General features: G+C 52.5%; 1 protein-coding gene and 1 pseudogene across 2 annotated transcripts; one reads left to right on the top strand and one right to left on the bottom strand.

Annotated features, from left to right (window-relative positions):
• The first annotated feature begins 48,776 nt into the window (after window positions 1-48,776).
• Window positions 48,777-104,224, top strand: DISP3 (dispatched RND transporter family member 3). Of its 2 annotated transcripts, none has more exons than XM_032300386.1 (21): window positions 48,777-49,238; window positions 70,237-71,335; window positions 71,900-72,119; window positions 82,108-82,244; window positions 82,491-82,625; window positions 83,142-83,302; window positions 84,610-84,749; window positions 86,561-86,709; window positions 86,913-87,074; window positions 87,858-88,019; window positions 90,247-90,360; window positions 91,528-91,664; window positions 92,993-93,177; window positions 95,973-96,103; window positions 96,182-96,354; window positions 97,132-97,258; window positions 97,745-97,890; window positions 100,624-100,783; window positions 101,556-101,669; window positions 102,080-102,246; window positions 102,976-104,224. In XM_032300386.1, the coding sequence occupies exons 2-21, from the start codon at window positions 70,240-70,242 to the stop codon at window positions 103,336-103,338; spliced, it is 4,179 nt and encodes a 1,392-aa protein (XP_032156277.1). In that variant the 5' UTR covers window positions 48,777-49,238; window positions 70,237-70,239; the 3' UTR covers window positions 103,339-104,224. The 2 variants fall into 2 exon arrangements, with proteins under 2 accessions (XP_032156277.1, XP_032156278.1); XM_032300387.1 differs by lacking the exon at window positions 48,777-49,238 and adding an exon at window positions 58,195-58,354.
• Window positions 104,225-115,847: 11,623 nt separating this feature from the next.
• Window positions 115,848-116,163, bottom strand: LOC116566638 (annotated as a pseudogene).
• Window positions 116,164-129,622: the final 13,459 nt, after the last annotated feature.

Genomic DNA, 129,622 nt, shown 5'->3' on the forward strand with positions numbered 1-129,622 from the left:
CCAGGCTGGAGTGCAATGGCACAGTCTTGGCTCACTGCAACCTCCACCTCCCAGGTTCAAGCAATTCTCCTGTCTCAGCCTCCTGAGTAGCTGGGATTACAGGTGCCCACCACCATGCCTAGCTTATTTTTGTATTTTTAATAGAGACAAAGGGTTTCACCATGTTAGCCAGGCTAGTCTCGAACTCCTGACCTCAGGTGATCTGCCCACCTCAGCCTCCCAAAGTGCTGGGATTACAGGCAGTGCCTGTTCCCAGTCCCTCAGGAATAATCAGGTAAGACTCCCATAAGAGGACTTTCCCCAGTGTCTTCAGTGCTGTCTCACTCCCCAGCAGCCCGCTCTCCCCCAGCTCTGAGTGTGCTTTCGCTTTACAACAACTTCTCACTTACTTTCTTCTCTTTCCCTTTTTTTTTTGTTTTTTGTTTTTTTTTTTGAGACAGGGTCTTGTCTGTCACCCAGGCTGGAGTGCAGTGGTGTGAAGCGTGATCATGGCTCGGCCTCAGCGATCCTCCCGCCTCAGCCCTCCTGGTCGCTGGAACTACATTCGCGCATCACTGCACCCAGCTAATTTTTGTATTTTTTGTAGAGACAGGGTTTTGTCACATTGCCCAGGCTGGTCTCGAACTCCTGGGCCCAAGCAATCTGCCTGCCTCGGCCTCTCAAAGTGCTGGGATTACAGGCATGAGCCACCTCGCCCAGCCTACTTTTATTTTGGACTTGCTCTTAAATGAACTCAGGAGCCTGAATGGGCCCGGAGCATCAGCCGGGCTGCTCCCTCTCCCTAGGGAGAGTCCTTCCTGGCCTCTGCCAGCTCCTGGTAGCTGCTGTGCTCCTGGGCTTGGCCACATCATGCTCTCTGTGCGCACACGGCCTTCCCCTCGGCGTGCCCGTGTCTTCTCTTTATTCTGCCCCTTACCCCTCTCCCTCTCTCTGTTAAGGACGCTTGTCACTGAGCTTAGGGTCCACTCAGATCATCCAGGATGATCTCATGTTAAAGTCCTTCATTTAATCACATCTGGGAAGAACCAATAAGGTCGCAGTCACTGGTTCTGAGGATTAGGACATGGACATATCTTTTTGGGGCCACTGTTCAGCCCACCGCAGCCTTGTAGAGATTCCGCCTCTCCCCACCTCCTTTCTCCCCCTCGCCGGCTCCAGCCACGGTACCCTACAAGCAGTTCCCTGAACAATCCCGCCTCGGGTGCCTTCAGATACACCCACAGCCTGTGTTCTTATTTCCTTCACATCCTTGCTCGTGTATCACCTGCCGGTGAGGACTTCCTGGCCGCCCTATTGAACTCCACGGAACACCCGATTGCAACTCCTCTCCCTTTCCAGCCTGATTTTTCCCCACACCACCTACTGCCTTTCACGTCTATTGTTTTACTTATTGCTTTTTATTTAGTTAGTTTTTTAGAGACAGGGTCTCACCCTGTCACCCAGGCTGGAGTGCCGTGGTGCGATCTTGGCTCACTGTAGCCTTGCCATCCTGGGCTCACGTGATTCTCTCACCGCAGCCTCCTGAGTAGCTGGGACTTAGGAGTGTTAGGTGCAGACCACCATGCTCGGCTAGTTTTTGTACTTCTTGTAGAGACAGTCTTGCCATGTTGCCCAGGCTGGTCTCAAACTCCTGAGCTCAAGCGATCTGCCCACCTCAGCTTCCCAAAGTGCTGGGACTTACAGGCATGAGCCACCGCGCCTGGCCCGTTTTACCTATTTGTTGATCATCGCCCCCTGTAGAATGAACCTTCATGAGGGCAGGGACTTGGTTTTGTTCATTGATCTATCATCCCCTGCATCTAAAATTGTGCCTAACACATAGTAGGTGCTCAAAATCCATTTGTTGCTATATGCGTGAATCCACCTGTTGACTACAGCACAAGGCACTGTGCTATGCTGGGAACAGAGCTGTGGCCCACCTAATGCGCCCCCGGCCACCTCAGAACTTACCTGGTGGGGAGGCAGGCGGGATCTCCACGTCTGCCTTGCTCTCCCCTCCTTCAGAGGAGAGGATCAATGGAGAAGACCAAGCACTGGGCGAGGGCAGGGAGATGGGTTTCCATCATCTTGAGCAAGAACTATCAGGAGCACCTCCTGTGCGCCAGGCCGGAAGCCAGCAGGTGAATGAGATGGGCCCCAGGAGGGCTGCTGTCCCGTCTGCCTTGCTCCCCACTGGACCCCTAGCACCCAATGCATCTTAGGTGCTTGGCAAGATATGTTGAATGAATGAATGACTCACCTCTGCCCTGAATAGGAGACAATGCATGGGGGGATCAAGGTGAGTGCCCAGTGCCAGCCCAGAATCAAAGTCCTTGGTCTGTAACAAGAGTATGCTGTAGAGAAGGGTCCCAGGTCCATGGCAAGTCCCTCCCCTGGGTACGAGATGACACACAGGGACACCATCGATGTGTCTCAGCAGCAAACCCTCCCGAGAAGCAGCTGTTCCACCAGCTGATGTGGCCCCCCTTGGCTTTGCTGACCCCGGGCTAGTGTCCCAGGCCAATGTGGAGGACCCTCTGGCTGGTGGTGGACTACCCGCCCCCCGGCTGCAAGGGAGGCCTTAGAACTTTCCAGTGCAGGGAGCAGCTCTCCTCTCATGATTGCCAGGCTGCCAAGCCCAGAACAACAGACTGAAGGGCATGTCATCCATGAAGGGCCCAACCTCTCACCCAGGAAAGCACAAATCACCACATCATCTATCGTCCCCCCTGCCACCTGCAGTTCCAGCCTGGCCCTGCTGCCGGCTGCCAGCTACACCCAGCTCCCCGGGGGCCATCTTCAGCAACTCATAGAGGCTGCTGGAGCCTGTTCCAGCCCATAAGGGAGAAGAGAGCAGGTGGCTGGGCCTGGCCATGGGGGTCCCAAGGCTGCTCGCCGAGGACGCTTTCTCCGTCCCTCCCAGGCCCATGCCCGACATCGATGCCCCTGAAGAGTGATGCAGGCCCATTCATGTGCAGCACCAGGGACCAGAGATCTAGAGCCAGACCAGGCTTCCACTCCTGGGGACAACTGGGCAGGGAACCCCAGTCAGCTCTTTGCTCTTGGACGACCTCAGCCTCAGAGTCCGTCTGGGGAAAGAAAGCCACGTCCGCATCTGGCTTCTTAGCAGCTGGTAGGGCCCAGGCCTCTCAGGCAGCTTCCCTGCCAGGGTCTCCCATCATCCGTCCTACCCGAAGGAGGCCAGGCTCCGTGTCTCCCACAGGTGGGATGTGAAGAACAAGCTGCCTGCCCCCCCGCTGCAGCCTGGCAGCCTCGTCAAAAGCAGTAATTGTCAGGAGAAATTTGCCAGTGGAGTGAAATAAAGAGCCTTGAAGGCATAAAGCATTGGACCTGCCGATAAGAAGCTGTTTTATACACACTTTCCCCGGATTGGAACCGGAACACAGGGGCTTTTTTTGTTCATTTGAGCCAATACTTTTACGCCCCAAGAAGGCCAGTGTGGGTTTGAGGGAGATTCATGTGGAACAGCCAGCCACCATGGAAGCTGTGGGGGGTCTGTCTGCCCAGGGTCCCCATGGTGGCCCGAGGGTTTCCTGCCCTCTTGGGCTGCCTCTGGGAGCACCCTCAGAGCTGCCCCAAAGCCCAGAGCCCTCCGGTCCCCAGCCACCCCACTGTACCTTTTCCTGTGCCCATCTCCATCCACACAGCTCCAGAACTAGGGGCCAGGTAGGCCCGGGAGCTCCACTTCTGCTCCCCCAGCAGGGTACCAGGAAGATGAATGGATTCTCTACTGACCCCTGTAGGTCCCCATCTTTTCCACCTTGAGGGCTCCTCTCCTTTTATATAATTTGGTTTAAGTGATGCAGGTTCCTGGTGGAATTTTTTTTTTTTTTTTTTTTTTTTTTTTTTGAAATGGAGTCTTGCTCTGCCACCCAGGCTGGAGTGCTGTGGCACGATCTCAGCTCACTACAACCTCTGCCTCCCGGGTTCAAGCTATTCTCCTGCCTCAGCCTCCGGACTAGCTGAAATTACAGGCACCTACCACCACGCCTGGCTAATTTTTGTATTTTTAGTAGACACAGGGTTTTGCCATGTTGGCCATGCTGGTCTTGAACTCCTGACCTTCAGGAATCGGCCTGTCTCAGTCTCCCAAAGTGCTGGGATTACAGGCGTGAGCCACCGTGCCCGGCCCATGGTGGAATATTGAGAAAAGGAATGAACACAAAGGAAAAAAGTTAAAATTGCTAACCACCTTTTCACCATTGTGTGCTGTGGTTTTCCAGTGCTTTCTTCCTGTGTCTTCACAAGCATGGGCTTTGCCAGGACTGCTTCTTTATGAGCTGCTCCTGCCCACCACCGCCTCACAGGATCAACATCGCCTATGAGGCCTCCTCCATTCGGCGTCCGTCTGGTCCATGGGGTCCCACACGACACTGGCTGTGCTTTCTCATTCATTGATTGGCAGTGACTGTGGGTCCAGCCAACATGCATACATCAACCTTCCCTTCGTTCATCACAAGCCCATCTTCACGCCCTTGAAAATGTTCTTATGGGCCGGGCGCGGTGGCTCAAGCCTGTAATCCCAGCACTTTGGGAGGCCTAGGCGGGTGGATCACGAGGTCAAGAGATCGAGACCATCCTGGTCAACATGGTGAAACCCCATCTCTACTAAAACTACAAAAAATTAGCTGGGCATGGTGGCGTGTGCCTGTAATCCCAGCTACTCAGGAGGCTGAGGCAGGAGAATTGCCTGAACTCAGGAGGCGGAGGTTGCAGTGAGCCGAGATGGTGCCATTGCACCCCACCCGGGGTAAAAAGAGCGAAACTCCGTCTCAAAAAAAAAAAAAAAAAGAAAATACTCTTATGTAGATGAGCAAGGCGTTTTTATTTCATGTGTGGGCAATCGTGAGTGTGTGTGTAGACCCTTTGTAATCGATTGGTTGCCCCTCGGGCTCCGTAGCGGCCCTGGGTTGGGACGAGCTGGTGAAAGGACCCAGTGTATGTGGTGGGCTTTGGGGAGGGATGGGTTTGGACCTGCCGAGTGGCCCACATATAGATGGGTTCACTTGAAACATGGTTTGTGGTTTGCCGTATTCGCTTCCAAATTCCCTCTTCTCCTAATCTGAGTTCCTTGGGGGAAGGCGGTGTTTCTGGATCTCTCTCCCAGTCCCCTGCCTCTCCACCCCAGGAATGGCCTGGGGCAGGTAACCTACTAACCAACCCCTTGTAATCCACCCCCTTCAACATCGGCATAGACAGCTGGCTGGACAGTGGGGGAGGGAGACGCGGGACAGGGCAGTTTGGTGGGTGAGAGAATTGAAAGGATATGGGCACCGAGGACTAGGAGGGCGCCTAGGTGGGCACTCGGGGGGCCACAGGACAGCCTTTGAAATGAAAGGAGGAGACTCCCCAGGTAGAAATTGTCAGAAGCAGTGGTGGGAAGACACGGAGATTCAGCCTTCTTCAGGGTTTGGCCAGTAGCCAGCAAGAATACAGAATCTCCATGCTGGGCTCAGAAACTCCTTAACTCCTCCCTAGGGAACCCCCCCCCCCCAGCTGTCAGACCCCCAACAGGGAGTAGTCCAGCTGCTGCTGAAGATCTTTCTAAAATAAATCAGACCCCATCACTCCTCTCCAATGGCTTCCATTGCTTCTAGACTCAGATAAACTCCTAATGACGGTTCATGGGATCCATGAGATTTGGCCCCTGCCTGCCCCTTCCACCTGACTCCCCATCTCTTTTCCTCCCTCTATCCCAGCCCCAGGGACCTCTCTGCTGTCCCTCAAACCCTCAAACCCTGAGCCCTCTCCTTCCCCAGGGCGGTTGCATCAGCTGTTCAAAGCTCTGTCAAGAATACTCTTTCTGGCCGGGCGCGGTGGCTCATGCCTGTAATCCCAGCACTTTGGAAGGCCAAGGCGGGCAGATCAGCTGAGGTCAGAAGTTCAATACCAACCTGGCCAACATGGCGAAATCTCATCTCTAATAAAAATACAAAAATTAGCTGGGTGTAGTGGGGCGTGCCTGTAATCCAAGCTACTCAGGAGGCTGAGGCACAAGAATTGCTTGAGCTGGAAGGCAGAGGTTGCAGTCAGCCGAGATCATGCCACTGCTCTCCAGCCTGGGAAACAGAGCAAAACTCTTCCCCTTCAAAAAAAGAATGCTTTTTCCCCAGACCTCTGCAGGACCACTTCCTTCTCATTTTTTGGATACCTCCTTCTACGCCACTCCCTTGTGTTGAGGCTTGTCCCGCCACCCACGATAGAGCACCCAGCCCGTCCGTTCTCCCCATCGCACTCTACGGTCACCGCTGTCACTATTTGCCATCAGAGATGTTTTTGGTTTTTAATTTGTTTACACTCATTGGTCATCCATCCCTTTCTCTAAGATCCACAAGAACTGCTGGAGCCTTAGCACAGTGCCCAGAATATAGTAGGTGCTCAATTAACACCTGTGGAATGAATAGATAAACAGGGTGGGTTTCTTACTCCCATGTGAGGCAGCCCATTGTGCTTTGGGAAACTTGTTGAAACAGAGATGGGAGGGAGAGGTGTCATTTCAAGTACGGGGCCAATTGATTGGTAGGGGCTGCCTAGGCTGAAAAGGGTTTGGGGTCATGGTTGGCCTCTGTGAGAGAGAGGTCTGTGATCAATTAGTAATGCCTGCCACGGGCACACAGTCAGGAACAATGGCACATGTGCCATATAGCTGACACCCCGGGATTAGACTGGAAGCCCCCTGGAAAGAAAGCAGAGCCTTCTTATTCTTCCTGTGGTACCCTAGCAGCTGACGGGCTAAGCGCTTGGCCATGACTGAGGCTGGCTGATTGGCCAACTGAGAATTGCTCAACTTTGAGGCCTGGGCTCCTGAAGAGACAGGAGAAAACATCTAAGCCAGTGGTTTTCAATTTTTTTTTAAAAAGCCTGCAGTGTTCTTTCTTCAAAGGACATTTTACATGAAGCTCAGAACATTAGCAGATGGAAGCAAAGCTGCTCTGGCTGAAGCTGTGTTTGGGGCCCAGAGCCCTGCCTGCCTGCACCACCCCTGCCCAACCAAAGTCATCTCTGAGGTACCTCCAAGGAACCCGATGGCTTCCCCGAGCCCAGTCTGAGAGCCACGGATGAGGAAACCAAGCTCCAGAGGGGGGAAATGACTAATCCAAGGTCACACTGCAACTAGACCTGAACATACTTCTCCAGACTTCCTTGGGGAAGTGCCTTCTCCAGACTTCCAGTAGAGTGCTCTTTCTGACACATCTCCAGGGTCTCACCCAGGGCAGGTGCCCTCAGATCTGGACTGAGCTCTGAAGCCAGGAAAGGACATTCTCCACCTCCTTGGGGCCGGGTAGTCACCTGGCCAGCCATCTTTCCCCAGACCTTGAGACAGAGAGTACTGCCCCTCCCAGCACCGGCCCAGCCAGAGTGGCGGGCATCTGCTCTGTTGATCTTGCTCCTGGAGCCCCGGGGTGTGTTGGAAAACAGCTCCCTCTCCCCGACAGCACTTTATTAATTAAAGCATTTTTCCTCTTTGGTAGCAGCTGCTTCGAAAGAGATCAGTGAATGTTTAATTCATTGGTTCCGAGCTGCTCCCCCCAACTCCCCCCAACACCTCCTTCCTTCAAAGTGCTTTCCTGGGAAACCCTCCCGGCACGAGGGCTGTTTCCCTGCTTTTCCGCAGAGCTGCCAAGCTGCCTCTCCCCCCACGCTCCTCATCGGCTAGCTGAAAATGATTTGTTATTCAGCTCCAGAAATCTATAAGGAGCCGGCGAGGCTGGGTGCAAGCCCAGGTTCCCCTCCTTGAGATGGTTTAAAAGGCTGTGATTTGTTGAATTACTACAGGAGTACTTAATGATCATCTTCCTTGGCCACTTAGAGGCGAAAAATGAGGGCATTGATTACCAATGACGCTGATTAGAGGCTGCGGCTCCCCAAGGTGTGTGCAGGGTGCGGGGGGGTGCGGCTGGTACGAGGGCATCTCCGGAGGGACTCCCATCCTCTCTCAGCTGTGGTCAGCAGAATAGAAGGGCCCTGTAGCCCCTGGTCAGGCTGTGGGCTCATCTCCAGCAGGGCCACATGGGGCCAGTTTAGGGGTGATTACTTCCTGCAGGAGCTTGCTGACCCGGGGCTTGTCTGCACACCTGTACACGCCCTGTACACATTTCCACCTCAACTTCCTGAGCTCTTGAAAGATCCAGCCTGAGTTTGGTGGCGGGGTCTATGGAAACCCTTTCCTGCCTATCTGGGCTCTGCTGTGTGAGGCTTGAGGCTAGGGAGCGACTTAGACCGCAGGTGCCTAGTTCAGCCCTTCCCCCCTTGACCCTCCTTGGGACCCCCAATTCATGGTGCTCCCATGAACTACTCCTTCCATGAGTGTGCTCCAGGATTATGTCCAATTCCTCTTTCTCTCCCACCCACTGCAGGATGTGTACAGTAGTGACATCACAACATCAACCAAGTTTATAACAAGAAGCAAATCCCAGGTAACTGTAACCCTGACAACCCTAACCCTAACCCTAACCCTAACTTTAGAGTTACCAGGGGCAGACCACCTGGGGCATACCTCGCCCTGGACAGGGACAAAACAGGGGCCTCAACCCTGGGGTTGGGACCCACTGACTCAGTTGGGGAAGCCCCATGGTTCCACCACGTGGGCAGTACATTCGATCTGCCCACCGGCCTGGTGATCCCACCTGGCAGAAAATCCAGTAGCTGGCCCTGCCACATTCGAAACCCTGGAAAGTATTCATGAGAATCTTAGAAAAGGTAGTAAGAGGAACCAGTATCCATGGGGCACTTAGTATATGCAGAGGCTGTGCGAAGGAGGGGCAGTCATCAGCTCACTGGGTCCTTGCCCAACCCTCGGAGGCAGGTGCCGCTTGGTGGCTGAGTGAACTGAGGCAGGTTGAGACTTTGTAACTGCTCCATCCCTCAGAATATGAGGCAAGTCTGGACTGGCACCCAGGGCTGTCTGACCTCATGCGGGGTTGCTAACAGGGCTTGCTTCATCAGACCTGGCAGGGCGGCTTCATACCAGCGCCAGCCGCACAGGGTGGGACGCAAGCTTGTCATTCTGGGCTGCACCAGGCTGGGTAAGGGCACAGTTCCGGGATCAGGCAGGTTGGGTTCAGATCCTGGTCCCAACACCTAACAACAGCCGTGTGGACCTGTGCAAGTCACTGGACCTCTTTCTGCCTCAGTTTCCTCAACTGTCAAATAAAGATACCTCCAGGGCTGACCTCCTAAGTTACTGTGAAGATCCCTTTATATATTATGTCAGGCAATAAGTATTCAGCAAGTGCCCACTATGTTCTAGAAAGACCCCGCCTTGGTCTGCTTGTGGGAGGTGGACGACACGTATATTAAGTAAGTTGGTGATGAGATAGGTTAAGAGGAAGGGCGGAAGAGGGTGGAACAAGGATTTCGAGCGCTGGAGGCAGGGTGGGGTTGTGTGTGTGTGTGTGTGTGTGTGTGCGCGCGCGCGCGCGCACGCCTGTCCTGTTCACTGGGATTGGAGCAGCCCATGTCCCAGGATCAAAGCATGGAGGGGAATTAGGTCAGGCCACAGTGAGAAGGAGGAAGCCAGCCCAGTGGGCCAAGCAGGCATCTGCGGAGAGTGGCCCAGCCAGAGCGACGAGCTGGTGCAAAGCCTGAAGGAGCAAGCCCTGGGTGCTTGAGGTGGCTGGAGCAGAGAGCGTGACAGCATCCCAGGAGACGAGCAAACCAGGGGACCTCAGGGGTCTTCAAGAAGACCTTGGCTTTACTCTGAGTGGAACTGAGGCAGCGAGCCAACCTGGCTGGAGTGCTGCGCTCAGCGCCCGACACCGGGCGTGCCGGGAAATAGTCGTGATTCTCCTTATTCCTCTCCAATCATCCCCATTCGTGTAGGGGACTGGATGGGAGCCCAGAGCAGCCTTGCAGAGTTTTCCTCTTGCTCCTGGAAGGAAACTGACCAATGAGAGTCTTGCCCCATTGTGCAGGCATTTATTTTCCTGTTCTTGCAATAGAGACAGGCTTCTTGGTCCGGCTTCCCACTGAAAACAAGTGGATTTAGTAAAGGGAGTGCTCTGCACTGGGCTGGAGAGGTGGGTGAGCAAGGAGGAGGAGGGAAGGGGGAAGGAGAGGAGGAGAAGAGAGAAGAAAGAGGGAAGAAGGCAGAGAAAGAGAGGAGGCAGGAGGAGGGAGAAGGAGGAAGAAAGATGAGGGAGGAGAGGGAAGGAGTGGGGAAGGGAGGAAGAGGAGTGGGGAAGGGAGGAGGAGGAGAGGGGAAGGGAGGAGGAGGAGAGGGGAAGGGAGGAGGAGGAGCACCACAGCGGAGCTGGGATGTCACGCAGCCCCCTCAGCTTGGGGATCCCCACGTGACTCCCCCGCTGTGGGGCTCTGCATGAGTCTCAAAGAGGTGGTTATTTTGGGTGGCAGCATGATTGGGAGCTTAGAAAGCAGGAAATTGAGTGGTGATCAGGTTGTAATAAGTTGGCAACATCAAATATCGTTACTCTTAGAACATGCAAATGATCATGTCTTTACCCAGGATTTGCCATGCAAATACCAATTAGCTGGAAACGTATTTGCCTGGATATGGGGAAGCTGGTTCTCCTTCCAGTGCCCCCCTACTGTCCCCACAGGAGGGTAAACAAACAGGAAGGACATCGTGGAAGCATGGAGGAAGGGGCCGCAGTGAATGTCACCAGCAGAAGAGTATGACGATCCCTGGCCCCAGCCAGGGTGGGTGACTGCTGGCCTCGTGGAATGCTGCTAGAAACTCTGGCCTGGAAGTCCCCTGTCCCAGGCTCCACCTTCCACATTCGTCTGTGGGGCTGCTAGGAGCCCCTGGAGCTTCTGGTCTCTGCCCCAGGCCATGTCCCTGCTGTGTGCCAATCTGTGTGGTTTTTGTAGCCGAGCTCACTTTCTGCAGCTTGGAGGCAAGTAGCTGATGATGCCCCATGGAGGAGAAATCTGGAAGGAGATGCGGCAGTTCTGAGGCCATGGCCCAAAGGTCCTCACACTACTGTGTCTTGGGGACCCTCTGAAGGGTCCCGGGCTAATGGCAGGGAGGCTGTGGACAGGAGCCCCGATGTTTCCTTCTCCTGACCTGAGATTTGCCATGGCCCCTGCCCCCCACACATCTGGCACAGAGAAGCACCGTTGCCCATACTGCGATGGGTATGGCATGTTGCCTGCCCTCTGGAGCTGCCAGTCTCATTTGGTCAAAGCAGAAGCAACAATGACCAGAGACAGCAGATGATAGGTGTGAGCTGAGCGGTACCAACAGGGACAGCCTAGGCTGTTGCAGGTATGAACTTGCTTTTTGCTCTGGTTTCATAAGGTGTGAGTTTGGCTGAGCCCTGAGTGGGGAGGGAGAAGGGAGAAGCAGAGGGAGGGAGCGCTAGGTGGGAAGAATGGCAAAGGCAAGATCTGGGGGTTAGGAAATTTGTGCTGCGCTCTGGGGCCCGTGAGTCCTGCATCTGTCCATCCCATCCAACCACGCAACTCTCCAGCCCTAATCCGCCCATCCCATCCACCAAACCAACACACCAACCCCTTTACCCAGCCAGTTTCCCACATGCCAGTCAACCCACCCATCCAAGCCACCAACCCAACCCACCCCACATCCATCATCAACCCACCAGCTCATCCCATCAGCATGAGCCACCTCGTCCCTGCAACCACTCAACCCACCGGCCCAGGGGAAGAGCATCAACTCCGGGGCAGATGGTTGGGCTTTCATTCTTGACTCTGTCACCGGCTGTGGTGGAGCCCTGGCAAATTTCTCAACATTTCTGTGTGTCAGAGGTTTTGTCTTTGAGATGAAGGCGGTGATCATAGGTGAGTTATTGTGAGAAGCCAACGGCATCTTGGGCCAACACACAGCATCCCAGGCACAGCGTCTGGGAGGCAGTGAGTTCTTACTCTACAGTGGCACTTGCTGTGTCGCTGGATGTGATTTATTTCAAAGCCAGTGGGGCTCATTAGGCAGGGGAGCACTGGGGCTAGAGCTGAGCTGGACAAAGTTAAGCCATAGGGAACTTAAAAAAGATTAAGCAGGCTGGGCGTAGCCTGTAATCCCACATCATGCCTGTAATCCCAGCACTTTGGGAGGCCGAGGCAGGGGGATCACGAGGTCAGGAGTTCAAGACCAGCCTGACCAACATGGCGAAACCCCATCTCTACTAAAAATACAAAAATTAGCCAGGCATGGTGGCACATGCCTGTAATCCCAGCTACTCAGGAGACTGAGGCAGGAGAATCACTTGAGCCCAGGAGGCTGAGGTTGCAGTGAGCCGAGATCGCACCACTGCACTCCAGCCAGGGCGACCAGAGTGAGGCTCCGTCTCAAAAAAAAAAAAAGAGAAAAGAAATTCAGCAGAAGAATGAGATCCCCAGGTTGGGGACCCACCAGGCCATTTGTCTGGGCCCAAATCTGGTAGGGAGAAGCTGAACACTTGGGGGCTTTCCCATCACCCACTCCTCCAGGCGGGCCTCCCTGGGAAGCTGGACGCCCAGAACACCACCTGTCAGGCAGGAACTTGTTCTCATATCTAAACCTCTCCCTCGAATGCAAACATTTTGCTGATGGGCACAGCCCCGGCCAGCCAGCCTGGGCAGGGCAGTAGGGAGCAGGCCCGCTCAAGTCTGTAGATCTTTCTCCTTCTCCAAGACCCCAGCTGGCCCAACTGTCTCCACCCCGCACCCCACCAGCCTCCTGCAGACGGAAAGGAGGGTTTCCTGCAGCCCAGATCCAGCTGGAAGCCTCTAGTGGCTCCCATCTAGCTGCCTCAAGAAATGTTTTGATCATCTAAATCCAGGTTGTATTAATTCACCAAATCCCTTAAATTCCCCAAGATTTTCTCTGATGTCTGATGGCGGTCCCTTCCCCAGCTCCTCGGGCATCTTCCTCTGAGGCTTCCCAGCAGCCTCCTGGCTCTGTGGCCACTCGAGCCAAGGAATGTGGGTGACTGGAGCGAAGCTTCCCTGGGGCAGGAACCAGCAGCCGTGGCTGCCTGGTTTGGGGCCCCAGTGCCCATCCCGCAGCTCCTGGGCGGGTGGGGGCTGACCCGGTGGGTTATTAGCCTCAGACTGCCTGGCTGGCAGAGCTATTACAAGGCACAGTGCAATTTCATGCCCTGCTTCCTCCTTCCTTGGTCTGCAGTTTCTGCTCTATTTGTCCAAAATGAACAGAGATGAAGTGGAATGAATTACGGCCTCTCGTTCTCCTCTCTCTGCTCTCTTCCTTCTCTTCCTTCTCTGCCTCCTTGGAACTCCCAGCCAGCCCCTCAGCCTCCCCGCCATCTCCTCTGCTCAGGCTTCTTGTCCCCACATTCCCTCTCTCCCGGCTTGGCTAAAATCTGTAACTCTGCCCTGCACTTACCCACTCACTCATGCAGTCACTCAACAAACATTCACCGAGCCGCACACCAGGGCACCTCCCCGCCCCGTCCCCTTTGCCATCCCACCTGCCTGGGCCCATGTCAGGTCATGAGGGTGCTGGCTCCAGGAGCCCCCATGTGCCCCTAGAGATGACTCTCTGTCTCTCTGTCTCTGTCTCTCTGCCTCTCTGTCTCTGTCTCTCTGCCTCTGTCTCTGACTCTCTGACACTCTGCCTCTCTCTGCCTCTCTGTCTCTCTGACTCTGTCTCTTTCTGCCTCTCTGTCTCTGTCTCTCTGGCTCTGTCTCTCTCTAGCGCTCTGTCTCTGTCTCTCTGTCTCTGTCTCTCTGTCTCTGTCTCTGTCTCTGTCTCTCTAGTCCTGAGTGTCCCCTCCCTATGTCAGCTCTGATAGTCCTGGCTGGACAGCTGGCCCTAGGGTACCCTCCCAGCCACAGCCTGACCTCCAGTGCTAACCCCCAGTCAGGTCTAGCTTTGACCTCGAAGCACAGCCCCTCAAGCCCTTGGAGTAGATGCATCTGGGGGGCTGGCCCAGCCCAACCTTTCCTCTCTGTGAACAGTGCTGTCACTTGAGCACTAAGTCCTTCAGGTGGGTGTGTTTGCCCAGTCTTGGAGGTGAACAGACCAGGAGCGCATGCACCAGTCCAGGCAGGCCCCACAGCCTTCCTGCAGAGGTTGGCAGTCAGGCCCCGGGAGATTCCGCTAGTCTCTGAAGGGCAGACACGTGAACTGCGGTGCCAGGCTGCCTCTGTCTGGGACAAAGTTCTGGCTGGTGTGTGCAGAGAAGGCACAAAGCCGAGTGGGCATGCCAGGATCAGAGAAGGGGGATGCCCTGTGAGCTGAGGGGCAGGAGAGGGCAAGGCAGAGACAGAGAGAGACAGAGACAGGGAGTCAGAGACAGGGAGACAGAGAATCAGAGAGCCACAGACACAGACAGAGAGACAGAGAGTCAGAGAGACAGTCAGAGAGACAGAAACAGAGAGTCAGAGACAGAGTCAGAGAGAGAGTCAGAGAGACAGAGACAGAGAGTCAGAGACAGACAGGGACAGAGAGAGAGTCAGAGAGACAGAGTCAGAGAGACAGAGACTCAGAGAGGCAGAGACAGAGAGTCAGAGAGACAGGGAGTCAGAGAGACAGAGACAGAATCAGAGAGACAGAGGCAGAATCAGAGAGACAGAGAGTCAGAGAGACAGAGAGACAGAGAGACAGAGACAGAGAGTCAGAGACAGAGAAACAGAAGACAGAGAGTCAGAGACAGAGGCAGAGAGTCAGAGAGACAGAGAGTCAGAGACAGAGACAGAGAGTCAGAGACAGAGAGACAGAGACAGAGTCAGAGAGTTAGAGAGACAGGGAGTCAGAGAGACAGAGACAGAGACACAGAGTCAGAGACAGAGAGTCAGAGAGAGAGAGACAGAGACAGACATAGATACTGACAGAGAGAATGAGCATGAGGGCCCGGGGAGAGACAGGCTGACAACAGAGAGATTTGCATAAAAGGCAGAACTACAGTACTGCGGGCGGGGGCGAGTGGGTAGCTCTAATCCTGCTGTTCTGCCATTCAGCCCCCACCCACTATCTCCACTCCTACCCTTGGTCCCATGAGGCACCTTTAAAACTGCCTAACAAACTCCCCTTTTGCACAGGTGGGCACAGATGGGTTTCTGTCCCTGGCAGCACAGGCGTCTTTGTGTGAGCCTGATTTCTTTAAGCCCTTATGGGGCATGCGGCACAGCCCCTGCTCCTGGGACCCTCCTGTCCTCCTGTGGCTTGCTCCTCTCTCCACCACCTCTTACACTCCGTCACCCCGACCCCAGCGCAGCCTCTCCGCCCTGACCCCGGCATTTCTTGGGTTCACTTTACACCTTTATTCTTCTGACTTGAGCTCAGCAGATCCTGTCCGGCGTGAGCTGAGCACCTGCACCGTGCCGAATGCTGAGCCCAGGGCCTCATTCATTCCTTCCAGCACCTCTGAGAGGCTGGCACCATTTCTGTCATTTACAGATCAGGAAAACAGGCTTGGAAAGGTTAACTTGCCTGAGCGCCTGCCGCTGGCAAAAGAAGCAGCAGGGATTTGCTTCCTGCTCTCCTGCTAACCCCAGAGCCTTTCTCTGCTGTGCTCAAACCCCTTCCACAGATGGCACAGTGTGTTGGACCCCACAGAGCTCTTTGTTAGGAGACTGTCGGGTGACGCCCCATCCCAGTGGCCTCAGCCCTGAGTGAAGTGGCCATGCAGATGCATTTGTCCAGATGGGCAGAAGTTTAGGTGGCCCCAGGACCTTTCCAGGGCCAGCCAACGGCTGCCCCCGCCCCGGGGCCATGGCTCTCACTTCATGGAGGTGGGGAGGCTTTGGAATGATGGCAGCAGTGGTGGCCAGATAGGGGCAGAATACCCATGAAAATGCCCAGCAAGACCCAAGACTCCTCACCCCACTCTCTGGTGGCCTCTGCTGGGGAGGCTCCATTTCCGGAGCAAGTATGCTTTTCAGTGTTGGCCAAGATCCATGGTTAGTAATGGGCAGGACAGGGAAATGTAGGTGCCACCCCTTCCCCAGGCATGTCCCTTCTCCTAGATCAAGCTACTGCCCTGCTGTGGCTCCTGAGTCCTAGTTCTTAGCGCTAAAGCTCCAACCTTCTTTATTTCTAATCTTTCCAAATTCCGAACCAGGAGCTGCACCCGCCACTGCGTTCAGGGCCCACACAGCTGCGGCAAATGGGCAAAGAGGGCTGGGTGTGGTGCAGTAGGGAGTGGTGAGGATTGTGGTAAGCTGGAGGCAGGTGTCTGTCTCCGGGGGTAGCTGCCACTCAGCCCAGCCCACTGACACCCTGTGGGACTGTGACCCAGCATGGCTACAGTTCCCTGTTGTTCAAGAGAAATCATACATCTAGGTTATACACATCTATTTTTTATTGTTATTTAAACACGTTGCGGGCCAACATTTTTTTTTTTTTTGAGGCGAAGTTTTTCTCTTGTGGCCCAGGCTGGAGTGCAATGGCATCATCTTGGCTCACTGCAACCTCCGCTTCCCAGGTTCAAGTGATTCTCCTGCCTCAGCCTCCGGAATAGCTGGGATTATGGGTGCCCACCACCATGCTTGGCTAAGTTTTGTATTTTTAGTAGAGATGGGGTTTCACCATATTGGCCAGGCTCGTCTCAAACTCCTGGCCTCAAATGATCTGCCTGCCTCAGCCTCCCAAAATGGGATTACAGGTATGAGCTACTACGGCCGGCCAGGCCAACATTTGAAAACAGGTATGCCGGCCAGACTGGGCCCACAGTCTCCTCATTCATAATCATTGCTCTAAATGCCCCAAGGTCTATGTGCTCCACATCTCTCCGGAAGGCTAGACTCTCCCCTCTGTGCATCGCCATTGAGGATGAATGGACCCCATTGGCCGGGCTGAAACTGTTTCCAAACCACTGCCTTTGACAGAAGGGGTGGTAATTACACTCTGACATTAATATTTAAACCACAAACAGAGTTAGCGTGCTAATACCGTCCCCGAAGGCTTCGGACTCGGTTAGGGTTTATCCTTGTGAGACCTAATTATTGTCAGCAATGAATCCTGTAAGACTGCAGGATTAGGGCCAGGGAGGAGGAGTTAGGCAGGTCCCTGGGGCCGGTGGCATATGGGCCTGGACACAGGGTGGCCTGAGGGCTTGATCCATGCCCCCGGTCACTTGTGCCATCTGAGAGGCCAGTGAGAGGGCCAGTGATTTGCTGTGCCTCCCGACCGTCTCCATAATTAGGGATTTTGCTCCTAAGACGTGCCCCACTAGGACTGAGGCATCCATGCCTCATTGGCAGGAAATTCACAACAGTTTCTGACCTTTGACCCCTTCACGCTGCCTCATGAGAGACCCTCCCAGTTCAGGAGAGATCTCAGGAGGGAAATTGGCATTTTGTGCTTCTGTTCTTGTCCTGGAAAAGAAAAAGGGGTGGGTAGAGGCTGCGGGGTGGAGCAAAAAGGGCTGGTGTGTGGCATGCGGAGGAGACTGAAGCGGACTTTTCAGAGACTAGTTCTAGAAGCTTCCCCAGCTTCTGCTGGATTGGGGGATGACACTGGACTGACGAGTCTTCTGCCTTGCTCACTGTGACTGTGGCTGGCCCCGCGGCTGAGGCTCACTGCTGTATGGCTGTGATAAGCAAGGAGATCCACGGAAAACCATCCAGAAACTTCCATCTCCATCTGCAATTGGGTTTGGCCTTGAGAAAGTGGTCTGAGTGGGGAGGAAGGGAGAACTCAATAACCCTCCAGGCAGAATTCAGGTTTCTGGTTTTTGCTCCCTGGCAGAAAAGGGGATAAGAGCTGAGGTTTAGAGCCAGGGTGGCCTGGGTCAGAATCCCAGCTCTGCCCCTCATCACCTGTGTGGCCTTGGCGGCTGAGCCTTGCCAGACTTCTTTGCTTCCTCTGTAAGATGGGAGCATTTCGGGGCTGCGGGGTTTGGGGGGTGAAGTAAGAAGATGGAAATACAGAGTCCGGCATGATGTGAGAGCTTGGCAAGCAGTGGCTGCTAAGTTTATTTCGTTGCCAGTTGAGTCTCGGAGGGGCCCACACTCTGCCCAGAACCCCTGACTGAAAGCAGAGCAGGTGGACGGGGACCATACCCTGCCGGCCCCGTGCCCCATCGCAGCGCACGGCCCTGTCAGCCACCCCATCCCACGCCTCACCCCACAATGTCCTGGCCATCTCCCCAGGACTCTCCCTCCCCAGGCCTGGCTTCCAGACCTGCAATGCCACCCGCTCCTGCCTTACCCTGGAGAATGGCAGGCTGTGAATTTTCTCAGTTTATCTCAGGGAAAGAAAGGCCCAAGATAAATACCCTTGGAGGAATCTGCTAGAGGAACAAATGAGGCCATAACTCAGCCAGAGCCTCCGTGGCAGACCTCGTGATCCGCCTGCCTTGGTGTCCCAAGTGCTGGGATTACAGGCGGAGCCACTGCACCCAGCCTGAGTGCTGGGTTTCAGGTCTGCGGTGCTGGGGCTGGTGGGGGCTGAGAAACCCAAGGGCTAACTGGCAAGGGGCCCCAGCCTCGTCCCAGCCTGGTCTTCTAGCTTGGGGACAAGGGTCAGAGAACTTCCAGAAACACATGTCACTGAGGACAGCAGATGCTGTGTCACCTGCTTGCTTCTCTCAAACCCAGGGAGAAGCTAGGGGAAGCGGGGCCTGGGTCAGCTCCTTAGCCCCTCTGCCCTCTCTCCAAAGCTGTTACCTGTCCCCAAAGCACCACGAGGGACGTGTGTGCCTAAAGCAACCTCATTGGAGGGTGATTGGAGGTGCCTCTCAGGACTCAAGAGGTGCATACTCCCTTTGATCCAGCAAGTCCACTCCGAGAAGTCTGCCCTGCAGAGACACTCACCCGTGCACGCAGAGAGCCACATGCCCGAGTGCAGCAGCTCTCATAGGAGCAGGGGGACTGGAGAGGACATGATGCCATGGACGAGGACCGTCAGGCCACAGGGAAAGGAGGTCGACGGAGTGAGGCAGACCCACCTGAGTGACGCAGGAAGAATCACCCCATCCTCTGCTACGGGAAAGAGACAGCGGGGGCTGAAGGACACACGTGGACCTGGGCAGAGCGGAGGCAGAATCGCAGAAGGACAGATGCTGTCTGATTCCACTCTCGTGAGGTCTGTAGAGGAGTCAGGTTCACAGAGACAGAGACAGTGGGTGGCAGGGGCCGGTGAGGGAGAGGGGAGTTAGTGTTCAGTGGGGACAGGGTTTCAGTTTGGAAAGATGAGGAAGTTCTGGTGGTGGATGACAGCAAAGCTTGCCCAACAACGTGAATGTTCTCAGTGCCACTGAACTGTGTGCTTAAAAATGGCCAAAGCCAGACGTTTTATGTTATATCTAATTTACCACAGTAGAAAGAAGAAGGGAGAGGGGGGCAGGGTTCGAGGGAAGATCACTTATCTATTTTCTTTTATACTGCTTGAGGTTTTTTTTTTTTTTTTTTTTTTTTTGAGACAGAGTCTCACTCTGTTGCCAGGCTGGAGTGCAGTGGCACGATCTCAGCTCACTGCAACCTCTGCCTCCCAGGTTCAAGCTGTTCTTCTGCCTCAGTCTCCCAAGTAGCTGGAACTAAGGCATGCATCATCATGCCTGGATAATTTTTATATTTTTAGTAGAGATGGGGTTTCATCATGTTGGCCAGGCCGGTCTTGAACTCCAGACCTCGTGATCCGCCCACCTCGGTCTCCCAAGTGCTGGGATTACAGGCGTGAGCCACCGCACCCGGCCATATTGCTTGAGATTTAAAAAATCATGTACATCTATTACAGAGGACATAGTTACATCACAGAGACCTTTCTTCTGCCCCCCGACACTCTTCCAGGTTTGGAGTGTTGGAAGATGTGGATAGGTCAGTGTTCCAGGGATGGGTTTGGCGGGGGGCTGATGTTTCCGGTTCTCGAGACATTTACTGTGTGAGCCGAGGGAGACCTGGGGTGTCTCTGGTCTTCTCTGGGTTTCAGTCAATGTCCCAGCCATGTAGAGAAGAGGTTGTAACCAGTCCTGCCCTCACTGGCCTCTGGCTTTCAGACCTCAGTGAGAGGCCTCCAGGGCATAGTTGAGCAGGCCAAGTACTACGAATGGCAGCTTGGCCGGGCACAGTACCCTCAGCAGGGCTAGGTGAGCTGCCCCTGCATCTCTGGCAGGCAGCAGCCCTTGGGCACTGCTTTAATGAGGAGGGGGGACAGCCAGAGCCACCTGGTGCAGCCTCCGCCTGTGTCTGCGCCTGGCAAGCTGGCTGCTCCTGCCCTCTGAGCGCGCCCCGGCTCCTGCCACCCTCAGCTGCCCCCATCCGCCATAGCAGAGGCTGTGTGGGAAGTGAGTCTCTCTGTTTCCAAAGTGGCAACATTCATTGTTAGCCTCTCGGGGGCTCCTCGGGGCTGGTCAAGGCTATTACCAGCATATGTGGCACTTTGTGCGAAGTAGGAGTAGGTGAATTCCATGGACCTGGTGCGGCGGGGGGACAAGTTTCTTCCATTGTATAGATGGAGTGATTGGAGCCGGGGAGTGAAGCCCTTTGTTCTAGGTGGCCTGGCTCTGGAGCAGTGACCAGCAGAGATGGGACTCTGTGCCCTCCTAGCCAGGACAAGCCTCTGCCAGGCAGTGACTGGCTGGGGAGAGCAAAGAGGCTAGAGGACCAGGGCAGAGCCATGACACTATCCCAGGAGAGTCCAAGAGCCTGGGCTGGGGCTGGGGAGGGGGGACATGGGTGTAGGGGAGGAAAGATCTAAAAGACAAGGCTGGACTCGGTGGCTCATACCTGTAATCCCAGCACTTTGGGAGACCGTGGCGGGCAGATCACCTGAGGTCAGGAGTTCAAGACCAGCCTGGCCAACATAGTGAAATCTCAACTCTACTAAAAATACAAAAATTAGCCAGGCATGGTGGCAGGTGCCTGTAATCTCAGCTACTCTGGGGGCTGTGGCAGGAGAATTGCTTGAACCTGGGAGGATGAGGTTGCAGTGAGCTGAGATCATGCCACTGCACTACAGTCTGGAAGAAAGAGCGAGACACCATCTCAAAATAAATAAATAAATAAATAAATAAATAAATAAATAAAAAATAAGGGGCTCATCACCAGGTGAAAAGAGAAGGCAAGGAATTGTAGGTGCCTCCTCCTGCCAGATGATGAGGTGCCAGCTCCGGAACCAGGTGGGCCTGGGTGTAAATCCCCAGCTGTGCCTCACAGGGAGGCTCCTCTCTGAGCCTCAGTTTTCTTCTCTGCAAACTGGCAGCACAGTCACACACCTACCAGCTCAGGGTGTGAGAACGAAGGGAGATGGTTGCCCAGAGCACCTGGCGCCATGCCTCTTCAGCCTGTGCGTGCTTGGGGATGGGAGCGTGACTGTTACTGCTGTTGTTAACCTTAACAGTGGGTGTTTCCATCTTGAACACCTGGAAGACTGTTTTTGGGAGGTGCCTTTGGAGAAAATGGAAGCACAGAAGCGAAGAGCTGGCTGTACTGGGGCTGGGACCGGGCAGGGGTAACTGCAGAGCAGGGGCAGGCTGGGAGGAGGAGGATGAGTTTGGCTCTGGACTCAAGAGCAGGAGCTGAAAAATGGGACACAGGAAACCCGCCCTCCTGGAGTGCCCACCGTTGGTCTTCCCAGCTGCCCTCCTCCCCAGACCCTGCCATCACCTCACCCGGATTTGCTTCCTTCCTTCCTGGGACTCATTCATTCCTAGGGCACCTGCTTAGCGTTCCCTGGGAAGGGCTTAAATTGGAGCAAGAATTAATTGCAAGGGAGAAAGGTGGCCCTGTGGAGGAGCTGGCTTCGGTCAAGCTGACGGCTGAGTGTAGACGCTGTGCTTGAAATTCACCAAGCACCTGGCTGCCTTTCACCCACACGTGTTCTAACTCGATTGCAACAGGGAGAAAATCGAGGCTGAGAAAAACAGGGGGCCTGGCTCGAGGGGGATTGAAGAACCTTGGCCGGCCCAAGCCCCATGAACAAAGCCAGCGCATCACGGGCTGACGGAGGAGAAGTGAGCCCTATGCAGGCGGCTCAAACCATGGGTCCCGAGCACCTCTTGTCATTTCTCCGAGACGATGTGATTTCAGTGACTGGGACCTGTGTTTTGGGCGCCGCTGACCAAATCCTCATGAAAAAGGAAAGGGCTACATGGTGAACTCCACTAACATCTCAGACTCTGTGTTGAATGAACTCATGAATTAAACTGAATCCCAGAAAACAGCTGAGGGCTCGGGTGCATTGCCTGCAATCTGGGCATGGCTGACGCTTGCCTATTGTGTGCTGCGTGCCTGGCCCGGTGGGACTTGATGCGGAGTGATGATCCTCCCTGAACATGAGGGCCTCACAGGCTCAGGCGAGCAATGGGCAGGCCTGAGCTCCGTCTCTGCTCGGTCACCCATAGCAAGGCCCAGGACAAGTCATTTTGCATGGAGTTGGTGACCTCATCATCACCTACGTCATTTCCAGACAGGGAAACTGAGGCTCTGAGAAGCCGAGGGCTTGTCCAAAGGCCATCTCAGTGGGAAAGCTGGGACTTGAACCCCAGATGATCTGATTCCGGAGGCTGAAGAAGGCTGGTGATGTCTTTGGCAGAATACAAAGTGTGGGGTAGTCCCTGAACCAGAGCCAAATTCATCACTGCATTCCCAACCTACCCTGTCCCACCGTCACCCCTGCCCCAGCCTAGCCCGCAGCCAGCCTCTGTGCTTCCCCGGATGTGGAAGCTTTGACCTGGGAGACAGCCAGTCATCCCAGGCCCCAGCTCAGGCTGTAGCCGTGACGTGGTACAAGCTGCTCCCTTTTTACGGCCTCAGTCTTCTCACCTGGAAAATAAGGATCTGCCTTCCACTCACTGGGATGTTAACAGTGAGCACCAAGGAAGGAAAATGACCAAAAGATCCTGCCAGCCACTGTAAATGGCCAGGAGACTCAAAGCTGAGGCTGTGGGTGGTGGGAGGGGAGAGGCCCCCATTAATGCTCCTCGGTCTCATGCGTAGCTCGCGGCTCTGCACGCGAGGAGGGGAGCTGGGACGCAGACTGTGCCCGGACAGCCAATCTTTTCGGCTGAGCCTTAGGATGCGTTCTGCTGTCATTTTTAACACCTGAGTTACTCCGAATCCTACAGGCTCAGGAGACTGCCTTCCCTGAACCAGTCATGGGAGAAATTGGAATAGGAGCAGGCTGGGGAGGTCAGGCCCACCTGCTGTGCCAGGGGAATGGCTCGGCAGACCTAGAGGGAGGATTATGGGGCTTAGCTCCCATTTGCCAGATTCCTGATGCCCAGGCCAGAGTTAATTTTTATTCATGTAATCAACATGTTTTCCTCGAGGATTATGGGGCTTAGCTCCCATTTGGCCTCAAATTCCACTGGGCAAATCCCTTCCCCTGTCTGCTGTCCTGGGTCTATGCCGAGGGCTCTCTCCGCTCTGTCCAGGCTGACATGCCACCTTGCTCACGGCTGCAACCCTACAACCTGGCGCTCAGTGAAGTCCCACCCTCTCTTTGCCTTTTATCTTCCTCTTCTCCTCCCCACTTCCCCCCATCCCGTCGTGCGCTTCCCACCTGGCCCAGGGCTCATCTGCACCCCCATGTGGTCTGAACAGAGAAGAAGAGGCACCCCGCTTCTCAGGACTCCGTCCTCCGCAGGCTGAGCCGTGCAGCCGGATGGTGACAGCGGGAGGACCAGACGACCTTACCCAGAGCCTCCTGGGCTGCAGAGCTTTAATTTATTTAATCAATTCTGGTCCCCGGGCTGGGGAAGGAAAACGGCAGGATATTAAATCTGTCGCTCTCACCAATCTGTCATCGGGCTGTCAGTGCACATTGATTCTCCTCCTCCCGCCTTTATTAACTATCTCCTCGGGGGACTGCCGGCTCCGCCAGTCCCAGCCTGGACCCTGCCCTCGAGCAGGGAGCAGATTGCAGGTGGAAAGAAGAGGAGGGGAGTCGGGGGGCACGAAGCCCTTTTGGGGGACAATTATAAGAAGAAAGTGTTTAGAGTTGGGAGGCAGGGACCTTGAAGAGCATTTGTAATCCGAACTCTTTAGTTTCCAGATGGGGAAACTGAGTCCAGAGAGGACGGGGATACCTCAGTAGCACAGCCTGTTGGGGACGAGGTTGAAACTAGACTCCAAGACTCTTGATGCCCAGGCCAGAGTTATTTTTGTTCATATAGTCAACATGTTTTCCTGGAGTGACTATTCAGAGGCGATAGTGGTACTGCCCAGCGTCTTACCGTTGCCCTAACAATTACCACAAGCTTAGCATGCCAAAACAACACGCATTTACTACTCTATAGTTCTTGGGGTGTGAAGTATAAATTGGTCTCCCTCCAGCAAGGTCAAGGTGTGGGCAGGGCTGTGCTCCTTCCTACAGGCTCTGGGGGACGATTGATCTCTATGTCTTTCCCAGTCTCTAGAGGCTGCCACATTCCTTGGCCACAGTCCCCTTCCATGTGCAAAGCCAGGAACACCAGCCGAGTCGCCCACACTGCATCGTTCTGACACGGACTCTGGCTCCCTCTTCCACTTGCATTCCCACTGTGATCACACTAGGCCACCCGGACAATCTCTCCATCTCAAGGTACAATGGCTCAGTGTGGGAAGTAGAAAAGTTCCTTTTTAAAGTTTCCTTTCTTGTTAGAGAATAAGTGTGCTAACTTTGTGAAGCCCTATCCTGTGTAGCTGTTAGACACGCCATGCTTACAGGCACATAGTACATTCTATGTCCTTGTACTTTAACCAAGGTATCTGTGCTGGACATGCTCACAGGCATGTCCCAGCTCTCCATTGCTTTTACCTGTTAAAAAAATTTTAAGTTGTCAGCCAAAAGTGTTTCAGTTTAGATTGTGAGGTCTGGCTCCAGCCAACGGAGATCAGATACAGCAGTAAGGACGACCCCAAATGCGTAAGGAATAAATTTGTCTGTTTTCCTTTGTTCATTGTACTCTCGTGGCATGATGGCTAGCAAGGGTACCCTTCCTGCAGTCCAGGAAGTTAAAATTGCATTGCTGAAAGATCCTTTGTCTCAGTGCTGATTTTCTTTGTGGCACCTAGCATCTGTTCCCAATAATCAGCAACCTTCATTTTGTCTGCAATCTTGATTCCCCTTCCCAGATAAGGCTGCATATTCACAGGTTCTGGAGATTTGAACATGGACATCTTTGGGGGCCATTATTCTGCTGACCCCAGCAGGGCACATTCCCATGGATTGTGCACAGGGAGCAGGCATCTTGCTTCACATTCACAACAACTCAGTGAAGTCGGTACCAGTTTATCCCATTATAGAGAGGGGAAAACTGAGGCCCAGGGAGGTCCTGACTTGCTGAAGCCAGTGGTGGAGGTTGAATTCAGAATCAGAACCAGTTGAGCCCAGAGGCCAAGCTCCTCTGCGCTGCTGCTCTGGGTGGTGGCGGGGCATGGGTATCCCGACGCGCAGCGCTCCGGGGCAGGGCAGCCTGAATCACCTGCTGTGGATCCAGGTAAGGAGGGAGACAGCGTGCAAGAGATCTGCCCCTGCCTCGCCCCCAGGAGCAAGGTGAAGGAGCCATGCTTTTATAAAGGGGGGAAATTGGACAGCCCCCCTGATTTGGAGAGATACTATCTGCTCTAAATAATTGTGCACCCCACGCTGCCTCCCTCTCCCCAGCCCATTCTCCCTCATACGATTTATTTGCTTGTAAAATGGAAGGCCTTCTTTTCTGGCACCATTTTCTGTTCTACTTAGACAAATATTTAGCAGCCAGGCCTGACCTTAATTTCCTTAAATATCAGGGTCCCTGGAAGCTGAAGAGCCTGCTGGGTGGGTGAGGACGTGGTGCACCTCGGGTGCAGAGAACGTCTGGGACGCTGCTACCCTCCCTTGGTGAGGCCCACCTCTCCCCAGGACCTACCAGCTAGCCCCCCAAACTGTCAGGCCTCCCCTCTGCTGAGGCTATAACAAGAGGTCGGGTGCGGGGGCTCAAGCCTGTAATCCCAGCACTTTGGGAGGCTGAGGTGGGTGGATCACATGAGGTCAGGAGTTTGAGACCAGCCTGACCAACATGGAGAAACCCCATCTCTATTAAAAATACAAAATTGTCCAGGGTGTGGTGGCGCGTGCTGTAATCCCAGCTACTCGGGAGGCTGAGGCAGGAGAATCACTTGAACCCGGGAGGCGGAGGTTGCGTGAGCCAAGATCGTGCCATTGCATTCCAGTCTGGGTGACAGAGCGAGACTCAGTCTCAAAAAAAAAACAAAAGAGGTAGGGTGCAGATGGCAGGGTTCCAGTGACTCAGTGCCCAATGCAGCTGTGTGCTGGCTAGGGCCTCTCTGTGGGGATGATGGGCAGAGCAGTGATGGAGCCTCCTCCCATCTCCCAGGGTTCCCTCCCTTGTAGGGTGTGGTGGGCTGCACATGGCGGGAAGGCAGAGGCAGGAGTATCGGTGGGGTGGGGGTCGTGCTGGGGCTGCTGACTCTGTCATTGGCTTCCTCTCCCACACGGTCATTCACTAACTCATTTCATTCATTGAGAAACATTCCATCTCGTGCCAGTCTAGGGATCAGAAACAAAGTCCACAGCTGCCTTGCAGGAGTTGTGTCCTGGAGACGGGCCAGCGAGAGGAGATGCACAGAGTCTTGGGCGAAGGCTGGGGTACAGGAAGGAGAGAGATTGGGACTGTCCTCATCAGAGAGGGTGGCCAAGATGAGTTTTGGAGGACAAGCGAAACAGGCTCCTGCAAACGACCAGCTATCTGGAGGAAGCAGGACAGGCGATCCTGCAGGTGCGGCTGGGAGAGGAATGGTTGGCGTCTTCAGGAGGCAGGGACCCCTAGGTTCTATTCTCAGATCCTGCCTCTGAAGTCAGCTCCAAAGCTCTTGTCTCTGCTGTCTGTCCTCTGCCCGAGTCTGTCCCTGCCTTTTGTCCTCTCTGTGTAAGGGGGGGCCACTGCCATTTTCCTGGCCACTCAAGTGGAAACCACCACCTTCTCAGACTAATACCAGCTACTGCACTCAAGGCTTTGTGAACATAGCCTCATCTAATTCGCTCCACAGCCTGGAAGTTGGCAGGAGAGTTATCCCCATTTTATGGAAACAGAGGCCTAGAGATGTCATCACTCCTCCAGGGTCACTCAGCCGGCGTGCTGTGAAGCTGAGATTTTGCAAAGACAAGAACAGGAAGAAGGCCTTCCTATCAGGGCACAGCCTGTGTGAAGGCCCAGAGGGCAGGGAGAGGGTGGCACAGGATGGTGGGTGGTGGGTGCAGCTGGGTGTACCAGGGAGAGTTGGGGGAAAAGGTGTGGTTGTGATTGGATCTCAAGTGTTTTAGAAGTGGCGGCATTTCCTGGGCGTTAGGTTCCAAACCAGCTTCACGTCTGTCATCTTATTTGTTCACGTTCAATTGTTGTTGCAGTAAGCGGCTCAGAGAGATGAAGAGCTGCCTGAGGATGCACAGCTAGGAAGAGGCAGAGCTGGGCCCCAGCCCTGCTGTCATGTCCCCAGTGGCTTGCGGGGGATGGCCAAGACCACCAGCGCACTGTCTGGGGAATGGAGTTGGACCAGGGCCCCTTTGCTGGGGGAGGGATGGCAGAAGGGGGAGTGGAGGTCAGGGCTCCCATCTCTCGTTTTGCCCAGGGTGCAGAGACTGGAGCCGCCACCCTCAGCCCTCAACACTGTGACCTTGGACTTGTCCTCCCATCCTCTGGGCCTCTGTCTCCCCGTCTGTAAAATGACTATCTCCTACTCACCCTCCAAATGTCTGTTCCAGCAGTATCTCCTCCAGGAAGACCCCTTAGCCTCTGCCTCTGCATCGCCTCCTCCAGGAAGCCTCCCTGGCCTTTCCAACAGCATCACATGCCTTCACTAAATGCTCTCAGTGCTCCAGACTTCCATGCCCTCTGTCCCTCGCATCGCAGCGCGACTCTGTGTAACATCTTCCCAGGTCTGGATCTGGATTTGGGACCTGCCACATTTTAGCTACTTGTCTCTGAGCTTGAATTTTCTCATCAATAAAATGGGAAAGTAATAGTGCCTACCTCATATTTCTGCTGTGAAAATCCAATCAGAGAGTTCATGAATAGCTCCAAGCAGAATGCTGGGCATCAAATCAGCCGTCAGTAAATGTTAATTGTTTCTTATGAGTTCAATTGTGTCCCCCAAAGATATACTGGTGACCTAACTTCCCAGTGCCTAAATGTCACCTTACTTAGAAATAGGGTCTTTGGGCTGGGCGTGGTGGCTCACGCCTGTAATCCCAGCACTTTGGGAGGCTGAGGCGGGCAGATCACTTGAGACCAGGGGTTCAAGACCAGCCTGGCCAACATGGTGGAACCCCGTTTCTACTAAAAATACAAAAATTAGCTGGGTGTGGTGGTGCATGGCTATACTCCCAGCTACTACTTGGGAGACTGAGATAGGAGAATCGCTTGAACCTGGGAGGCAGAGGTCGAAGTGAGCCAAGATCACGCCACTTCACTCCAGCCCCGGCAATAGAGTGAGACTCTGTCTTAAAAAAAAAAAAAAAAAAAAGAGGAAGAAGAAGAAAGAAATAGGTCTTTGCAGATGTGATCGAGCTAAGATGAGTAAGAGGAGGTCATACTGCATTAGGGTGAGGAGGGATCCAATGACTGTTGTCCTCATAAGAGGGAAATTTGGGACACAGACATAGACAAAAGGGGAACAGCAGTGACAATGGTGACAGAGATTGGAGCAAGGCATCTACACACCAGGGACCCCGCGATTGCCACCACCAGAAGCTGGGGAGCGGCCTGGGAGAATCTCCCTCAGGACCTCCAGAAGGAGGCAGCCCTGCTTCGCCGTGAACATGAACTTATAGCTAACAGAACAATAATAGAATGAACTGCTGTTGTCTTTAGCCGCACTGTGCGCGTTCGCTTGCTACAGCAGTCCTAAGACATGAATCTCCTGCTATTTCAGTGCGGCAAAGGGTACAGTTCTGGGTACACAGTGGTGCCCAATAAGCTGCACTCCCTCACTGCTGACCCTCTGCCTTCACTAGCCTCCACCTCCACCAAACCCACTCCCCTCCCCAGTGGCTCCTTGGGCCAGGCTAGTCTGGGCTGGTGAGGACCTGCTGGGTCTGGCGGCTGGAGCAGTTCCCGTCCTCTGGCCAAGGGCCACAGCACCTCATTACCAGGCAGAATGTTCCTCGATTTCACCCATGACTGGCCTGAAAAGCAGCCCTGTTGGTGTCACGGATGGGCTGGAAGCTGCTCCTCGTGCCTCCTGCCCCCTCCTGGGTCTGGCAAATCTCTGAAGCACCCAGAAGCTGGCATGCAGCGTGCACCACAGCTGAGCGGCGCAGATAAGCCTCAACAGGCGGCGGGCTGCTCCGTCGTGGAGCAAACATCAGGAAATTAATAGGCCTTTCCGTGGGCAGCGCCTGGCCAGCCCCCCATGCCCCCCTCGCTCCCACCTGCCCACCTCCCCCACCCGGCTTTGCTTCCTTCTTCCCTTTGTTTCCTGTTTGTGATAAACATGATTCATGCCAGTCCAGCCGAGCCCTGTCACCAGCTCAAGGCCAGCTGTATTTCTCAGCAATGAGCCCTGAGCTGGCTGCAGTGGGGATCTGGGCCCTGGACACAGGGTCAAGGAAGGGGCACTGAGGGCAGAGACAGGGCTGATGTGGGGGCACCAGCAGGGAGCAGGGTGCCAGCTCTCCATGAGCTGCCGCTGAGCACTGGGCAGCTAGGGGAAATCAGAGAAGCCACTGTGGCCAGACCTTCCTTACCTGGCACAACGGGGTCCACGCTTCCTACCTGGACGTAGCTTCCTGAGGCTGCTATAACAAAGTGCCACATACCTGGTGGCTTAAAGCGACAGATATGTATTCTCTCGAAGTTCCAGAAGCCAAAAGTCCAAGCTCACGTGTCGCCAGGCCGTTCTGTCTCTGAAGGCCCAAGGGAAAGCTCCCTTTGGCCTCTTCCAGCTCTTGGTGGCAGCGGCCGCCCTTGGTGTGCCATGCCGGCATGGCTCCAGCCTCTGCCCCTGGCTTCACACAGCCTTCTCCTTCCCCTTCTCGTAAGCACACCAGTCGTATTAGGTTGGGGACCACCCTACTCCAATATGACCTAATCTTAACCAATGACACCTGCAAGGATCCCATTTCCAAATAAAGGTCACAGTCACAGGGACTGGGGGGCAGGAGTTCAACCCATTTCTTTTTGGGGACAGCATGCAATGCATTCCAGCTGCGGAGGCTCCTGTGGCTGTCTCTCATCACCGCCTGTCACACCTCAGCCATCGGCCATCCTGGGTACCTGCAGCTTCCTGAGTGTGCCTGGCTTCTCCTCATCTCTGGACTCCGCCTGTGCTGTCCTCCTCCCTGGATGCCTGATCCTACCGTTGTCCAGTTGCTGCACGACCCCTCATCTATCGAGGTTAAGCTTTGCTGGCCAGGCCCAGGGACTCACACCTGTAATCCCAGCACTTTGGGAGGCCGAGGTGGGTGGATCACCTGAGGCCAGGAGTTTGAGACCAGCCTGGCCAACATGACAAAATCCTCTCTTTACTAAACATATAAAAATTAGCCAAGTGCGTTGCCATGTGCCTATAATCCCAGCTACTCGGGTGGCTGAGGCATGAAAATTGCTTGAACCAGGAGAGAGAGTTTACAGTGAGCCGAGATCTAGCCACTGCACTCCAGCCTGGGCGAAAGAATGAGACTCTGCCTCAAAAAAAAAAAAAAAAGGTTAGGCTTTGCCATCTCCTCTCCTGGGAGCCTCCTCTGACCCCTGACCCTTGACCCCTAGTCTCTAGGCCCCTAAATGCCCCGTGCTCACACCCACACCAGGGTCTTTACCCATTTACCATGCCTCCCCAGGCCCTGAGCACATGAGCTCCAGGCAGGCAGGGTCCATGGCTCACCTCTGCCTCCCCAGCATGGGATACACACAGGTGCCCAGTAAACGAATTATTGAATGAAGAATAATGGAGCACTTCCTGTGTCCCTGTGCCAGCCACTGTTCTGAGCCCTTTACCTGCCTTTCCTCATTGAATCCCAGTATGAACCCTACCAAGTGGGTGCCATTGTTAATTCCATTTTACAGATGAACACACTGAGCTCAGAGCTAAGCAACTTGTCCAGGGTCGAGTGATTGATAAACTGTAGAGGCTGTGATTGAATTTGCAGCGTGAAGGATTCCTCGAAGGGCCGTGCAGCTGAAGGGCAGAGAGAGCTTCCCTAGCACCTGGAATCTCATGCTCCAGGGCCCAAAGGGAGCCTCAGATCGTCAGTGCTGTGGGAAGCCAGGATCTAGAGATGTGCTCCTGGGCTGAGGAGGTGGTGTGGTCTTGCATGTCACCATGCTGGGGCCCTTCATCTCATCCCTGAGACTAACCTCCCTGGGGGCAGGGGAGGCCCATGATTCCCCCTGCACCCATCTCCCCACCCAGTTCTGGTAGAAGCTCAACCCATAGTGGGCAACACCTGGCATCTCCGTGTGGGAATCCTAACCCTGGTTCTGCTGCCAGCTATGTGATTTGGGAGTCGCTTCTCTCAGGACCTCTGTGTTCTTCTCTGTCACTCTAGAGCAGCCATGAGCGGAGCTCAAGAGGAGGCAGCCTAAAAATGCTCTAACCCAGCATGGGAAGGAGGAAAGCTTGGCTTTGGGCTTGGACCAACTAGTCTTTCAGTTCCAATGCTGTGTGACCTTGGCCCAGTTACTTGAACTCTCTGGGCTCTCCTTTTCTCCTGTATAAAATGGTGCAGACAATGAAGGATACTGTGCCGGACAAGTGGGGAGCAAGTCTGAAAAGCCAGCAGGCAGTCACTAGTGGCCCTGAGACCTCCCGGCCTCTTCCTGCGCTGCACGATCCGGTCCTCCACGGGACGATGGGTGCCATGCTCATTTCCTTTGCATTTAACTCACTTACTTCAATTTTAACATTTTTTTTTTAAAGAAATGAAGGAAAACACAGTTAAACAGCCATTTAGAATCATCACTCCATAATCCAGGAATTCTGTTTCCGATGCAATCTGTTCAGCAGTTATTCTGTGAAGAGGGAGGGGGAGCACCACGGCAAGTGCAGTGTGCAGATTCCCTGGGGAGGGTGACAACCCAGCCCCTGGAGATTTCTCCTCTCCCAGAAATGTCAGCGTGTGTCCCAGTTTGGAAATATAACGTATCGAGTATTGCCGCTCTCCAGGGGAGGGGTCCCTGCCTGCCAAGTCAGCAGCTAGTGGGGATGGGCTGAGGACGGCCACTTTGGGAAGAAGGCTTTGGTTCTGCTGTCAAAACAGCCCATTGTCCTCTGGGGCCAGCCATGCCCCAGGGCCTGGAATTGGGCTGTGTCATTTACCCAATGAGCTAGGGAAGAGCTAGGCTTAGGGTCAAGCTCCTTTGTCACCTGCTGGGTGCATGGCTTTAGGAAAGTCCCTTAGCCTCCCAGGACCTCAGTTTCCACAGCTGTAAAATGGGTAACAGTCGTACCTACCCAGTAGCTTGGCGATGGAGACTGAGAGAGAATGCATGGGCAGTGCTGGGTGCCGTTTCTGGTCATGGGAAGGGCTGGGCAGAGGGAAGTCCTGGTTGTCAACAATCTCAGGCAGAGGAGAGGAGGGCTGCCTTGACAATGCTGAGGAAAAGTGGAGAAAAGAAAGTGCAGAAAGGCTTCTGTGGGAGCCGGCCTTTGAGTTGAGCCGTGGTCGAGGAGGAACTGGATTCCTGTAGGGGAGGGAGGCAAAGGCACAGAAGCCTGTTTCCCGAAGCTGGCTGCAAGGACTGTTATAAGCTTTCTCCCACAGGACTTTGTATACAACAGGCGTTCAATCCGTGCTCTTCTTTCTCAGGGCCCAGTGTTTTGTGGATATGCAGTGTACTCAGCTTCACAGGGCTCAGCACATAGTAGGTGCTCAAGTGGAGAAACCAGATTCTCCTCTCTTAGGGCCCAGTCCCAGGGGTATGCAGTACACATCCCCTCCCCAGACAGGGCTCAGCACGCAGTAGGTGCTCCATGCACTTCCTTTCGCTCAAGGATTGGCACGCCGTCTGCGCTGAATGCACATTCCCCTCTCACGTGGCTCAATACATAGTTACGTTCAATACGTACCAGCATCTTTGACTGCTCATTCCCCTCTGAGAGCAGAGACTGTGTCTTTCCTCGATGCTCCCCATGGCACCGCACCTGTGGCTAAATGCACAACACGTGTACAGCGAGTATAGAGTGAATGGACCCTCCTCCTTCCCAGCTGGGCTGAGCACAGCGAATGAAGATCATGCAGGCACACGGAGAGGGGACAGCCGCTCCACATCTGTGAACTGGACCTGATGTGTGAACATGGTCACAGTCCCGGCACCCCTTCCCCAGCCCTCTGGGGCAACACTCTTTTTTGCTTTTGATTTTGAGACAGAGTCTCACTCCGTTACCGAGGCTGGAGTGCAGTGGTGCGATCTCGGCTCACTGCAGCCTCCGCCTCCCAGGTTCAAACGATTCTCCTGCCTTAGCCTCCTGAGTAGCTGGGATTACAGGGGTCCACTCCCACACCCAGCTAATTTTTGTATTTTCAGTAGAGATGGGGTTTCGCCATGTTGGCCAGGCTGGTCTCAAACTCCTGATCTCAGGTGATCCACCTGCCTCGGCCTCCCAAAGTGCTGGGGTGACAGGCGTGATGGGGTCAGTACTCTGACTCAGTCACTGGCTGGCTAACCTGCTTGCGGGCTTCTTGCTAGCGATCACGGGGATGAAGCCACCATCTGCCTCTCTCCCCCTCCACGCCACTTTCCTGGGAAACAGCCAGGCCAGACAGGCTGTGCAGGGCACCCTGGCAGCTCCCAAGCTTCACGTTCTCAATCTGTGCCACAGCCAGGGCTAGCCTCTGTGTGATGGAGGATTGGCAGGTGGGAAGTCAGCCAATACACCTTTCAAATGAGCACAGGAGGCACTGTGACCCAGAGGGTGCTGGACACCATGAGGACGCCTCGCCCCCTCCCCTCCCCACTAGGAGTCTGGGTGCTTCCTCCAATATCATTTGTCTTGAGCACTATCCTTGCCACACTCAGAGCTTGGTGTTAGGGATCCTGATGGTCCTTGATCTCCAGGAGCCACAGTCCACTGGGGGATGTGGGTTACAACAGAGATGTCACAATGCAGGTAGAAAGTGCTCTTGTCTCCAAGGAAGCTCTGATGTCCCTGCCTGGAGTCATGAAGGGGGCTTCCTGGAGAAGGTGATATTTGAGTTGGGCCTTGGTGGCTGCTGAAGATTACTCTAGAGGAGGAGGTGAAGAAGAAGACATCGAGTAGAGAGAAAGTATACTGAGAACGGCTCTTGGGTCAATCCAGGGAGCAGTGGGATGCAGTGCTGTGATGGATTAGCCATGTCTGCCATGGAAGCACTCTGGAAGGGAGGTATCCCTCATCTGGTTGCTCACGTCGCCCTCATTTTACACATGGAGAAAGCCCAGAGAGGGCAAATCATTCGCCCAAGGACACACAGAGCGAGGGAGAGAAGCCAGAGCTCCTTTCCCAACCCAGGGCTCTTTCCACGATTCCAGAGGTTCTCAAACCTGAGAGTGCATCAGAATCACCTGCAGGGGCTGTCAAAACACAGACGCTGGGCCCGTCTGATTCAGAGGTGCTGATTCAGAAAACTGCATTTCTCTCTTTTGTGTTTCTCTTTTGTCATAGCGGCTTGCTCTGTCGCCCAGCCTAGAGCTCAGTGGCACGAACATAGCTCACTGCAGCCTCAGCCTCCTGGGCTCAAGTGATTTTCCCGCCTCAGCCTCCCTAGTAGCTGGGACCACAAGTGCATGTCGCCACAGCCAGCTAATTTTTCTTTCTTTTTTTTTTTGTATGGATGGGGTTTTTGCCATGTTGCTGGTCTCAAACTCCTGGCCTTAAGTCATCCTTCCACCTCAGTCTCCCGAAGTGTTGGGATTATAGGTGTGAGCCACGTGCCTGGCCTAGAATTCTGGGTTTCTAATAAGCTCCCAGGCGATGATGCTGCTGAAGGTCTGGGGACCTCACTTTGAGAACTGCTGCTGTACATCAACCTGCTGGGAATAGATGGCCTTGATTTTCTTTTCTGAAAAAGGGGGCTACTGTTTATCCTCCTGAGCATCTAGGGATGTATCAGGGCTTTTGAGGCAAAGTTTGGGAATACACTCTGTGAAGTTAAAACAGTGGCCCTCACCTTGGCTCACACCTGATTGACTTTAAAGTCCTGATACCCAGGCAGTAGCTCAGACCAATGAAATCAGAATCTCTGGGGGTACATCTAGGCATCAGTGTTTTCTAAACTGCCCCAGGTGATTCTAACATGCAGCCCAACTTGAGAAACAGTGGAGGATCATGTTAAAAATGCAGATTCACATTCAGCAGGTCTGGGAGGGGTCCTGGAGCCTGCAACCTTCACAAATGCCTATGGGCTAACGCAAGGTCCCAGAGGAGAGAAAGAAGCTGCTGGTATCATTGTTGGTGCTTGGCACATTTCAAGATTTTTTTAAAAAGAGTTGGGATCTTGCTACTTTGCCCAGGCTGGACTTGAACTCCTGGGCTCAAGTGATCCTCCCATCTCTAAGTAGCTGAGATTACAGGCACACCCTCCTGTGCCTGGCTCAGGATACTTCAACTAGGCATTACGTGTTTATTCTCATATTGCAAACGCTCCTTCCTGTTCCTAATGTTCCCAACATGCTGCCCTGAGTGCAGTACTCCCGCCCTCTCTCAGCCCTGACTGGGGGAACTGGGGACGATTCTAAAGCTCATTGCACAAGCGCAGCCCCTGCAGGCCCCAAGCCACTTGTCAGGCAGGAGCCAAGCACACCGTCCGCCACCACTCATTTCCCTCATCTCCATTCTGGTCTTTAGCAAACAGTGTCAGATATGATAGATTTTTTGTTTGCAAATCCAGCCTCAAGGCTGGGAATTGACATCCCCCTTCCTCCTGATGCATCCTTTGCATCACACTGTCTTTTTGCCCGTGATTCCTCCTTGTCAGTGCCCCCCGCCAAGGTATTTCAGCCAACTCATGCATTCATTGAGCACCTACTACGTGCAGGGAAATGACAGTGTGCTCTGTGACCATGAGCAAGTCTGTTCCTCACCCCAGCTGAGCAGCATGTGGGTTGGGACGTTGTTTAATCACCTTGTGTCCCCAGAGCCTAGCACAGTGGCTGGCAAGTTAGTGAGTGCTCAACAATATTTTGTAAATAAATGCTGTTGAAGGAAGTCATGACCTCAAAGAGATTTGGTTTCTTTGCCTGTAGAATGGGGAGTAGAGAAAAGGCCTATTTCATGCGTTTAGTGAGGGATGCCATTACTGGAGAGGGTTCCAAGTCATTGGAGAAAGTGGAATTAGAACCCATATCTATTACACTCCGGAACCTCCATTCAGGGCAAAAGAGTCCTTTGCCTTCCGAGGCAGAGTGGCTAGGCCAACAGTATTGCTGGGCCCGGGTGCTGAAGCCAAGCAGGGAGCCCTGTGGACTGGTGGGAAACAGAGCCAGTGGCAGCCCCAGCCCTGGCAGAGGAAAGTGACTCAGGAGCCAGGTCAGTCGTTGGCACCTTTGAAGATTGTCTGTGCAGGTCGAAAAGCCAGACCAAGGTAGGAGCCTTCATTCCTTTTCCTGGAATATCTGCTCAGAAAGGTCAGCCAGCAGGAGCTGGCGATTATGCCAAGCTGGAGGTTGGCACGCTGGGCCCAGTGCTTGGCTCAGAGGAGTCTGGTCTGGGGCAGCCTTCCCTGCTGGCCAAATGCAAACCTGTAGAGCGGCATCCTCACTGCCTACCTCTCTCTCAGAGCTGCCCTTGTGCTTACCAGCCCTCTGCTTGCAGCAGTCTCTCCTACCAGCATTGGCCACAGTGTCCCAGGCCAGCTCAGACCCCATCTCCTCCTTGGATGAGAGGTGGCATCTAGAAACACAACCATGAAGGGCTACAAGTGGGGGCCATGGCCCAGACAAGAAGCTGGGATTACGAATCTCACTGTATCTGGCTCATCCAGGCTAATCTGAAGTCAAGGGCTGGGCCCTGCTGGACTTCCTGGTCCAGGACAAATGTGCCAGCACTAGAGGGGGTACATAAAGGCATGTGGTTCTTCCTTGTCTCCACACTCAAAGCTTTTAGCACTTCTGCTTGTTCCCTGAGTCAGGTTCAATCTCTAAGGACTTCCAACTCTGAGAGTAAACAAATTTATGATTCTAAGCATCCTTGGCTTTGGAATCTAAAATTTTATGATTAAAGGATTGTAAGTTTAGTTGCAAGTGACATAAAATATGTTCTGCCTGGTCTCATAGTCGTAGAAAAGTCCAAGAGTAGAACTAGAACTTCAGGCATAGCTTGATCCAGGAGTTCAAGTCATGCCTCTCTGTCCTTCAGTTCATGGTGACTTTATTCTTGGCATTGATGTTGTGGTATGATGGTTGCTGATAACACAAAGCCTATATCTTCTCAGGGTCAAGTCCTGCAGGAAAAATCATCTCTTCCTCAGCAATTTCAGAGAAAGTTCACAACTGAGTTCTCATTGGCCCGGATTTGCCATGAGTCTATCCCTGAACCCATCACTGTGGTCAAGGGGATGATGGGATATTCTGATTGGCTTAGGCCTGAGTCACGTGGGCATTTACCCCACCCAAATCACATGGCCTGAAGCAGGAGGGTAGTTCTTTGGAAATTGAGGGGCTGCTATTAGAAGAAAGGTGAACAGCTGCAGAAAGGCAAAAATAAGAAGTGCATACTGAGATTCTGAGGCTATAGAGAGCAGTGATCCTACGAGAATGTGACTCAAAGCTCTGAGGGATTCCTGAAATTCATCTCTCAGATTTGGGACAATGGATGGTGCTGGAAGCTGGGAATGAAGGCAGATCTCCTTCACTCTCTGCTCTTCCAGACCACATGCCCTTCACTCTTCCTTTACACCAACTCTTGGGGCCTGAGTGTCCTCTTTACCGTCCTTCGCTGTTGTCTTGCAGTCAGCATGGCTAAGTTTCAGATGGGGACAGTGGGAGTGAGCCACAGACTCTGCAAGTAGTGGCTGCAGGGAAGGGAACTGGGGGGCTCTGTCTAGTGGCTTTGGGGGACAGCCAGCTATCAATCTGAATCTGTAAGAAAGAAAGTGGAGGCAGAAATGCAGCATAGAAGGTTGAATTATTGGGCTCAATTCTTCACCCTCCTGGAGTAGTATTTCACGTTCACATTATTGCCAAGGCCACGCGGTGAGACAGGTCTGCTTCCTCACCACCTGACTCTGGGCTTGGTCAGGTGTCTTGCTTTGGCCAATAAATGATAGCAGGTATAATGAGGGAAGGACCTTGAGATGTGTTGGCGTGGGTTCTGCCTGCCCGCTCACTCTCCTGCTGTAGCCAGAAAAGGAACTTGACGAGGGTAGCCTTGGCCCCTAATATGACAAGTGGAGCAGGCTTGAGCTACCCTACAGCGTGAAGCAGAGCTCCTTGCCAGCTTATAGACCTGTGAGCAAAGTATTGGTTATTGTTAAGTGCCGCTGAGGTTCAGAACACAGCCTGTTGTGGCAATAGCTGATGAGGAGGGTTAGAGGTTCTGCTGTGCATCAGCCCAGCCCCGAAAGTGGGACTTTGGGAGCCCTGTAGGATTAGGAGCTGGGAGCCCAGGTTCAGCTGTGCCCCGTGAAGCACCATATAATCATGAGAGAGTCATTCCTCCGTTGTCCCATCTCTAAACTGAGAAGAGTCCAGTCTGACTCAAGCTTCAGACCCGTGAGCCAGGCCCTGGAGTAGAGGGTCCCAGCTCTGCTGCTTATGATCTGTCTCCACGCCCCCCACCCCAGCCCTGGCCTGGGAAGTCGCCCCCCTAGAGAGTCATCATGCACCCTCACACTTAGACAACAGACTCTATATAGAAAACACGTCAGCCTGTGATAAATGCAGAAATAGATGTGTGAAATTGTTCCAGGAACAGAGGAGAGAGAGTTGAAGGCTCTCTGGGGGAAAGAGTGGGGTAGGGCTGGGGGCGGCTTCCCCACGAAAGGGAGGCACTGGACCCTAAGGATGAATAATATTCCCACCTGTAGGGAAGAAGGGAAGGAGCACTCCAGGCAGAGGGAGTGGTGTGGGGAAGGGCTGAGAGGCAGGAAGGAGCCGGCCCGTTTGAGCAATGATCAAGCCAGGCGAGTTGGGGCTGCTGGGGGTGTAGACAGGGATTGTCAATTAATGGAGCCAGAGAGATGTCATTGAGGAGGAACAGACCTTGAGTGCCATGTTCAGTATCAGGGCTGTGTCCCGCAGGCAGTGGGGTGGGGTCATGCAGTGCTTGGGGCCACAGACCCTCCCCCAGCGACTGGCAGGAGTGACTGGGGTGTCTTGGGTGTCCTATAAGCCAGGCCCGGCAGGGAACAAGACTTGGATTCGGGGTTTCTACAGGCACCCATGCCCTGCAAAGTGAGCAAGTTTCAAGGGTGGGGAGCCCCAGGAGGCTCAGCTGGAGTTAAGAGGAGTTTGTTTTTGAAATAAAGGATTCAGTGGGAAAGGGCAAGCTCCAGCTGAGACAGGTGCAAGAGAAGGCATGAGAGTGGGAAGATGAGCTCACCTGGGTTGTGGCATCAGAAGACACTGGCTGAGCCACAGGCTGACCCACAAACCCTCTCCTCCTATTACCTTAAAGGCATGAGGCTGCAGCGGAAAACCCTTAGGCCTGGCAATCAGTCAGATGCCGGTTCAAAGGGTTTTGCCATTTACTCTCTGTGTGACAATGGACTCATGACTTAGCCTCACTTTTCAAGATTAACGTGAAGACAAAACAATAATATGGCTGGGCCGGGGGCAGTGGCTCATGTCTGTAACCCCAGTACTTTGGGGGACCCAGGCAGACAGATCACTTGAGGTCAGGAGTTCAAGACCAGCCTGGCCAACATGACGAAACTGCATCTTTACTAAAATTACAAATATTAGCCCGGCGTGGTGGTGGGCGCCTATAATCCCAGCCACTTGGGAGGCTGAGGCAGGAGAATCGCTTGAACCCAGGAGGTGGAGGTTGCAGTGAGCTGAGATTGCATCACTGCACTCCAGCCTGGGTGATAGAGTGAGACTCCATCTCAAAATAATAATAATAATACAGCTGAGGCCAGGTGTGGTGGCTCATACCTGTAATCCCAGTGTTTTGGAAAGTTGAGGTGGGAGGATTGCTTGAGCCCAGGAATTTGAGGTTGCAATAAGCTATGATGGCACCACTGTACTCCACCCTGGACCAACGAGCAAGACTGTCTCTAAAAATGTAATAATGATAATGGCTGACATTCACTGAGCACTTCTTACGTCTGGGCATCGATCACACAACTTTCCACGCACCCTCTAACTCCTTAGCACAGCATCAAGATGTAGGCACTTCTACTAACCCCTTTTACAATGAGGCAATTGATGCACAGAAAGGTTAGGTGACTTGCCCAAAGTCACACAGCTAGTAAGCAGCAGAGCTGGGATTTGAACCCAGATCATCTGGTTTCCGGGGCTTATGCTCTGAACTTACATACTCTATATATGATGTGAACAATTTGCACATCACATAAAGGGCACATGTAAAAAAGATCAGGCGCGGTGGCTCATGCCTGTAATCCCAGCACTTTGGGAGGCCAAGGCGGGCAGATCACAAGGTCAGGAGACCAAGACCATTCTGGTCAACATAGTGAAACCCCGTCTCTACTAAAAATACAAAAATTAGCTGGGCAGGGTGGTGCATACCTGTAAGCCCAGCTACTGAGGAGGCTGTGGCAGGAGAATCGCTTGAACCCGGGAGGTGGAGGTTGCAGTGAGCCAAGATCATGCCACCACACCACTCCAGCCTGGCAGCAGAGTGAGGCTCCATCAGAAAAAAAGAGAAAGCAAGAAAGCAAGAATGCAAAAAGAAAGGAGGAAAGCAAAGGAAAGGAAAGAAAAGGAAAGAAAGGAAAGAAAAGGAAAGGAAAAAAAGAAAAGTGTCGACTATTACCTTGTTACCTAAATCCTACCGAATATATCTGGCAGAGCAAACAACTCCTGGGAAATAAGTCCTCAGGGGCCTCCATGGGCTAGAGGGAGTTTGTTTTCCCAGGTTCTTTAGACCCATAATGAGATGGTGCAGGGCACTGACATTACCTGGGGACAGCTATATGCCAGTCACACAGACACCTCGCAACTGCTTTTTGAGGCAGGTGTTGTCTCCATTTTACAGATGAGAAAACTGAGACTCAGAGAGTGGAGGTGACTTGGCCAACATCACCCAGCCAGTAAGCGACGCAGCTATGAATAAACTGAAGTCAGTCTGATCTCAAACTCCACATTCTGAGCCACCTGCTCTGCATGCCCCTTTGATTGCATTAAAAGTGGTGACCACCACGACATCCCTGGGGACAGGGGAAGTCCTCTGCACTTAGGTGCCACATGTGATGGTCTGGTTCCACTTTCCAGAGTCAGTATAATAATGACCATCGGCTCACTCCTGGCTGTGCATGCATGCATTGGGAAGCAGAGGTTCAGAAGGAACAGAAAATGAAACAGACTAGGGGTGGGGATGAAATCAGCTTAGAGTTTTAAAGAAAAATCAAAAGAAAGCAAAGCACCCACCAAAGAACACATCCTAGATCAAAAACGAATGGATGGCGCCATCTCCGGTTTTTGCCCCTTGTGTGATGAAGTGCTACTGTCTCCCAAAAAGCAAAGGAGCAGGAGAGTGTGGGATCGAAGTCAGCCAGGCCATACAAACCCTGGCCTCTCTGGCCTATATTTGCCTCATCCGTGAAAGAGAGATGATTATTCTCCACGGGTTGTTGCGAAGATTAAAGAAGATGGTACAGGCCTTGTCACACAGTAAGTACTCAGTAAATGTTTACTGTCATCATTATCAAAGCAAGGAATGATTGTGAAGGAAGGAAGGCAGGGAGTTTGGGAGTGTGGGAGAGAGACAAGAAGGAAGACAAGAGAAGGAAGAGGAGAAGGGGTAGAGGAGGAGGAAAAGGAGAAGGAGGAGGAGGAGGCGAGGAGGAGGAGGAGGCGAGGAGGAGGTGGAGGAGGAGGAGGCGAGGAGGAGGTAGAGGAGCAGAGGAGGCCTTGCCGCCAGCCCAGCGACCCAGGCGCAGCCAGATGTGCTGGTCGGGCCTGGGCTGCTCCCCATGTGGCCATTTAGACCACTCATGCATTCTTTCTGTGCCTGCTGCCAGATGTGGCCCTGGATGCCCGCAAGAACAGCTGTCCTTTGACGTGCCCAGCTTCAAAATGAGAACACAGGGATGTTGGGAAGGACACAGAAGCTTGGAGGGGTGGCCAAAAGGACAGTCAGCACCATGCTCACCTGCCCTGGGCCTTGGTTTCCCCATTTGTGAAATGATAGGTTAGGAGATGACTTGGCATTTTGTGCCAGGTGATGCCGATCCCATGGTGTGTTTGCAGCTAGTGGCCCTGGTCCCTGCATCTTGTCCTGGAGGTATGGGCATGACTCGGCCCTCCTGGGTCCTGGGAACTACCCTGTCAGTTTGCAGGATGGCATGGTTCCTCTGGTTTCAGGAAGGATCTCATCAAACAAAGCCATTCTCAAACTGGAATGTGAGCACTGCTTTAGAAAGTTTCCCTCGGTATATTGGGCTCAGGGAGAGGCTGTGACTTCTCTAAGGATGAACAGGGAGATTAGTTTAGCTGTGATTAGACTTAGGGTGAGACCTCAGGGACACAGTAGGGAGCACTGAGAGTGGGCCCCCAATGGGGACTTAGTTCCATAGGGAGCGGTAGAGTAGAGCAGATAAACAGTATCCACCATATCAGGCAATGCTGGATTCAAATCCTCTCCGTTACTGCGACGCTTACCAAGTCTTTAAACCTCTCTGACTCAGCTTTCCCATCTGTAAAATGGGGAAAACAATCTCATACAGAACTTGGGCTATAGAGTCAAACTGTCTGGGTGGGTTTGACTGGGTTGCTACCAACTTACTACTCTCCGTACCCCAATTTCCTCATCTGGAAATGAGGATGTAAGAGTGCTTACTTTATTGGATGGTTGTGAGTTTGGATGAAATAATGCATACATAGGTTCTGGCAATCCAGAAATGGCAGCCATTAATTATGATTGTCACTGATGTTGTTAGTAGCATCCCTTGCTGCATAGAAAGTATTTTAGCAGCTGGGACCCTGATGATCTGCCTACCAGCCCTGCATGTCAGTTCAGTGGTCCTGGCACTGAACGTGCTTCACCCCTGCCCACACTGAAAGTGCCTGAATAGGAGCTGGTACTGGGGCAGCCCATCAGAGTTGCACAGATTCCTGACTGGGATGATGCCAGGAAAGCTCTTTCTTACTGTCACTGCCGAGGCCCAGATGGGATTTGGTGGCCAGGGTTAAAGCTGACCTGGCTCCTGGCGCCAGTGGGCCAGCCAGGCTGACTGGGGTGGTGGAAGGCACTGGTCAACTTGTGCTATGAAACCAAATCCAGAGAGACAAAGGAGCAGGGCAGAGTGTGGAGATGGGGCTGGGACTCTGTGCTGAGCCACAAAGAGCCCATACACAGGTAGGTGCACCAGAAGCCTTAGGTATTCCTGGGAGGGGGCACAGGGGAAGACCCCTACCCTCTAAAGGTTTAAGCAGTCCCACTGGGCACTCAAAAGTCAGGTGTGGCCTGGTGTGTTGGCTCATACCTGTACTCCTAGCACTTTGGGAGGCCAAAGTGGGGCATTGCTTGAGCCCAGGAGTCCAAGACCAGCCTGGGCAACATGGTGAAACCACGTCTCTACAGAAAAAAAAATTAGGTGGCACATGCCTGTAGTCCTAGCGACTCTGGAGGGTAAGATGGGAAAGTCACCTGAACCCAGGGAGATCGAGGCTTCTGTGAGTCGTGATCACACCACTGCACCCCAGCCTGGGCGACAGAGATCCCATATTTTAAAAAAAAGCCAGTTGTAACTGTTATTCTTGAACCTGGACCTGCTCACCATCACTCACCCTGAGCATAATACTACCTCCAAATACTCAACTCGGTGGCTGAGTTCACGCCCCTCATCCCTTCGCCTCATCACAACCAATGCGGGCAGGAGCAACTGTCCATGGTTCTGAAACACACTGAGGGAAAAGGCCTGTGCTGGGGACTTCTACTCAGCCTTTCCCAGGAGTTCTGAACAAGACGATGATTTTTATTTTCTGTCTTGATTAAAAATATATGGTTTCTTTTTAACCACTGCAGAACCAACAAATTTGTGACTTTGGCTTAACTATTCCTGTGCCTGCCTTCACATTCTTTTGACGCTTCCATCACATTGACCACAGATACCATTTACCCCCTTGGAAAATCGGGGATTGCATATTCCCTGTGGACTCCTATCCAGTCTGAACTCATTCTGCCTCCTCATATTCTCCTGGAAGATCACAGTCAGAGGGGCTCTGGAGCACATCTAGCTCATGTACTTGTCTGTCAAATAGAAACAAGAGGCCGAAGATGGAAGGGCACCAAGACCACAGAGCATGTTACAGCAAATCTGGGGTCAGCATCCTGGCATCCTAACTGCTCATCTGCCCTGTTCTCCATCACCCCACGCTTCTCTGGGGGTCAAAAGATCTCCTTCTGGAGCTTTTTCTGGACAGAACATAAGCACAGCCATTTACTCCCAGCTCACTGGGTGCCACTCACTGTACTGCTGTGTGCTTCCACAGAGCATCTCTTGTAATTCTCCTCCATGGGAAGGGGTGGCCACTGCCCCCAGTTTACAGGTCAGGACATGAGCTCAGAGGTGCAAAGGGCTTTCCCAGAAACCACAAAGCTAGTCTACGACTGAGCTGGGATTAAAACTGTAACTTTTTGGGTATTTATGATCTCCTCCTTTCAAGCCAGTTCTAACAATAGGAGCCCTCAGGGTATCTATGTAAAACCCTCAGCCTGGAGGTTACAATCTCTTTCCAACAAAGGGACTGTCTTTGGCTAATGCCACACTGTCCAGATTTTTGGCAGGATCCTGCCCATCCCTGCCAATGTCTTGGCTCTGCTATGCAAAACGCCCCTTGGGTCTAACCCCTCCATTGACTTTCCCTCTTGAAGAAATCAGCAATATTTAGTCTTCTCCAGATGTTGAGGTCAGAGCAAAGGCCCCTAGAAATGTGGATGGGGGACAAGGGGGCCGTCTTGTTGGAAGAGGATTGTGCAGCAGCGTGAATATTGATGAAGCTGTAATTGGCTCCCTCTCTCAGAGCCTGGGTGTCTGCAGGCCCAGGCACTGGGGCTAATTGTTGCAGGCAATTAATAACTTGGACTGTACTCACTCTGGCACAGGATGCCTGCTCCCTTGAAGGAGGCAGGCAAGGCTGGGAAAGGCATGCTAGGCTTGGCTGTTTGCAGAATTCTGGGGGAGGCAGGAGGCGAGAGCTGCCATCTGTCTAGCCTCCTTTAGGCCCTGCCTGCAGTAACCCTGCCCTAAGCCTAGCCCTGTTGGCCTTCCTCAGGCCCTTCTTCAGAGCTCTCTGTCTTCTCTTTAATTATGAGATCCTCTAATGTTTCTCACTCCCATAAGCTTACACTCACCTCCTGAACAGAGCTTTGGGGAGGAAGGGGCTGGGGAGAGGAAGGATGGTATTTCAGAGAAGTGCAGGATGGGAAGCTGGGATACCTGGAGTCCAACCCAAGCTCTTCCACTAACTTTCTATGTGACTTGGAGTCAGAAGTTCATTCACCATGAACTTGAGCAAGCTCCTTGAGCTCTTTTGCATCTATTATGTCACATGAAGCACAATCAACCCTGAAACTCATGGAAACAGGGATTGATCATCCTATTATCTCTCTACATTATAGCTATAACTATATATATAACTATCAAATGGTTACTTATAATAAATCTGTGTTCTACTTTAGCTGAAAAGATTATTGGTAGTAGTCATTATGACTTCCACTTTGCAGATGAGGAAACTAAGTCTCAGAGAAATGAAGTGACTTGCCCAAGATCGTACTGATAAAAGACACACATAAAAATCAAACCCGGTTTCCTTAACCTAGGGTTCTTTCCAGCATAGCCCAGCCTACCTGACTCTGCCCAGTGGCTTCTTGGGGAAGGTGAGATTGGGGCTGGGGGCCAAGAGCGTCAAAGTCAATGCCTTAGCAGATCGAAGAGGGAATTACTTATAAATCCATTCATTCTATTCCCTGGTGCTGGGACAATGTCTTAATACCATATTTTAAAAGATAAACACTCCCAACCCTCCCCATATGCTCAGCCCTCAGCTGCTCACCCATCTGGTGGGAGGACTTGATTTGCATACAATCCCTTCACGGGGGCGGGGCCCGGGAAGAAACTGCTAATGTTTATTTAGTGCTTAATTTGTGCCATAAACAGTGCTGAATGCAATTTTTGCACAGGGATGATCTCGTAACTATAACTGCTGCAATGAGACAGATATTCTTACCAGCCCCACTTTACAGATGAGACAACTGGGGCTCAGCCAGGTGAAGTGACTTTCCCAAGGTCATGCAGCTGGTAAGGGGTGGAACAGAAAAATGACTTTACTGACAGGGGTAGAATCAGAGGTTCAGCTCAGGGGCTTGCTTCAGACCTAGTTGGAGAGAAAATAGAAGTAGAAATAAAGGGATAGGAGAGGATAAAGCAGCCCTTTATAGCTCATATCCTTTGCAAAGAGGGCTTTTCAATTAGTCGTGAAGACAGACTATCGGGGAAGCAGCTTATCGGCACCACGAGGCATTTAAACCAGACCCAGGAAGAACTTCCAGCAGACAGCACTGGAACGAGGAGCCAGAGGGGACACAGAATCTCATTCTCTGCAGCCTTTCATCTGGGCAGATCATCCGTCCACCAGAGCCATCTTTGTTACTCACCTGGAGGTACAGGAGGCCTCAGGAAAGTACCCTGCGGCTGGACAGGGATGTCTGAGACCAGCTTCTCCGGGCCCCCATAGTAAATCGGCTTCCTGCAAGTGGGAGCCGGCAGGGGAGGGGGAGGGAACCTCGGGATGAACCCCAGGAGGAGGATTCTCATGACTTTTCATGCCCGCACCAGCTCTGCTGCCACCACTGGTTCCCCTTTATGGCAGGCATATTTCAAAGGCCTGGTTCCATTTGCATTTTTAAAACCTCACTGATGGCCTGGGAAAACTGCATCGTTCCAGTGTTCCTGGCTACCACACTCTGCACCTCCTGCCCCCTCCATGGGCCTCTGCCTCTGCACCCTCCCTTCGCAGAAGATCCCCCACCAAAGGCAGAGCAAGCCCAGCCCTGCTGGAGATCCTCTGGAGGTCTCAAGAGGCCAGGGAGGGTTTGGAGGAGGGTATGGCCAAGGTGGCCACAGCTATGGCAGGCTAGGGAACATGAAGCAGGACCCCTTTGAAGGTGGTAAGAATTTAATCAGGGACCTATGAAACCCACTAAATCTATTTCCCAGGGGAGTGGGAGCTGTATCCTCAGGCATGGGCTGGGGGTGGCACAGCACCACGGGGCACACCAATGGGATGGCCTGTGGATTTGTCACATTGAGAGGAACAGGGCTGGGGCCTTGGAGAGCTTTGAGGAGGCTCCTAGAAGCAACCTTAAAACAAACTGAAAAGAATCAAGCCATTCACCCAGCCAAGAATACCCTTTGCTCTCAGCTGGGCATGGGAACACACTTTGGGTCTCTTTATTCCTCCTTTAAAAATAAATCTTTTCCTTGTTCTCCTTCCTCCCACCCTCTCCCATGGCTCCTCATTCTCTGCCCTCCCTCTAGGATACGGCAAATGGGACTGGACATTTGCAGGGCAGTGCCAAGTCTGGTCCTCTGCACTCATGTCAGATTTGGCCTCTGGTCCTGGGACAGCAATTTGCATACCCTCTACTGCCTGGGAGAGATCTCCTGTCTCTTTCTCCCCCTCACAGCTCAGAGTGGCACCCTTCACCCCAGGAACTGTCCCCAACCCTGATGTCTTCAAGGCCAGATGGAGCCATTGGGAGTCTTCTGACAGACTTGGCCAGCCTGGCAATGGCTCTCTTGAGACCCTGAGCACATGGGGGGTGAGTGCCAGGGCAGGGACACTGGCTCGGGCCATTTGCTTCTGTGTAGATGAGCTCTCAGGGTACCCAGGTCATAAACACCAATGTGTCCCATTGACAGCCAGTCTATGAGTACAGCTTCCGGGGACTGCACAGCAGACAGACAGAGCAGGAGCAGCAGTGGAGCAGCACAGGGGGTCCACTCAGCACCCTGGTGTTTGAGGTGTGTCACCCCAGTTTTCCTCTTTTACAAACAAGGGCCTGGGATGGGGAGGGGCTGACGTGGGTTGAGCATCGGTGTGTACTGGCTGGCGGGGCTTGTCATGTTTCATTCATAACTCTCCCACATTCTTCTCTCTCTCATAAGCCAGAAACCTCCTGAAGGCAAGCATTGTGTCTCACCATCGCCCTATCTTCCCATGTCCTTGGTCAGCACACACTCAGAGGACAAATGACAAGCTCCTGACTCACACAGCGTGGCAATGGCCTTCCTCCTTTCTGGCTTCCATCACTGACAACCCTCCACCCTGCAGCTGGGGGCTGGCAGCTGGCCCCCTTTTGAGGGGTCCCCCTTAGCTCCCCCTGGGCAACACCAATGTCAACGTTCTCTGAGCCTTGATGGAGAGAAATGGGCCAGGGCACTGGTCTTGCCCGCCCCCCCCCCCCAGGCTCTTTCTCCTTGTGGCCATTTGCCCAGGGGTGTCAGACAGGCTATGTGCTAGAGCTGGAAGGATGCCCGGTCCCAGGGGCTGGCACGGCTCCGGGCTCTGGTGCCAGAGGGGTAACTGAAGAACAAACGAGGAAGGGACGGCGCCAGTACCCTGGGCTTGGCAGCTCCCTCCAGAGGGCACCCGGGGATGCCCGCGAGTGTCCAGGAGGCTGGTGACCTGCCAAGGCTGGGCGGGCCGGCTGGAGAGAAGGGAGAGCACGGCGTGGGGAGAGACGTGGGAACCAGGTAACTCCGGGGCGGGGCGGGGGGGTCTGGCCTGGGCCGTCTGCAGGGGCGGGGACCGACCCCCAGGGGTCGCTGCGCAGCCCGCCTCCCCCGCCCGCGGGCGCCGGGGCCTGGCTGAACCACCGCGCGGCTGGGCAGGGGGAGCGGCGGCCAAGGCGGCGCCAGGCAGCGGGCCCCGGAGACTGCAGCGCGCGGCCTGGCGCCAGTTCTCGCCCGCCATGACTCAAAGCGCGGTGGCGCGAAGATCGAGGAGGCGCCAGGGGCTGGGCGACGGCGCGGCTCCGGAGCCTGTCTCGGACACCCCCGCGCCCCGTGGTAGGAGCCGGGACCCAAACAAAGGCGGGCGGCGAATAAAAGGCGGCGGCGGCGCGGAGTGCTCGGATTGCTAGCTGGGGACTGGGGTCCGCGCGCATCTTCTCGCGGTCTGCTTGCCCAGGAGTGGAGCGGCGAGCCCTGGCCTCCTGGGGCTTCGAGGAGCTTCCACCTGCGCCTCCCGCGAGGAGACGAGTCTGCGCGGCTGGGTGGCCGCCGCCCCCCGACCCTCCGCGCACTCCCTCCGGCTCCGGCGGCTCAGCCCAGCCCCGTTCGGCCGGCCGAGGTGAGTGCACGGCCGCGGGGCGCCATCGGGCCTCCGTCTCGGGGCTGGGGGTTGCGTTGCTAGGAGGAGGGGGAAGTCCTCCACGCCGTTTGCACCCTGGCCTGCGTGGCGCCGCGCGCGAAGTTCTCCCGCTCTCCAGCCAGCCCGGGATGCGGGCCTCGGGGGACCCCCGGGAAAAGCCGGTCAGGGGTGGACAGAGCCCAGGCTTGCCCTCCGCGGCCCGGCCCCAGCTCCACACCAGCTCCCCGCGGGGCTGCAGCAGCCTCGGTCGGCCTAGACGAGTTGGATGTTGGATGTCCAGGAACGGCGAGGCTTCGACCTCCGGCCCCTGCTCGTCCCCGCTGGCGGATATCTGGGTCCATAAAAGTTGAGCGTCAGTCTGAAGCCGCCCCAGGATCGGGCTCTCGCTAGAGCGGAGGGAAGGGACAGAGAAAGGTTAATGACCCCCTCCACCCACCCCCTACCTAGCGCACTCGTGCTCTGGGAGGGACATTTCGCCGAATAACCTGGCTGCAGGTCCGGCGGGGAGGGCGCGTGGGGGCTTTGGGGCGGGCTGGGACGGCTATGGAATCCGCGCGCGAGAGGGTCCCCGGGCTCTGCCCAGAACGCGAACGAGGGTGGAGGTGGAGTGGGCAGCCGGGCAGTGTCGGCGCTGAGGGTCTGGGAAGATTCCTAGTGCAAGGGGTGCCGAGTCCCGGGAGCCAACCCCCACCGCAGGGAGAACTTTTCCCAACTCCCTGGGGAGGCCGGCAGCAGGGGTGGGAAGGCGCCTTCTTGGGGGCTACCTCTTCGCGGCCCCTCTCTGCTCCACGGCCGGCGTCAGCTGCCCGCGGTTCCCCCCGCATTCCGAGACTGGCCACAGGTCTTGGTTGACCCACGCCCCGGGTCAGCACCGCGGACAGCGCCTCGCGGCCAACCTGGAAACTCAGAAACCCGCGCAGACCCACGGTCCAGGCGCACACTCACACCCATCCACGCGCACACACATATCTACAGACCACTGGAAAACAGTCCACACATTCGTAGTCCACTCGCACAAATACACACCCACCCACAATCCTCAGGTGCACACAATCCACACACAGACCCACGGTTCACACACACGAGGGTGGACAGATCTCACAAGCACACACGTTTGTGGACCTGGGCAGCATATTCGCCCCCGCTCCACACTCGAGGCTGCTGTCTCTGGACTCACTGACTAAGCCCCAGACTCCAGAGCCCACCACCTGGTGTTCCCACCAATGCCATGACTCACAAAGCCACTCATGCTCCCAAGCACAGACACACTCCCACCCCCAGCGCCCACGTGCATACACACACACACACACACACATACACACACACACACACACACACACACACACACGCTGTCCTTCTCCTATGGGCAAAGCATGGAGATTCAGAGCAAACGCCCCCTCCCCACCTCCTACTACATACTTCCCAGGGGACCAGGGCATTTGCCTGAGGGAGGGAGGAGACTGTGGCTTGGTGGAAGCTCTGGGCCGAAGCCCAGCCTGGGCAGATGCCTTACAGAATCTCCATTTTCAGCCCAGGGTCCATTTTGCTTGGCTCTCTACCCCAGTGGTCACTCCTCTTTCTCTAACCTTAGTCCAGACACATGTACAATCAGGGTCCGCGTTCTTTGATTGTATCATCTGTTTCCCTGCTCTGTTCCCTCCCCCAGGTTTATCTTACACACACACAGACACACACACACACCCTCTTTTTTTGGTCTTTTCAGTCATCCTTCCCCACCCACTGCCTTCACTTTTCTCCCCAACTTTCCTTAGGCTGGGTCTGACCCAGTCTTTGCTGGGATGTGGGCATGGCTGACCCTTAGGGGGAGCTGACTCCATTCTCTCAGACTTGCTTTCTCCACTGTAGGTTCCATGTCCCTGTTACTCTCTCTTTGGAAATCTGATGGCCCTCCACCGTGGCCTCAGAAGCTTCTGTTCCCCTCCCCAGGAAGAGCCTCTGTGCCCTCCCCCTACCCAAGGATGTGTCTTGCCAAGGGAGCCAGGAGAGGTGTTTCTAAGGGGCCAAGAACTTTGGGTGAATTGTTCTGGAACTCCCCCATGGAGATTTGGCTAGCCATGGGATCTGGTAGCCATGACTTGGCTTGCCCTTTGACACCTCTCCTGCTGTTGTCCTTCAGAAACTGGGTTGAAAGAACAGTCCCAGCATGGTGTGGCAGAAGGAGCACCTGACTGGACGTCAGGGGACCTGGATCCTAGTCCGAGCTTGACCACAGACTCCCAGTTTGCCCTTGGGCAAACTACTGCCCTTCTCTGAGCTTCAGGCTTCCCATCTATTAAAGGACTGGCTGAGGTGACCTGTAGGGTCCTAATGATCTGGAACGTTGACTCTCCAATGAGTCTCTTCAGTGTGGGTGGGATTGAAAATTGTGATTCTAACCCCAAAGATGATCCTGCCTTTCCCCTTCCTTAGAGCACCCACCACTAGTAGAGGGTTGCTGTTCTCTGAGTGAGGGATATTCAGATGATTTCTTTCATATGACCAGAGATGCCAAGTAATTTTCTTGAGGTCGCACTGCTGCCATGAAGTCTTTATTGGGGCGGGCATTACTTCCACTGTCTATATATCTCCGCATAAACCACCAGTTCTGCTGGTAGATATGTGGTGAGTGAATGAGTGAGTGATCAAATGAGAGTAGAAGACTTAAACCTGGATCTCCTGATCCCCTGGTCTTTGAATGGTTTAAGCCCATTTCTCTGCTAGTGTAGACGTACTTCCCTTGTCTCCCCATCCTCCCCACCCCCTATTCCCCTAGTCATCAAAAGCAAATGGAATTGCCCCAGTTAAGGTCCGTCCTCCCAAGTGGCAGACGCTGGGCTGGTTGTAAATGGCCACAGAGAAGGGACCAGCTGAGAGCAGCTTTAGAGGTCCTGCCCAGTAAGTAGCGCTTTGCAATCAGCCTCATGTCCTTAGACCCAACCAAGTAGACTGCCCATGGGCAGTTGGTTGCTGGCCAGGCTCTGATGCCAAGAGGGAAGACAGCCATGACTGCCATGTGGCTGAGCAGCCTCTTTTCATAACCCCATGAGCTAAGGATGGCAAAAATAGCCTCCACAGATGAGCCAAGAGAGATGTTGAGCAAGGAGGTGGTGTCCCTAAGGGCCAGCAGCCAGCCCACTGCCAGCAATAAAAGTAGGCACCCCAAAATGGTGGGGGTGGTAGTGGTGATGGTTGACGGTAACAATACTATCGGTATCGATAATGATGCTAACATTGTTAAAATCGGGAGCTCAGTGATTAGCCTTTTTGGTTCCCATCCCCCTCTTTGAAATGGTTTCCCCATCTGAACCCCTCTCATACTCCTCCCCACACCCAAATGTGGAAAAACTGAGGGCTGGGACAGCGAGGCAGGGGTGTGGGATTGTCCATCAGTCCTAGCCAAGGAGGAGGGCTTGTCAGCTGAAATCCTGTTCTCTGCCTACCCTCCCCCTACCCCAAGCATGTGCCTTGCCAAAGGAGCCGGGAGAGGTGTCAAAGTCTGTCAAAACACCCTTCCAAGCTGGATTCCAAAGCATCGAAGCCCGGGGAAAATAAATAAAGAGAGCAGTGTTGGCCCAAAATAGAAACATGCACCAACTCACAAATATGCATGTTTTCCGAAACTCGAATTTCACGGGCAGACAGTGCGGCTCACGCTGCAGCTGCCCAACAAAGGCTGGAGGCATGGATGCTGCGGGACCAGTCCAGGGATGGCGGCAGAGCCTCCCCCAGTGAGCTCACTCTCTGCCTGGCTGCCGGGAGACCAGACAGCCGCACTCCACTCTGCACCAGCTGGAAGGTACACAGGCGGGAGGATTGTGAGGAATATGTGTCTCTGTCTTGTCAAAGCTCTTTAGAAACAGGCACCAGACATGGCTGGTGGCCTCAGGTCCTCCGCCTTACGATGGGAGGCTGGCGCTAACAATACCAACACTCATAGCTGCCATGTGTAGAGTACCTACTGTGTGCCAGGGGCTAAGCATTTACATGGACTGTCTCACTTAAGCCTTGCCACCATCTCATGGCACATAAATTGTCATCCTCATTTAATGTATGGGAAAACAAAGTTCAGAGAAGTGAAAAGACTTGCCCAAGGACACACAGCGAGAAAAGGCCAGCCTGGGATCAGATTTTGATCTGAATGAAGCAAAAACCCCCATTTTGGCCAGTAGCCTATATTGTTTTGGTTACTGTCATTCAATAAATATTTTCTTGTCAAGAAACCTGTTTATGTGATGGGTTTCAAAAGGATGTAAATTTCTCTGCCAGACAGGCCAGAGGTGAAGGGCAGTACCCTCACTTTTGTTTATCAATCAGTGGCCTGGGCTGGGTACTCAAGGCTTCTGAGCCATGCCTGGGCTGGGGCTGAGTCCCAGTGAGAGGCTGGAATGGGGCTCAAGCTGTGAAGCTTGGACTATTGAAGACAACTTAACTCTGTAAGAGGTCAAGGATATGAGAGGCCTCTGCAGATGGGGGAGTTACTTAAGAGAGGGCAAGTCAGTTGCCCAGTATCATACAGCATGTTGGTAGCAGAGCCTGAGTCTCAAATCCAAGGCCAGGGATCTTTCTAGGCAGCCAGGCTGGCTTCCTTGGGTGCATGGGAAGCGTCCAAACTACGCCAGGGAAGGGCACTGAACCGATGCAGCTGGTAAAGCTAACAGCTCCCTTTCAAGAGCGGAGGTGAAATGCTGCTTGCTGTCATCGCTCCAGTCCTCTCCCCTGCACCCCTCTGACATCAGCCGCATGCCAGGCAGTGTGCTAAATGCTTCATGGACCTTAACTGATGTGATCCCCATGGCCACCCAAGAGGGAGGTGCTCTGATTCCATTTCACAATGGAGGGGCCTGAGGTTAGAGAGGTCAAGTCACCGTCTCAAGGTCACAGTGCTGGTGAGGAGGCAGGTGGAGCCCAGCAGAGCCCCTGCTGACTGGTTTGCTCTGGGGGTGAGGAAGGGGAAGGTTTGGAACTGATGCCAAGGGGGGCGGAGGAGCTGATGGGCAGCGGCAGGCTATTTATATTACACCTCCAGGCTGGTCACGCTTGCTGGCATGTGTACCAGCAGAGGCTGTGTCTCTGCCAAAACCTGGAAGGAAGAACTTGGTACAGCATCCTAGGGCCAGCCCCTGGAGGGCACTAGTGAAGTGTAAGGTCTGGGTATGTTTCTCCCTGAACTCAGCGGAGAGAAGAGGCTGGAGAGGGCTTCGTTGCCTGCAGAACTCCCGGCATGCCCCTGATCCTGGCAATTTACTTCCTCCCATCCGTTCCTCCCTCTGAGGGAACCAAATGGGGAACCTGCCAGTTTGGAAAAGGCTGTTGGTGATGGTGTTTCTGTATACAGTGAGCTCGACCATTGGGAACAAGGGGGCAGTAAGGACAATGGGAAGGATTGGCTTGGATTTAGATTCCAGAACGAACCATTTACAGGGGCACTTCTTGGAACCACAGAGTGATGTCCTAGGAGATAGCATCCAGGAACTTAAAGCTCCTCTGCCAGAAAAGGTCTTCTTCGTAATCTCCCATCCCACAAGCATCTGCCTGAGCAGTCCTACTGTGTACAGGTGTGGGCTTGTAGAAGTGTGAGGTTGGTGCAAAAGTAATTGTGATTTTTGCCATTGAAAGTAGTGGCAAAACCCGATTCCTTTTGCAGCAACCTAATGGAAAGGTCTCTGTCTCTGTCCCTGTAGAACTCATCAGAGTCCCCATTCCCACCTGCCAGCACCTCTGACCGAAGGAGCAGAGGGGATAGATGATGAATGGTGTCTCAGCCAGGTCCCCTACCGCAGCAGAAGAGGGACCCAGGAGACCCCTGGGGCTGAGAGGGCAGGATCCAAGCAAGGGATCACTCCACGGTCAGGAGGAAAGTTTCCTGTAGGTGTTGCCCCCAGGACAACTGGGCTGTCCATGAGCTTGATGTCTTGGTAGGAGGAAGGTGTGGTGGAGAAGGCCCTTTCCGCCGAGCTATCTGCTTGGGGCATCCAGCACATACAGTGGCACCTGGATGATGTGTCCTTTGCCAAACCTTGTGACTAGAAGAGACGTGACAGCCAGCTGGAAGCTGCTCCTGTTGTGAAGAAGGATGTGGCGATCTTGTCTCTGGGGAAGGCAGCGTCGGTGGAGGGCAGGGTGGGGAAGGTTGTGGCAAATTGGTGTTCCTGGGAGGTTTGGGAAAAGTATGTGTCCCCCACACGCTGCAACTGCGGTGATCTTTGCACTGGCCTGAAGGATCTCTCTGTTCTTTGTTGGGGAGCTCTGCAGGGCAATCACCCCAATGATAATGATCTTGATAATAAAAGTCAACATATTTTGAATGTTTAGTACCTGCCGGGCCCTGGGCTTAGAACTTTACAGATATGATCTCATTTCATCCTTATACCTGCCCAGCAAGGGGGATAGCACTGTTGTCTCCATGTTAAGGATGAGAAATGTGAAGTGCGGAGACTAAGCATTTACTAATAAGCAGTGGAGACGGGACCCAGCTGCCACATGCACAAGGACTGAGCCCCACACTCTGGCCTTCACCTCCCCTTGATTTGGATCTTTGAGGATGAGCATGATTGAAGCCAGAGTACCTTGTGAGTCCCTCAGTAATCTTGGTAATTGCACATAGAACTCACGCTGTGTTCTGATGGATAGGGTGACGTGAGCTGACCATTTGCTTCTTGACTGCCAAGCTACCGGACAGTTCACTGTTTGAATGTCCAGATGTGGGCAGCATCTGGCACACTGGCAGGACATTGCCGGCTTTCGTCCAGATGTTTCCTCTTTTCCTTCCATGTAGACACAGCTGAGACTCTCATCCCTCTGGACATGATTTTGTGCGGGGAATCCCAGGTTGAAAAGTATTTGTTGGTTTTAAGGCATCATCTTGTGACTTCACAAAAGCAGGTTGTTGGCTTTTGTTCCTCCCTGCAGTCCAGGCCTGGGAGACATTAGAGGGGAATCAGGCTTTGGAAAACTGTCAGCAGCTGGAAGAGAAAACCCCTCCTTTCCTTCTTTAGCCAGGGAAGCTGGAAAAGGCTGCCGGCAGCATGCATTGCAGGCCAGTAGCTGCTGTGGGTTCCCTGCGAGGTTTCTGACTTTCCAACCCGGTGCTCCAAAGTCTTCGAGCAGATGATCCCGGAGTAACAGAGCCAGGAGTCTGATGAACAGGGACACTCAGCCAGTTGGCATTCTTGGGCATTAATGAGCATGTGAATAGATCTGGGGTGACAAGGTTCACGGAGCCTTCAGGAGGAAAGGAGTTTAAGACATCACTAAGTTAAGATTATGTTTTCTTTTTAAGATAGGCTCTCTGTCATCCAGGCTGGAGTGCAGTGGTGCAATCACAGCTCACGGCAGCTTCAAACGCCTGGGCTCAAGCAATCCTCCCACCTCAGCCCCCTGAGTAGTTGGGACTACAGGTGTGCATGACCATGCATGGCTGTTTTTACTTTTAGTAGAGACATATCTCCCTATGTTGCCCAGGCTGGTCTTGAACTTCTGGGCTTAAGATCCACCTGCCTTGGCCTCCCAAAGTGCTGGGATTGCAGGTGTGAGCCACTACACCTGGTCAGATTATGATGATTTAGCAGAAAGTCCTTATTTTATATAGCAAGCACCAACAAGTGAATGAAGTGAGTGAATGAGTGAATGAATTGGTAAATGTATGAATTGGGGAGGGGGCTGAGGGACTTTGACAGCCAGGGCTTTGATTTGGCAGGGCCTGACCCCAAATCTGGACAAAAGGAAGAGTCCTTTTCTTGTCCTCACCCCCCAAACTTGAAAGAATGTCCCCACCCCAGGAAATGCTGAGGAGCTGCCCTGCTCAGCAGCTCAACAGCTCTGGATTGGAGAGTCCTGGACATCGTCCCATCCTGAGGGAACATGGAGAATGGGCAGCTGAGCCCAGGTCTGGGGGAACGGGGTGGCTGTGCTGCTACCCTGCTCAGAAGTTGCGCTGATGCTCAGGGGCTGCGCTTGGAGGTGATTGCTTCTGGGAAGGAGGCTTCTGCCTTCCCTGCCACCACCTTGCCTGGGACAGCACTTGAATAGAAATCAATTTGCATCATTCCTGCTGTCACCAGCCTAAAAGACTAAGTAGCTTAAGTAGCTTATTTCTCCCTCTGCAGAACTACTCTCAAAGCATTCCCAGCCTTCACCTCCTCCAGCTGGTCCCCCCCGACCCCATCCTGGAGTAATGAGGGACCCAGAACACCCTTGGCTCAGGTTGAGTCGAGAGACTGACTCCCTGAATGTTGCCCTCTCACTGCCTGCCCCACCCTCATCCCATTCTGCAGGACCTTCTGGTCCTGGGGTGTCTCTGGCGTCTGGCTGTGGCATGGATTGGAACCTGCTGAAAGCAGATGAAGCTGCTGCCTCAGGCAGGACCCAGGGAATCTACAACCCTTTTGGCCTCAACTGGCTCCCCAGCCCTAAATTACCCCATCCTCTCTCCTGTGTCACACTCCTGTGTCCTGACCCTCTAGTGACTCCAAATGACAGAACTGGGAGGTATCTGAAAGCTCGAGTCCAGCCCTCCCATTTGACAGAAGGGTATACTGAGGCCCAGGAGAAGGGAAGACTTGCCCAAGTTCAAATAGGAGATAGAGCCCCATTATCATGGAAGAACTGGTACGTGGGGAGAGGCATTCCCATGAGACTTTGGTAACACTCCACCATTGAGCAGCATTGGGGTGTGAGGGAAGGCGTCTGGGATTTTTGAGTCCAGGTAGCTTCACTGGGTCTTTCTTGGCCCCTGGGGCTGGGAGCAACAGTTACTAGTTCCTGGGGCCATGAACCTCCCAAGCATTTTATGAGAAAAGCAGCAGAGTTTGGGGAGGGCAGTGCTTGAGGGTCTTCTGCCCCAGCGGCTGAGCACCAACCCTCAACTCCTGTCTCTGTAGGCAGCAGGGTCATTGTGGAGGGCGTGCTGAGGCTGAGGCCAGTGTCAGACCCCCCCACCCCAGAGCAAGGGCCTCTGTGCTGGCCCCAGGGGCTGAGGGGTACTGAGCCCATCTCCTGGACAGACACCTGCTCCCCACTATCCATGCCTGAGCTGTCACTCAGCAAGGGAGCCAAGAAGCCTTCCCTGGAGCCACTGACCTGTGTGGACACCAAAGGTGAGATCTCACCTGGGCACCTGTGATGGGGAACTGGAAGGTCAGTCCAGTTCCACCCTCCTCCCTTCCCTGGAACCCACAGTCCAGCCAGTGCTATAACTAAGCTGTGACCAGAAGGGCAGATGCTGTGTGTGTGTGTGTGTGTGTGTGTGTGTGTGTGTGTGTGTATACACACGCAGGTGCATGCATGCACACACACCCAAGTGAGGGTTGGGAGGGCTGACTCGAGGACCCTGAGATATTCAAATATGAAAGATTCAAAGAAAATCTACCACAGCAAGAAGGGTACTGAGCTCCTCAGAAATCAGGTTCAAATAAGTCCCTTCACCTCCTTGGTCTCAGTTTTCGTGTCTGCAAATTGGAAATAATTCCTAGGAGGAGAAACCTATGCAAAAATGATCCGCAAGCTGGAAGTTGCTGCACGGAGGCAGCACAATTCGGTCCCACTGCTCCCCACCCCCACGAGAGGGTTGAGGACAGGAAGAGAAAGGCTCCGGCTTAGGATCACAAGGGCAGCCTCCACCGTCTCCTCCCTGCTTTCCTCTGCTGCTGGCCACCTCAGCCCTTCACAGGCCCAGGCAGCAGGGGATGGGGGAGCCCCAAGTTCTCAGAGAGAGAGAGATTTGCCCTAAGGTTCTCTCTTCCTTCCCAGGCAATGAGGCTGCGGGTATAGTCCTCTCCCAGAGCTCCATCCCGGCCCCCCAGCAGGTTTGAGCACGTTTAGCTTCCGATGCATCCTCCAGCTTCTCTTTGGGTGGTGTGGGGCAAAGAAGAGTTTTGCAACATCCCTGGACCCATGGATTGTGGTCTGGGCGTGCTGGGGCTGTGGGAGGGATTGCAGTCTCCCAAGCCTTCCCCAGAGCTAGGAACTGGCTGGTGACCACCTGCTGTGTCCCAGCAAAGCTGATGGCACCCAGCACATGGCTATTGGCTATTCAGCTGCTCTTGCCACTTGGCCTGGCCTCTGTGCGTGCCCCCTCCAAAAACAGCAGGACCCCTGCTTGCTGCCACCGCCAGTTATTCCGTAGAGAGATGAAGGGGAGCCTCTCAGCGTCCAGCTTCCTTTGCTCTGCCTTCTCGAAATGGGTGGTGACTGAGAATCAGAGGATTTAGAGAGCATCTCCTCCCACTCCCCATCTGGCAGATGGAGAAACCACTTATCCAGTGATGTGAAGTGACTTGTTCTAGGTCACACAGCAGGCCAGTGTCCAGGCAGGTTCAAGTCCCTGGGGCCACTTGTGCTGCCCCTGGCACAGATCGCCTGCTTCCTCCACCTTCCTTGCCCCCACTCTTGAACTTGCAGCAAGATCCCAAGACGAGCTGCTGGAGGAATTGTTTTACATATTTGTTAATCGAGTCTCAGAATGAAAAGGGTCCTGAGCTCATCAGCCAGGAAAAAATCCAATTTGGCTTTTATGGTCATAGTTATTGGTCATACATCATTGGAATCTTTTTATTTTGTATTAACCCAGTGGTCTAGGGGCTGGGGTGCTGGACTGGCTGCTGGGCCAAGAGGTTCCTCTGCCCTTGGCAGCTATGGTCTCCAGCGTCACACACGCAGGACTTGGGACTGAGGGTGGGAGCGATGCGGTGGGAGGGGACAGTCTGGATGGGTTGGTTAAGGCCTGCAGTGAGGGTTTCCAGGAACTGCCTGACCCTTCAGGCCAGGGCACCTGGGAGCCTGGTCAGATTTCACAGGTTCTCTAAGTGTTGCCGTTTTTATTAAGCTTTTGTTGTCTTTTCCCAGTGATGCCAAGGCTGCTTTGTGGCCTTCAGGATCCAGTACTGATGGGTTTTGATGGCGAGGCCTGAGTTGTGCAGGCAGGGGCAGCAAGTGGGGAAAAGGGGCCAGAGAGGGTCAGTCGATGGAATTCCTTTTGGCAGCAGGGCACTGTGGCTAAAAGGATGGGCTGTGACGTTGCCTCCAGAGGCTCCAGTCCAGCCCAGCTCTGCAGGCAGCCTTGTAGGGCGGGGGTTGATCAGACATGATATAAATAAATAAATAAATAAATAAAGCACCTCCCATGTGCCAGACACACAGTAGTAATCAGTGAATGGTGAACTCCCCACCCAGTCCCCTTGTAAGGGGCCTGGCAGATAATAAGCCCTTGAATTTCTATTTCCTTCTACAGTCTGGCTGTACCAAGAAGAGTTGTTTGGCTGATCTGGGTGTGCTGTGTGTGTCCCCCTGCCTGGCTGGCCCAAATGCCATCATTTCTTCCCTCTCCATGGCTGCAGGAAAAGACACTCTGCTGAGGAGTGAGCCTCGGCTAGCGATCCAACAGCCTGAGTCCATTCCCCGAACCCCCAGGGGCACATGTGAGCCATGTCGGGTGGGGGCGAGGAGGCCAAAGGCTGGATCAGTTGCTGGAGGGAGACACTGGGAACAGGGGAGGAGGACCAGGGCAGCAAGGGTTTTCCAAGAATGCTCCTGGACCACCTGTATCAGAATCACCTGGGGAGGGGTTTCAATACAGATTCCAGGTTGGACACATTGGCTGATACCTGTATTCCCAGCACTTTGGAAGACCGGGGCAGAAAGATTGCTTGAGTTTGTGATCAGCCTAGGCAACCTAGCAAAACCCCATCACTACAAAAAAATTTTTTTAAAAAGACAGCCAGGTGTGGTGGCACACCCCTGTAGTCTCAGCTACTCGGGAGGCTGAGGTGGGAGGACCACTTGAGCCCGGGAGGTCGAGGCTGCATTGAGCTGTGATAGTGTCACTGGACTCCAGCCTGCGAAACAGAGTGAGACCTCATCTCAAAACAAACAAAACAAAACAAAGCCCAGATTCCTGGGCCCCACCTCCTCAGAATCTGACCTGGTATCACCCTAGAATCTGCACTTTAATGAGTATGCCTCATCACTCCAATTCATGCTGAAGTCCGAGGATCTTTGCAGCAGAGAATAAAGGAGTCCGCTCCAGTCAACCTGTGGACCTGCCTACAGCAGGGGCCAGACCTTACGATGAACTAAGAAGTTCATAATAATCATACCGGCTGCTGTGGTTCAGCAGGGGAACAGGGTCACCATCCCCATTCCATATTTCCCTCTTGGTGTTAGGGGTCCAGTTTTGTCCCACGGAGCCCACTAGAGAGGGGACCCAGAACAGGGAAAGTGACAGTGGCTGTTGTGCCCGTCAACCTTGGATCCCTTTGGTGTTGGCTAGGACGTTTCCTCGGGTGATATATGGACCCGGGCAAAGCTTGTTTGCCTGATAAATATTGAGCCATTCGGTTTACGAGTCAGCGCCCACAGTTTCCTCGCCAGCTGTCAGCCCGGGGAGGCCAGTCATCCTTCATCCACTCCATCTGTGCAGCCTGACCTTCTCTGAGAAATGGGGGGTCTTGGACAGGCTCATCACAGAGCCCCACCCGACTCCCCTCCCATCCCCAACCTGGGCTCCTAATAATAAGCCCCCATTTTCTTTGCAGAGAGGAATGGTCGTTTGTGCCCCTCTAAATTTCCTGCTGGCAAATTGAGCCAACAAAGATGTGTTTCTTAGGGGGCTGCAGGGGTGGTGGGGAGTCGGGGTAGGTGCCTGCTTCAGCCGCAGCTGCAAAGCCAGGTTTCCCTGGGGCTGGGGCAGGGGACATGGGGTGATAGATTTAGGGTCTTCTTGCTGGGGAAAGAGCTCAGACAAGTGTGGAAAGTCGCCCAGCTATACCCCTTCCTCTATGGATCTAGAAGGCATTCCCGGGCTCTGTTGCCATTTTTATTTGAGATTCTAGGTAGGACTTGGGACTTCCTCAGAGAAGACTCTGGGAGGGCCCTAGGATCCAGCTGCTAAGATGGGGCTCCCTGCTTCACCCCTACTTTCTCTCTGGGATGCTTCATGGCCCCATTGTATTAGAGTTCTCCAGAGAAAAAGAACCAACAGGAGATTTATATACATCAGAGGGAGAGATTTATTAGAAGGAATTGGCTTATGTGACGATGGAGGCTGAGAAGCCCCAAGATCTGCAGACAGCAAGCTGCAGACCCAGGAGAGCTGACGGCATAGCTGCTGTTCAAGACTGAAGGCCTGAGGACCAGGAGGGACGATGGTGTAAGTTCTCGTCTGAACGTTGGCAGGCTGAAGACCCAAGAAGAGCTGATATTTCAGCTTGAGTCCAAAGGCCAGAAAAGACTAATGTCGGCCAGGCGCAGTGGCTCCCACCTGTAATTCCAGCACTTTGGGAGGCCGAGGTGGGTGGGTCATGAGGTCAGGAGTTTGAGACCAGCCTGGCCAATATGTTGAAATCCCGTCTCTACTAAAAATACAAAAAATTAGCTGAGCGTGGTGGTGCATGCCTGTAGTTCCAGCTGCTTGTGAGGCTGAGGCAGGAGAATTGCTTGAACCTGGGAGGCAGAGTTGCAGTGAGCCAAGATCACACCACTGCACTCCAGCCTGGGCAACAGAGCAAGACTCTGTCTCAAAAGAAAAAAAAAGAGAGAGAGAGAGAGAGAGAGAAAAGAAAAGAAAAGACCAGTGTCCAAGCTCTAGCAGTCAGCAAAAAGAATTCCCTCTTACTCCTTTTTGTTCTAGTCAGATCTTCAACTGATTGGTTGAGGCCCACCCTCATTAGTGAGCACCATCTGCTTTACTGTGTGTACTGATACCAATCTTATCCGGAAGCTGGGCTTGGTGGCTCACTCCTGTAATCCCAGTACTTTGGGAGGCTGAGGCGGGAAGCTCACTTGAGGTAGGAGTTCAAGACCAGCCTGGCTAACATGGTGAAACCCTGTCTCTACTAAAAATACAAACATTAGCCAGGCATGGTGGCATGCACCTGTAATCCCAGCTACTCAGGAGGCTGAGACAGGAGAATCACTTGAACCTGGGAGGTGGAGGTTGCAGTGAGCCGAGATTGTGCCACTGCACTCCAGCCTGAGCAACAGAGCAAGACTCCATCTCAAAAACAACAACAACAACAACAACAACAACAACAACAAAAACCCAAACTTATCTGGAAACTCTCTTTCTCGTTCTCTTTCTCTGTCTCTGTCTCTCTCTCTCTCTTTCTCTCTCTCTCTCTCTCTCACACACACACACACAAACACACACACAGAATCATGTTTGGCCTAAAGTCTGGGCACCCCATAGCCGAATCAAGTTGACATGTAGAACTAACCATCACACCCATGACCCATTGAAGGGAAGGCCAAGCTTCTGAGGTTGGTGGGAGACTTCCTTTATATCATGCCCTGAATTGCCGCCTACTGAAAGAATTGCCAGGCTCCAAGTGATTTCCGGTCTTATGAGGATGGTGCAAACTTGCTAAAAGGCAATGGGTTCCTCCAACGAGTACTGACATCTCAGCTATCAGAGAGCTCGTAGGCTGCCTGGTGTGGCCCAAAAGAACCTGGGCTTTAGGATGAGTAGACCTGAGGTTCAAACTCCATTTCTGCCCCTTAGTAGCTGTGTGACCTTTCTAATTCTGATTTTGCTTCTGTAAAAAGTGGATGCTAATAATGCCTTCTCTAGCGTCCTTGCAGGGCTGATGTGAGGATGACAGAGAATGGATAAGGAGTACTGGGCATGTGGTAGATGCGGAGTTAATTATGATGATGATGATCTTAATGGGCGTCAGTTTCTGCAGTGAACTAGCTGGGCTTTTGACTTCACTCCATGTGTGTGATTTTGCCCCAGTTTCACCACCACATCTCCAGTGCCTCTCCAGCCTCCTGGCCTAGGTGCAGGTTCCAGGTCTCGGAGAAAGGTTTGGAATTCTGATGACAGTCAGGTACATAGCTGGGGCGTCCGGAGGGCGACAGATTCTCAGAAGATGGAGTATCTGGACTTAGGACAGCGATGCCTGGGAGGCACCAAGGCCTCCCCTTTTCTTTCCTCCCTTCTCTGGAGCTGTTCAACTCAAAATAACTCATTTTGCGCCTCTGCCCAAATCTCTCGACCCAAGGGTAACAGAATCAAATACCTCGAGATGTTCAAGCACCAGAGCTGAACCAGGGAAGGGAAAACACCCTGATCCGGGAAGAAAAACTGATTAGCTCCTAATTGCCGTTAAATTGTATATACATATACGTATTTTAAGTGAAATCTGCATGTCTAATGTGATTTTTTGATTACATTTTAATAGTCTGGCTGGGATGGGGGAATGGAGAAGGAAGTGTTCTGTCATCCTCTGCCAGAGGAGGGAAGTTATAAACAAGAGCACAGGGAGGTTCTGGCATGGGTTCACATCCCTGGGAGCCCCACTTGCTCTGGAGAAGAGTGAGGCCTGGCAGGGGGCTGGGGGTATTTTTGAGGTGACACCACCTCCCACCAAAGCCCCGTTCTGTCCAAATGGGGAAGTCTGACCTGTGACTTGAAGATTGCCTTTTCCCTTCAGCTTCAAAAACAGCTCTCCCACTGGGTGTGGTGGCTCACACCTGTAATTTCAACACTTTGGAAGGCTGAGGTGGGCAGATCGCTTGAGGTGAGGAGTTCGAGACCAGCCTGGCCAACACGGTGAAACCCTATCTCTACTAAAAAATACAAAAATTAGCCAGGCATGGTGGTGCATGCCTGTAGTCCCAGCTACTTGGGAGGCTGAGGCACAAGAATCACTTGAACCCAGGAGGCGGAGGTTGCAGTGAGCTGAGATAGCACCACTGCATTCCAGCCAGGGCAACAGAGCAAGACTCCATCTCAAAAAACAAAAACAAAACTAGCTCTCCTATTTTGGCACTTTGAGTCTACAAGCCATCTCCCTCCAGGCCTGGTAGTTTCTTGGGGCTGCCAAAAACTGTCCCCAGAATCTGGGGATGGAGTAGATTGAATCCTGGTCCTGCCACTGATCAGATGACCTTGGGTCAGTCCCTTCTCCTTGACTTCACCGTGGGTAAGTCTCAGTTTCCCCATGTGTAAAATGAAGGCGTTGGAGAAGGTATACTCTGAAGTCTCTTCTGGGTCCAGTTGGCCATTACCTACTTCCTGCTCATTGAACGATCCCTCTCTCCATCTCAGGAATAGGTGATTCCACACTCGCTCACCCACAGGGCGTTTGCCAACTCCCCCTGTCCAAGGTCCTTCTGCTTTCTTACTGGGCTGTCTCCTGCTACAACTTAAGCCAACTCTCCTTGGTTTCTCTCCTCCCCTCCCTATTGTAGTAATTCCTCAAAGAGTTGAAGGCTGTTAGAAAAAATCCCCCACAAATACACAAATACTCTATTTTTAAATAACATTTATTTCTGATTCTAAAAGGCTGTACCTGATCATTGCAGAAAAATTAGAAACAGATGAGTACAAAGGAGAAAATAAAAATCACCCATAATCCTCCCAAAAAGATAACTGCTATTAATGGGCATATGGCTTTTTTTTTTTTTCTGTGATAAAGCTGGGATTTGACTGCAGATATGGCTTTGGGTTGCCACAAGCCTGGGCTTGAAACTGGGGGAGGTCTTTCCTTTTGAGGCTCCCTAGGGCCTCTTGTTCCCTGTAAGCAGCTTCCCTGTTGCCTTTCCCAAGAGGAGGACAATCTGATCACGTGCATGTGCGTCCACCTGGGTTCATGGGCCCCAACGAGGCCCAGAGTTTACATTTTGACAACCTCTGAGGGTGCCTGTATGTGTGAGAAAGAGACACAGGCAGAGAGAAAGGGCATTGGTCACTGAGAAGAACATTCCCAAGGCCCATAAAGACCTGACCGCAGCCCCCGCTCTACCCCACCACTCTCCACTCCCTCGGCCCTCCCAGTCCTACTCCGGGCTTTGTCTGAATCAATGACAGCTACTGCAGGAACCACCTTCGTTCCTTTCCACGGAGCAGCTGGAGTTCCTCGCTAAGCTAATCAATTCCCATCATTTGAGAAAGGAAAACAAATTTACAATTTGCTGCCCATCCTACCTAGTGGGGGGGCCTGCAGAGGGCGGTGCTAGCTGAGCACTGCTGTGACACCCTACCAGCCCAGCCTCAGTTTGCTGCGAGGGACTCTCAGACGGCCCCTGCCCTACTCAGGCTGCCGACTGGGAGATGGGAACGCCTAGCTGTCTGGGGTTTCTTGGAGACTCCAGGGGTGGCACAGCTGGAAGGACCTGGGCTTTTAACACCCCGCTATGAGATAGGGAAGACAGAGCCCCAAGAGGGGTGGGACAGACCAGGGCCACCCAGAAAGTTGGTGGCTGAGCCCAGCCTGGAGACATGTGGGTTGACCACCTACCAGTCTGGTGTGGTTTCCCTTGTGGCACTTTTCATTTTGGGGGCAGACTAAGAAGGCAGGCATGGGGTGGGGAGGGTGCATGACAGACCAACAACTCATCAAATCCACTTCCTGCCTTGTCCATTTCACAGTCTTCCAGATCCTTCCCAACCCGGAGGAAGCTGTATCCCCTGTCAATGCTTATGTGGCTTGGGGTGTCTTGCCCTTTCTGTCCAGGGGAAAGTTCTTTTTAAAAAAAACTTTTTTTTAAATTTTTCCATACGTTATTGGGGTACAGGTGGTATTTGGTTACATGAGTAAGTTCTTTAATGGTGATCTGTGATGTTTTGGTGCGCCCATCACCCATCAAATAGGGTGCACTGCTAATCATTTCACATCATTTGAGAAAGGATAACAAACTTATAATTTGTTTTGCACTGCACCCCATTTGTAGTCTTTTCTCCCTCATCCTCCCACCCTTCCCCCCAAGTCCCCAGAATCCATTGTATCGTTCTTATGCCTTTGCGTCCTCATAGCTTAGCTCCCACGTATCAGTGAGAACATACAATGTTTGGTTTTCCACTCCTGAGTGACTTCACTTAGAATAACAGTCTCCAATCTCATCCAGGTCACTGCAAATGCCGTTAATTCATTTGTCCAGGGGCAAGTTCTGTTGAATACCTAACCCAAGTTCCTCAGAGACTCCTTTTCCTTCTTTCACTCAACAAATATCTGACTGCCCCTCTCCCTAACAGTATTTTAGGCCATGAGAACCCAGCAGGGAGGATGACAGCTAAGTCCCTGCTCCCTTAAAGCTCATGTCTACCCGCCTGCAGGGCTCTCACTGTGAGGTGCAGTGGCTGGGCCCAATTTTCTGGTCACTTAAATCCAGCAAATGCTGTCTGCAAGGCATGGAGTCACACATACAGAACAAGGCTTCACTGCAATTGTTCCAGTTGCTATTGCTATGTATCAAAACATCCCAGAGTGCAGAGATGTATAACAACTATCGAGCATTCTGTGGGTCAGGACAGGGCACAGGAGAGGATGGCTGAGCTCCACTCCATGGCATCTGGGCCTTGGCTAGAAAGACTGGAAGGCTAGGGGTTACTCAATGACTGGGGGCTGGGATTATCTGCAGTGTCGCTTACATGCTCACATCACATGGTGGTGACGCTGGCTGTCAGCTTGGTTGTCGGCAGGAAGTCCTATGTGTGATCTCTCTGTATGGGCTAGTTTGGGCGTTCTCATAGCATGGTGGCTGATCCCAAGGATGAGCATCCAAAGAGTGCCAGGAGGAAACCGCATCTTCCTTTATTTCCTAACGTCTGCTGGGTGGGCTGGTGACTATGGCAGCCTTGCCTGCTTGATAGGAGGAGTGTCGAAGTCACATCCTGAGATAAGCACCTGAGATGGCAGATATTGTTGCAGCCATCTTTGGAAAACACAGCCTGCTCCATGCATCTGTTAGGGGTTCCAGCCTTTGGAGGGAAGGAGCATGTAAAAGAATAGTAGCTGCCATTTCCCAGGCACTTATACCCACCAGGCACTGTGCTCGGTCTGTTGTGTACGCCATTCTTCTGACAATTTTGGTGGTGAGCACTGTTACACCCATTCTGCAGAGGGAAGACTGACGCTCAGCAAAGTTAAACTACCCGCCCTAAATCTTGATTTGCACCCAAGTCTGTCTGCCTCCGAAGCCGTAGCTCTTAATACTGTGCACCACTGCCTCTCCCTCCGTTCCCTGCAGTAATTTTTACCTCCAGACAAAATCTAGTAAGGATAGTGAGAAGCTTAGGCAGCTGGGGCGTTCAGATCTAGGAAGGCTCTTGGCAGAGGTGACATTTGAGCAAGGACTTGAATGATGAATTCAGTGTGGACCCTGGGGGAAGGGGGTGACATTCCTGGTGGAATAGCAATGGGATCAAGGACCTTCAGATCACCCAGGGATCTGAAGTGATCTTCTGTTGCTGTGACCCAGAATCCTGGCCTTTGACCCCCTGCAACACCAACACACTAAACTGTGCTCCCCAGAAGGCAGGCTGAGGCATGGGCAGGATGGATGGATGTAGTTCCCAGAAAACTGCAAACATGGCCCCTCCCCTTTCCACCTTATTCCCAGCAGCTTTCTTTTTCTGAGGCCAAGAATGGGGCAGAGGCTCCCACACTCCTCACCTCCACATGCAGACTTGGTTTTTCCCTTTGGCGATGGGGTCAGTCTGAGCTGCCTCCAGTGCGAATACAAATTGGGCTTCAGAGCAGTTACCAGCCCCTCGGCAAGCTGGCAGGCTCGTGTTAGGGCATTGCAAATGGGAAGTTTAATTATCTCATTGATAGAAATCTTGCATATTACGGGAGCAATTCTCGCCCCTTCCAGGCCTCTCTCTGGCAAGTCTTCTGCTGCGCGCCCATCCTCTCCCCCACATCCTTAGTCACTCTTCTTGTTTCTTCTTGTCTCCCTGTTTGCATCTCAGTCTCTCCTTCATCCCCCACCATTCCACTCTCCCCTCTGTCTCTCTCCTCTTTTCCTCTGTCTCTGTTTCCCTCCTTCCTTCACCTCCTCTTGCTTACTTTCTCTGGACTGACAGCAGCCTCTCTTCCTGGACAGATCATCTAATTGAAATGGAGCACACCAGAGAATGTTAATAGGAAAGGCAGCATTAATTAGCTAGCGCTAGCATAATTAGCTTCCTCCTCTCACTGCCTAGCATCTAACTGGATAATGAGTCTCTCTCTGTCCAGAGGGCAGGCAGGACAAGGGGCCAGGCCATGCAGGGGATGTCAGAAAGCCTCTTCTCTTTGGACCACCCCGCTGGGGTCCTCTGGTTGCCCAGCCCTGCCCTCTCCTGCCAGGCCCTCCTGCTGCTTCGCTGAAGTCTCTGGGAGGCAGATGCCCGGCCCCTGCCCATGCCCAAAGGTTTGATGTTGCTGGAGCTGCATATTAAGTGGCCCGAGCCTGACAAACAGTGGCTGCAGCTGCAGTATCCCAGAGAGGGGGTGGGAAGCTACTGAGGGTTCTTCAGGAGAGCTGTGACAGGCACCTAGTCCTGGCACAGTTCCTGGGCAATGGCTGAGCATGTTACAGTCCCCAGCGGGGAGCAAGGAAATCTGCTTATGTGACAGATAATAACTAACGTACTACACAGACTGCAGAGTACTTCCACTTTTGACCCCACAGTCGTACGAGGCAGCAATGGCCACTTCTATTTTATAGATGAGGACTCCAAGGTTCAGGGAGGCTCACTGCCTTGCTGATACACAGCCAGGACTCAAATCTGGGTCTGTCTGATTCCAAAGATCATGCTCTTTCCCTTGCACCCTGATACTTCTGGAGGTACTTTACAGCTGTTCATTAAATAAGAGTGGTTGCAGTCAAGTCGCATCTTACATTGGCCTTGAGAGTTCTAGTGTCAGAGGATGCAGCAAAAATTAGAAAATTGTGTGGTCAGACTTTTTAAAAAATACCCGTCACCCCAGGAGAAACATTCTTTCTGTCTGCAATTCTCCTTTTTTCTGTGGCCTTGGCTTTCAAGCCAAGACCCAAAAGGGAGAGGTGATGGGCAAATAACAGGAATTTTCTTTGCGTTTCTTACAGGTGTTTAAATTCAGTTGTGTTGATGTGTGCTTGATGCAATTCCATTGCAGTGTTTGTATTTGGTCATGAGTGGACAGAGTTGCTACCCAGGGCTGCGCGAACTACAAAACAGGGCACCTTCCCCTCCCTGTCTCTCCAGCCTGCTGACCCTCTCCCTCTTCTGCAGGCTATGGACACAGAGGATGACCCCTTGCTGCAGGATGTGTGGCTAGAGGAGGAGCAGGAGGAAGAAGAAGCAACGGGTGAGGCCTTTCCGGGGGCCCAGAAGCCAGGGCCCCGACCTGGGGCAGTGGGGCAGTGTTGCTGGCGGCACTGGCCCTTACCTTCCCGGCCCCCAGCCTCGGGCTTCTGGAGTACCCTGGGCTGGGCCTTCACCAATCCGTGCTGTGCTGGGCTGGTGCTCTTCCTGGGCTGCAGCATCCCCATGGCCCTGTCAGCCTTCATGTTCCTTTACTACCCACCGCTGGACATTGACATCTCCTACAACGCCTTTGAGATCCGCAACCACGAGGCCTCGCAACGTTTCGACGCCCTCACCCTGGCGCTCAAGTCCCAGTTTGGATCCTGGGGGCGGAACCGGCGCGACTTGGCTGACTTCACCTCCGAGACGCTTCAGCGCCTTATCTCAGAGCAACTGCAGCAGCTGCATCTCAGCAACCGCTCGCGGCAAGTTTCCCGAGCCCCCCGCGTCATCCCGGCGGCCTCACTCGGCGGCCCAGCACTGTCCCAGGACACTTCCGCGGCCCAAAAGCCCCCAGCCAATCGGAGCGGGAGACTTCGGCGAGAGACGCAGCCCCTGGAGGATCTGGCAGCCGACCAGAGAAAAGACCCGCGGAACCAGCGGCTGAGCAAAAATGGGCGGTACCAGCCCAGCGTCCCGCCCCCCGCGGCAGCCGCGGCCAATCAGAGTCGTGCCCGCCGGGGAGCCTCGCGCTGGGACTACTCGCGCGCCTACGTGAGTGCCAACACGCAGACGCACGCGCACTGGCGCATCGAGCTCATCTTCCTGGCGCGTGGCGACGCAGAGCGCAACATCTTCACCAGTGAGCGGCTGGTCACGATCCACGAGATCGAGCGCAAGATCATGGACCACCCGGGCTTCCGGGAGTTCTGCTGGAAACCCCACGAGGTGCTCAAGGACCTGCCGCTGGGCTCCTACTCCTACTGCTCGCCCCCCAGCTCGCTCATGACCTACTTTTTCCCCACCGAGAGGGGTGGCAAGATCTACTATGACGGCATGGGCCAGGACCTAGCGGACATCCGGGGTGAGCGGCCGGGATGCTGGGGCAGGGCGTAGGACCTGGTTTCATACAGCCCTTTAGGGAGATTTGGTCCGGGCCCAGTCAGTCAGGAACTGAGTGCTGGGCATGGCCAGAGGGCAAGGTGAAAAGGGCTGGGCTCAGGTGTGAGATGAGCCTCAGAGGGAACTGGAGGGAAGCTTGGACGCAGACCCAGGTGAAGGTTGGTGGGGGTTCTGCTGTGGTCGAAAGTAGAGAAAGCGTGGGATGGGGCTCGGGTATGAGGCTGGTTAGAGAAAGGCCAGGATGTGGTAACACAGAACCAGGAATATGGCCAGAGGAAGACAGGAGAAAGATTGGGGTTGAAGAAGACTGAGGTAGGGTTCGTTTTAGGTAAATTAGGGAGGGGCTTGAGGAAGGGTAGGGCGGGGTCAGGGAGTGGCTGTGGGGCCTGGGGTGGAGTTTTGGTAGATGTGGGCAGGGGAGAATCCTGGGAGGCAGGGCTACAATGAGACTGGCTGGCCTTGAGGGAGGAGGATTGGTGGGAGCCAACCGGCTGAACTCTTGGGATCCCCACCCCTGTCCTTGCAGGCTCCCTGGAGCTGGCCATGACTCACCCTGAGTTCTACTGGTACGTGGATGAGGGTCTCTCTGCAGACAATCTGAAGAGTTCCCTCCTGCGCAGTGAGATCCTGTTTGGAGCACCCTTGCCCAACTACTACTCAGTGGATGACCGCTGGGAGGAACAACGGGCTAAGTTTCAGAGCTTCGTGGTCACCTACGTGGCCATGCTGGCCAAGCAGTCTACCAGGTGGGAAGTCCAGCTGCATCCTCTGTGTGCGTGCCCATGTGTGTCCCAGGAAAGGGCTGCGTCTCGACAGGAAATTGGTTTCCAGTTGCCTCTACTCTTAAACTCCGTATCCCTTTCCCTATCATCTTTTCCTTGGGAAGTCTTTCTTTCTAAATCGGGGCAGAACCAAGTACATCCTTGCGGTCATTCTGACAAATGAAAGTCCCCTTTGCTTGATCAGTGCTAATGGTTAGTGAACATGACAGCTTTGGGCCAGGTAGGAAATCCCAGAACTCTGCCCTGGAAGTCTTGGTGCTCAAGGTCTTTCTGGAAAGAGTATTGGCCAGGGAGTAAGGAGTTTCTCCCTGTATTGGTCAGGGTTCTCAAGAGAGACAGAATCAATAGGATAGATAGAGGGATATGTGAGAGAGGATTTGTTAGGGGAATTGGCTCATGCAGTTATGGCGTCTAGGTCCAATGACACGCCATCTGCAAGGTCGAGACCTTTGGATCCTGGTAGTCTGGCTCAGTCCAAACTTAAAGGCCTCAGAACTAGGGAAACTAATGGTGTAATTCTTGGCCCAAGACCAAAGGCCTGAGAACCCCTTAGGACTCCTGGTGTAAGTCCTGGAATCCAAAGGCCAGAGAGCCTGGAGTTTTGATGTCCAGGGCAGGAGAAGAGTGTCCCAGCTCCAGGAGGGAAAGAGAGAGAAGAAATCACCTTTCAGCCCTTTTCATTCTATGCTGGCCCCCAGCCAACTGGATGCTGCCCACTCTGGCCACTGATTCACATGCCAGTCCCTTCTGGGAAAACCCACACAGACACACCCAGAGGCAAGGCTTTATCAGTTCTCTCCATATTCCTTAATCCAATCACCTTGATACCTAACATTAACCACACTTCCTGTCTGTAATACCCAGGGAGGTAATGGGCAAGTCACTTTACTTTTCTGGGTGTCAGTGTTCCTTTATTAGAATGGAGAACGTGATTCTGGCTGCCCTCTGGAGTCACTAAGAGATGAGCTAACAGATGTGAAAGTGCTTTGGGGTGGAAGGTGTTTTGGGATGGTGTGCTCGGGAATACAACTAGGTCCCTCCCCACCAGAACAGGGCAGAAATCCTTCTGGGCAATAATTGCAGTACTTTTCCAGTCTCCGCCCTGACAGGCCAGTCCCAGGCACAGGAGGAATCATTCTGCGTGAAATACCCTCATTCCTTCCACTGCTCATCCCTTATATTGAGTAACTGCTGGAATAATCAGAGCTACTATTTATTGAGCACTTACTCTGTGCCACACACTGTTCGAAACCCTTTATACATACCAACTCATTTAATTCTCATACCAGCCCAGTGAGGTGGTTGCTGTTATGATTATCTCCACTTTATAGTTGAGGAAACTGAGAAATGGCAATTAGGTAAGTTGTCCACAATTTTAAAGCTTATCGGTGGTGGAATGAGATTGAAATCCAGACGCTCACCCTTTGTGTTTTTGTGCCAGTTACTGCACTGGGAGCCTTCTCCCTGCCCTACTTCTTTGCCAGGCAAGCTCCTATTCATCTAGATCCAACGTGGGCCACTTTGCCCAAAGGCTGGACTAAATGCCCACTCAACCTGCTATGGTTTGGATATGTTTTATCCCTGTCAAAACTCATGTTGAAGTTTAATATCCAGTGCAGCAGTATTGAGAGGCGGGGCCTACTGGAAGACGTTTGGGTCATGGAGGTGGATCCCTCATGAATAGATTAATGCCATATTGTGAGAGTGAGCTAGTTCTCACTCTTGCCGGAATGGATTCGTTCCCAAGAGAACAGGTCGTTGTAAAGCGAGGTTCTTCCTCTTGTTTGGTCCCTTTTTCCTGTTCCCCCTTTGACCTTTCTCTGTGTTATGATGCAGCACAAAAGCCTTCACCAGAAGCCAGTGCCATGCCTTTGAACTTCCCAGCCTGCAGAACCATGAACTAAATAAAACCTCTTTTCTCTGTAAATTACCCAGTCTCAGGTGTTCTGTCATAACAGCACAAATCGGACTGAGAAACTTCCCCGGTTTCCATAGTCCCCTTTCTTTTCCTTAAGGGAGGCAGGAAAGAGCACACACAGACTTCGGAGTCAGATGTATCTTGGGTCCTATCCCAGTTATTCAAGTTATTGTGAGTCTTCGTGAGCTATTTCACCTCTCTGAGCTACAGTTTTATCATAGTGCTTCTCACTCTGTCTTTTAGTTGTAACTCACAGGGCATTTCTCCAGTCAACAACATCAGCATCACCTAGGGGCTTGTGAGAAATGCAGAATCTCAAGTTCTCTCCCAGACCTGCAGTATTTCCAGGTGATTTGTTTGCACATTTGAGTTTGAGAGAGATCTGGTATAATGGTCTGTCTCTATTGGATGTGAGTTTGTTGAAGACTGGGTTTGTTTCTGGTTCCGTTTCTATGGGCCAAGCCACAGCACAGTGCCAGGTACCTCTTAGTAAGGGTTTGGCTGGTGAGTGAATGAATAAATGAATGGAGATGCCTCAAGGAAAGGTACTTGGCTGGGTTGGGAAACGGAAAGGTGCTTACTATAGAAGGACCTTTACGGTTTTAGATACCAGTGTTGGCTCTGCCCAGATGTTTAGCTGCTAAGGCAAAACCCCCACCCTTAGGGAAAAAGCCACTCTTTTCTGTTTCCTCCCATTAGAGTGTCACAGCAGTGGTGACAATCCTGTCTTTAATGCCTTCTTTTGGATGAACAAAATTCTTAAAATTGCTCTATTATTGGTTACCCAAGAGATGGCAACATGTAGCTTGACTTATAACAGTATAATATAAATGATCACTTTTACTGCTCTTAATACTGGAGTCTTAGAATATGTTCACTACATTTATTGAGCTCCAGTTTTTTGCCTTTATGTTGCATGCATTTTAATTCTTGCTACCTTTAAGCCCCATAAGACATCACATCATTATTTTACAGAGTCTGCGTTCATTATATTTATTCACATAATTGCCTGTTTTGTTGGTGTTCATTACTTTGTACTATTTCATGTTTCCCACTGGGATCATTTTCCTTGTGTCTAAGAAACTCTTGCATTTCTTTCAGGGCAGGTTTGCTGGTGACAAATTCTTTGTTTTGTTTGCCTAGTAGACATCTTTATTTTACTTTCATTTTTGAAGTATATTTTTGCTGGTGTAGAATTATTATAAATTGGCAGTTAATTTCTTTTAATACTTTACCTGAAGATGGCACTCCATCGTCTTCTGACTTCCATCATTTCTGTAGAAAAGTAGGCTGTAAATCTTTTTTGTTGCTCTATTAAAAATTCTCTTTTTTCTGCTTTTAAAATCTCTCTGTCTTTGTTTTCACCAGTCTTACTGTGAGGTATATTGGTGCGTTTTCTTTGTGTTTGTTCTGTTTGAGAACGCAGAGTTTCTCGAAGCTTTAGGTTGATGAGTATAATCAGTTTTAATAATGTCCTAGCTATTATCTCTTCAAATATTGCTTCTACCTTGTTCTCTGTTCCCTCTTTTACGCACTCTGATTACACAGATGTGAAATCTTTTCACTGAGCCCCATATGTTTTCAATGCTTTTTTCTGGGTTTTATTTTTTTTTATTTTTCTTTCTATACTTTGGTTTAGATATTCTAGTTCACTGATCCTGCTTTCTATTTATCGTCTCTAATCTGCCATTTAATGTCTATTGAGTTTTTAATGTTATTGTTCTGTTTTTCCATTTTGAGAATTTCCACTTGAATCTGTTGTAGATCTAAATCACTGGTGCAGTTATTTTATTCACCACTTAATTTATTTTGTTCACATTCTCCTCTCTGTTCTTAAACATGTTAATTATAGTTTTTTAAAGATCTTACCAACTTTTAGTATATGGATAGCCTGCAGATTTGTTTTGTAGTCTCTTCTTTCACTTGGTTTGGGATATGTGGTCCTGTCGATGGGTATACCTGGCAATTTTTATTTTTTTATTTTTATCTTTCTGAGACAAGGTCTTACTCTTGTCATTAAGGCTGGAGTGCAGTGTCATGATCATAGCTCACTGCAGCCTCAAACTCCTGGGCTCAGGTAATCCTCTCATCTTAGCCTCCTGGGTAGCTGGGTCTATAAGCATGTGCCACCATGCCCAGCTAGTTTTTTGGTTTTGTTTGAGACAAGGTTTCACTATGTTGCCCAGACTGGTCACAATTCCTGGCCTCAAGTGGTCCTCCCACCTCAGCCTCTCAAAGTGTAACTTTTATTAAGTGATGAACATTATGTGGAAAAAAAAACACACAGAGGTCCAAATGACGTGATTTCCTCCAGAGAAAGTTATCCTTCACTTCAAAAGGCACATAGAGTCGTGACTAATCACCTTAAACAGGCAGCGACCGCACTGAGAGTTGAGGATGGTTTGCAATCCTGAAAAGTCTCAGTCTACCTCTAGTTTGCCCTAGATTCTCTAGGATTTTCAACTGAGAGCTTGGTGTATTCTGCAGCGTCCTTTTCCCTGATAGGTTGCAAACTCTAATATTTTATCTCCCAAAGCTGCTAAAAAAATAAAAACGAAAACTCCACCCTGCTTTTTCGGAGGCTTTCTGCTTAGGTTTTGGCTTCAGGCCTCACACAGCCCCCGTCTTTAGCAGAAAGGCTGAGGGAAAACCTGACCATGTGCTCTGCTGGTCTGCAAGTGTCTGCCCAAAGCTCTGCTGGCTCATCTGACTCCCAACCAGGTTTTTCAGCCTTCTGCCCAAGTTTAGAATCAGCAAATGCCTCCAGGGTAAAAATGGCTGTAGAAGGGCAACTTGCCTTCCCTAGGTTCTTCCCTTTCTGGAGTCTTAGCCCTCTAGTTCTGATTACTTCATCAACTCTCTGCTGTCATCACAAATAATTTCTGAATTTTAGCGGACATTATAGTAGTTTTAGGTAAGATACTGGTCTTCCATAAGCTATGTCTTTCAACTTGAGAGTAAAAGTATGGGCATATGTCTTTTTGTAACCAGCATCTAGCACAGGACCCAGAACCTAGAAGTTACTCTATAAAAGCTATCCAAATTAATGTGTGAATGAATAAATGATTGATTTTCTAGCCTAATGAAAGCATAGCTAACCTATTTAATTCAACAAAGTAGATAATGCAGAGATTCTTTCAACTTGGCTTTTTAAAGTCCTGTTTATATTTTTAACAGCTTTATTGAGGTGTAATTGACATACAACCAACTGCACATACTTTACCATTTAATTGGTTTTGACATGTGTATACACTGTGAAGCCCTCACCACCATCAACACAGTGAACACTAGTAGGGAACTGTAGTTCATGCCTATATTCCTGGCTACTTGGAAGGTTGAGGCAAGAGGATCCTTGAGGCCAGGAGTTTAAGACCAGCCAGGAAAACAGCAAGAGTTTGTCTCTAAAAACACACAAAAATTAGTCAGACATGGTGACACATGCCTGTAGTCCCCACCACTGTGGCGGCTGACGTGGGAGGATCCCTTGAGCCAAGGAATTCGAGGCTGCAGTGAGCTATGATTAGCTACAATTGGGAGTTCTCTACTTCTTTTTTCAGTTCCGTTAGTTTTTACTTGGTGTATTTTAAAGCTCTGTTATTAGCTATAAAAACATTTAGGATTGTAGCTTGGTTGAGTTGATCCCTTTATCATTTTGAAATTATCTTCTTTGCTCTGAAATTTTCTTCATTCTTTAGTAGTATAACCAATCCAGCTTCCTTTTGATCCATGTTAGCATGGTATACCATTTTCCATCCCTTTGCTTTTATCCTATTTGTGTCTTTATACTTAAAGTGGGTTTCTGGTAGCCAGGTAGGTCTTGATTTTTTTAAAGGTCTCTGATACTCTCTGACTTACTTGGAATGTTTACGCCATTTACAGTTAATGCAATTATTAATGTGGTTAGATTTGAGTATATTTCACTCCGTTTGTCCCATATGCTCTTTGTTTTTCCTTTCCTCTATTTTGCCTTCTTTTGAGCTAATTGAATTTTTTTAATAATTCTATTGTATCGCCTTTGTTGGCTTTTATGCTGTAACTCTTTTAGTGGTTGCTTTAGAGTTTATAGTATACATCTTTAAATTATCACAGTGTATCTTCAAATGATATCATATCATTCCATATATAGTATAAGAGCTTTACAATAGTATACTTCCATTTTTTCCCTCCTGAACTTTATGTTATGTGGTTAAACATTTTATTTTAATGTATATTATAAGCCCTACACTACATTATTTTTGTTTAAATGGTCAATTATCTTTTAAAGAGATTTAAATAAATAAGAAAATTGTATATATTTATTGATGTCATTACCATCTTCAGTGCTTTTGGTTTCTTTATATAGATCCATATTTCCAGGTGTTACCATTTTCCTTTTGCCTGAGGATTTCCTTTAACATCTCTCATAGGCTGAGCACAGTGGCTAACGCCTGTAATCCCGCTTTGGGAGGCCAAAGCAGGAGGATTGCTTGAGGCGAGGGGTTCAAGACCAGCCTGGGCAACGTAATGAGACCCCATCTGTATTAGTTCATTTTCACACTGCTAATAAAGACATACCTTAAACTGGGAACAAAAAGAGGTTTAATTGAACTTACAGTTCCACATGGCTGGGGAGGCCTCAGAATCATGGCACTTCTTACATGGTGATGGCAAGAGAAAATGAGGAAAAAGCAAAAGCAGAACCCCCTGATAAACCTATCAGAGCTCATGAGACTTACTCACTATCACGAGAATAGCATGGGAAAGATGGGCCCCTTTGATTCAATTACTTCCCCTGGGTTCCTCCCATAACACATGGGAATTCTGGGAGATACAATTCAAGTTGAGATTTGAGTGGGGACACAGCCAAACCATATCATTTCACCCTGGCTCCTCCAAATATCCTGTCCTCACATTTCAAGACAAATCATGCCTTCCCAACAGTTCCCCCAAAGTCTTAACTCATTTCAGGATTAACCCAAAAGTCTGCAGTCTGAAGTCTCATCTGAGACAAGGCAAGTCCCTTCCGCCTATGAGCCTGTAAAATCAAAAGCAATCTAGTTACTTCCTAGATACAATGGGGGTACAGGTATTGGGTAAATACAGCTGTTCCAAATGGGAGAAATTAGCCAAAACAAAGAGGTTACAGAACCCACGCAAGTCTGAAATTCAGTGGGGCAGTCAAATTTTAAAGCTCCAATATGATCTCCTTTGACTCCAGGTCTCAAATCCAGGTCATGCTGATGCAAGGTGGGTTTCCATGGTCTTGGGCAGCTCCGCCCCTATGGCTTTGCAGGGTATGGCTTCCCTCCCAGCTGCTTTCATGGGCTGGCATTGAGTGTCTGTGGCTTTTCCAGGTGCACAGTGTAAGCTGTCAGTGAATCTACAATTCTGGGGTCTGGAGGATGGTGGTCCTCTTCTCACAGCTCCACTAGGTGGTGCCCCAGTAGGGAATCTGTGGGGGCTCCAACACACATTTCCCTTCTGCACTGCCCTAGCACAGATTCACCATGAGGGCCCCGTCCCCGCGGCAAACTTTTTTCTGGGCATCCAGGTGTTTACATACACCTTCTGAAATGTAGGTGGAGGTTCCCAAATCTCAATTCTTGACTTTTTTGCACCTGCAGGCTCAACACCATGTGGAAGCTGCCAAAGCTTGGGGCATCCACTCTCTGAAGCCACAGCCTGAGCTGTACATTGGCCCCTTTCAGCCACAACTGGAGTGGTTGAGACACAGGGCACCAAGTCCCTAGGCTACACACAGCATGGGGACCCTGGGCCTGGCCCACGAAACCATTTTTTCCTTCTGGGCCTCCAGCCCTGTGATGGGAGGGGCTGCCATGAAATTCTCTGAAATTTTCCATGTCAGAGAATGTTAATCCCCACGGTCTTGGGGGTTAACATTAGGCTCCTTGCTACTTATGCACATTTCTATAGCTGGCTTGAGTTTCTCCCCAGAAAATGGATTTTTCTTTTCTATTACATAGTCAGGCTGCAGATTTTCCAAACTTTTATGCTCTGCTTCCCTTATAAAACTGAATGCCTTTAACAGCACCCAAGTCACATCTCGAATGCTTTGCTGCTTAGAAATTTCTCCTACCATATACCCTAAATCATCTCTCTCAAGTTCAAAGTTCCACAAAGATCTAGGGCAGGGGCAAAATGTTGTCAGTCTCTTTGCTAAAACATAACAAGATTCACCTTCGCTCCAGTTCCCAACAAATTCCTCATCTCCATCTGAGACCACCTCAGCCTGAATTTTATTGTCCATATCTCTATCAGCATTTTGGGCAAAGCCATTCAACAAGTCTCTAGGAAGTTCCAAACTTTCCCACATTTTCCTGTCTTCTTCTGAGTCCTTCAAACTGTTCCAATCTCTGCCTGTTACCCAGTTCCAAAGTTGCTTCACATTTTCGGGTATCTGTTCAGCAACACCCCACTCTACTTGTACCAATTACTGTATTAGTTCATTTTAACAGTGCTGATAAAGACATACCTGAAACTGGGAACAAAAAGAGGTTTCATTGGACTTATAGTTCCACATGGCTGAGGAGGACTCAGAATCATGGCAGGAGGCAAAAGGCACTTCTTACATGGCGATGGCAAGAGAAAATGGGGAAAAAGCAAAAGCGGAAACCCCTGATAAACCCATCAGATCTCATGAGACTTATTCAATATCATGAGAATAGCACAGGAAAGACCAGCCCCGTAATTCAGTCACCTCCCCCTGTGTCTCTCCTACAACATGTGGGAAATCTGGGAGATACAATTCAAATTGAGATTTGGGTGGGGACACCACCAAACCGTATCACCGTCTGTATTGGAAAAAAAAAAAAATTGGCCAGGCATGGTGGCATGCACCTGTAGTCTAGCTACTCAAGAGGCTGAGGTGGGAGGACTGCTTGAGCCCAGGAGTTAGAGGCTATAGTGAGCTATGATCATGCCATTGCACTCCATCCTGGGTCACAAAGTGAGACCCTGACTCAAAAAAATATCTTTTAGTGCAGGTATACTGGAGATTAATTATTTCAGTTTTTGTTTATCTAAAAAAGTTTTCTGTTGTGCCTTTGTTTTTTGAAATGTATTTTTGCTGGGTATAGAATCCTGGGTTGACTTTTTTTCCATTACCTGCAAAGGATGTTGCTCCCCTGCCTTCTCGTGTGCCCTGTTTTTAATGAGAAGGCTGCTGCCAGCCTTGTCTTTGTTCCTCTGTGTCTTTTCCTCATGCTGCTTTTTAAGATTTTCTTTTGGTCACTATTTTTGAGCAATTTGGTTATGATGTGCACTGTAGCTTTTTTGTGCTTGGGGTTCATTGCTGAAGCTTCTTGTATCAGTGGGTTTATAGTTTTCAGCAAGCTTGGAAATTTTTCAGCCTCCTTTGGGGAGTCCAATAACCTATATTTTAGGCTGCACGGAGGACTGGAAACTCTCTCAAAGCAATAAGCCATTATATGCATAGGACTCATTTTGTTTCTCACCTCTCAGGGATCATCATCCTTGGTTGCCTTGTTTCATGTATTTTCTCACATTTTTGTTGGTTCCAGTGGGAAGACAAATATGGACGCCATCTTCTTACTACATCTTGGCCAGAAGCAGATGTCACTCATGTTTGTATTTTAAGACACAATTTGACCAGCCTGGTTATTTTTTTTAATTAAAAATAACTTGTGTTAAGCACACACTGAATAGCAGTGTAGAACTGAATATCTAGCAGCCAGTTTGAATTTAGAACTTGGCCATAGATACGGAGAATTGGAAGATGACATAGAAGCTGATTATAATTGATCATGATCTGCGTAGAGCAGTGGTTCTCAACCTTGACCCTACATTTGAATCACCTGGGAGAGTTAACGAGCCCTGATGATTCAGCCCCACCCTGGCAGTTCTGATAGAATTTGTTTGGAGTCTGGCCTTCCATCAGGATGATTGGAAGCCCCTAGGTGATTTTTATGTCCAGCCAAGGTACAAAGCCACAGGTAAAGTGGACAGCTCCTGATCCTCCTCCACGTGTTCACAGCCGGCTCTAATCCTCTTCCCGTCTTTCCTCCCTTCCCCCAGCAAAGTCCAGGTTCTCTATGGGGGGACAGACCTGTTTGACTATGAAGTGCGCAGGACGTTCAACAATGACATGCTCCTGGCCTTCATCAGCAGCAGCTGCATCGCTGCCCTGGTCTACGTCCTCACCTCCTGCTCAGGTAGGGCTTCTCTCAAGCCTACCCCCTCCTCCCCTCCTAGGGTGCTCCTAGAGCCTCCTGCTGCTGCCCTCTTTGGGCATGGAGAACTGAGATATCTAGCAGCTGTGCTGGGAACAGAGAGAGTGGTGAATGGTGTCCAGGGTTGTGGGGAAGAGGTGGGACCCAGCCGACGTCAGGGACACTAATGGGGCTTGTGTTCCATGAGGGTCCCCCAACCTTCTCCCTTGTGTCTCTTACCCTGCCCAGTGTTCCTGTCCTTCTTTGGGATTGCCAGCATTGGTCTTAGCTGCCTGGTGGCCCTCTTCCTGTACCACGTGGTCTTTGGTATACAGTACTTGGGCATCCTTAATGGGGTGGCCGCCTTCGTGATCGTGGGCATTGGTGAGTTGCCGCTGTTGCCATGGCAGTACACCTCCCACGTGGGAACTCTGCCCCACCCCCTTTCTCCCTGGATACAAAGCTTGGCTTTCACTGGGGCTCTACACAGCCCCACCGAGGCCTAGAGCCTTGGAGTGTGGGGTTAGAATATGGGTGGTGGGCGGATCCTTGGCATAGGGTGAGTGGAGAGAGCGGGAAGGTTTTGCTGGGCAGAGGTGAGGATGGTGGGAAAAGCCCAGGAAGTGTGGGAAGGAGGCCAGGATGTGGCAGAAGGCACCTACCTCTGGGTGAGGTTGGGGCCAAGGAGTGTGGTGTGTTGTGTGGGAGGGGCTTGAACTCTTGGTGGGAGGAGCCAGTCAGAGGGGTCTCTCCAAACTCGAAGCTGAGAAGCAGGACTCTCCTGCAGCCTGACCTCCCAGGAGGCCACTCAGACTTGGTCTAGGCCCAGGTTGGGCCTGATCCTGGAGATAGCAGAATGATCCTGGGCCTGCCCTCCTGGCCCAGGACTCCCTCCCACAGGTGTGGACGACGTCTTTGTGTTCATCAACACCTACCGCCAGGCCACCCATCTGGAAGACCCACAGCTGCGCATGATTCACACTGTCCAAACTGCAGGCAAGGCCACCTTCTTCACCTCCTTGACCACAGCTGCCGCCTATGCAGCGAACGTCTTCTCCCAGGTGCGGACCTGCCCTCCGTTCCTGTCCTGGCCTCCCCCTGCCCCCTGCGTGCACACCTAGGCCCTGGTCTCTGCCCTTTCCACCACCGCATGAGTGCCTGCATAGCCTTCACCTCAAGGTGTTTGCTCCATCTCTACAGTTCATTTTTGTCACAAATCACCCATTACCCAAATTTAACAAGTAGGAATATTATAATCATCCAGACGGCGTGTATCAGGGACACTCAGTAGTTCCAGCCCAGCCTCCACCCTGGAGGACATTTGATAGTTTCCAAAGCTCCCTCTCGTTTAATCTTCATCACCCGTGCTAATTGACAAAGGTACAATTACCATCCTGTTTTCCAAAAAAGAAACTTGGCCCCTGAGAGGCAAAGTGGCTTCTTCGGGGTCACACAGCAGATAAGTGAGAAGCCTGACCGAGTCCACAGCGATTCCCACCCCTGCCCCAACCCCTGCCCGCCTTCAGCGGCATTTTCCTCCCTCGTGCTGACTTCCTCTCGCTGCCTCTGAGTGGGGCTTAGGAGAAGGCCTTGAACCCAGGCTGGGTCCTTGGTGTGGAAAGAGTGAATTGGCCCAAGTCTTTGAGAGACTTTACGACCTGAGCTGAGCAGTCCATCTGGAAACCAGTAGATGCTTTAGGATTATCTGGGTCCTTCTAGAGAATCACTTCCAGCAGGTAGGCAGAGCTGAGTTCAGCTTCTGCTGTGTGACCTGGGGCAGGCTGTGTGACCTCTCTGAGCCTGGCTTTCCTCGTGTGTGGATTATCAGGGGACTGATGTGCTAGAATGGCTGTGAAAGTGTTTCACAGAATGCAGGCTGCGGCGATGCTGGTTCCAGCTTCCTTCCAACTGGCACCTCCCTGTGGTACTTCTGGAACACACCCATCGCTCCCAGTCCCCAGGGCCCCTGCCTCCGTCATGTGGCAACATTCTCTCCCTCCCCCCGACTAGCACATGGCCTGTTCTAATGGGATGTGTCTTCCACTGTCCTCCATTCATTCCCATAATGACAGTTACTGAGCCCTGCTTTGTGCCAGGCACTGTTCTAGGCGTGGGCTACAGAGAGCCAAGAGCCTCCACTCGAGATGGGGCCCTTCCTGTGCTTCTGTGTCCCCTGACACCAGCCCTTGGCTCCTGGTTTCCTGAGAGGCTGGCGGCTGGCATTCTAGCAGCCTGGGCCGCCTCCTCCTCCTGCCTCAGCCTGGGAGGGATCTGAGGTCCTGAGTGTCTCTCCGGCTACAGAGGCACCCAGGCCCCCTGATTCCAGGTCCAACCAGCCCCACATCCTTCTCTTCCTTTCCATCACCAGATCCCAGCCGTCCATGACTTCGGCCTGTTCATGTCTCTCATCGTGTCCTGCTGCTGGCTGGCCGTGCTTGTCACCATGCCTGCAGCTCTGGGCCTCTGGAGCCTCTACCTGGCACCGCTGGAGAGCTCCTGCCAGACCAGGTAAGTCAGGCGGGGCTTCTTCCCACAGCAGGGTATCTGCAATAGGGCTCTGTGAGCCGCTCAGTGTACCACCCTCTCTTCCAAAAGCCTTCTGTGTGCCCAGTCCTCTGTAGGCAGGGAACAGGGAGGAGAAGATACTTCTGTCCAATAATTGCAATTTGTGATCACCAGTGTCACCAGGAAGTGAGCAAACACTTTTGTCCATGATCTTATGACATGACCATTCACTCCACAAAGTACCCTGGGAGCTGGGTTCTCTTGCTGTGCCCATTTTACAGATGAGAAAACAATGGCTTAGGGAGGTTGCACACCTTTTTCAAGGTCACCCATTTAGTGGGCAGTAGAGCCTGGATTTAAACCCAAGAATGTCTGCCTCCAGATCCCATGTTCTTAGGTCCCATGTTGAATGCCCTCTGGTTCTCATCTGTAGACGTAGTGAGCCGTGTGCAGAGCTGAACGGGTCAGTTCAGAGTTGCTGCCGGAGGTTTAGGGGGAAAGGTCTCGTGGGCCTTGTGGTCGGGAAAGATGGAGGGGCATGGCGGTGGAGCTGAGTCAGGCCTGGGTGGCTGCCTGAGGTTGAGAGAATGGAGAGATGATAGAGGGTCTCTGGGCTTGGAATAGAGCCACTCATTGTAAAAAAGGCCTTGGTCTTTCTAGATTAAAAAAAAAAGAAAAGCCTTGGTCAGTGGTGTTCAGAGACCCATGACAATGTCCACTTGCACATGGTGAGCCCTGGAGGGGCTGGAGAGAGAGAAGGGCGCAGCGAGGAGCTTAGACTTGGGCCTGAGATGGACTCCTGAGCTCTCCCACTCACACCCTCTCCCTTCAGGACCCTGCTGTGGTGGCACGGGTTGGGCACTGCCCACCGGTGCCCTGGCTAAGCTCTGTTCTCTGTACCATTGGCGTTCAGATTTGACTGTTTTCCATGACAGTTTCATGACATAGAACCAGTGTTGTGGGGAAAGGGCACCTTTTTCTACTCTTTACAGAGATGCCAAATAAGCCCACTGCCCCTGCCCCCCAGTCTGGGGCTGTCCCCCAGTAGTCCTACTGGGCGCAGTCATCTTTGGAGTCAGTCAGATGTGGGCTCCAAGCTCAGCCTCCTCCCTTGGCAGCCGTGGAATCCTGGGCAGGTGACTTCACTTCTGTGCATCTGTTTCTTTTTCTTCGAAGCAGTTGTGATTCCTGTGTGTGAGTCCTGTGAGGATTAATTGAGATCATCTACTCAGGGCTCCCAGCTTGCTGCTGGCACCTGGCAGTGGTATTAGCCACACACACAGTGCTTGTATCAACCATGAGGATTATTCTTGTGCCAGGTCTGTAGGGTGAGCCTTGTCTCTCATGCGTTAACTCCAGCTGAGACCTCGGCCACACAGATATACCCTTAGCCGCCCTCTTCCTCCTCCTCCTCCTCCTCCTCCTCCTCCTCCTTCTCCTCTCTTCCTCTCTTCCTGTCTTCCTCTTCCTCCTCCTCCTCCTGGCTCCCCTGAGTATTAAGTTGGTGGCAGAGGCCCTGGGCCACACCAGCAGAAGAATGAGGCCCTGATTTGATCACCTTAGTGCCCGGGCCACTGTGTGTCATCATCCGGGGTAATGTCTGCTGTCACCATTTGTCCCTCTGGAGGAAGACTGGCACCTGAGGGCCCTGGGGTAGTTGGTACTAGAAAGAAACCAAGTGACCAGCTCCCAAAATTCTGCGGTGTGCATCCCGTGTGTGACATCAGCAGCACTGTGATACCTGGGTTCATCTGATCCCCAAGGATCCTGCCTCACCCCCTCTGGCTCACCCCTGTCCCCTACTCTCTCCACAGCTGCCACCAGAATTGCGGCCGCAAGAGCTCCCTGCACTTCCCTGGAGTCATGTTTGCAGCTCCCGAGCAGGCTGGCAGCAGCCCCGCCCAGGGCCCCATGCCCTACCTGGATGATGACATCCCCTTGCTGGAAGTTGAGGAAGAGCCAGGTGAGAGCTGGCATGGGCCTGCCCTGCTCACCCCAGCCAGACCCAGTGCTGCCTCTGCCAGGGGAGTAACGCTTGACAAGTTGGTCCTGAGGCAGGGGGCTGGACAGGGTGGCCTGGGAGGTTCCTCACCAAGCATCTGGGCTTCCCTGGAAGCGAGCGTGGACTACAATGGGCTTTGACGGGTCTCTGCTCTGCGCTGGCAGTGTCACTGGAACTGGGAGACGTGTCCCTGGTGTCCGTGTCCCCCGAGGGTCTACAGCCAGCCTCCAACATGGGCAGCCGCGGCCAGCTCATTGCACAGCTGCAGGAGCTGCTGCACCACTGGGTCCTGTGGTCAGCCGTCAAGAGCCGCTGGGTGATCGTGGGTAAGTGGGCCCTCCACCCCTGCCCCCACCCTGCAGTTCCACCCCCAAAACACAGGCACTGGGAGCCCACCCCCTCTCACAGATAACACCAGGGTCAGAGGCCTGGGCTGGAGTCTCTCCTTCTCCAACCCCCTCCTTCCTGTGTAGAATGAAGCTGGTCCCACAGCAGCAGTTGCTCATTGGCCCCTGCTGTGTGCCAGCCTCACACTGGGCAGCAGCATAGAGCACGCGGGCCCTGGAGTTAGATCCACTTGAGCCTGGGTCCCAGTTTGGCCTCATCCTAGCTGTGTGACTTCGGCTATTCCAGTCCCCGTAGCGCTCAGTTCTGTAATTGAGGATGAGAAGCGTGGCTAGGAAGGCAGCTGTGATTTGAGAGTGTGTAAAGACCTCAGCCCAGCGCGTGGCATACAGTGAGTGCTCGGTGAATGTGAAGTGCTGTTATCACTGTCTTCAACGGTATTTCGGAGTTGTGTGAGATCAAGTGGTGTACCAGCTATTCATAAACTATGAGGTGCTCTGAGGTGGTGGCTGCTTCTTGTCCAGGAGTGTCAGATTATAGCTTATAGTCAAACCCCAGGGGACACCACAAAGCATCTGATCCCTAGCCCTGGAGGACCATCCCCAGAAAGCTTTTCCCATGGGCTGGCACGCAGGGCCTTCCCCCACTCCCTTAGGACACCCCGGCTCCCACAACCAGAGCAGCTGTCTCCCAGCGCTCGGGAGCCCGCTGGGAATGCACCAGCTGGGCCCAGCCCCGCCTGGTGTAGTGCCCTTTCGTCACAGGGCTGTTCGTCTCCATCCTCATCCTGTCCCTGGTGTTCGCCAGCCGGCTCCGCCCTGCCAGCCGGGCCCCGCTGCTCTTCCGGCCCGATACCAACATCCAGGTGCTGCTGGACCTCAAGTACAACCTGAGCGCCGAGGGCATCTCCTGCATCACCTGTTCAGGTGAGGTGTACCTGCCCTCTTGGGTGTCCAGGTCTCAAAGGCTGTTGGTCTGAGAGATGCAGGATCTGGGCTCCCCATTGATGCCTGACCTCAGGCAAGTCCCACTCACCTCTGAGCCCCCATGTTCCCACAGTTCATTCCATAGATGCTTTCGGGGTACCTGCTGGGTGCTGGCTCTGGGGAGTGTGGTGGGTGGGAGGCATAGGCCTCCCAAGCTCAGGAAGTCCACATTCCAGCTCGAGGGACTGGTCACTGTAATAGTAGATCTGAGCTTTGGTGGAGGAAGAATAGGGAGTCTTAGAGACCCACATCATGGAAGGCTTCCTGGAGGAAGTAACATCTAAGCCAAAACTCACAATAATGGGAAGGAGTTAGCCAGACCCGGAGGGGAGAGGAGGGAAGAGTTGGGGTTAGCCAGGCTGGGAGGGGAGAGAAGGAAAGAGGAGGTGTTAACCAGGATAGAAGGGGAGAGGAGGAAAGAGGAGGGGTTAACCAGGCTAGGAGGGGAGAGTAGAAAAGGGGTGGGGTTAACCAGGCTAGGAGGGGAAAGGAGGAAAGGGGTGGGTTAGCCAGACAGGGAGGGGAGAGGAGGGAAGGGGTGGGGTTAGCCAGGCAGTGAGGGGAGAGGAGGGAAGGGGTGGGGTTAGCCAGGCAGCGGAGGGAGAGGAGGGAGGAGCCTAGACAGAGGAGAGCCGCAGAGGTGGGAAGACCGAGACCATGTTTGAGAGGCAGTTGCAGGAGCTAAGGCTGCGAGCTGGTGGGCTGGGCCAGGGCAGGGGAGTGGAAGTGAGGGTTCTGGATTTTATTCTGATCGTCACTGGAGACTAGTCATGGAGTTTAAGTGGAGAAGCGGAGTGATGGAGTCCCCCAGGTGCTGTGTGGAGTGGATTGGGGCACTGGGTGGAGGCTGGGTAGGAGGCTGATGCGGTATTCTAGGTGAGAGACGGTGGCGCTGGGAGCAGCGTGCTGATGGCAGCCGTGGTGGAGTCCAGAGGTTTTTAGGAGGTGGTTTCCACAGGACTTGGTGATGGCGTGGGAGCCGGGAATGAGCAAGCGGGGGAGATAGAGATGGCTCCCTGATTCTGAGGTAGCTGGTCCAGGCCGAATTTTACAGAGGGGGAGTAGAGTGGGGGCAGGCGAAATCAACCCAAGATCGTCCGGCTTTGCCAGGGCAGTTAGAAACCAAATGAGAAGACGCCTGGGTGAGTGCTTCCAGCTCCCGGGAGCAGGTCCGCTGGCTGCTGTAATTACCTTCGTTTAATTAGGGCGGTGTTCAGATTAACCTGGCCTTCCCCTTGGTAATGGCAGCCAAATGCATGATCATCCACCGCAGCTCCGAGAGGCACCGGGGGAGCCCCTCGAACCTTGGGGCCAGCCTTGGCCACGTCCCCAGCTCCTCCCCACTGCTGGGACGTGGCCTTACACTCCATCACTGCCACCACAGGCTTCCTGCCTGCTCAAAGGGCCTGCTCCCCTTCCACAGATAGACAAACCCCAAACTCCTCAACAACATCTGGGGCCAGAACCCCACCCACAGCCCAGCCCCTGCCCCCTGTACCTCCTCCTCTGGAACGGCCTCTTGGAGAGACCCCTCCAGAGTACAGCAGAGTGCTTCAGCTTTACAAAGGGCAGGGGAGGCCAGACCCAAACAGGGCTGAGGTCACTCCCTGGGCAGGTCTCTCCACCTCTGCTTTCCACTCGGTCAAGTGGGGTTCCCGGAACTGCCGCAGGATGGCTGTGAGGATTAAAACTTTGAAGGTGTAGTTTCTCTCATTTCTAATTTAAAAAACTCAAAAGGCTAACGTACAGCACTTGAGGCAAGACAGGAATGTATGTCTCCCATCATGTCCACCAGCTGATGACCTGGGCTTTAGTCACGCCTGTCAATTGGGTGCAGAGGATGTGACATCCCATCCCTGAGGGAAGTGTGGCATCATCCCTACCCAACAGAGGGCAGAGTGGCACAGAGAGGGAGAGCAGGCGCGGTTCAGTGTTTTTCTCTGGGCAGGCTGATGGTGCCTTTCTCTGGGCCTAAAATTTTTATAAATTCAGTATTTGAGTTTTTTAAAAGTTGTTCCTAGTTTCTTTCTGACCCCTGACCCCCCCCCACCCCCTCCAGTCCCTGGGCCTCAATTCCTGAGACTGTCTTAGATCCCAGTCTCTTCCCTCTTCCCATCGGGCCCAGCCTTGGATGCTCTGCTGTCGTTGACCTGGCGTTGGGGGGCAGGTCTGTTCCAGGAGAAGCCCCACAGCCTGCAGAGCAACATCCGGACGTCCCTGGAGAAGAAGAGGCGAGGCTCAGGGGTCTCCTGGGCCAGCCGGCCTGAGGCTACCCTGCAGGGTGAGCACTGGGGGTGGGAGTGTGGGGAAATCCTCCCTGGTGCTAGGGTTGGGGGCTCTGTGAGAGAAGCAGGTAAAATTCCTTCTGGATTCTCCTGCAAGAAGAACGTGAGTTCCTGGTCACTGCAGAGGAGCTGGGGAAGGGGGGTGAATTTGGGGCCCTCACCCACCATCCTCCCAAGACAGTAGGCTCCCCTGACACCCTGGTCTGTGGTGCTCCCCAAGCCCTCCCTGTGCACCAGAGCCATCTCCTGAGTGTCAGGGAGTGGGGGGAGTGGCAGGCATCCCAGGCCCTGCACACTGGCTTATCCCTACTGGAGTCTCTCTCAGAGGTGGGTGCTGGGACAAGGGTACTGGAGGAATGGAGGGAACTCTGTCCATCCCTATCACCCTATGGCACCATCACCACCTCCGCCTAACCACTGTCATTCCCAGTGCCAGCCCTGTATCATCACTGGCACACCTTCACCATGGAAACCTCCATCACTGTCACCTGGGCCACCCATCCCAGTGACTACCACCTCCCCCACCGTCCCTCCCACCCCATCCTAGTGCCCACCTCCACCACCATCCCTGCCACCCCATCCAGTGCTCATCACCTCCCCACCATTCCTCCCACCCCATCCATTGTCCACCACCTCCCCCACCATCCCTGCCACCCCATCTGTGTGCCCATCACCTCCCTCACCATCCCTCCCACCCTGTCCATGTGCCCATCACCTCCCCCACCATTCCTCCCACCCCATCCCAATGTCCACCTCCCCCACCATCCCTGCCACCCCATGTGTGTGCCCATCACCTCCCTCACCATCCCTGCCACCCCATCCAGTGCCCACCTCCCCCACCATCCCTGCCACCCCATCCAGTGCCCACCTCCCTCACCATCCCTGTCACCCCATCCAGTGTCTACCACCTCCCCCACCATCCCCATCTGTGTGCCCATCACCTCCCTCACCATCCCTCCCACCCCGTCCATGTGCCCATCACCTCTTCCACTATCATTGCCATGGACCTGGTCCAGTAGAGAGGGGCACAGTCAGCATTGGAGATAAGCCCAAGGCCAGGACTCAGCTCTTTAGTCAACAGGGCTGAGGGTGTCCTGCTTTAGGGTCAGGATAAGTCAGTGAAGGTCAAGTCCGCCCCTCTGTCATCCCTCATTTGTCCATAGATTTCCTGGGCACTGTGTACATCTCTAAAGTGAAGAGTAAAGGCTACCCTGCTGTCTACAGGCTCTCCCTCAATGCCAGCCTGCCTGCCCCTTGGCAAGCTGTTTCGCCTGGGGATGGAGAGGTACCCTCCTTCCAGGTGAGCCTGGGCTGTCATGAAGCGAGCCACCACCACTGGGGGTGGGGGGCCCTGAGGGCCACACTATGGGCACTGGCCATATAGGGAGGGAGACGCAGCTTTGAGGATGAGGACCCCCCCACACACCAGTCATGTCTGTGACAGGGACCTGCTGAGTAGTAGCAGCGTGGGCTTCTGAGTCAGCCAGGCCTGGATTCAAATCCTCGCTCTGCCATTTATTAACTGTGTGTCTTTGAGCAGATTACTTACTCTCTCTGAGCCTCAGTTTCCTCATCTGTAACATGGGGATGTGACAAGCACCAGCCAGCGTTGTTGGAGGTGTGTGAGGTGAGGCGTGTGCAGTGCAGAACGCCTGGGTGCAGTCCCTGCTTGGCAGTGGCAGCCAGGAATCTTACTGTCCTTGGCAGCTGCTCCAGCACTGCAGAAAGGAGTCCCCGAGCACAGACCTGAGTCTTCCCCTTCATGGGGGTCATTTGTGCTTCTTCCTTTTTTTTTTTTTTTTGGAGTGGCGAGGACAGGGGCTTGCTCTGTCACCAGGCTGGGGTGCAGTGGCATGATCATAGCTCACTGCAAGCTCGACCTCCTGGGCTCAAGGGATCCTCTCTTATCAGCCTCCTGAGTAGCTACAGCCACCAGCACACACCACCATGCCAGCTACTTTCGTTTTTTATTTTTTGTAGAGACAGGGTCTCTCTGTGTTGCCCAGGCTCATTTGTGTTTCTTTAACATGGTACACCCTCCATGGTGACAGGGACACGTGCCAATTCCTTTGTTCAGGGCTTATATTTTCATTTGAAAGATGAGGTCTCTAAGGCATTTTCTGCCTCTGAGCCTTTGCACATGCTGTTCCTACTGCCTGAAAAGCTTTTCCTTTGGCTTCATACGTGGGTGACTCTTTGGTGCTCGTTGAGGTCTCGGCATGCCTGTCGGGCCCCACACAGTCCTGCCTCAGCACCTTTCTCGCCTTGTCCTCCTCTCCCTGCCATCTGTCCCGTCTTATCTTCCTTGTTCTTGGGAGCCATCATCATTGCCAGCTCCACGAGGGCAGGGACCGTGCCCATCAGAGCCTGGCACAGTTCCTGGCATGGGACAGACAGTGAGCAATTGTTGAAGGAAGACATGAGGCTCAGAGAGGGGGAAGGGATTTGCCCAAGTGCCGAGATCAAACCCAGGCCTCCCAAGCCTCCGCCCAGGGCTCTGTCCCCGATTCCGAGGACAGGGACAGGGTGAACTATGCTGAGATGGGAGGGGACGGAGCCTGAGGCCGGGCCCAGGCCGAGGCAGCCCCCCCGAGTCATGTGTCTTGTCTCTGTCAACCCACTGCTTAGGTGTATAGAGCGCCTTTTGGTAACTTCACCAGGAAGCTGACCGCTTGTATGTCTACAGTAGGGCTGCTCCAGGCGGCGAGCCCCTCCTGCAAGTGGATGCTGACGACCTTGGCCTGTGATGCCAAGCGGGGCTGGAAGTTTGACTTCAGCTTCTACGTGGCCACCAAGGAGCAGCAGCACACCCGGTAACAGAGCCTAGCAGACAAGCCGGTGCCCACCAGCCCCGCTGCTTCTTTGCCCTTTTCTCATTTTTCTCTCTCTCTTCACATGAGGCATGCCAGCTGGAGGCCCCCTCGCTTTTTTTTTTTTCTGAGATGGAGTCTCACTCTGTTGCCCTGGCTAGAGTGCTGTGGTGCGATCTTGGCTCGCTGTGTAACCTCTGCCTCCCAGGTTCAAGTGATTCTTCTGCCTCAGCCTCCTGAGTAGCTGGGATTACAGGCATGCACCACCACACCTGCCTAATTTTTGTATTTTTAGTAGAGATGGGGTTTTGCCATGTTGGCCAGGCTGATCTCAAACTCCTGAACTCAGGTGATTCACCTGCCTCGGCCTCCCCAAGTGCTGGGATTACAGGCATGAGCCACTGCACCCGGCCCTGAGGGAGGCCAGCAGTCCCCTTTAAGAAACTGCCACCCATTTCCACACACCTGCTCAGATGGGTCTCTGCCCAGGGCTGGATAGTGGAGAACATTGGAAAGATGACAGGCCCGGGAGCTGCGCCCCGTCTTTATAGCTCCTCAGGGGTCACAGAGGCCACCTGCTGTCCCTCTAGCACACCCTCTGCCTAGAATGCTTTTCCCCAGCTCCTCACGTGCGAGACAATTTCCCAAGATTCAAGCCACTGTCCAAGCATCTCCCGGGAGAGGCTGTCCCTCCTTGAGCGCCATGTCCAACCTCTTTCCATACGTCACACACTGCGCTCCTGGCCCCACTGCCGCCTGCCACTATGCTGACCTGCGGTGTCACCTGTCTTCCCACGGGAGCACACGGGCATCTTGTGGTGGCACCTTGACTGTCTCACTTGGTGCCACCTCCCAGCACCTGTCATGGTGTCTGGCGTAGCAGGTGCAGATAAGTAGTTGCTGAATGAATGAATGAATGAATACACACCGCTCTTCCTTGACGAGGCACTCACCCACACTCTAAATACATCATGAATTCAGAAAATACTTATTGAATGCCCCCGCCCCTTACGCTGGAAGGAGAGTGAGGGGAGGGCCTCTGTTGTATTCACCTGCCACTGGCCCAGTCCCTGTTAATGCCTGGTGTGAAATCGGCCCCCACTACGTGCCAAGTGAGAGGCCAAATTCTGTGCTCTTGGGATGTCCATGCCAGCCAGGGGCATATTTTCTGGGATTTCATTCCCCGTGTTGTAAACACAGCCCTTCATCCATTTATCTGTGGAGGCTGTGTTAGCCGAAGGTCTCTCTCTACCGTTCACGGATTTAACAAACCTCGGGCTCCAACTGTGCGGGCACTGTGCTAGGGGTGTGGTAGTGACAAAGACAGATGTGACTTCTGCCCTCGGGCCGTCTTTCGGGAGACAGGCAACTAACAAGTAAACAGCAGTGTCATTATAAACTATGATACGTGCTCTGAAAGAAATAGCCCCACTGTCATTGTGGTAGAGAACAGCGGTGTGAGGCTATGCTCGGTGACACAGGGACTGTGGCCTCTGATGGGGCTGGGTGGCATGTGGGGACTGTGGCCTCTGACGGGGCTGGGTGACATGTGGGGACTGTAGCGTCTGAGGGGGCTGGGTGACAAAGGGACTGTGGTCTCTGACAGGGCTGGGTGACATGGGGACTGTGGGCTCTGACGGGGCTGGGTGACACTCGGGTACTGTGGGCTCTGACGGGGCTGGGTGACACGGGGACTGTGGGCTCTGATGGGGCTGGGTGACACGGAGACTGTGGCCTCTGAGGGGGCTGGGTGAAATGGGGACTGCGGCCTCTGAGGGGGTTGGGTGACACACCTGGGGACTGTGGGCTCTGACAGGGCTGGGTGACATGGGGACTGTGGGCTCTGATGGGGCTGGGTGACATGGGGACTGGCCTCTGAGGGGGCTGGGTGACATGGGGACTGTGGCCTCTGACAGGAACTGTGGGCTCTGTCGGAGCTTGGTGACACGGGGACTGTGGCCTCTGACGGGGCTGGGTGACATGCGGGGACTGTGGGTTCTAATGGGGCTGGCTTTAGAGTGTCAGACTGAATGGCAGGACATCTCTCGCTGGGTCCTTTCCAGGGTCTCTGTCAGGGCTGGCTTTGGAGCGTCAAGCAGCCACAGGAGGCCAAACTCTGCATGGGGCTGAGGGTGCAGCTGGGAGGCTGGAAAATGGCAGGACAGCACCCACGGGGTCCTTTCCAGCCTGGCACCCTGACTCAGGGGTGGGGGCCCCTCTGCCTGTCCTCCCCTGAGCCCCAGGCTGGCCTTATTCTGCACAGACACATCAGTGACCAGGGTTCAGGCAGGCTGCTTAGATGAGCTGGAAACATTCTAGGAAGAACTTTGAGCTGCAGTGGGTCCAGTGGTCAGCCAACTGTTGACCCTGCAGCCCTTCCTCCCTGTCGAATCTAGAGACTCCCTCACTGTTGGGGTTGAGGCGAGGCAGGGGGCTTCTGAGCGGGGAACGCTAGGGTTGGCCCTGGAGTCCTTCCTGAACCCTCATACCCCTGGGGGGGACAGTTTGAAAGCTGCTGGTCTTCTCCACCCCTCATGCCTCCTATGGGGAGACTGAGGCCCAGAGGGGCAGGGCCTTGACTAGGTTCCCACAATCAGCCTTGGCAGAGGCGGGGCTAGAACAGCCTCCCGACCCCCGGCCCAGTGCAGTTCCCCCAGCCCAAGAACAAATCCCCATGCGAGGACAGAGCCCAGTCCAGATCCCACTACCCACCAGCCCCAGCCCCGGCCCACTGGCCTCACCTCCTCTGACTCCTCCTGGCCTTTCTGGCCTCAGCCCGGCCTCCGTTGCCTCCACAGGAAGCTGTACTTCGCCCAGTCCCACAAGCCCCCCTTCCACGGGCGCGTGTGCTTGGCTCCCCCTGGCTGCCTGCTTAGCTCCAGCCCTGACGGACCGACCAAAGGCTTCTTCTTCGTGCCTAGTGAGAAAGGTACAGCAGGGGCACACGGGTAGGGACCTCGGGATCTGAGCCGCACCTGCCCTTACAGCTCTGCCTCCCTGTTCCCAGTGCCCAAGACCCGTCTCTCAGCCACCTTCGGCTTCAACCCCTGCGTGAACACGGGCTGCGGGAAGCCGGCAGTGCGGCCGCTGGTGGACACCGGGGCCATGGTCTTCGTGGTCTTCGGCATTATTGGCATCAACCGCACCCGGCAGGTGGACAACCACGTCATTGGAGACCCGGTACGGGGCTTGCATCGGGCAGATGCCGAGGGCCCAGCTGCAACAGACTTGTGAATAAGCACCTGCCCAGGGAACCACGTCCTGTACCTCCCACCCCCTCTTGGCTCCTCGATGTCTCCTCTAGTCCAGACAGAACCCTCTTGGGCTCCTGGGGCCCTGTTCTTCTTGAGGACTCAGCAGCGTCCACCTCTTAGACTCACCCAGGAATCTGGGTTTTAGGGCCCAAGGGGGCTGCCTGCCTGTGAGGGACTAGAATGGAGAGAGGGCGATCCAGGTGTGGATACCTCCTTGCCCTCCCCCGGCCCTCCGCCTCGCTCTGAGCTCAGCCATGGCTTTCTCCTCTCTGGGATGCCCCTCCCTCACGTGCACTCCTGTCCCATTTTGAGCTGGGCATAGTGGGTGCTGGGGATTCCTGTGAGGAAGGATGGCTGGGTATCCCCTGCCTTTAGCAGTCACAGTGCGGTGGGGGATACAGGAATGGCAGCCGTGGAGTAAGTCGGGAGCAAGGTGGAGTCGGAGGAGGTGTGTGTGCAGTCCACACTGGGTGTCTGCAGGCACTCAGCAGGGCCAGGGGAACAGGCAGGTGCTGTGGGACAGTGAGGATGTGGCTGTCTGGGAGGGTGGGGAGAAAAGGAAGAAGTCCAGGTGAGGTGGGGGGGAGGGGAGGAGGGGAGCCGTAGGGGCCTGTGTGGCATCCCCAGGGCTGGGGGTGAGTACCCAGGACTGAGTCCCCGTCTCACTGAGCGGCCTGGGCCGGCTTGTGTCTCCTTGGGAAAGGGCAGCGTTGTCTACGACAGCAGCTTTGACCTCTTCAAGGAAATTGGGCACCTGTGTCGTCTCTGCAAGGCCATCGCAGCCAACTCCGAGCTGGTGAAGCCAGGCGGGGCCCAGTGCCTGCCCTCAGGTGCGTGGGGTGGGGGGAGGGAGGATGGACTGACCCGGGAGGCACAGAGGCCGTGGTCCAAGGTAGACAGCCCAAAGGACACGGTGCCTGGCGTGTGGGGGTCTTTGCAGGTGTGTATCTGTGCTGTGTGTGTCCACACCAGGGTGGGGTGTGTGCCGGCAGTCAAGGGTTTTCAGATGTGAGCAGGCTTGTGTGTGAACAGGACTAGTGCAGAGGTGCGCATGTGTGGGATGTGGGGCACACCTGCAGGGGTAGCTTTTCCAAAATTGGTGTTGTGGGGCCAGGGGCTGGGGGTGTCCCTGGGAGGGCCCCACATGTCATGTTCCACCCTGATGGCAAATGCATGTTGTAGGTTTCCCAATGGCATTGCCACTGGTTACAAACACTCTAAGCCGTGGAGGTAGGTGAGTGCGTGGGCACAGGTGTGATGGGGTGGACCGGCTCTTCCAAGGCCACCACCCACTCCCTTTCTTGTCTCTCCCGCAGGCTACAGTATCTCCTCCTTCCTGCAGATGCTGCACCCAGAGTGCAAGGAGCTGCCTGAGCCCAACCTGCTCCCGGGGCAGCTGTCCCATGGGGCAGTGGGGGTCAGGGAGGGCCGCGTGCAGTGGATCTCCATGGCTTTTGAGTCGGTGAGCCTGGACAGCCTCTCTGGGCACTGTGCTGCATGTGTGCCATGTGTGCCACCTCTGATCCCAGATCAGAGGGAGATGCTGAGGCCCAGAGAGGTTGAGTGACTTACCTGAGGTCACACAGTTAGTGGGTGTCAGTGTCAAGTGCTAAAGCAGGCCGCCTGACTGAGCTCTGCCCTTTCTTCCCCTTGGATGGCCTGCCAGTTCCCTTCCACCCACTCTTCTCCTCCCCTCCTTCTCCACTAACCTGGTATCCATGGTATTTTTTAGTCTCTAGTATGTAGGGGCCGGTAGAAGTCCAGGATGCCCCCCCTGCCACTGTGAGAGGCCAGGTCAAGGCCCCAGACCCTGGCAGCCTCCCTCAGGGTGGCCAGGGGACCAGCCATCCCCTATACCTCCCTGCTGCCTCTGTCACCCCTGGATATTCCCTGGGCTCTGCCCAAGGAGACATAGGCACATAGCTGTGCACATACACACACATGCACACAACCCACACACACGCCGGTGGCTGGTTTATTTTATTTAGTGCCAGGTTCATGGGCACTGTGGAACCTTTCTGCCCCGGCACGTGGCTCTCCCAGGCTTGGCAAGTCTGTCCCTGCTGCCTCCGTGCAGAGACCTGGGCTCAGTCCTCACTGGGATCCTGGTGTGCTCTGTGTCCTTGAGCAAGTTACTCATCCCCTCTGGCCTCCTCTAGAGAAGAGGGTTAAAGGTCCCTGCGGCCCTCTGGCAGGTGTGGACATAAGAACACATGGGAAAGCCTGGGGAGTAAGAAGACATGTGACAGGTTGCGGGAGGAGGTGACTCTTCTCTGGCCCCCACCCTGACTTTCTTCCTACTGTTTGTGTGACTCACTGCACAAGCAAGGAAACCACTGGCCACCAGCCACCAGCCAGGAGGGCCTCAGAGCCCTCAGCAAGACCCCAGGCAAATGCAGACACCAGTTCAAAGCCCCAGATGGGTTTTTAAAGATTGTTTATTTATTTTACTGTGGTAAACTATACATAATAGAAAATTGACCATCTTAACCTTTTTTTTTTTTTTTTTTTTTGAGCCACTCACTCTGTCACCCAGGCTGGAGTGCAGCAGCACCATCTTGGCTCACTGCAACCTCTGCCTCCTGGGTTCAAGTGATTATTCCACCTCAGCCTCCCCAGTAGCTGTGACTACAGGCGCATACCATCACGCCTGGCTAATTTTTTTAAATTTTTTGGTAGAGGTGGGATTTCACCATGTTGGCCAAGCTGGTCTCGAACTCCTGACCTCAGGTGATTCACCCACCTCAGCCTCCCAAAGTGCTGGGATTACAGGCGTGAGCCACTGTGCCCGGCCTGAACCACTTTTAAGCATACAATTTGGTGGCGTTAAGTATGTTCACACTGTTATGCAACCATTAACAATCAACTTCCAGAACTTTTTTCATCTTTCCAAACTGAAGCTCTGTCCCTATTAAAAACCAACTCTTCCCTCTCCCCTTCCACAGCCACTGGTACTCACCATTCTACTTTCTCTATGAATTTAACAACTCTAGGGAGGCTCATGTGAGTGGAATCATATGGTGTTCGTCCTTTGGTAACTGGTTCATTTCCTTTTTTTTTTTTTAACTGGAGTTTCGCTCTGTCGCCCAGTCTGGAGTACAGTGGAGTCATCTCAGCTCACTGCAACCTCCACCTCTCAGGTTCAAGCGATTCTCCTACCTCAGCTTCCCGAGTAGCTGGGATTACAGGTACACACCACCATGCCTGGCTAATTTTTTGTATTTTTAGTGGAGATGGGGTTTCACCATGTTGGCCAGGCTGGTCTCGAACTCCTGACCTCGGTGATCCACCCGCCTCGGCTTCCCAAAGTGCTGGGATTGCAGGTGTGAGCCAATGCTCCCGGCCGGTGACTGGTCCATTTTATTCGGTATGAGGTTCATCCATGTTGCACCATATATCAGAACTCACCTCCCTCAGCAGGCTGAAGCCCCAGGCAATTCCAGGGAGGAGAGAAGTCCCCACTCAGGCTTATCACATGGCAGGGCGCCCACTTCCAAACTGACCCCACCAGCACTCAGACACACACGCATGCGCACGCACATGCATGCGCACACATACACGCAGACTCCTGTGAACTGTCTTATGCGCAGCAAGAGCAGAATTGATGAGCAGATACCTTAAGAACCTTCTAGAGCAGGGCGAGTGCCTGTTTCTCTCATTCATCATCCATGAGCACCCCTCCGGGCTGGGCACTGTGGGCCAGCCAGGCTTCTCCTGCTCTTGCAATTCCCAGTCTCACCCTCTAGGGCCAGGCAGGTTGCCAGGCAGTAACAAGAGCTGGGGAAGCACTGAGGATTTGGAGACCCCAAAGAAGGCCTACCTTGGGGCATCAAGGAAGGCTTCTTGGAGGAGACAAGACCCCAGAAAGGCTTGAAGGATGAACAAGAACTGGCTGAGCAGGCAGAAGAAACAGCATGCGCTCTGCGTGGACACGAGAGCATGGGGAGCCCTGGGAGCTGAAGGGCATTCTGGTGGGGCAGGCCCATGGTTGCATCTGGACCAGCGCTGCTGTAACAATCACATGATGCTTCCAGAAGCTGGCGGGGACTCGTTTTGGATTGAATCATTGTTCACACCCTCCCCTACACACACAACACTCCACTAGTGGCCACAGAACAGATCAGCCATGCCCTGGGAAGGATGGGTGGGCCGCACAGCCCCTGCCTGTCTTACCAGCTCCTGTCTCTCCCCACAGACCACGTACAAAGGCAAATCCTCCTTCCAGACGTACTCGGACTACCTGCGCTGGGAGAGCTTCCTCCAGCAGCAGCTGCAGGCCTTCCCCGAGGGCTCAGCCCTGCACAGGGGATTCCAGACCTGTGAGCACTGGAAGCAGATCTTCATGGAAATCGTAGGTAAGCGGCAGCCCTGCCCCTCCACCCTGGGCAGACAGGGGCTGAGGCAGAGGGACCTGGGGCAGGGAGGGTGCGCAGCGGCCTTTCTGAGACACACTCTCCGTCCTGACCAAGAGCCCTGGGGAAACCAAGTGACACAGTGGCCAGAACACTGATCCTCTGGAGTTTGGGTCCTCTCCTGTCGGGGGCATCTGGCCGTGTTCTCTGATCTGGACTTTGGCCACCTAAAAAATAACAGGCCGGGCGCGGTGGCTCATGCCTGTAATCCCAGTACTTTGGGAGGCTGAGGTAGGTAGATCACAAGTTCAAGAGATCGAGACCATCCTGGCCAACATGGTGAAACCCCCTCTCTACTAAAAATATAAAAATTAGCTGGGCATGGTGGCACCTGCCTGTAGTCCCAGCTGCTCAGGCGGCTGAGGCAAGAGAATCACTTGAACCCAGGAGGCTGAGGTTGCAGTGAGCCGAGATCACACCACTGTACTCCAGCCTCCAACAGGGCGAGACTCCGTCTCAAAAAAAGAAAAAAGTAGCAGTCATGACCATGATGGCAGCTGCCAGTTGCCAGCTCCCCCTAGGTGCCAGTCTCTGGACTGAGGGCCTGACCTGTGTTCTCTTCGACTCCAAACAAGGCCTGTGGGGTAGGTCTTGTTAGGACCCCATTTTACAGATGGAGAATTGGAGTCTCAGAGAGGTCAAGGCTCACCCCAGCAGCACAGCTGGCTGCAGCCACCCACAGAGCAGTGCACTGAGGCCCTGTTCTCCCTTGCAGGGGTGCAGAGCGCCCTGTGTGGCCTGGTGCTGTCCCTGCTCATCTGCGTGGCTGCGGTGGCCGTGTTCACCACCCACATCCTCCTCCTGCTGCCCGTGCTCCTGAGCATCTTGGGTACGTGGGTGAGGGGCCGGCAGGCATCCAGCTGGTGAGGACGGCAACAGGCAGGGTCTCCCTGGTGGCCTCCAGGTAGCAAGTTTCTCTGAACGCTTCACTGTCGCATTCTTTGTCGGAGGCTTCCCCCTCCGACACCCCACGTCACAAGACCTGCTGGTGCCGTCTGGGACACTGGCTTATAGGTCTGTCTTCCCCGCATGTCTGTGCTCCCGAGCAGAGCCGGGGTACCCAGGTAGTAGCCCTCAGCTCAGTGATGTGTTGTTACACTTGTCCCCTCCCTCGGGGACCCCCTCAGTGTGCCTTGTCCCTACTGTCACCTGAGGGTGGGGCTGGACTCCAGACGTCCCTGTTCCCCTAAGGCCTCCAGAGCAGGAGGCCAAGCCGCCTCCTTTGCTGTCCCCTCGCAGGCATCGTGTGCCTGGTGGTGACCATCATGTACTGGAGCGGCTGGGAGATGGGCGCCGTGGAAGCCATCTCCCTGTCCATCCTTGTTGGCTCCTCCGTGGATTACTGTGTCCACCTGGTTGAAGGCTACCTGCTGGCCGGAGAGAACCTGCCCCCCCACCAGGCTGAGGTGAGCACCCTGCCAGCCTTACCCCCCTACCACCCACATTGGGTCTTCTCCCACCTCAGTGCAGCTGAGGGACCCCCAAGGGCAGCTGGACACCCCAGTACCAGGACCCTCACGCAGGCTGTGTTCTAGGACCTAAGGTTTCCCAAAGCTGATCCCCAGGCCTCAGGGAATTACATTCTAAGGTCCACTCCCCCCCAGCCTCAGTCTCCCGAAGTGAGCAATGAGGGGTTGGACCAGACACAGGATTCTAAGGGCCCTTCCTTCTTCCCATTGCCCCAAGTCCATGGCTCATTCTCCTTCCAGCCATGACCCAGAGGCCGCAACTCTGCTCCAGCCCCTGGTGGCTTGGTGAGGACGTATTTACATACTCAGTGCCAAAGGATCTGGGCCTAGTAACAATTTTTTTCCTTAGTTAGGAATTGTACTGGTGTGAAAACATTCACAAATATGTGAAAATCAGTTACACATTTAACTGCCTGTGGTCAAAGGAACAAAATGAGTTCCAAGCAGGGCTTCCATTTATGAGGACCTCCTGTGCAGACCCTAGCATCCTGTTGCCATAGCAACACCCACCATGTGCCTACCCTCCCCACCCTGTGAGGCCGCTTGCAGCTCTCATCCCAGTTACAGAGCAGGAACCCAGTCTGGGGTGGGGGTGCATGATTCCGCAGGCACTGGCCAGAGGGGTCCCATGTGCAGGCTGGGCCCCAGCTCTCTTCTTACCCCCAGGACGCCCGATCGCAGCGCCAGTGGCGTACGCTGGAGGCCGTGCGACACGTGGGCGTGGCCATCGTCTCCAGTGCCCTCACCACGGTCATCGCCACAGTGCCCCTATTCTTCTGCATCATCGCCCCATTTGCCAAGTTCGGCAAGATCGTGGCACTCAACACGGGTGTGTCCATCCTCTACACGCTGACGGTCAGCACCGCCCTGCTGGGCATCATGGCACCCGGCTCCTTCACCCGGACCCGGACTTCCTTCCTCAAGGCCCTGGGTGCTGTGCTGCTAACAGGGGCCCTGGGGCTGGGCACCTGCCTCGTGCTCCTGCGGAGTGGCTATAAGATCCCCCTGCCCGCAGGGGCCTCCCTATAGCCCGGGCCGGGCTCTGGACACTTGCACCTTTGGTCACATGGGTGGGGGACAGGAGCTGCTTCCCAGCTCGGCTCCAGCTAGCTGTGTCCCCAAGTCTGGGCCTGGGGCGCCCTGCGGGCCAGCGTGGAGGCTGACACCCATACAAATGATGTGGACCGTGCTGCCTTTTCGGAGCTGGGAGTTGGAGATGGCCGCCACCCCAAAGGCCAGGCTGCTGGCAGCTACACTAGGCTTTTTGCCCAGTGGCAGAAGAAACCAGCCCCCCTCCCATGCCTGGTCACCATGGGGGTCAGGTTATTTTTGTAGGGGATCTCCCTCTCACACTGCCTCAGTGCTCACAGCCTTCTGGTGTGGATGTTACAGGGTGGCCCCCATTCTACTGATGTGAAAACTGAGGCACCAGGACACTGTGACTGCCCTGCCGCTGGATTGGTGGCAGAGCCAGAGCTGCCTCTGAGTCCCATGCTGTCCTCGGGGTCTTGCAGGAAGAGCACAGTGGATTCGGGGTGGGGGGCCTCACACCCCTGCTCCCCCGTAACCCTCCCCTTCAGCTTTACGGCAGCCAGTGCTGAATGGCCCTGTGGCCCTCCCTGGGCCTTTTGGTCCTGGCCAGAGAAGACAAAGGGACCCAGCTTGGGATTCTGCATGTCCTACCCCTGGCCCCAGTCTCAAGGTGCCCCTCAAAGGCCCTCTCTGGGGGCTGTGGGGCTCAGCACAGCTCTCGCGGATCCAAGCCCCCATCTTTCCCACCTACTCCAAGTGGATGTTTTGGGGGGTGGCCACTGTGGGGAGGAGCTGCCGTGCCTGCCGCCTGCTCATGGCAGAGGGTTCCTATTAAAGTGACGTGGGATTGTAGACGCTGCTGTTAACACGAGCGTTTTAAGCACGGCTGGCTCTACCACATTTCTCAAGTTGAAGTGTGACTGTGCACAGTGCCCATCCTGAACCTGGCACAAAGGCTGGGGTTGGCACCAGAGGGAGGGGGCTGGGCTGGAGGGTGCCGACCCTCCTGGAACAGGTCACAGGATGCTCTGGGGGAGGTGGGGTTCAAGAGATGCTTCTCTTTAAAGGGTCCAACTGGCTCCGCAGAGTGGCGTTTTGAGGCTGCCTTTGGCGTGCCAAGTATGGTGCTGGGCACTGAGCTCTTTCCCTGGGGACGGACATTACCACTGCGCTTGATGAGTGTGGACTCGGTCTAAGCTAGAACGAGTCCCTGAGGGTGGGAAAGACATCAAAGGTGGCTTCCAGGCCAGCCCTCCTGGCCTTCTGTAAATACTTACTAGGGGCGTGAGGATGCAAGGCAGACATACACCATGGCGTCCTCCACTTAGCAAGTGTTTGTTGAGGGACTGTTAGACCTTGGGCCCACCATGCATGGTGAAGAACGACATCAAGCAAGCAGTGAGTGAGCCTAGCAGATGGCACTAACTATGCCAGAGGCTCTCCTCAGGGTTTGTGTCCATGTCCCGGGGCTGCCATAAAAAAGCTCCACACACTGTGACTTCCACAACAAGAGTTTCTTCTCACTGTTCTGGAGGCTGGAAGTCCAAAAGCAAGGTGTTGGCAGCGCTGGTTCCTCCTGCAGGCTTTCATGGAGAGTCTGTTGCCTGCTCTTCTGGCTTCTGCTGGTTGGTAGCAAACCAGCCTTGCTGTTCCTTGTCTCTGTGTCACTGTAGCCTCTGCCTCTATCCTCAAGTGACCTTCTTAGTCTGTTTCTCTGTCTATGGCACCTTCTTTCTAAGAGGGGCACCAGGCATATTGGATTAGGCCCACCCTAGTGACTTCATCTTAACATGATCATCTGCAAAGACCCTATTTTCAAATAATCTCGCATTCACAGGTACTGGGAGTTAGAACTTCAACATCTCTCTCCGGGGACACAGCAGTGTTCTTATGTGTGAGCTCACTTGTTAACCATGAGGAGTAGGTGCAGTCACACTCATTTTGCACACGGCGCAGCCAAGGATCTGACATTGACTTGCTGGGATCACGCAGCCACACAATGGTGGAGCCAGGTGCCGAGCCCCACCAGCCTGCCCCCAGGTGTATCCTCAGCCATTAAGATTCACAGCCTCTCAGTACAGTCTAACAAAGGCCGATGATGGTTACAGGGTTGTCTGAGGTTGGTGGTCAGATCAAGAGGCCCGTTCTTAGAAAATCCAGAATGAGAACCCTTGTGTTTGTACAATGCGTCATACCTGGGCATCTTCCCATCCAACATCTGGGAAAGCTGGACCCTGGGAGGCCCAGCAGAAGCACAATGGCTGAGGGGAAAGACCATGCCCCAAAGCACCCAGCCCTGAAGGGCCTGATCAGGGCATAGGCCGGGCTCTGACCTGGGACCCACTGGCAGCGGTCCCCAGATGTGCATGAGGCCACATCTGCAGGATCGATCCTCGTCCAAATGACTACACACAGGGGGAATGGGATAGGCTGGTGGGAGGAGGCCTGGTAGTAGCAGTGGGCAGGGGAGGGGCCTAGCAAATAGGATGCCCCAGGAGGTGCTTAGAAAAAGATCTACATCTCCAAGTACTTGTTCTGAGACCTTCGCCAAAACTTAGTTTTAATATGGTGATAGAATCATTTGCATATCATTTGCATGTAGTTCAAATAATGCCCATTTGGCCAAGTACAGTGGCTTGAACCTATAATCCCAGCACTCTGGGAGGCCAATGCGGGTGGATCGCATGAGGCCAAGAGTCCAAGACCAGCCTGGCCTATGTGGTGAATCCCCATCTCTACTAAAAATACAAAAATTAGGCATGGTGGTGCGCATCTGCAATCCCAGCTACTTGGGAGGTTGAGGCAGAAGAATCGCTTGAACCTGGGAGGTGGAGGTTGCAGTGAGCCGAGATTTGGCCTAGGAGACGGAGTGAGACTGTCTCAAACAAAAACCAATAATGCCCATTTGTAAAGAAACTCTTGCCTCACCCCTCTCCTTTTGCGACACAGCTCCTCTTCCTTCCCCTGGCCTCTGCCTTTCCAGGGTGTTTCGGGGGTGCTGGGCAGGCAGGTCCAGGGTGGAGGAACCAGGCCCTGTGTCACTGTCATCTCCCCCAGGGTGGCGAGGGCTCCGTGGCACCTGTACACCTCTGATGCATCCCTCATGACTTTTGCGAGTGAAGTTCCCGTTTCACAAATGAGCACTCGGAGGCCCAGAGGGAAAAGAGAGCGCACCCAGCACGCTGCCCGGCAGCTTCCCTCCCCACTGGTCTCCAGCCAGGCTCACCCTTGGGGATGGCATTCTCAACTTCAAGTCTGTGTCTCCTCATCAAAGCTGACCTGTCTGGCCCTGTGTGGTGCCTGATGTGTCAGCTCTCAGGGTGATGGTTCCCCCAGGAGTGGGGCCAAGGCCAGGCTCTGGGAAGGCCATGAGTGGGAGTTTCCAGAGCTCTGGCCATACAACCAGTTGCCTACTTACCTCCAAATATATCCCCCTTCATCTTGTTTGTGAATACTGGTGCCACAGGGACCCAGAGGCAGTAACTCCCACGAAAAGAACCTTGACCTTCCGTTGCCACTGATGCACAGCTCACGGTCTTAATGAGCTTTGCTGAGTGTTAATGAGATGCTCTTTGTTAGCTCGGGCACAGCAGGTAGTCCAAGGTCTGCTGAGGTTGTGCAGGCATTTAGCATGACAAGGTGACAGGATGTGGCGCAGAGGAGGGGCCGAAGGCACGAGGAGTGCGAGGAGAGTGAGGGCAGAGGGACCCCTACCCTGCTAAGGTTCCCTGAGCCCCTGCTTCTTTCTCCCTCCCCTTGGAGACCAGGAGGTATCAATCTGTGCCCATGTGTGTGGAGTGCCTGCTTTGCCTGGGCAAGAATCTGTATGTTCTCAGGACTCTTGAGAGCATTCTCCAGAGAGAACGCTTTTGCCCTATTTCACTGCTAAGCAACTGAAGCCCAGAGACATGAGCTGTGCCCAGGTCCACCCCCTCACTTCCCAAGCTGACAAGGAGCTTTGAGAAAGGACAAAGCTGTGCTCACTCCCATATCTACCCAAGAAAGCTGGACTTCATCCTGGAGGGAATCGGGATTACAATGAAAGGCTTTTAACAGCAGAAGACCATTTTATGTTTATCTACTCGGTAAAGATCTACAGGGTTGATAACACACTGCCGCCTGGGCTGAGGAGACACATGCTGTCGTGCGTTGGCGGTGGCTGGAGTGGAGGGTAATTTGGCAGTAGCTATCAAAATTACATTCTCATCACTTTTGAGTCAGCAATGCTGCTTCTGAGAATGTATCCTGCGGCTAAACTTACTACGCTGGCCAAGTGCAAAGTGACTCACTAGAGGCTTGTCCAGTGCAGCAAAGGGCTGGGAGCCCCCACACATCCATTGGCACAGGGACGGTGGAACATTCTGTAGCTGTATTAAGAAGAAGAAAGGGTCTGTGTAAAAACAAAAAAATTTTCCCAAAAAATAAAATGGGGGGGGGGGGGATCTTGCAGAACAGTGTGTGAAATATGCTAGCTTATGTGTAAAAAAAAAATGGCTGGGTGAGAGAACATGTACTCACTTTTGCTTGCATATGCATAAAGGAATTCTGAGGAAAACAAGAAAAACGGAAACAGTGCTTACCTGTGTGTGCAGAGAGAGTGGTGTTAGCAGATGGCAGAACGTGACGGAGGAAGGTTTTATAAATCTTTCTACACTCTTGGATTTTTTTTTTTTACTACAAAAATGTATTATCTAGATGATATTTTGTAAGCAGGGGAGAGACGTGGCTGTCGTGTGCTCCTTAGTAAGCTCTTTCTGGCAGCAAGACTGAGGCTGGAGGAGAGAGAAAGCAGTGGGGAAGGAGAAAAGGAGCGTACCCCCTGCTCAGAAGTCATCAGCAAATGTCAACTGACTTGCTCTGCCCTGGAGGCATTGCCAGGAGATGCTGGAATGGGCACCAGGCACCCTCCCTGCCTTCCCTGAACAGGAATGAGGTGGGACCTCCCTGCCCTGCTCCAGAGCCAGAGTCCCAGTTAGAGGCTCTGGAGTGATCAGCAGCATGACATTGCCTGATGCTGCTCCCTTGCCCACACTTGTAGTTGAGCAGAGGGGGTGCTTGACAGGGGGCCACACAGGGTAACAGAAAGAGGCCGGAGTGTGGATGCAGCCATCCTGTGGTGTAGTCACAGAACCCTTCCTCACCCTGTGTTATATGTAAATTTTTGGTGTTGCAAAAGAGGTAACACTCAAATAAAAATTTTCTCAGCAAGGCAATTTACTTCTACAGAAAAGTGCATCTCACAGATGGAGCAATGGTGAGCACACACCCAAACAAGGGTGGGGAGGGGTTCTTATCCCTGACGCAGGTAACCCGTACTGCTGTGTCGTTTCCCTAGTGACTAGGGTTGGACTGCACAGTATAAGCTAATTCTGACTGGCTATTTTAAGGGAGCAAGGGTATGAGCCAGAGTGGTGGGGTGAGCACTTTGGTGGGAAGGACAGTTACAGGAAAGGTAACTAAAGTTGACTCAGGTCAAAGCAGGTTACCAGGGGAACAGGTATGAACTACTGATTAGAACTGGTGGGAAAGTTGTTTACTAAAACTAGGGGTAAGGGGGCAAAGAAAACCAGGAAGTTAAACTTTGAAATGGAGAACAAAGAACAGGGGGTTCTTTGGAGAGGATCTCAGAACTCATTGTACTTAACAATTTAACAGGCTAAAACCTTTGAAGAGGAATTCATTACATCCTATACCCCGCCTCCGTTAACTGTGTGGATGTGGGCAAGTCACAGGCCCCATCTTAATCTGTTTGCCCATTTATTCAGTAGAATAATACCCATCGTGCATGTTCATGTTTTAATAAGATGATGTTTGCCAAGGGCTTGGCCACAGCATTACCTCTAAAGCCATCACCCCACCATCGTTGTTATAAAACAGATTTGCCCCAACTCAAGACAGCATTTATACACTTGGAATTGCACAGCACTTCAATTAACAGGCACTATTCTGTCCCCGGATGGTCCCTCTCCAGCTGCTGGTGGGATAGGTTTTCCTGTCCTATTGACATCAGGCCAAGCCATGTGATTTTTGTCGTTTCTGGGGATGTTGTCAAGAGCAAAGCCAGCGTGGGCTTGTAGTTCCTGTCCGAGGGGACCTCCCTCTGCTTCTGTGCCTCCCTGGGAAGAGCAGGCCCCAGAGGGCCCACTGGATCCAGCAGGTTGAAAGACACATGGAACTGACTCGACCCAACGTTTGGCCTGGAGCCAAGTTGCGCTGGTCCTGGTGAAGGTCAACTGACTCTCAGCCAGTGCCCATAAGTAACTGTCATGCAAAGCTGTGGAGTTTGAGGGTTTTATTACACAGCCTTACTGCAGCAATAGTTGCCTGAAGCATTGCCTGTTGCCTCCAGAATTAAGTTGAGGTTACTTCATCCAGCCTTCCAGGTCCTTTAGGGTCTCACTGACCTGCGTTTTTATCTCATGCCACTGCCTCCACGTTGCACCTCAGACATCAGGGGAACCAGCTTTTCAGTTCCTTAGCCATGTGGAGCTGTGGCTCCCTCGCTGCCTAAACACTCCTCCCACACCTGCTACACCTTCATAGCCTCTCCTTCTCCTTCAGGACGCAGCTTCCTCCAGGAAACCTTCACTGGTGCCCAAGTCTGGGTTAGTCATATTGGGATATGATCACACAGCCCTGTGCTTCCCCTGCCCTGTGTTGTTAATGACCTGTTACTTGGCTCTCTCCCCACACTGGGGGAAGAAGGCATGAAGCCTCCATGAAAACCAAGACTATCCCAAGTTCCTGGCATATAGTCTATTCGTCACAAAAATCTATTGACTGGATACATTTTCTAGCCCTTCAAGCCTCCATCTGCCTTTCTGTACAACGGGAACAATCTCATCAGAACTGGGGCAGAGCAGTGTCCTGGCCTCACCTGGCTGCAGCGGGAGGAGCTGGCAGCACACCTGTCACTCTCCAGCCGCCTCTGCCCGCCCTTCCCTGCTTCCCATCCTCCTCCTGCCTCTTCTCCAAGGAACTCCAGCTGAAAATGTGGATTGTCAGCAGAAGATGAATGCCCAGGTCTACCTGACGGGATGCTGCTTGTACTTACCTGGATTGCATGGGGAGATGAGAAGAGCTTCCTACAGGGCTGTCCCTGGCCACTCCACTCTGCCTGCTGGGGCGCCTTCAGGGCTGATCTGCCTTCTCTCGGTGAGAACAGGCAGAAGCCAGAGCAAGAGGGAGCGAGGGAGGGAAGCTGAGCTGTAACTGAGTCCCTTCCACAGGCCTCCTCTCCAAAAGCTCACTTCCTCCCAGACACCCACCCCGCGAAGAAGGTGCACCCCATTTCTCAGGCAGGAAAGTGACTCACCCACTTTCACCGAGTGGTGGGATCAAAACCCAGGCCAGCTGACTCCAAGGACAGTTTGCACCACGTGTGAATGCTTCCCAGGGAGCAGTGGCTCAGAGGGTCTCAGTGCGGTCAGCATCAGAGGAGACAGAGGGCATTTGTTACTGCTACAATAGGAAAAGAGGCTGTGCACCTCACAGGAGGCTGTCTCCTTCAGAATCTCACCAGCTCCTCACGACTTTGCAAGGCAGGCATGTTACCACCCCATCCTACAGATGAGAAAACTGAGGCTTAGCAAGGTGGAGTGACTTCTCCCAGGGGCTCACAGCAAATGATTAGGCTGTGGCAAGACTCTTCCCGTCTCGTCCCTAGGTCACTGAATTCCAGAGGTCCCACCCAGGGGAGCCCTTGTCCCAGGGACACTTTGGCAGAACCTGATACCTTGGGACATATCCTGCCCCCTTGGTGTGGTGATGAGACACACCTAGGTTCCACCCGTAGCTGTGTGACCTGTGCAAACCTCCCGATCTCTCTGAGCCTCCGGGTATCAGTTATCTCTTGCTGCCTAACAAACCACATCAACATCTAGTGGCTTAAGACAGCCATGTATTTAGCTCATGATTTTGCCACTAAAGAAGCTGGGCTCATCGGGGGGGTTCTGGCCCTGGCAGGGCTCCCTTGTGTGTCCACAGTCAGCTGTAGGTTCACTGGGTGGTTCTGCTTTGGGGGCTTAGCTGGCTGTCAGGTGAGGGTGCAGGGGTCGCAGGGTCATATGCCACTCACCACCCAGCAAATTAGCTTGGGCTTGTTCACAGGGCAACAGCAGGGTTCCTGGAGGGTGAGGAGAAGCGCCCATGGCCTTCTGTTATGGGTTGAATTTTATTTTCCCAAAAAAGCATGTTGTGTCAGGCGCAGTGGCTCATACCTATAATCCCAGCATTTTGGGAGGCCAAAGTGGGTGGATTGCTTGAGGTCAGGGGTTCAAGACCAGTCTGACCAACATGGTGAAACCCTGTCTCTACTAAAAATAATTTTTAAAAATTAGCCAGATGTGGTGGCGCATGCCTGTAATCCCAGCTACTCCGGAGGCTGAGGCAGGAGAATCACTTGAACCCAGGAGGCAGAGGTTGCAGTGAGCTGAGATCATGCTGTTGCACTCCAGCCTGGGCCACAGAGTGAGACTACATCTCGAAAAAAAAAAACAAAAACAAAAAACAAAAAAAACAAACAAAAAGCATGTTGAAGTCCTAACCCCCAGTATCTCAGGATGTGACCTTATTTGGAAACAGGGTGTTTATAGATGAGCCCATTAGGTTGGGCCTTAATCCCAGCAGGACTGGAGTTATCCACTGAATCGTGTCACTGCACTGCAAAATTTGTATCCCATATTTGAACATCAGAATATGACTGTATTTAGAATAAGGTCCTTAAAGAGGTGATGAAGTTAAAATGATGGGCCACAATCCAATCTGACTGCTGTCCTTCTAAGAAGAGAGGATTAGGACACCCAGAGAGACACTAGGGAGCTGAAAGCATGAACTGACAGCCACGTGCAGAGGCAGCAAGAGGGCGGCTGCATGCAAGCCCAGGAGAGAGGCCCAGAAGAAACCAACAGTGCCCACACCTTGATCTTGGACTAACAGCCCCCGAAACTGTGGGAGAAAATATTTCTGGGTTAAGCCCCCAGTCTGTGGCACGTGTTTTGACAGCCCCAGCAAACTAACACAGCTGATATCCTGATAAAAAGGGAATTTAGACACAGACATGACCGAAGGGAGACGAGGTGATGACACTGAGACAAAATGCCACGTGAGGATGGAGAATAGGTCGGTGCACCCACAAGCCAGGGAGGGCCAGCAGAGTGTCAGGAGCTACAAAGAAGCAAGGAGGGAATCCCGCCCTGCCTTTCAGAGGGACCTGGAACCTATCTGCGCCTTGATTTCAGAGTCTGGCATCCAGGACTGTGAGACAAGACGTTTCTGTTGTTTAAGCCACCTGGTTACGCTCTATAGTTATGGCAGCCTTTGGGAACTAGCGCCCTCCCCAGGCCTGGCATCAGCACTGCCACAACATCACTTCAGCCGCCTTTGGCTGTCAAGGTGAGTCCTGGGTCACCCCAGGTTCAGATGGTGGAGGAATAGGCTCTACCTCTTAATGGGAGGAAATTTGAAATGATGGTGCAAAGGCGTGGGGAGACAGGAAGGGGAATTTGTGCAAACCATCAGCCACTCACCATTACTTCATCCATCAGAAGGGACCACGGGTGCGCCTAACTCAGTGTCACGCTGAGGATTCAATACAGCGGTGTTGAAAAGCAGTTGGCACAGAGCAAAGTCTCCATGAAAGCAAGTGATGATTTGACAACATAGCTATTTTTGAGGGCAGGGTCCTTGTTCACATTTGACCTCCAGTGTTAGCACAGTGCCTGCCGTGGAACAGTGGCTCAGGAAGAGTCTTATGAATTCCAGCCAGTTTGGTACTAAGAGTTCCTGCCTGCCTGCAAGGGACCACCCAGTGCCGCCTCATATCTGAAGGTGCCCGCTTCACCCTGTAAAAGCTGCCACTGAAGCCAACAACCTTGTTCCATGGCAGTGACTGCAAAGAACATACAGTCCTGTTAACCACTCCGAGCTCGCTCATCCTGGGAGGATGCCTCTTGGGCACATGTTCCTGTCTCCTGGTCCAGACAGAGGCAGTGATCCACAGAGAAGAGGGCATGACCACCTCCCACTCTGAGCCAGACAGAGCCAGCCGGGAGACAGATCGGCTCCCTCCTCTGCTCCGCCCTCCTCCCTGAGCTGTCACTGATGCATGGGCGGGTCACAGGTGTGCAAGCTCTTGGCAGCATCCTTCCCGCCCTAATTACTCCAAATGCCGAAGACTTTTGAGTAGTGAAAGATTGCAAGCTCAGACCACAAGACAGATGATCGAATCTTTTTTTTTTTTTTTTTTACAAAAAGGAAGAAGGCAGGGGTTGAGGGGAGAGGAAGGACACACGTGCTCACATTTGCCGACCCCAAAATGCAATTTACGAAACAAAAATCTGGTGTCATGTTCAACTAAATTAACAATTTGTAGGTAATTCACAATGCTCATATCATTAAGCAAATGCACTTTAAATTGATTTCAAATTAGCGGGCTAATGATTCCCCCCAGGTCCAATCTGCGCAGCCCCCAGTGCAGCATTTTTAATAAGAGGTAGGTGTGCAGTAGCAGCCTCTTTATTCCGTAATTGAAGCCATAATTGAACCTGAGGTCATAGCCAAGGGCCCTATTGATCTGCATAGAGAGGGAAAGTGCTGACGGTGACCATCACTGGGCTAGAGGGGCTGGTGGGCCTGGGGAGGCTCCTGCAGCTGTGCTGCATTTTGAGCTCATTTCCTATGTGAACTGCAGGTGGCCTTGATGGCAAATGGGGCAATTAAATAACCTTGAGACAGGCAGAGCTCTGATTCTCTGTCCTGCAGATTGTACTCAGAACTGCCCTAAAAGCATGTCAAAGATCTACATGATCCTCTAATGTTCCCAGGGCCCTAGAATGAACTCTCTGTACCTTCCCTTTGCTCATCATGCCTGCCTGGACTCTAAGTCTCTAAGACAAGGAAATCCAAGCCAAAGTCCACCACGAATGTGTACTACACACCCTCCTCATCCTAAGTTTGGAGTCCTTTAACCCTCAGCCCAGTCAAAAACTCTCCTGACCCCAACTCAGAAAGGCAGGGTGAAAGTTCTGTGGTCCTTTTGGCATAGCCCTGACTGCTCCCATCTCTCAAAGCATAAAACATGACCCATCTCTACTGCTGCCTCTACAAGGGCTACAGAAATCTCTGGCTCCATCTGAGGTGGACACAGGAGGTTCATTTTATTCTGCATCAGCCACTTGGGCTGTTCTGAATCAAGAGCTCTTTTCTCCAAAGAGTATAGCAGAGAAGAGGAAGTGGGAGGAGAAGACAAGGAGAAAGAGAGGTCCAGAGACAAGGAGCAAGGAGGATGACAGAGACTTAGTGTTCAAAAGGACAGATAGTGGCTGGGCAGGATGGCTCATACCTGTAATCCCAGCACTTTGTGAGACGGAAGCAGGAGGACCATTTGAGCCCAGGAGTTCAAGACTGCAGTGAGCTATTATTGCATACTTGCACTCCAGCCTGGGTAACAGAGAAAGATCCCATCTAAAAAACAAACAAACAAACAAAAAACATTAAAAAAAAAAAACAGGACAGAGACAGAGACATGCAGAGAAAGAGACAGAGAAATAGAGACAGAAATAGCAAGAGAGAGAGAGAGAGACAAAGACAGAGAGACAGGGAGGCAGAAACAGACAGGCAGAGATAGAGACAGAGAGAAACAGAAACACACATACAGAGGTTGATTTTACAGAGGAGTCAGTGTGTGATTAGAAATCTCATGACCCCAGCATCAGAATGGACAGCAGCAGGATGAGGTGAACTCAGCACTGGGTGCTCTAATGAATGGATCAATGTTTAGGACAGTCCATAAAGTACTCCATGTATGCCCCTGAGATTGTTGAGCTGTCTATGAAACTGTCCCAGTTTGAGCCTAAAGTTATCTAAACACTGTACATACACTGGCAGTAGATATGTTGCCCCCAAATCTCATAGAATTGAAGGAAAAGGTGAGGTGCAAGAACAAAGGAGGAGCTTGCTCTTTTCCCCTAATTGCCCACTCCTGTTCTTGGAGCAGAGGGCTCCTTGCAGAATTTATTTCTGAGACATGGTCTCACTCTGTTGTCCAGGCTGGAGTGCAGTGGCATGATCTTGGCTCACTGTAGCCTTGACCTCCCCAGCTCAAGTGATTCTCCCACCTCAGTCTCCTTTATAGCTAGAACCACAGGCCTGTGCTACCACATCCCACTAGGTTTTTTTTTTTGAGATTCATATTTTATTTACAAGTAAATGAAGACTGTCCTGTAAACTCTATTTTGGGATGCAAAGAACAATATAAAGAAGTAGCTGCTGGCGCCACAGTGACGTGTGAAGGAGTCTATGTCACTGTTTCTTTAAACAATAATTGTGTTATTTTTTAAAAATCCACCTACATGATTTCTTCATGATGCATGTGTAAAAGAATTAAAAATAAAAGTGACTTTTCAAAACTCTAAAGTCTCTGATCAACTGTGTGGGGTGGCCAGGATGTGACTTTCACTGAGTGACAGCCCCTACTCTTCAAGAGCACCAGCCTCTGGGCAAAAGACTTAATACTCATCCAGAGTATCTGCTCGAGGAATAGAAAGACCTCGGTCCCTCAGGGCTCACACTTTCAGCTTCTCTGCTTCCAGCTTGGTCTGCCGTTCCATCCTTTGCTCTTCTAGAATTTCTTCAATGGATACTTGCTGGAGGGGTGTGTCACTCTCCTTTTCCAAGTCTAAATTGATCAATGCTTCTTTAAAAGCCTATAAGTGTCCTTCCATCTCAAAGCAGGACCAAATGCTTCTTGTCAATGTCCTCAATGAGGCTGGCAGTGCCAGGCATATAGTTCATTTTGAACTGAAACAACACTGCAATACACAACAGTGGGGGACCAGCGTGTCCAAAACCTCCTCTCTCCTACTGAAATCACTGCCTCGGTGGGACCAACCCCAGAATCCCGAGTGGGACCAGCACTTCTGCCCTGCCTTTCAGCCACTGGGGCTTCCCCACTAATTTTATTTATTGTAGAGATGGGATTCTTCCTATGTTGCCCAGGCTGGTCTTGAACTCCTGGACCCAAGCAATCCTCCAGCCTCTCAAAGTGCTGGGATTACAGGCATGAGCCATTGCACCCAGGCTCCTTGCAGATTTTTCATTGGCCTTTGCCTATCTGGAGCTCTAGGACTCATCCAGGGTACTTGGGGTGAAGACCACACTCCTGATTCTCCTTGGCTGGAGTCTTCTCTCAGGCACGTTCTAGCCTGACATGTGGAGGAAGAAAAGAAGGTGATTTCTTCTTAACTCTGCACCATCTCATTCAGATTCCATTACAGGAGTTAGTCGTGGTGATGGACAAAGAGAAGAAAGACGTGTGAAAAGAATGGTTTCTAGGGAGGGATTAGTATGGAATGGCCATCTAATCAATGTTGATCAATAGAGTGCCCTAGAAAACTCTAAAGTCACAACTATTTAAACAGAGCCTCTCTCTAGAACTTCTCCATTGATCAAGAGAACACAGAAGAGGTACAATCAGGAAGGAGAAATTAATTTTTTTTCAAGCAATGGTTGTAGACTGATACAACCACTTTGAAAACATAGGTATACATCACGACCCAGAAATTTCACTCCTGGGTATGTATTCAACAAAATCGAGTGCTTTCTTCATCAAAAGACATGCACAAAAGTATTCAAAGCTTTATTCATAATAGACTCAAACTGGGAACAGCCCAGTTTGTAAATATTTATCAACAGTAGAATGGATAGATAAAAATGTGGTTTATTCACACAAAAGAGTATTAGACAGCAATGCAAAAGAATAAAAGAATGAACTGCTTTATACACAGCAACATAGATGAACCTGAAGACATGATGTTGAGTGAAAGAAGTCAAACCTAGAAGAGTGCCTATGGAATAATCCCATTTACATGAAGTTTGAGAGCAGGAAAAACTGATCTATGGTGACAGATAGAAGAAACGTAGTTACCTTTGGTGGAAAATGCTGACTGTTAGGTGGCACAGGGCAGGAGCAGGCTGGAAATGTTATGTGTTTGTATCTCGATGGTGGTTACACACACACACATGCACACATTCTTTAATCTGTGCACTTAAGATTTGTGTCCTTTATATGTTATATCTCAAAATTTTTAGCAATGTTTTTTAGGGGGAGTCTCACTCTGCCACCCAGGCTGGAGTACAGTGGCACAATCTCAGCTCACTGCAACCTCCACCTCCAGGGTTCAAGGGATTCTCCTAACTCAGCCTCCCTCCCAAGTAGCTGGGACTACAGGTGTGCACCACCAGGCCCGGCTACTTTTGTACTCTTACTGGATACAGGATTTCACCATGTTGACCAGGCTGGTCTTGAAATCCTGGTTTCAGGTGACCCAACCCATCTCAGCTTCCCAAAGTGCTGGGATTACAGGCATGAGCCACCTACCATGACTGGTCAATAAATATTTTTAAATGGTCACCCTGTCGTTCCAAAATCCAAGTTATTATCTATCATTTACTTCTTGTGGGCCACAAGATTTACAGAGATTATTCCTTATTGTCCATCTTGAGGCAAATGGAAACATATCTGCCGCTTGGACACATGGATTCCTGCCAAGGCGCCGCCGCAGACTAGGCAACCTAAGGCTGGACTGACAGGTGTCATACTAAGTGGAGATGGTGAACCGAGATCTGTGGCCCCTCTGCCCTTTCTCATGGCATTATTGATGGGTTCACAGCACCTGAGGCTGGACACACCCCGTGGAGCTGCCAAAAGGGCTTAGAATCCCATAGTCCCTCTCCCTAGAGCAGAACAGGATGGCTGCTGCAGCAGCTCCTGGATGAGCTTCAAGAGATTGCAAACGAGCCTTGTGATTTCCCGCAGCTGTCATTGCAGCGTGACCCAGCAATGGCAGGGCACAGTGACCACACATTGCTGGACAGATCCATGAGAGGTAGAGAGGAGGGCGTTCCAGCACCTCGGACAGAGGTGACCCCCGCCCAAAGCCCAGGTGCCCAACTGATTCTATTGTTTCAGCACCAGGGACAGAGACCCACACATTAAGCGGAGATGGAAATAGACTGGGTTGGGGAGAGGAAAAAAAACGTATTTGAGGAGAGCAGTCTTCCCACGGTTTGCTATTTACACACAACGCTACTGCTTCCAGCTTTGTATAACAAATTAAATTCTGACAGCATTAAAAATGTATGTGTGATGAGAAGATTGGTTTGGAAAACACCCAGCATTTGCCTCCCTTCTACTGCTACCTCCTTCTTCCAATCCAGGTGCTTCCCAAGGGACCTGCACTTAAGTGAATGCCCAGGTAAATGGGGTTTCTCATAGTTAGAATTGCCAGTGCATCACATGGGTAAAAGAACAGAACCACTGTGACCCACCTTGTTTTCTGAAACACAGACACAAAAAGTCTTTCCTAAAAGGGTGAAGAAAAGCTACTTTAAAATCTTTCCTTTAAAATAGGTGCCACCATCAATTAATTCATTCATTCAACTACTATTTGCTTAAAGCCTACTGTGCAGTAGCAGCGGAATTATAAAAATGAACCCAATAAATCCTCTGCTCTAAGGGAGTTTACATTCTAGTGGGAGGGGAAGGCAATGAACAATGAACATATCCATAAATAGGAAAGTTTCAGTTTGTTCTACGTGCTATGAAGAAAATAAGCAGAGTGATGGGCTCTATAGTGATTGAGAACTACTTTAGCTAGGATGATAGGGGAAGACCTCTCTGAGGAGGTGATGTTTGCCTTGACTTGAACAATGAGAAGGAGCTGGACTTGTGAAGATCTAGCAGGAATGCATCCCTCAAAAGGTGCAGAACTGCAGAGGTGCTGAGATGGAAAGAAATGTAGCATCAGAAGACAGGAAGGGCCAGGCATCGTGGCTCAAACCTGTAATTTCAGCACTTTGGGAGGCTCAGGTGGGAGAATTGTTTGAGCCCAGGAGATTGAGATCAGCCTGGGCAATATAGGGAGACCACATCTCCACCAAAAAATGAACAAAATTATCTGGGTGAGGCGGTGCACACATGAAGTTTCAGCTACTCAGAAGGCTGAGGTGGGAGGGTTGCTTGAGCCTGGGAGGTTGAGGCTCCAGTGAGCTGTGATTGTGCCACTGCACTCCAGTCTGGGCACCAGAGGAAGACCTTGTCAAAAAAAAAAAAAAAAAAAGACGGGAAGGAGGCCAGTGTGGATGAAATGTAGTGAGTGAAAGGAAGATGGGGGAAATAAAGTTGGAGATGTGTGAGGGGACCTTGTAGGTCATATAAGGTGTTTGGATCTTAAGCATGGGGGTGATATGAACTGATTTATGTTTAAAATGAAAATAAACCATCACAGCAATTTTAAAAAGCTTTGATTAAGCCATGGGGTGCTGAGGAATTTGGTCAAACTTTAGTCTTGGTGCTTCTGAATGAGATTAATATTTTAATCAGTAGGCTGGGTACAGCAGATGGCCCTCCCTAATGGGGATGAACCCCAGAGGTGTCCCCCTCCCAAAGCCCAGGTGCCTGGCTGAATCTATTGTGTTCAGCACCAGGACAGAGACTCACACATTAAATGGATATAGAAATAGGCTGGGTTGGGGGGAAAAAAAAATCAAAGATCTAAATAGAACAAAAAGGCTGCCCTTCCCACAAGTAGGAGAAAGTTCCTCCTGCCTGACTGCCTTCCAGCTGGAACCTAAGTTCTTTCTTCCCTTTGGATTTGAACTGAAATGGCTCCTTCTAGGTGTAGAGCCTACCAGCCCTCAGGTTGCAACTATACCGTTGGCTCTCCTGGTTCTCAGGTCTTTGGACTTGAACTGGAACTACACCATCAGCTCTCCTGGATCTCCAGCTTGCTAACTGTAAATCTTGGGACTAGTCAGCCTCCGTAATCACATGGATGAATTCCTTATAATAAATATACACACACACACACACACACACACACACATAAATCAAAGATATGTGTGTACATCTCCTATTGGTTCCGTTTCTCTGGAGAACCCTGACTAATACAACTGCTCTGTGGAGAAGAGACTGGAAGGTGGGAGGGGAGCCTGGGAGACCAGTTTAGGCCCTTGCAGTGCTCCACTGAGATTATGGTGATGATAACCTCTCCTTGTCTCCCACCAGGAGGGATTTTATCTCCAAAATTAAGAATGCACTTTCCCAAGTCAACCATGCTCCTTTCTTCTGGTGTCTGTCGTGACACCAGATATAATGAGATGTGAGATGTGGTGAGACAAGGTGAGCAGGGTCACATAGATGGTGTATGTATTTATTGTTGAAAGGATGAATGAATAGTATCTTTGGAATCACCTGGCTCATCTAGAAATAAAATCTATTACCATTTCTATGCTGGTTCTTCTCAAACCCTTTTAATTCATGGGCTACCAGTTGGGGAGGGAGGGCTTGCAGAGTGTTTAATCTATGCTTATTATCTAAGAAATAAACCTCACCACAGCCAGGGAAGTCTGGGCTCACACTGATGGGAGGCCAACAGGGAGACCATACACTATCAGTTATTCAGTGAACAAAAGCATCAACATATATGATAATTAAAGTATTAATAAAACAGGGGCATCACTTCCCAGACCACCCAGAGGACCCAAAGCAACCATCAGTGCATGGTGGACAAGCCCATGCTCCACTCAACTGGACTCAATGATGTAGGGCGGGTGAGCCCCCAAATCGGGGCTTAGCCCAGGAGAGCTGTTGACTTTGCCCAAGGAAGCATTAAAGGTCAGGCTGGTGGTGTTGGACAGCAACTTCTGTTGAAGCAGCTGTGCCCAGCAGCACCAGAGACACTGCTCCTTGCAAAGCAGGGCTGCCCCAGAGGCCCTGTGCCCACAGTAGCAGCTCAGAGGCACTTCTGCAGTCATATTTACACACACTTTTTATTATATGCAAATTAAGGGGAAGATTGCGCAGACATTTTTAAAAAACGTGTGGTAACTTCTGGGTCATCAAGTCATTGCCACAGAAAGGGATGGTAACTTCTGGTTGTCACCATGGCAATGGCATGCTGACATGGCACATGGGTGGATGTGCCTTACGGGGAGGTGCTCACCTCCTGTCCCTGTTTTAGTTAGTCCTCAATTAGGTCTTGTATCCAAGCCTCGCCTCTGGAGTTGAGTCCTGCCTCCTGAGTCAAGTCCTGCCTCCTACCTCATCACCAGCCACAGGATAGGACTTGGGGATCTGCACTGGATAGGACTGCCAGGGAGGAAGCAAACTGAACAATGAGGGGAAAACAAGGATCACGTGGCTTAGCATCAGGGCTCCTTCTCCCTCACTAACTAATTTGAGGATGCCGGGCAACCAACCGCCTTCCTGTCTCTGGGCCTTATTCTTCTCGAATGTAAAATTAGGGGGTTGGTTTGAATTCTGTGATCCTCCAGCTCCAATAGTCTGGAAGTCTGCCAGTGGCCGTAGGACCTGCGTTTTCCACATTGCTTTTGCTTCCACACCTGAGTATCCCCGCTGGTGCTCCTAAAACTGACAGTAAGTATGGAAAGCCTGTATTGTTGTGCCCATTTTTCAGGATGAGACCTGAAGGTCACATGGGCTATTCACAAATCTACAAACTGCCCGAGCTAGTGGGAGCAGAGATACCATTACAACGCAACCAGGTAAACCCTTCCTGTACCAAAGGGAACTGACAACAGCTCATTCTGCAGGACCTTCCTCATTTCACTCCCCAGATATTCCTTTCCCTTCCTCCCAGCCTCCTCCTGCTCCTCTCCTGCAAACTCTGGCTATTTTCAGGAGGTGTGCAGGGCTATGGAGATGCCCATGCACCTTGCACACTCTCTGCATGTATTGCTATTTTGGTTTTAAGACCACTGTCAAACTTCACCATTCAGGTCCTTCCACTGGGCTTGTGATTGGAATCTGTCAGCTCATTAACATGAGGAAGGTGAGGAGGACACTCTGGGCTTTATCCACCAGTCCTGGTTTACTAGGTTTCCCTTTGCAGCTCCTGGGCCTTGGAGGAATCTGTGTCCTGCTGTGTGTGCCTGTTTGTTAAGGAAATTACCATCCGCCCACACACATCAATCTGCAAGACTGCCTCTTGTCATTTCCAGTCTTTCCACAGCAGCACTGAGAGAAGCCCGGGCAGAGTTGAAGCTGTTTTGGAGATGCTGACACCTCAATCTTTGTGCTAACATCAGAGGAGTCTTTACCACCCAAGGAGCTCGTGGAACAGATTCCAGTCCTCACGAGTTCACTGTGTCCCCAGTGCTGCTATCAGAGATTCACATCCATCACCTCATTCAATCCTCAAACATCCCCAATCTCCATATTTTATATGAGACCGCTGAGATTCAGTGGCTTGCTCAGTATCACAGGAATGGGAAGCAGATACCCTTAATTACCCAACTCTGACGTTATCTCCATAATTCTTGGATTATTTTACAAATAAGATCATCATGGGAGGAGAGGAAGAGATAGGAGTGACAGACTTCATGGGGGTGGGGACTCCCCAAAGCATCTCTTACTATTTCTTCCCTGGAGATATTCTGCTTTCCCTCTGGAGGAAATTTCTCCTCCACAGAAAGAGACTTGGGACTCCAAATCTTGGTTCTTTCACTATATTCATGGTCTACTCATCCCTGTTCCCTGCTCTATTGGTAAGAATTCTCTCAGTTATGCCAGAAACATAAAAATCCTGGGCAGGACTGAGTTAGGGGCATGACGCTACCCAGAGGCTCAAGCAATGTGGTCAGCCCCTGCCTGCCTCTCTCTAACTCCCAGCTCTGCATGTGTCTGCCTGGAATCATGCCTAAGGCAGGCTTGCCCTAGCTGACCCGAGAGGGTCCCCAGCAGGCCCAGACATGTATCCTCCCAGAAGATTCCTCTCCCTAATCTATAGACCAACAGCAGGAAAAAATTCAAATGGCCCTACTTGGGTCACATAGTTAACCCTGAACATTTCACTGTGACAGAGGGATGGGGTAATCTGATGAATCCGTGTAAACCAGGCGACCATTCCTGGAGGGGGGTGGGGAACACCATAATTGCCAACCATGCCAAGACCACCAAAGGTGTATATATTTTTCAAAGATGGACCCCACAATATTTCCCATCCCACATGCTTTCCTTCCCTGTTTCATTGGCATTGCGGGAGGGTTCTCTGGGTGGCTGTGGACCGATCCAGCTCTCTTTCCTTGTAGAATAACTATGGAATGCATTGGGAATGCAATATCCTGAGATAAGCTTACTCTATAGAACTGCCTGAAACAGCCTGGGTCTTGTTGCAGTCCTTTCTAGGAAATGTAACACTTAAGTTAGGGAGGAGGTGCTTGGGACAGTCCATGTTTGGTTCCCCTCTCCCCAGGAAGAAAGATACCCTTACAAGCCTCAGCCCAGTGAGTCTCATGGTCCAAATATACATAATAACCCAGAGTGGGCTGCCATTCTGAGTCACTCAGCTGTGGTGTAGGTAGGGCATGTGCAGTTGAGACTCACCTGCCTTGGTCAGCTTTCTTGAGCCTTGGGGGACCAGCTTACAATGGATCCCAGTCTTCTGTCTGTGAGTACTAAATCTGCTTCATATACCTTGTGGTGTGTGTGGGTGTTCTGTCTCTCCAGACTCAGACAAGTTGGTAACCAGTGCAAAAGGAACCTGCTTTACACACTCCTCCCATCTCATAGTTGAGTTTTCGTCCTCTCCCCTTGAAACTGGGTGGATCTTTGTGGCTTCCTCAACAACAGAATATGGCAAAAGTAACATTCTCCTCATTTCTGGGCCCAGCCTCAGAAACTTGCACTTTTTACCTTTTGAGACACTTACCTCTGGAGATCTGTGCTCCCATTTAAGAGGATCAAGGCCGCCATGTTTTGAGGAAGCCCAGGCCACACAGAGAGGCTGAAAGCAGGTATCCTGACTGACAGCCCCAGTTGAGATCCAGGCTGACAACCAACATCAACCATCAGGCACATGAATGAAGTTGCTTCAAGATGATTCTCGCTCCAAGACTGAGACTTCCTGAATGAAGACTCAGTCATGTAAGCAAAGACAAACTGTCCCAGCTGTGCCCTTTCCCAATTTCTGAGCCACAGAAATTGTGGGCATGACAGATTGGTTGTTTTAAGCCACTCAGTTTTGGGTAGCATATTATGTAGCAGAAGATAACTGGAAGTGTGAGTGTGTGTGTGTTTGTGTATGTGTGTGTGTGTAAAGGATAGTTTCATATAGGATCAGGAAGAGGATAGGAAAGCACACCAGGCAAACAGGCATTGGGTCTTACACCTGAAGAACCTAGAATTGTGCCCGCTATTTTATAATGTACCAACTTTCATTACTAGGAGTGCTTGTGCCATCGAGGCAACGTAGAAGTAGGTATGTTCCGGGTATGGAGCCTCTCTTTCCCAGCTGGCTTGTCAGAGCAGAAAGCATTTATCAGGCTCTTCTGCATGTACCCTCTTCTTCTTTCATCCAGTGAGTTGGCTGCTCCTCTAAGCCAGGTCTTCATGCTGCCCAAGCCCAGGGGCCACTCATCACCTAGGCTTCCTGGTAAGTGGTGCCCCCTGAGCTGAGCTATGCCATGTCCATGGCACTGGCCTTAAGGTACCCATGCCTTTCGCCTGCCAGACCCACCCCAGTCATTCTGGCAGGCCCTCCCTGGGCTCTTCTCCACTTTGTGCTACCCCACAGCCTCCTGGACCCTGACCCAGGAATACTCTCAACTCTGCTCCTCCTTTCTGGGCCATTCCTTCCTTCCAGGCTCTCCAAAGCTGCCCTTCCTCTGAAACATTTCTCTCCTCCTTTCTGAGTGCTTAGATTCTCCAGAAGGGTCCTGTTTCTCCATCTTCCTTTTCCCCAGACCATCAACCCACAGGAAGAAATGAAGCTCCCCACACCCAGGTGGCACAGCACTGCAGGTGAGAGAGTCCATGTCAGACCGCCTGGCTCAAACTCCCAGCTTTGCCACCTGCCAGCTGCACGTCCTTCAGCACTTTTGCCAGACTCATGTTGTCTCATTGTTCTGTCTGTAAAAGAGAGATAACAATAGAGCCTGCCATGTGAGGTTGTTAGGATCAAACAAGATAACCCAGGTAAAGAACTCAGCACTTCGCTCGCGTTAATTCAAATGAGACAAAGGTTCTCAAACTCTTTGTTTAAATAAGAATTCTAACAGAGATCTGGGTTTTTTTTTTTCACCTCATTCCTGCAGAGAGAAGGCAGTGCCCACCTCCTCTGGTTTTACAAAGACTACTCACAAGTATGTATATCTTTCAGAAAACAGGAATGCCCCTTTAAATACTATTGCCAGAGTAATCAATTATTAAGTAAGACAAACAGAATCATGGAATTTTTTAAGGAGTAAAAGGTATTTACCGTCAAGCATTGCAACTATTCTGAAGTCTCTAAAACTCTTGTTAGAAATAATATTTACAAGGATGGATTTTTTTGATGCAGACTAGAATGTGTTTTACCGTAGCTGCAGGGAGAGCAGAGATTTTTTTAACATCTTCTCTTGCTGACATTTCTTTCTCCAGCAGTTATTAAGGATCCACGGTTTTAAGATCAAATATTGAAATTCTATTAGTCAGCAGTGAGGGGGGAAAAAGGCAGCCTGCGGAGGTCAGAGCTTACCATATAAAGAAGAAAAAAGCAGAAGAGTGTTGCTACGTGAAATGTGGGGTGTTTCGTAACTTCTGTTCATACCTAGTGCATAACATTCAGTACCCGTTAGCTATCGTTTTTGTCTTTATTCTTAGGACACATAACCCGACTAAAACCTCAGTCCACACAGTCAGTGTCACATAAAGACACATAGTCCGGCCACCAAAAAGCTAATGAAAATTATTTCAAATTCTTCCACCGCAGCTCTCAAGTCTTTGGAAGGGGACACATAGTCGGAGAAACTTCCCAATTGCCTTGTCCTCTCCCACCCTCCTCCCTCTCACTTTGCAGAGTCCTCTAGTACCTCCTTCCTCCAACCCTGCACCCCACCCTCAACAAGCCCTGGCTTCATCTCAAATGCTCCCTTCTATGGACCCATTTGATGCCTCTCTGTCTCAGAGAAGACCCCACACCGGAGGGGACACACAGGCTCAGAGCTGCCAGCCCCTCTATTTTCCCGTTACTCCCCCTCTCCTGCCAATTCTGCATCCCAGAGCGCCAAAGAGCCAGTCTCATCTCAACAGTAGGGCTCTCCCTGGAGCTGGGTGGGGGGCTAGGGGGTCTGGTAGAACTGAATAGGCAATGCCAGAGCCCTCTTTAGCAAGCAGGGGAAGGGACAGGCTGGGGACGCTCCCAGATGGATCCTTTATGTTCTGCCAGACACTCTCCAGTATGATAAGGACACTCGGTGGCCTCCATCCCCCTTCTTCTCCACAGCGTCAGTACCTCCACTTGGACATTTGCATCACACAACCCCAGCCCACCCAGGGCTGCAGCCAGTCACAGAGTTGGGGGAGTGGGTGCAAGAGAAAGAAGCTTTTGCTCCTCTCAGCCCGGGCTGTCCACAGCAGCCGGAAAACTTCTTCCCCTCTCAATACACAGTCTTGCTGCGAGACTTGTCACCAACTCCCAGGGCAAATGGAAATGAGTCCTTGGAGTCTCCACTTCCTCACCTGCCTGCCTTGTCTGGCTCAGATCCATGGGAGGCTCCAGCAAGGTAGTAATTCGAAAGTCTCTCTTCTCCTTTCCCAAACCGGCGATCTCCTCCCCCACTACCTACATGCTCCCAACATGCCCACCATCAAGAAATTGCCTCTGAAATGTTCCCTGAGAGCTGCAAGCCTTCAGTACTGACTGTGAGCTTCTTGACCACAGGGACTTGGTCTAGCACATAGTAGGTGCTCAATATATATTGGTCAATGAATAGATTAGTTCAGACCATGGTACTAGTTGACACCTGGCAGAGAACAAGCTTTTGAAGGGACAAGATGCTGGGGTTCCTCATTCATCAAGTTAGCAATACTAGTTAAACCTTCATGTTAGGACTTCTGCTGGGCACTGGCGTTCAGGAGAATAGGGCAGGTACTGTCCCTGACCCTGTCCCTGTCCCTGAAAGCAGCTGCCCCAGTATGACACTCAGGACATCCCTTGCCCCACTCCACCCCAGAAGAGAACTCATCTGAGTTCCCTAGAAAACCAGCTCTCTCCAGGCCCCCACTGTACCCCACCCCATCCTATCTCTTCACTCACCCCCCAACCTCCATCCCAGAGTTGCAGCGATAAGCTCACAGAAGAAGGAAGACCAGAGATGAGGGAGTAGGAGTCACTGAGAATGGCCATTATCAGTTTAGACAAGCACCAGGGCCTCCAGCCAGCACCGCCCCCAGCCCCAGCTACCAATTTACCAGGATGCTAAGCCTCAACCATATTTCATTTCAGACACTGGGCTCCCTCAGCTGCCACTGCTCCCTTCTGTGGACCCATTTGATGCCTCTGCCTCAGAGAAGACCCCACACCGGAGGGGACACACAGGCTCAGAGCTGCCAGCCCCTTCACCCAAAAGTGTTCACGCATAAGCACGCACACACACATGCACACACATTCTATGACAAGTTCAGGACCCTCTCTGAACCCAGACCCCACCTTCCACTCCCTCTGTGGCACCAGAAGAGCTACTCATCCTAGGGCGGGGACCCCGCTCTTTCATGCCTCTCATTCAGGCGTCCTCACCTCCCCCAGGGACCTGGTCCTTGTGCATGTCACAAACCCCAGGATGTCAGCAAATCCACGTGCAGTGGGAGAGGCCATCAATTCCCTATAGGCAGATCTGCGGCAAGATCAGGGAATTTCAAGCATGAAAAGGACTTCAGAAATAAAGGAGTTCCTATTCATTGTCACTTTCCAAAGGCGGAGTGATAGGCATTTGCCTTTTCCCCTCCTTGCAAAACCCACTGGAAACTAAAGCAGCTGGAGAGCTCGTCGGGACCTAACAGTCTATTGGAACTGCAGGACTGTATTAGCTTGGCTGCAGATAGGCAGGAGAACCAGGGCAGCCGAGCTCAACCGTGGGGAGAAAGGCAGGCCGGCGGGGGGGGCGGGGTGCTCATCCTACTTCCATCTGGGCACTCAGCCCAACTGGGCTCCAGCAGCAGGGAGTGGGAGGGGGCCACGAAGCTCTCGGACACAGGGACAGGATCTGGGGGAACCGGAGGATCGGGGAGCCATGTTCTAGTTCAGCTGTATGCCAGGGACTTAGACAAGGCCTTTCTCTCTGGGCCTCCATTCACACAGCTGTAACATGGTGGAATTGTTTTCAAACTTCTCCTATCATGGGACCCTCTGTATAAACAGAGTCTTAGGTGGAAGTTCCCAATGTGAAATGGGTCTGGAAGGTGGTGGCTGGGAGGATCCAAAGTCCTGCCGTTTGGCTCTGTAGAGACCCCTGAGGAACAGTGTGCAAACCTCTGGCCTTGATGGTCTCAGGGCTCTGCTGTCCCAGAATTCTTCAGGTGAGAGCAGGCAATGTCCCAACGTCCCACTCCAGAGCAGCCTGGGAGAAAGGGGGTGGGGTTCTGGGTGGCCCTTGAAGGAGGCAGAGGCAGCACTACTAGGACTCAGGAGAGCATCCCAGACTGCAGGAGGTGCCAAGACCCCGAGGCAGGAACACAGGAGTCCTGGGAGATGGCCATGGGAGGGCCTCTGTTGGCACAGGGAAGTCCTCCTGGGCACTGAGTAGTCATGGTCCGATAGGCATGGGGAGAGCTGAAGGAGCTGGCTTTGGGAGAATCTTGCTGACTTGGACTATCCTGTTGCCTCCATCCAAACACTTGGCAGAACCCCTTCCCAGTGTTCCTTTTAGAGCCCCTAGACTGGCAAAATTCCCTCTGAAGGCAAAGGTCAGCTCCAGCAGCCCCAGCATCTCCCTGGAAAGTTGTACATGGCCTGGGTCATCTTCCTTGGGGTGCCTGCCCTCCCTCACAGGCTGTGGCCACCTCTGTGTCCCTCTGATTCCCCTCTGTGTCTTCTCATTCCCAGAGAGAGTCACCCTGAGATGGAAAATCCAGGGCTGGGGGTGGCTCTAGCTGGAAGCTTGCCATGGCCTCTCTGGGACCTCTGAGAGCTGAGTAATGAGACTTGTGAGGAAAGGCATACTGTAAACCCGCCTCCCTCCTGCCCTCAAAAGTGAGCCCTAAGTGGGGAAGGAAGAGCCTCTTCAAGCAATGAAGTAGGGACAATTGGATATTCCTGAGCAAAAGAAAAGAGTAGAGGCCAGGCATGGTGGCTCCTGCCTGTAATCCCAGCACTTGGGGGAGCCAAGGTAGAAGGATTGCTTGAGTCCAGGAGTTCAAGACCAGCCCAGGCAACATAGCAGGGCCCTGTCAGAAAGAAAGAAAGAAAGAGAGAAAGAGAGAAAGAGAGAGAGAGAGAGAGAAAGA

Source organism: Sapajus apella, unplaced genomic scaffold, assembly GCF_009761245.1.
Source record: "Sapajus apella isolate SASKATOON/1434 unplaced genomic scaffold, GSC_monkey_1.0 scaffold43, whole genome shotgun sequence".
Lineage (NCBI taxonomy): Eukaryota > Metazoa > Chordata > Mammalia > Primates > Cebidae > Sapajus > Sapajus apella.

Bases quoted from the DNA above. Each gene is read 5' to 3' on its own strand.
- DISP3 (XM_032300386.1), top strand. From the start codon at position 70,240: ATGGACACAGAGGATGACCCCTTGCTGCAGGATGTGTGGCTAGAGGAG. The intron at 86,710-86,912 runs GTGAGAGCTGGC...CTGCGCTGGCAG, and splicing joins GGAAGTTGAGGAAGAGCCAG to TGTCACTGGAACTGGGAGAC. The intron at 100,784-101,555 runs GTAAGCGGCAGC...TCTCCCTTGCAG, and splicing joins GATCTTCATGGAAATCGTAG to GGGTGCAGAGCGCCCTGTGT.